At 39.5% G+C, this 127,979-nt stretch overlaps 1 protein-coding gene across 1 annotated transcript; it reads right to left on the minus strand.

Moving 5' to 3' along the window:
* Positions 1-29,824: 29,824 nt before the first annotated feature.
* BMAL2 (basic helix-loop-helix ARNT like 2) lies at positions 29,825-103,620 on the minus strand. The gene is made up of 18 exons (XM_065888196.1): positions 103,294-103,620; positions 97,304-97,394; positions 78,842-78,992; positions 76,755-76,856; positions 71,255-71,296; positions 66,540-66,697; positions 61,489-61,568; positions 60,323-60,415; positions 57,004-57,121; positions 56,028-56,171; positions 40,855-41,095; positions 40,042-40,148; positions 39,735-39,885; positions 38,255-38,313; positions 36,605-36,713; positions 33,497-33,575; positions 31,935-32,043; positions 29,825-29,961 (listed from the first exon to the last, which is right to left on the minus strand). The coding sequence occupies exons 1-18, from the start codon at positions 103,618-103,620 to the stop codon at positions 29,825-29,827; spliced, it is 2,298 nt and encodes a 765-aa protein (XP_065744268.1).
* Between the last annotated feature and the right edge of the window lie 24,359 nt (positions 103,621-127,979).

Consider the following 127,979-nt stretch of genomic DNA (forward strand, 5'->3'; position numbering starts at 1 on the left):
ACTAACTTTGGGCTTAGTTTGTTGTTCTTGAGGTATTAAGTTAGGTCGTTTTGAGATTTTTTTTTTAATGTGGACATTTATCACTATAAAGTTCCCTCTGAGAAATTCTTTTGCTGCACCCCATACATTTTAGTACATTGTTTCTATTTTCATTTGTCTCACGGTGTTATTTGATTTGTCTTTCAATTACTTCTTTGACCCATTGGTTGTTCAGGAGCATGTTATTTAATCTCTATGTTTGTGAATTTTCCAATTTTCTTCTTGTGATTGATTTCTAGTTTTATACATTTATAGTGAGAGAAAATGCTTAATATAGTCAGAAAAGATGCTTAATATGATTTCACTATTTTTAAAGTTAAGACTTCTTTTGTGGACTAATATATGATCTATCCTGGAGAACATTTCATGTGCACTTGAGAGGAATGTGTATTCTGCTGCTGTTGGGTAGAATATTCTGTAAATATCTCTTAGGTTCATCTGATCTAGTGTGTAGTATATATTCAATATTTCCTTATTTTCTGTCTAGATGATCTGTCTGGATTCTTGAAAGTGGTGTATTAAAGTCCTCTACTATTGTTGTATAGCTGCCTATTTCTCCCTTCAGATCTGTTAATATTTACTTTATATATTTAGGTTCTCCTATATTGGGTATAGAAATATTTACTAATATATCCTCTTGATGAATTGATTTATTCAATTATCAATTTTATCATTATATGACCATCTTTGTCTCTTAGACTTTGGCTTAAAGTCTACTTAGTCTGGTATAAGTTTAGCCACCCCTACTTTCTTTTAGTTTCTATTTGCATGGAATATATTTTTCTGTCCCTTCACTTTTAGTGTATGTGTATTCTTAAAGGCAAAGTGAGCCTCTTGTAGCAACATATAGTTGAGTCTTTTTTAATCCATTCAGCCACTCTGTCTTTTAGAATTTAGACCATTTACATTTAAACAAATTATTGCTGTTTTGTTCATTGATTTCTGATTGTTTTTAGTCCGTTGTTCCTTTCTTCCTCTCTTGCTCTCTTCCTTTGTGATTTGATGATTTTCTGGAGTGGTGTGCTTTGATTCCTTTCTCTTCATCTCTTGTGCATCTATTATACACTTATGCTCTGTGGTTACCATGAGACTTACAAAAAACATTTATAAGTTTGTTTTAAGCTGAAAGCAATTTAGCTTTGAACACATACAAAAGCTCTACATTTTTACACTGCCCCCCACATATTTTGTTTTTGATATCATAATTTATATCATTTTACCTTGTGTATCCATTAACAAACTGTAGTTATTTTTAATACTTTTATCTTTTAGTCTTAGAGTACGAGTGACCCACATTACAACACTAGTGTATTTTGAATTTAACTATATGTTTACTCTTATCAGTGAGTTTTATACTTTCATACGTTTTCCTGTTACTAATTAGTGTCTTTCTGTTTCATCATGAACTCCCATAAACAACTATCTTGTAAGGCCAGTGATGATGAACTTCCTCAGCTTTTCTTTGTCTGGAACACTCCATATTTCCTTCAATTCTGAAAGACAACTTTGCTTGGAAGAGTATTCTTGGTTGGCACTTTCTTCTATCAGCACTTTGAGTATTTCATCCCACTCCCTCCTGGCCTGCAACATTTCTGCTGAAATAACTGCTGATACTCTTATGGTTTGCTGGCACATGTGGAAGGACTACAGCTCCTGGGTCTGGGGTGGTGGTGGTGTCAGTGCCCAGGTCATAGGAACCCCTGCTGCAACACTGATAATGTTGTGTGAGGTGCAGGTGTTTGTGGAGCAGCTATGGAGTTGGGGTTTGGAGCATGGTCTGAGCAGAGTAGCCACAGCTCTGGGGTATAGGGTATGCACAGTATTAGGAGAGGGTGGCCCTGCTCCCAGGACTGGGTAACAGCAGATCCTTCTTTAAGGGTGACAGTAGCAATGTCCCCATTTATGGGGATCTGTGGTGGCAATGGCTGTTGGTTACCCTGAAGCTGCCAGTGTCTTCTCCATAGCAGGCTGCTGGGGTCCAATGCTGATGAACACTGTGGTGTCCTCTGCTGTGGAAGCTATGGAGAGTCCACAGCTGCTAGATGCTGCAGGAGTTGAGGTCCTTGGTGGCAAAGGCTGTCAGGGTCCTCTGCAGAGCAGGCTGCTTTGGACTGGTGGCAACTACCATGTGGCTGATACTGTTAAACCCCACCCTTTGTCCTTGTTCTTAGCCATCTCCAGGTGTCTCAGCTATGCCGATCTTCTGAGTGTCCTTTCTGTGTGGTTAGTTCTAGTTTTTGCTCCCCTGTGCTGCTGCAGTTCTTAATTGGATTCTTAAGCTCTCACTGGACTATTATCATTCATGGATAGGTGTCCCACTGTTTTATTTTCCCCCCATGGGAGGATGAAACCTAGTGTCTCCTACTCTGCCATCCTGCTGATATCACTCTGCATAATTCTCTATTTTAATCAACCTTTTCAGTTAATCAAATAATGAGAGGTCCTGACCACATCAAATACATAGGTTTCTGCATTGTTTTTATGGTGAACATGGTGAAGTGATATGCAAAGTTATCTTTCATAAATACAGACAAAGCAGTAACATAAAAGGTTTGAAGAAAGTGGGGATGGTCTGAAATAGCTGTTAATGGAAATGGGCAAGACAACTGGCTTTAGAAATATATGTGTAGCCTTATTGTCATGCCCTTCAGTGCCTGGAAGGGCATGTGGATACAGTCCATTACCAGGAGAGCACAATATTACAAACTTACCCTTAGCTAGCTCACTAGGACCATATGTGGGGGTCAATAGATGGAGTAAAATTTTACTATTGCCCATCTGGTCACAAATTTATACAGAATCAGACTGAGGTAGGCATCCAGTAGCACATTCTCTCCCTGGCTTTCTTTTTCTACTCCCACCTCATTTTTTTCCTACCCCTCTCCTCTCCTATTAGATCCCTCCTGAATGTGCCCTTCAGGGTCAGGGCTGGGAAAGGACTGTTCCTGGCTCATTGTGGTGGGTAAGTGTGGGTCCATTCAGTGGGTTACTCCTACAGTCCCAGTCTCCCACCTCCAACATTTTCCATTCTTCAATCTGCAGTATTATTAAGACAAAACCAAACCAAACCCAAATAACTTTTTGTTGTTGTTAATATTGAACACCGTTCCAATGTGTGTATGAGCTCCCCACTCCAGGTGAGGATGGAAGAGATGGAGGTGGGTGAAGAGAAATAAGAACTTCAGGCTGCCTCACTGAGGCTCATGAGTGGGAGACCACGAATTTATGCAGACCTACGATTTTCTCAAGTGATATTACTTGGTAGTCCTAGTGTAGGTGTGGGGTCGTCAGAGAGCTGAATTGATCCAGAACTGGGATTTTCTGGGGTTCACTGAGGCTAAAGGACAATGGGGCGAGGGCGTTGAACATTGATTAAGAGTAAGCCAAATGATAGCCTTTGAGGACCAGTCCAGTTGTGGAAGGAAGTAAAGACTGTATGCGTTTTGGGGAAGAAAGGAGGAAGCGTGAGGGGAGGGGACAAATAAGGAAAAATGAGAGTGATCAAAGGAGTGGTAGTTTTAATGAAGATAAAGAAAAGGAAGAGTGATTTTTTTTCCTACCCACTTTAACCAAAAGGGGAAATGATCTCTCTAGAGCAGTGGTTCTCAACTTGGGACAGAGGGGAGAAATTTTGCACCCCTTCCTCCAGAAGACAATGGCAATGTCTGGAGATGTTTTCGGTTGTCACCATGGCGGTTGCTACTGGCATCTAGTGGGTATTGGCCAGAGGTGCTGCTGAGCATCCTACAAGTGTACAAAATAGCCATCCACAACAAAGAATCACCCAGGCTAAAATGTCAATAGTGACAAGGTACAGAAACTCTGCCCTAGAGAGAGTGTCATTATAATCTGAAAATTATGAAGTGTCTCCCCAAATGGAAATATTACCCAGGATTTTTTTCAAATGCCTGGTTAGGGAACCCAGTTTTTCAGCAAAATTCACACTGCTATGAAGGTGAATGTGAAGGTCTACAGAGGGCGGGTAGATTTCAGGAACCCCTCAGAAGGTGGCGGCTGTGACTAGAGCCTTCAAGCCACCCACCATGGCCCAGTACCAGATGCCACCTCTATATAGCAGACAGCCTCCTACAGAGGCGCAGCCACTGGATCTGCCCTGTGGGGTGGGATGTCCCTTCAATCCTTACAGCAAAGGTGCCCTCTTATTTGGCTTGCGGACAGCCTCCACTATTTAAAATGTCCCCTTTCTATTTATATGAGTTTGGACTGTTTTCATAGGTGGGGAAGAGCTACACTATTTTCTTCTTAAGCTGCCACAGGTATTAGTCAATTTCATAGCTATACTATACTCTTATCCTGTACTTTTTTCCCTTTTATTTGTTATTTGTAGAGCAATCATCTAAACTTAGTGACAACAGAATGGATCTTTTATAGCTGGCTTGTTTTCCTGAAAATGCTAGCAAATCTTTTTATGTTCTAAAAATACAGAGACAATTTTTGTACTCTATTTTGCTACAGAGGGAGGGTCATTTCTGATTGCTCATTAGATGTTATATTTGGAAAACAGCCTCTGTATTCTGCTCCTCAAATGTGGGGACTTTCCATTATTATCAAGATCACACAGAATGAGAAACTTCAAAGAGTCTAGGTAAGATAGATCATACTAATAGCATATGTGAACTAGAGTAATTCTCAAACCTTAGCATATATCAGAATCACCTGGAAAACTTGGTGGAACAGATTACTGGGCCTTAATCCCAGAGTCTCTCAATCAGTAGGCCTGGGGTGGGGCACAAGAATTTGCATTCTGACAAGCTCCCAGGTGATACTGATGTTACTTATCCCAGGACCAGATATTTAGAACCATTGTGGAGTTTTACTTTTTTTTTTTTGTGAATTCTATTTCCATGTTAATTTATGTTTAAGAAATCAGGTCTTTATAAGGTTTTGCACCATACAGTATGTTTTTCTGTTTTAGAAAGGCTAGATTTAGTTTTTTAACAGGTATTCCTGTGAACACACATATCTGAGAGTGAAAAACATTAAGCCTTAAGAAGTTTTGCAAACTTGCATATTCACAGCAACTGTTGCTATGATTTTTAAGGACTTGATTTATTTTCTATAATCTCTTGAAAAGGACCAATTTAATAAATGCTCACCAAAATTGTACCTATGTAAACACAAAAATCTAGAGTTAAGTGAGAGCCAGACTCTAGGTAGTGGGCCTGAGTGGCCATGTTTCTCATTTGTATAAAATACCAGGTAGATAGCATATTAATAATTACATCATCCCTTTTGTTTAGTTATTCAATCGTTTTAATCATTTTGGCTTATAACAGTCACTAAAAGTAGAACAGTGTTTCAGAACTTTCTTTCTCTTCCCAGTTTTGAAATTTTCATTCCTAGTTTGAAGATATGATATTCTTTAAAAAAAATCTTCCTTTTTAGTCAGTAAAAATTAAATAGAAGTAGATCAAGATTGCAGAGTAGAAGGACCCAGAGCTCACCTCCCCCAACATACACTTCAAAAATACATCTACATGTGGAGCAGTTGTCACTGAAAACAAATGAGAAATTGGCAGAAAGACTTTTCGACAATCAAGGCTATAAGAAAGATCCATGCAGAGCTGGATAGGAAGAGAAGAGAAGTGATCATGTTGGGGACCTGTGCCCCTAGGAGGGGACACAGAAGAGAAGGATTACAAAGATTCAGAGGTCCTCCCTGGAGAGTGAGCAGTTCAAACCACTTACTGGGCACTCAGCCCTGGGATCCAACACTGAGAGGATGAATCCACTTAGCTGGTTTGAAAACCAGTAGAACTGACAATGGGGCTGTAGAAACCTAGACTCCATTCGTGAAGACCACACACATACTTGCTTACTTCCTAAACAAGGCAGAGGAAGCAGACTGGAAGTGACCACCCCAGCCCAAGCTGAGCACCCATTCTGGCCCCCTCTCGCTCTACAGCATAGCTAAACACTAGGGTGAAGGCAGTCAGGGCTTAGGAGAATGCACAGATGTGTAGGATGAAGCTGCCTCAGACCCAGCATCTGAAATGGGGTGAGGGCAACTATTCCTGGCACGTGTGGAGGCAACAGATTAGAAGCAATCTGGAACTCTGATTGGTGTGCCAGAACCACCCCAGTGTGGGCCCACACTGGGTGCCCTCTCCAGCCCCTCTTGCTCCAGCACTGCTCCCCTCTGGGGCAAAGGTGCCAAGGCTGGGAGGGGGAAGAACACATATGCTTAGAGGGAACAAAACCAGCCTGGACTCTACCTTCAGGACTTCTTCTCCAGCAACTTAGGACATACCCTACCCTTAATAAGGTGGCATTGGTCACTAACCAGAGGAGAAGCCGTGGCTCACACCTGGCTCTGGCTCTGGCTCTGGCTCTAGCCCCTTTGTGTCCAGCCCCACCTCCTACCAAGGTAACAGCTACCAGCAAACCCTGGGGGAAGATGTGACTCATGCTCACTTCAGATACAGCTCTTCACCATAGTCACTGGGCACACACAGGCTGCATAGAGACACTCCCACACAAAGACAACCCTTCCAGACCAGGATAGGTAACTGTTTCACCTAACTTCATAGAGTAAGAGAAAGTTAAGCAAAGTAAGGAGACAGAGGAATTGGTTTAAAATGAAAGAACAAGGGAAAAAACAATTAACTGAACAGAGATAAATGATTTATCAAAGAGTTCAAAGCATTAGTACTAAGAATGTTAACTGAAATAGGGAAAAGAGACGACCAAAGTGAGAATTTTAACAAGGAACTAGAAAATATAAAAAAGAACCATTCAGACATGAAGAATAAAATAACTGAAATGTAAAACCCATTAGAAGGAATTAAAAGCAGACTAGGTGATACAGAAGAACACATAAGTGATCTGGAAGATAGAATCATGGAAATTGCCCAATCAGAACAGCTAAAAGAAAAACAAATTAAAAAAAATAAGAACAGTTTAAGGGACCTCTGTGACAACATCATGCATACCAACATTCACATTATAGGGGTCCCAGGGGGAGAAGAGTGAGAGAAAGGGGTCAAAATGTATTTGATAAAATTATGGCTGAAAACTTCCTGAATCTGAGGAGGGAAACAGATATACAGGGACAGGAAACACAGAGAGTCCCAAACAATATGAAACCAAGCAGACCCACACTAAGACATATAACTAAAGTGGCAAAAGTTAAAGGGATAACTCTAAAGTCAGCAAGAGAAAAACAAAGTCACATGCAAGGGAACCCCCATAAGATATCAGCTGACTTTTATAGAAACTTTGCAGGACAGAAGGGAGTGGCATGATATATTAAAGTTCTGAAAGGGAGAAGCCTACAACGTAGGATATGCTACCAATCAAGATTGTCATTCAGAAGCGAAGAAGAGGTAAAGAACTCAGACAAGAAAAACTGAAAGAGTTTTATCAATCTACCCTAAAAGAAATATTAAAGGGGCTTCTTTAAGTGGAAAAGAAGTAAGACTCTATAGGAAAGGGAAAATTGTAGTAGTAAAGGCATATATATAGTAAATTCTGTGGATCTACCACTTAAATAAGCTAGTAAAAATATTAAAAGACAAAAAAATTAAGACAAAATTGTAAAATCAACAATAACTACAATAAACAGTGAAGGAATAACTATGAAGATGTAAAATATGACATCAAAAACACAAAATGGGGGGGAGGGGAGTAAAAAAATTTAGATCTTTTAGAAAGTATCTGAAATTAAGTGACTACCAGTTTAAAACAAGGAGATATAGTTATAGGTCAACATCTATGAACCCCATGGTAACCACAAAAACTAGAAAGAAAGGAACACAAGCATACCACTAAAGAAAATCATTAAACCACAAAGGGTTTAAATTTGTTTAAACCACAAATCATTAAACCAAAAAGAAAAGGAACAGAAAACTACAAAACAACCAGGAAACAAGTAACAAATGGCAATAAGAAAATACCTATCAATAATTACTTTAATTGTCAGTGGACTAGATGCTCCAATCAAAAGATATAAAGTGGCTGATTGGATTAAAAAAAAGCAAAACCCATCTATATGCTACTTACAAGAGAAGCACTTCAGGACTGAAGACACACATGGACTGAAAGTGAGGGGATGGAAAAAATATTTCCTGCAAATGGAAACAAGAAAGCAGGGTTAGCAATACTCATACCAGACAAAATAGACAGTAAAACAAAGTCTATATAACAAAAGACAAAGAAGGGCATTATATAATGATAAAAGCATCAATATAAGAAAAGTATACTATGCTTGTTAACATATATGCACCTTATACAGGAGCACCTAAATACATAAAGCAAATATTAACAGACATAAAGAGTGAAATTGATAATAATACAATAATAGTAGAAGACTTTAACACCCCACTTACATCAACGAACAGATGATCCAGACAGAAAATCAATAAGGAAAGAGTGGTCTTAAATGGCACAATAGACCAGTTGGACTTAAGAGATATCTATCAGACATTTCATCCAAAAAGAGCAGATTACACATTATTGTCAAGTGCTCATGGAATGTTCTCCAGTATAGATCACATTCTAGGCCACAAAACAGGACTCAACAAATTTAAGAGGATAGAAATTATATCAAGCATTTTTTCTAACCACAATAGTATAAAACCAAAAATAAATTACAGGTAGAAAAATAGGAAAAACACAAACACGTGGAGACTAAACAACACACTAATAAAAACCCAATGGGTCAGTGAAGAAATCCAAGAAGTCAGAAAATACCTCAAGACAAATGACATAAACACGCAAGTTTCCAAAATCTATGGGACACAGCAAAAGCAGTTCTGAAAGGGAAGTTTATAGTAATAAAGGCCTACCTCAAGAAACAAGAAAAATCTCAAATAAACAACCTAACCTAACACCTTAAAGGAATTAGAAAGAGAAGAACAAACAAAGCTCCCCCAAAAGAAATAAAGATCAGAGGGGAAATAAAGACCAAAAAAAAAAAAAAAAATCAATGAAACCAAAAACTGGTTTTTTGAAAAGATAACAAAATTGATAAGTCTTTAGCCAGACTCATCAAGAAAAAACAAGAGGACCCAAATAAAGAAAAAAAACAAAAGAGGAGAAATTACAACTGACATCACAGAGATACCAAAAAAATATAAGAGAGTACTACAAACAGTTCTGGCCAACAAATAGGATAATCAAGAAGAAAAGGATAAATTTCTAGAAGCATACATTCCAAGACTGAATTAGGAGGAACAGACTAATCACTAGTAGTGAAACTGAATTAGTAATCAAAAAAACTCTCAGCAAACAAAAGACCAGGACCAGATAGCTTCACAGGGGAATTCTACCAAACAGATAAAGAAAAGCTAATACCTATACTTCTCAAACTCTTTCAAAATATTGAAGAGGAGGGAACACTTCCAAATTCATTCTAAAAGACCACCATGACCCTGATAACAAAACCAGACAAAGACATTATAAAAAAAGAAAAGTACAGGCCTATATCTCTGGTGAATATAGGTTTAAAATTCCTCAACAAAATATTAGCAAACTGAATTCAACAATATATAAAAAGGATCATACACCATGATCAAGTGGGTTTATTTGAGGGATGCAAGGATGGTTCAATATCCGCAAATCAATCAATATGATATACCACGTGAACAAAAGGAGGGATAAAAATCACATGATCATCTCTATAGACCCAGAAAAAGCATTTTACAAAATTCAACATTCATTCATGATAAAAACTCTCATCAAAGTTGGTATAGAAGAAACATATCTCAACATAGTAAAGGCCATTTAAGACAAACCCACAGGTAACATCATACTCAATGGTGAAAAGCTCAAAGCTTTTCCTCTAAAATCACTAACAAAACAAGGATTCCCACTCTCACCACTTCTATTCAACTTAGTATTGGAAGTCCTAGCCACAGCAATCAGACAAGAAAAAAAAAAGGCATCCAAATTGGAAGGGAAGAAGTAAAACTTTCAATATTTGCAGATGACATGATATTCCATAAAGAAAACCCTAAATTCTCCACCATTAATAAATGAATTCAGTAAACTTGTAGGATAAAGGATTAATTTACAGAAATCTGTTGCATTTCTATACACTAATAATGAACTATCAGAAAGAGAAAGTAAGAAAACAATCTCATTTAAAATTGCATCAAAAAGAATAAAATACTTAGGAATAAACTTAACCAAAGAGGTGAAAGACCTATACTCTAAAAACTATAAAACATTGATGAAGGAAATTGAAGAAGATTCAATGAAATGGAAAGACATCCTATTTTCATGGATTGGAAGAATTAATAATTGTTAAATGTCTGTATACCCAAAGCAACGTACAGATTTAATACAATCCCTATCAAAATACCCATGACATTTTTCACAGTACTAGAACAAATAATCCTAATAAAATCACAGAAGACCCTGAATAGCCAAAGCAATCTTGAGAAAAAAGAACAAAGTTAGAGGTATCATCCTCCCAGATTTCATATTATACTACAAAGCTACAGTAATCAAAACAGCATGGTACTGGCACAAAACAGACACATAGAGCAATGGAACAGAATAGAGAGCTCAGAAATAAACCCACGCACTGATGGTCAATTAATCTATGACAAAGAAGGCAAGAATATACAGTGGAGAGAAGACAGAATCTTCAATAAATGATATTAGGAAAACAGGACAGCTACATGCAAAAGAATGAAATTAGAATATTTTCTCACACCATATAAAACATAAATTCAAAATGGATTAAAAACCTAAATCTAAAATCTGATACCATGAAACTTTTAGAAGAAAATATAGGCAGAACACTCTTTGACATAAATTGTAGCACTATGTTTTTGGATCTGTCTCCTAAGACAAATGAAACAAAAGCAAAAATAAACAAATGGGCCCTAATTAAACTTAAAAGCTTTAACCCAGCAATGGAAACCATCAAGAAAATGAAAAGACAACCTACTGAATGGGAGATAATATTTGCTAACAGTATGACCAATAAGGGGTTAATATCCAAAATATATAAGCAGCCCATACAACTCAATACCAAAAAAATACAAACAACCCAATTGAAAAATGGGCAAAAGACCTGAACAGACACTTTTCCAAAGAAAACATACAGATTGCTGATAGGAACGTGAAAAAAAAAGATGTTCAACTTCACTAGTCATCAGGGAAATGTAAATCAAAACCACAATGAGATGTCGTTTCACATCTGTTAGAATGCCTATTAGCAAAAAGACCACAAATAACAAATGTTGGTGAGGAGGTGGCGAAAAGGGAACCCTAGTACACTGTTGGTAGGAGTGTAAATTGGTGCAAACACTATAGAAAACAGTATGGTGGTTCCTCAAAAAACTAAAAATAGAACTACCATATGCCCCAGCAATTCCACTCCTGGGTATGTATCCAAAGGAATTGAAAACAGTATTTCAAAAAGATACATGCACTCCAATGTTCATTGCAGCATTATTTACAATAGCCAAGGTATGGAAGCAACCTAAGTGTCCATCAACAGATGAATGCATAAAGATGATGTGATATATATATATATATATATATATATATATATACACATACATACATACATACATACAATGGAATACTACTCAGCCATAAAAAAGAATGAAACTTTGCCATTTGCAACAACATGGATGGACCTGGAGGCTATTATACTTAGTGAAATAAGACAGAGAAAGACAAATATTGTATGTTATCTGTTAAATGTGGAATCTAAAAAATAAAGCAAATGAATAACAAAATAGAAACAGACTCATGGAGACAGAGAGCAAACTTGTGGTTACCAGTGGAGAGAAGGAAGTGGGGAGGGGCAATACAGGCGTAGGGGGTTAAGAGGTACAAAGTACCATGTATAAAATAAGTTATGAGGGTATATTGTACAACACAGGGAATATAGCCAATTTTTAATAACTTTAAGTGGAGTATAATCTACAAAATATTGTATCACTATGTTGTACACCTGAAACATATAATATTCTAAATCAACTATATTTCAATTAAAACAAATTAAACAATTTGTGCAGACCAGATTCCACAAGATGTAAAATAAAGTTGACTAACATTTTTCAGAGTATTGACAGCAATATAAAATGATCTTTCAATGGGAAATATCAGAGAACTATTTCAATATCTCAAATATTACCTATTTCTTTTTTTTTCAAATAGTACCTATTTCATAAAAATCTAATTTCATAGTATTTTAATAAGGAACAATGTGACAAAAAGGGTTCTATGGTAATACCAAATTAGGAAACAATGGATTAATCAGTTCAGTAATTTCTTTCTGGGGGAACTTCTTAGTGAGTTTAATATGCTTGTAATCATTATGAATCTGCAATCATGACTCTTTTTCAGTGTGGCATGTTTGAGGAATTCTCCTTCACCTAATGTTGTTTTGGAGGTGCTTGGACAGGATGATAAATAGATTTTATCTATATGTTGCCTCAGTTCATTATGAGTGGTTGCCTGGAGCAGTGTGTTGAGAAGGATTCTGAAGCCCAGTTGGATTCAACAAGAAAAATTATGTTATTTATTTAGTCATGTCTGCCATGCATGTGAAGAGGATGGTGGCATAAATACCATGTCCTGCCATACCTTCTCTAGATATCTTAGAAGAATAGTTCTTCTTTGTCCTATTTCTTCTTATATAACTGTGTAAATGAGCTTCCCATATTTACTATGCTGAACTAAGTAATGATTTGTAAATACAATTTCCTTCTACCTATTTGAAATTTCCTAAGGTTTTCAAAATTCATTTCACTATGGTCTTTAAAAGTTTGTAATGTATTTCTTTCCCAGATAGATAGGTTATATACTTCAGCAACTGAGATGGAAATATACACCAAAAGTATAGGCAACAAAAGCCAAAATAGACAAATGGAAATGCATCAAACTTAAAACCTTCTGTGCATCTAAGGAAACAAAAGTGAAATGGCAACATACAGAATGAGAGAAATATTTACAAATCATGTATCTGATAAGGGGTTAATATCCAAAGTATAAAGAATTACTACAACTCTCAACAGCAAAAATATCCTGATTGAAAAATGGGCAATGGACTTGACATTTCTTCAAACAGATATGCAAATAGCCAACAAGCATATGAAAAGATGCACAACATCACGAATAATTAAAGAAATGCAAATGAAAACCACAATGATAAATCAACTAGACTCTAATAAGATTTAAAAAACACACAATGAGATATCACCTCACACCCATTAGGATGACCACTTTTAATAATAACGAGCGTTATTTGGATGTGGAGAAATCAGAACTCTTGTGTATTGTTGGTAGGGATGTAAAGTGGTGCAGCCACTATGGAAAACAGCATAGCAGTTCTTCAAAAAGTTAAACAGAACTACCGTATATGATCCAGCAATCCCACTTCTGGGTATGTATTCAAAAGAATTAAAAGCAGGATCTTGCAGAGATATTTGTACACCCGTGTTCATAAAAGTATTATTCACAATAGCCAAGAGGTAGAAGCAAATGTCTATTGATGGATGAACGAATAAAGATGTGGTATATACATACAATGGAATATTATTCAGCCTTAAAAGGAAGAAATCCTGGCATATGCTACAACGTAGATGAACCTTGGAGACATTATGCTGAGTGAAATAAGCCAGTCACAAAAAGACAGATACTGTATGACTCCACTTATACGAGATCTGGAACAGTTGAACTTATAGAAACCGAGAGTAGAATTGTGGTTATCAGGGGCTGGGAGGAGGGGGAAGTAGGGAGTTGTTCAATGGGTATAGTCTCAGTTTTGAAGGTGAAAAAGTTCTAGAGATCTATTGGACAACAATGTGAATATAGTTAATCCTACAGAACTGTACACTTAAAAATGGTTAAGACAATAAATTGTACTGTGTGTTTTACAATTTTAAAAATATTAAAAAAAAAGAAAAGAAAAATAGTGGTGCATTGCGTTTAGGACAGGGTTAGGGGAAGGTAGAAAGACGCTGAGAGTCCCACAGCAAATCAAGACGTTTACCAAAACGCAGGTTAAGAGCAACAGTCTGGGCCGCTCAGGTCTGGATCCAACTCCACAGCTTACGAGCTGGGAAACATTGTTGAGTTATTTAACTCTGAGCCTCAGTTTCCTCATGTGTAAAATGGGGCAATACCAGCATTTATCTTCAGGGTTCTTAGGTGGCTTAAATTAATACATGTAAAAGGTTTAGGAACTGTGCCTGCCATTTTAAGAATTTAATAAAAGTTAGATTTTATTCTTATTCCCTCAGAATGTCAGCAACTTAAGGGAATGCAGCCTGTAGCATTGGACAGATGGTTGTTCCAAGAATAAACGTCTTCTATATATAACAAAAGCATAGAAGAATGCTAAACACATCAACACCATTCCTCAAAGACGCAGTTGTAACGTAAGTGTGATTAACTGACTTAAGTGATCTATTTGTAGTCTGATAAATATAAAAGTTTATTAAAGAAGAAATGTTGAGATCAGAAAAGGGTACTATTCTCGCTACTTTATGAATTTATAAATTCATAGAAATACATATTTTTATTTTTAAAACTTTTCAGTGAAAAGGAATGAAAAAGTGTGGCGCAGGAAAAACTTCCTTCCACTCTCTTAGGTTTTGCTACTGGGCCTAAGAATTAAACTGACAAAGACAGGTTAACAGAAGAAAAGCATTCAAATTGCTTTAATTTTTTGTGTGTGCATGAGATCTCTTTAGAAGGAAAATGAAGACCTGAAGAAGCTATTAGGCCCAAAAGCTTACATCCATTTTTACACGAGGAAGGATAAATTGTGGGGATGTGATAAGACAAAGGAGCTTGGGCTAGGGGCAGTAAATTGTGGGACAGTGACTAGGAACTAAATGGGGGAAACTAATGGAAGATTGGTGTTATTTTACGAGGTGTGTTTGTACAGGTCCATTTCAACATCGATTTCCAGTTTCTGGTGATAAGAATGTTCTTCTCTTCCTGGTACAGGGAAGGCACCTTTCTTTGGGGAAATTTCATGTCCTGCTTTTAGGTAGAAAGGGGGAGTCACAGAGCCCTTCCTGTACCTGCTGTTCTCAAGTGCCTTCAGTTTAAAATAATCTGCCAAAGCAGCATGTTTCGGAAAGTCATGTTCTGAACCCTTCAGAAGAAAAGGTGATATACTATCTATTACATTTAATTAATTTAAGCGGTTTGATACTGGTGAAAGAATAGACAGATTAACTCAATAGCACGGAAGTCTCTCCCCTCCCTACCTTCCACTACCTGCATCTCCACCACCACCTCTTTTCCAAATAGGTTCCAGAATAGTATATAACAACTTAATTGATGGTAAAGGTAACATTTCAAAATGGTGGGAAAAGGAAGGACTAGTCACTGAATGGTTGTGGGACAAGTGGCTAATATTTTGGAAAGAATAAGTAAACTTCTGTATGGTTAACAATTAAAATAAACTTCAGCTAGATCGAAGCCTTTAGGGTGACACTATAAAAGCACATGACACCTAGGAGGAAATACAGGTGTGTGTTTATTCGATCTTGGGGTGGAAACGTTTTTCTTTTTGAGCATAAAAGCAAACAAGATTAAAAAAAAGGAAATATCGACATATTTAACCAGGTAAAAATTAACTCTGGAAAGAACACTGTATACAAACTTTATGGGAATTGGGCAATGTTGATCTGTAATTACACTTCAATAAAGTCATTCTAAACAAAATAGTAAACATTTGTGTAGAAGGATGTTAACTGACATATTATCCATAATAGTAAAACTTTCCAAACATCCTAAATGTTCCATAGGAGGGGAATATTTTAAATAAATTGTTGGCTCCCTGTTCTATACCCATTCTGGATAAATCAGGAAGTGGCAATAGAACCATATTTAGAAATATAACTACAAATACCATAATCAGTGAAAAAAAAGTTTCAGTGGTTGATCTGGAGAATGAGAATTAACAATAAGTTGCCCCCTCTATTTTTTTTTTTTTGGTACTTTTATGCCTTTCAATACTGACTTTTAACTGATATACATCTGTTACTTTCCTACAAAAAATATAAGAATAATACAATTGTATAAATAGCAGGATTCTAACTTCAAAAAAAATCATCAGAATATAAAGGCCTAGAAAAAAGAAATATTCAAGTATCAATTGTGGTTTTTCACTAGGTAGTAAAATTATAGTTGATTTTTATTTTCTTAGCACTGTTCTATATTTCATTTTTTTCACTTTCACCATTGCACATTTTTTTTATTGAAGTAGAATTGATTTACAGTGTTGTGTTAGTTTCTGCTGTACAGCAAAATGATTCAGTTATACATATATATATATATATATATATATATATATATATATATATATATATATATACATTCTTTTTTATATTCTTTTCCATTATGGTTTATCACAGGATATTGAATATAGTTCCCTGAGCTATATAGTAGGACCTTGTTGTTTATCCATTCTATATATAATAGTTTGAATCTGCTAACCCCAAACTCCCAGTCCATCCCTCCTCCACCCACCCTCCCCCTTGGCAACCACAAGTCTGTTCTCTATGTTTGTGAGCCTGTTTCTGTTTTGTACACAGGTTCATTTGTGTCATATTTTAGATTCCACATATAAGTGATATCATATGGTATTTGTCTTTCTCTTTCTGACTTACTTCACTTAGTATGGTAATCTCTAGGTCCATCCATGTTGCTACAAATGGCATTATTTCATTCTTTTCATGGCTGAGTAATATTCCACTGTATATATGTACCACATCTTCTTTATCCATTCATCTGTTGATGGACATTTTGGTTGTTTCCATGTCTTGGCCATTGTGAATAGTGCTGCTATGAACATAGGGGTGCATGTAACTTTTTGAATTATAGTTTTGTCTAGATATATGCCCAGGAGTGGGATTGCTGAATCATATTGCAACTCTATTTTTAGTTTTTTGAGATACCTCCATACTGTTTTCCACAATGCCTGCATCAACTTCCCAATTCCCACCAACAGTGTAGGAGGGTTCCCCTAAAAACCAGCAATTGTTATTTGTAGACTTTTTAATGATGGCCGTTCTGACCGTGTGAGGTGGTACCTCATTGTAGTTTTGATTTGCATTTCTCTAATAATTAGTGATGTTGAGCATGTTTTCATGTGCCTGTGGTCCATCTGTATGTATTCTTTGGAGAAATGTCTATTTAGGTCTTCTGCCCATTTTTCCATTGGGTTGTTTGTTTGTTTGTTTTTTCAGTATGCGGGCCTCTCACTGTTGTGGCCTCTCCCGTTGCGGAGCACAGGCTCCGGACGCACAGGCTCAGCGGCCATGGCTCACAGGCCCAGCCACTCCGCGGCATGTGGGATCTTTCCAGACCAGGGCACGAACCCATGTCCCCTGCATCAGCAGGTGGACTCTCAACCACTGAGCCACCAGGGAAGCCCAGGTTGCTTTTTTGTTGCTGAGTTGTATGAGCTGTTTGTATATTTTGGAAGTTAAACCCTTGTCGGTCATATCATTTGCAAATATTTTCTCCCAGTCCATAGGTTGTCTTTTCATTTTGTTTTTTGTTTCCTTTGCTGTGCAAAAGCTTGTAAGTTTGATTTAGGTCCCACTTGTTTATTTTTGCTTTTATTTCTATTGCCTTGAGAGACTGACCTAAGAAAACATTGCTATGATTTATGTCAGAGAATGTTTTGCCTATGTTCTCTTCTAGGAGTTTTATGTTGTCATGTCTTATATTTAAGTCTTTAAGTCATTTTGAGCTTATTTTTGTGTATGGTGTGATGGTGTATTCTAACTTCATTGATATACATGCAGCTGTCCAACTTTCCCCACACTACTTGCTGAAGAGACCTTTTCTCCATTGTATATTCTTGCCTCCTTAGTCAAAGATTGACCATAGGTGTGTGGGTTTATTTCTTTGCTCTCTATTCTGTTCCATTGATCCATATGTCTGTTTTTGTGCCAATACCACACTGTTTTGATTGTATTGTACTGTAGCTTTGTATTATTTGATTAATGATTTGTACTGTAGCTTTGTATTATTATCTGAAGTCTGGGAGGGTTATGCCTCCTGCTTTGTTCTTTTTCCTTAGGATTGCTTTGGTAATTCTGGGTCTTTTATGGTTCCATATGAATTTTAGGATTATTTCTTCTAGTTCTGTGAAAATTGTCCAGGTAATTTGATAGGGATTACATTAAATTTGTAGATTGCTTTGGGTAGTATGGCCATTTTAACAATGTTAATTCTTCCAATCCAAGAGCATGGGATATCTTTCCATTTCTTTGAATTATCTTTAATTTCCTTTATTAATGTTTTATAGGTCTCAACATATAAGTCTTTTACCTCCTTGGTCAGGTTTATTCCTAAGTATTTTATTTTTTTGGATGTGATTTTAAAAGGAATTATTTTTTTTACATTCCCTTTCTGATATTTCATTGTTAGTGTAAAGAAATGGAACCAATTTCTGTATGTTAATCTTGTACTCACTACTTTGCTGAATTTGTTTATCAGTTCTAGAATATTTTGTGGGGAGATTTTAGATTTTTCTATATATAGTAATGTTATCTGCGTATAATGACAATTTTACCTCTTCTCTTCCAATTTGGATAACTTTTATTTCTTTTTCTTGTCTGATTGCTGTGGCTAGGACTTCCAATACTATGTTGAAGAGAAGTGGTGAGAGTGGGCATCTTTGTCTTGTTCCAGATTTTAGCAGGAAGGCTTTCAGCTTTTCATCATTGAGTACTATATTGGCTGTTAGTTTGTCATAAATAGGTTTTATTCTGTTGATATATGTTCCTTCTATACCCACTTTGGGTAGGAGGTTTTTATCATGAATGGATGTTGAATTTTATCAAATGCTTTTTCTGCATCTCTTGAGATGATCATGTGGTTTTTGTCTTTACTTTTGTTGATTGGTGTATCACATTGATTGATTTGCATATGTTGAACCATCCTTGTGATCCTGGGATGAATCCAACTTGGTCGTGATGTATGAACTTTTTCATGTGTCGTTGGATTTGGTTTGCTAATATTTTGTTGAGAATTTTTGCATGAGTATTCATCAGACGTTGGCCTGTAATTTTCTTTTTTGAGAGTGTGTTTTTGTCTTGTTTTGGTATCAGGGTGATGGTGGCTTCATAGAATGTCTTTGGGAGTGTTCCCTCTTCTTCTGTCTTTTGGAAGAGTTTGAGACAGATAGGTATAAATTCTTCTTTGTTTGTTTGGTAGAATTCACCTGTGAAGCTATCTGGTCCTGGACTTTTGTTTGTAGGGAGTTTTTTTAAAATTATAGATTCTATTTCACTTCTAGTGATCAGTCTGTTCAAATTATCAGTTTCTTCTTGCTTCAGTTTTGGTGGGCTGTATGTTTCCAGGAACTTGTCCATTTCTTCTGGGTTGTCAAATTTGTTAGTATATAATTCTTTTTTTTGTATTTCTGTGGTATCAGTTGTTATTTCTCCTTTTTCATTTCTTATTTTGTTTATTTGGGTTTTCTCTCTTTTCTTCTTGGTGAGCCTGCCCAGAGGTTTGTCAATTTTGTTTACCCTTTCAAAGAACCAACTCTTGGTTTTATTGATTCTTTCTATTTTTAAAAATCTCTATTCTATTTATTTCCTCTCTGATCTTTATTATTTCCTTCCTTCTGCTGATTTTAGGTTTCATTTGTTGTTCTTTTTCTAATTCTTTTAGGTATTAGGTCAGGTTATTTATTTGTGATTTTGTTTTTTGAGGAAGGCCCGTATTGCTATGAACTTCCCTTTCAGAACTGCTTTTGCTCTGTCCCATAGATTTTGTATGGTTGTGTTTTCATTGTCATTTGTTTTAAGGTGTTTTTAATTTCCTCTTTGATTTCATTGTTGACCCACTGTATTTTTAGTAGCATGTTGTTTAGTCTCCATGTAATCGTTTTTTTCTCATTTCTTTTTCTGTGGTTGATTTCTAGTTTTATGCAATTGTGGTCCGAAAAGATACTTGAAATAATGTCTATACTTTTAAATTTGTTGAGGCTTGTTTTGTGCCCTGGTATGTGGTCAGTCCTAGAGAATGTTCCATGTGCACTTGAACAGAATGTGTATTCTGTGGTTTTTTGTATGTAATGTCCTGAAAATATCAATTAAGTCTAACTGTTCTATTGTATCATTTAGGATCTCTGCTGCCTCATTGATTTTCTGTCTAAAACATCATTGGTGTGAGTGAGGTGTTAATGTTTCCTACTATCATCATCACATTCCTGTCAAGTTCTCCCTTTATGTCTGTTAGTATTTATGTATTTGGGTACTCCTCTATTGGGTGTTTATATGTTGATGAGTGTAATATCCTCTTCTTATATTTATCCTTTTATCGCTATATAGTGTCCTTATTTATCTTTCTTTATGGCCTTTGTTTTAATATCTATTTTGTCTGATATGAGTATCACAACCCCTGCTTTCTCGCAATTTCTGTTTATGTGAAATAGCTTTTTCCATCCCCTCACTTTCAATCTATGTGCGTCCTTTGCCCTAAAGTGGGTCTATCGTAGGCAGCATATTGTAGGCTCTTGTTTTTTTTATCCAATCTGCCACTTTGTCTTTTGATTGGAGCATTTATTCCATTGACATTTAAGGTAATTATTGATAGATATGTATTCATTGCCATTTTAAACCTTGTTTTCCAGTTGATTCTGTATTTCTTCTTTATTCCTTTCTTTTCCTTTTTGTTTTTCCTTTTGTGGTTTGATGAGTTCCTTTTATATTATGCTCGTGTTCTCTTCTTTTTGGCTATTGTGAATCTATTGTATGTTTTTGATTTGTGGTTATCCTGTTTTTCAAGTATGTTAACCCCTTCCGGTATCTACTTGCTTTAGACTGATATTCATACAGGCTCAAACACATTCTAGAAGAAAAAACCCCTACATTTTCTTACTCTCCTCCTCCATATTTTATTATTTTCATGTCCTCTTTTACATCTTCATGTTTATCCTTTTGCTGTTCATTGTGGTTATTATTACCTCACAAAAATTTTTTTTTTGATTTTTTAAAATCTGTATACTGGCTTATTTAAGTGATTTACTTTCCAATTGTGATTTTCTCTTTCTTATAGCTTCCTGCTTCTTTTCTATTTAGAGAAGACCTTTCAATATTTCTTTTAGAATAGGTTTAGTATTGCTGTATCCTTTTAGTTTTTGTTTATCTGAGAAATTCTTTATCTCTACTTCTATTCTAAATAATAATCTTGCTGTGTAGAGTATACTAGGCTGCAAATTTTTCCCTTTCAGGACTTTGAATATATCTTGCCACTCCCTTCTGGCCTGCAACGTTTCTGTAGAGAAATCAGCTGATAGCCTTATGGGGGTTCCCTTGTAATTCTTTGTTTTTCTCTTGCTGCCTCTAGAATCCTATCTTTAACTTTTGCTGTTTTTATTATGCCTTGGTATAGGTCTGTTTGGGTTCATCTTGTTTGGGATCTTCTGTGCTTCCTGTACCTGGATATCTGTTTTCTTTTTTAGGTTTGGGAAGTTTTCAGTCATAATTTCTTCAAATACATTTTTGGTCCCCTTTTCTCTTTCTTCTCCTGGAATTCCTATCATGCATAGATTGGCACACTTTATATTATCCCATAAGTCTCTTACATTGCTTTCATTTTTCTGTTCATTTGGCTTTCTGTCTGCCGTTCTGGTTGGGTGATTTCTATTATTCTATCTTCCAGATCACTTATTTGCTCTGCATTGTTCAATCTGCTATTCATTGCCTTTAGCTCAGCTTTTATCTTAGCAAATTAGTTTTCTAATTTTTCTTGGCTCCTCTTATAGTTTCTAGTTCCTTTTTATAGTAATCTGCATTTCTATCAGTAGCCTTTCTTAGTTCCTTCAGTATTTTCATTCTCTCATTTTTGAACTTGGTATCTGTCAGACGGAAGAGGTCTGTTTCATTGTTTGTTCTTCCAGGGGAGTTCTTTTGATCTTTTAACTGGGAGTAGTTCCTTTGCTTCCTCATTTCACTTATATTTCTCCTACTCTGTGAGTTTAGGAGAAACGATTATCTACTGTGGTCTTGGAGGGCTATTTCTATGTGGGTGTCCCTGTGTAGCCTGCGTGGGTTGAATATTTTTAGTGCAAGGGCTGTTTTTAGTATGAATGCCTGCCACCTCTTTCCTCAGTGTGTCCTAGCCATTATCCCCTTGATAGGGGGTGTGACTGGTGTTGTGGTGACCAGAGCCTGCCCTGGCTGTTGAGCGGGTCCTCCTCTTTGCTCTGTGGTTGTCACAGTACTGTCAGGAGCAGGGTCTGCTCCCTAGTTGCTGGAGTAGAAGCTGCCAGATCCGTTTTTGAGCTGCATTTCTGAGCTGCGGTGTGAGGTAGGTGGGGTCATATTCCTCCGTCACAGCTGTCCACCAGTGAGTGCGCTCTGTTGTGTCACTTTTCACCTGTTGTGCGGGCTCACAAAGTACACTGTTGTTGGCATTGCCCTTGGCCCTGCCTCAACCGTGGGAATGCTGGCAATTGACCCTAGTGTCGCTCAGGCATTGTTTTCACAAGGCCACCAGCACAGATCCATTACGTCAGGTCCCAGACTGCAGTAATCAGGTGTCTGAACCCGCTGTGGGAGCTAATGAGGCAGCTCAGACCCTCACCTCACCCAGCCCCCACCTGTATGTGCCCACAAAGCTCATGGTTGATAAAGCCAGACCCATCCCAGCCAGAGGAGATCCTGTTGTCTGCTCAGATGTCCTGCAGGCACTGAGTTTACAAAGCTGGTGGCAGAGGTTTAAATTCATGGTTCATACAGCCACGGGGAGATATTTCAGCCCTGCTTTTTTTTTTTTTTTTTTTTTTTTTTGGTACGCGGGCCTCTCACTGTTGTGGCCTCTCCCGTTGCGGAGCACAGGCTCTGGATGCGCAGGCTCAGCGGCCATGGCTCACGGGCCCAGCTGCTCCGCGGCATGTGGGATCTTCCCGGACCTGGGCACGAACCTGTGGCCCCTGCATCGGAAGGAGGACTCTCAACCACTGTGCCACCAGGGAAGCCCTCAGCCTTGCTTCTTAACTCACACAGCCCCTGGGGCTCAGCTATGATTTCATCCCCACCTCTGCATGTGGGCAACCTGCTGGTACCTGCTCCTGGAGCCCACTGAGGCAGTGGCTGGGGGGCAGAGAAAGAGGCTGCTAAGGCGGGCCCACCCCTCCCTTTATGCGCCACTTATCAATGGCACTTTGCTTTAATGGCAGGCCTGGGCTTCTTCCGTGTACACCCCTGTTTGCAGCTGCACCACGCTCCAGCCCCACTCAGGCTGTCTCCATGCAGCCAACCCCAGTCTTCTCCCTGGATCTGTCCTCTGAAACCCGAGTTTCAGCACCCAGCCCCAGCCTGTACCAGCAGACATGCGTCTTGGGCTGGGGCACGCAGAGCTGTGGCACGAACCACCTGTGCAGGTCTCTGCTCTGCCTGCCACAAACCAGTTGTTGTGCTCTCCATGGAGCCTCTAAAGCTCCCTTTCTGTTCTGGCTGATGTCCCTGGGACTTCCCAGGGTGTGGGAGCCTTTCCTCCCTCCCAGGGGCACAGGTCCTCTTCTGCTTCATTTTTTTTTTTCCTTTTGTCCTACCCAGTTATGTGCAGATCTTTCTTGTCCTTTCAGGTGTCTGAGATCTTCTGCTAGCGTTCAGTAAGTATTCTGGAGAATTGTTCCATATATAGATGTATTTCTGATATATTTGTGGGAGGAGGTGAGTTCCACGTCGTTCTACTCCCCATCTTGATTGGATCCCACTTTTCTCTATTTCTGAATTTTCGATAATGAATATGAAGTTCCTTTATAATCAGAAAACCAATTAAAAACAAAATATGAAAACAAAAACCAAAAAACAAAATATGCTGCTACCGTTATTACAAAGAAATAGAATAGTATCCTTTCTATTGTAAATATTACGAATTTGATTATCTTACATATAATCTGATATGTATCCATCCCCCCTCAAAAAAACCATTTCAGGCCCTATGTCTTTCTTGATCTTTGCTAAATGAAATAGAATACTATGGATTCCCACAAATAACTGAACAATCAGGTAATTGTTTGCTATTGGTCTAGATGTTGGTTCTGATAGACAGGAAGCCTTTTGGGTTACTGCATATTCAACCAAGTATTAAATGAGATTTCCAAGAGCTCACTTAAGTTACAAGTTTACATAATCTAGGCTTCTAATTTTAGTATTTTTTAACAAATATTTTATCGCAAAACTTATTTTGATGTCTTTACCCCCAAGGTAACATGCAACAGATTTCTTCCTGGATAGGAGTAAATGTGGGAAATGCTGCCTAACAGTCAGCCTAGTGCTAGGACTGCCTAAGAAAGTGTAAATTCAATGCTAGAAACACATAGGGAGACAAGGATTTAACAACCCTTTATTGTCTCTCTCAAAACAAACCTTAGGCAATGGACAGAGCCCTCCAAAGTGACTAGTGGCTGGGTATCAAACAGAAGAGGTAGCCAAGGCTTAAAAACATGTGATGTAACTTGCTATTCCTTGCCATGACCCACGCTCCAAAAAAAAAAAAAAAAACCACACACACACACCAAAAACAACAACCAAAACCGAACTATGAAAGACTTGAGGCTCACATAACCCAAACACACAATTCTAGGAAGTCATCAGCTCTCAAGAGTTACAAGCTTTCCATTGTCTCTTCTGCCTACATCCTCATTCCTTCCTCTGGCCCTAGGCTGTCAGGCAGTTGGCTATTTTTGACCTGATTTCCCTTTCAAGGATACCTTTAAACCCAGATTTAGTCATGGAACCAAAGCCTTGCCATCTGTATATTTCAGCCTGTTGACCACAGAGAAGTCCATGTGAACCAAGTTGAACCAGAGGCTTAATCAATGGACATTTTTGTGTGAATTACTAGGAAATAGAGAAGCTCTCTTTCCATTGTAATTGTCAGGTATAAGGATAATGTGCTTGGAGCTTCTGAGCATCAGTATGGAGAAGAAGGTCCACTAGAGGATAACACCCGCTTACAGGAAAGCAAAGCTGAGAGTTGGAAAGAGAGAGAGGCAGGGAAGGGGGAGGAGTCGAGTCAGGGAGACAGACAGTGCTAATGACATCGGATGTGATATGAGCAGAAGGAAACCTTTAATGGATTAAGCCACTGACACTTTAGAGTTGTGACAGCAGTTAGTACACCCTGATGAACACACCCCAAAATGTATAAAGTAACATATACCTCCCTTCCCAGTGGTCTTAGAACACTGGATCTTCTACACATTCTATGTTTCCACTTTATAAAATAGTTAAGGACACACTTTTTGGAGGAAGTTTAAAATGTTAAATGAAAACTTCAAACTAGTAATTATTATAAAATATAGTTTAATTTCACTCTTCATTATTTACCACAAAATTTAAAAAATACCAACATACAGACAAGAGCAAGTGAAATGGAAAAGAGCTTAAAAATTGTATAAAAGACAAACCTAAACTCAACACTAAGAGCAGTGACACACACACTCAACACTCCCAAATGAGCTCAGAAAGCATATTCTAGGTTGGATGGGTTTTCCTTCTAAAGTCAGCTTTTACTGGAGCCACATCTGGAGAGGTCTCTAAACCAAAATTCTTATTTTATGTGGAAGGGATCTTCCCAGACGTCTCTTGAAAAACATTTCTTATAAAACAGGGGCAGACTTATTCTAGACATAGAAGTCATAAATGCCTGTCCTAGGCCCCATGGAACTTGGAAAAATTAATCTAATGAAAACAAAGCCCTACAGGAATGGGAAAGTGACACCTAGTGGCCATGCAGCAGGTTTTCTTTATGGCTTCTGATCATTGTAGACGTCAGGGATGCTGTGCCCACAATACTATGCTTGGCAAATCTGAATCTCTAATTCCAGAGCCCAACAATGACCTACCTGAGTGGTGGATTCCTCTTTACAGCAGGATCTGAAACGGGACCCACTAAACATGGTCTGATACCTAGAGAGTTGCTTTCTTATATACCTGTGTCCTAGACTCTATGGAGATTTGTCAAAGATTATGATGGCCAATGAATATAGCCTTTTCCCATTATGACACTGTAATTAGTTTCCTTTAATTCCATTTATTTACCAAAAGTCTATTCTGTATCTTCTTGTTTGTCTTTGTGCTTATCAATGGATTTCCAAATTTAGTGACTACCATAGGGTGTCAACATATACCTCAAGTTTTGTTTGATTTCAGGCTAATAAAATGTCTAACATTTTCAAGTTTACTCATTTCAAAAAAGTTTTAAATTTGATACATCGATAGAGGTTCACAGTTATTTGCACTGAACCGAGGATCAATAGATGTCCTTTAAACCATAGCATTTAGAGGTAAATATCATACTTATAACCTTTGGTCTGCTTAAATAACATCCACTTAATAAAATGTTCTAGAGCAGGGCCATAGAACGGAAATATAATGTGTGCCACATGTGTAATTTAAAACCTTCTAGTAGCCACATTAGGACGGTAAGAAAATAAAATTAACTTTAATGTTTAATTTGGTATATCCAAAATATTTGAACTGTAATCAATATAAAACTGTTAATGTGATATTTTATATTCCCTTTTTTCATACTAAGCCTTTGAAATCTGGTATGCACTTTACATTCATAGCACATCTCAATATGTATTAGCCATGTTTCAAGTACTCAGTAGCCACATGTGGCCAGCGGCTATCATACCGGACAGCGTATGTCTAGCAACAGGCTAATGCTCGAGTCCTGCGGGTCAGAATCACAGAATTAGAACTGGAAGTAAATGGAGAGATCAAACCTCTTTTTACAAATAAGGAAACAGAGGTACAGAGAGTTTAAATGACTTGCTTGAGGTCACACAGATAAATTTAGGTTGAGTGGGCTCTCCTGATTCCAGGCATGCCTCTCACTTCACTACATCATTGTAGGTAATTCTCAGAATTAAAAAAAAAAAATAGGGCTCCCCTGGTGGCACAGTGGTTGAGAGTCCGCCTGCCGATGCAGGGGACACGGGTTCGTGCCCCGGTCTGGGAAGATCCCACGTGCCGCGGAGCGGCTGGGCCCGTGAGCCATGGTCGCTGAGCCTGCGCGTCCGGAGCCTGTGCTCCGCAACAGGAGAGGCCACAACAATGAGAGGCCCACGTACCGAAAAAAAAAAAAAGAGTATTCTTTATAGGATGTTTTCATTAAACTTATATTTTTCAACAAAACATAAGAACTTAATTGGTAGGAGAAAAAAGTAATATAGTATAAAGCATAAAAATACGTCACTCCCAGTAGCAATCAAATATAAATAGAATGCATTTTGAAGAAAGCACTGAATTTAGAGCTACAGTATCATACAGTGCATGGATTGGATCCTGGGTCCAGGGCAAAAGATAAATATCAGAGTAGGCTACTAAAGGATCAAAGCCTTCAATTGGCTTTCCATCCATAAGTCTATGGGATAACCTCTCCTCCTGCAAAGACAGAATTGTTACTGTGTAAGCAGCAGTGGCCAGCCTCTGGAAAGTCTGCCTCTCAGATCCCTGCATCATGAAGTTTTGCCCCACCTGCTTTGGAGGTCATGCAGCCACAATGACCTATCCTGCTACCACTAGCTTAGGCTGACTCTGGAGGTCTAGCCCGACCTGCAATGGTCCAGATCCCTAAAATGTTACATTTGTAGGCAGGCCTCTCTGGCTTAGAGAACAGATGTGATCCTTCACGCTTCTTCAGACTTAACTGTCATGCTTAGGCCACTGCAAACCAATATATCCCCCATCTTGTGAGGGTTTTTTTTCGGCTTATTCTAAACCTAGATGTCTCCCAAGCCCTCAAATGCCAGAACCAGGAATGGTGCTGACCCTCTGACATTACTGGAACATTGCATCGGCTCAAGACAATAGGCCAATACATCTTTGCCCACACAGCCACTGCAAATGTCAAACGTGAAGGAACATTTGATTTTGGTTGTTGCCTGTTGCTATGTTTGCCATTAACGTGTCTGAAAGTTCTAATCTATTACTTACAGCCTACGGAAGTATGTGAGGTCAAAAGAATGCTTTGTTTTCGTGGGGCTCTGAGGGAAATCTGCTGGAGATGTACAGCACCACATAGAAAAGGAAAACTGGATTTGATCCCCATATCTGAGCCTCAGAGTTTCCCCATTAGTTTCCTAGACTATCATTACTTTCCCTGTGGGACACAAAAGAGAATATATGGGAACACACGTAGTAAACTAGAAAGAGCTATTAAAACCATAGGTATTATGGAAGTATGATCTTCAAAAAGGTAGCTATACATATAGTATTTTATTTTTGGTTTTTTGGGGGGTTTTTTTTTGGCCGCGCTACACTGCTTGCGGGATCTTAGTTCCCCGACCAGGGATCAAACCCATGTCCCCTGCAGTGGAAGCGTGGAGTCCTAACCACTGGACTGCCAGGGAAGTCCCTACATACAGTATTTTAAATATCCTTAATTCTTGCCCTCAATTTGAGCTACCTCTGAATTAATTACTGGTTTAAAAAATGCTCTCGATTTTTAATTATAGCTAGAAAGTTGGTTTTTAAATTCTTTCTCATTGCCTCATGGTTTCAAAAACACACTTATATAATAACTACCTTTGGTTACAGGCAATAGTAACTGTAAATGCCTAATAATTTAAAAAGCCAACAACTGTTCCTAGGTCAGTTAACTAATCATTTAACCAGTGAGACTACTGCTTTCTCAAATGTGTATAAAGAAACTGGTTTATATACATTAAACATTAAAAGACATATGAACTTAATTGTGACATTACACAAGGCGTTGACTCTGCCTGGGCCTGTTTCTTCCTCTAAGACTAATCCTAAAGGTTGCTAAAAGCCTTTTCAGCATCAAAACCCTGTTCTATCTGTAAAAAGAATCTTGAGTGGTTATACTAAGACTAAATCTTATAGGCACAGGTTAACCACCACCAAGCTGTAGGGCCCAAGATCTTTCCTTTTCTGTAAGCAAAGCTGAAACTCTCTCAGCTTTTTTTTTCTTTTCTGAGTTTCAAATAAGAAATCATCTCACTTAAAATCCATCTCAAAGTGCTCAAGTGAGCATAACTATCGTGGCTCTGTGCTTGCCCAAGTCTACAAAGACTGAATACAGTATTCACTGTGATTACCACTACAAATTGCACTGTCCCTTTATATTTTTTTTGCGATACGCGGGCCTCTCACTGTTGTGGCCTCTCCCATTGCGGAGCACAGGCTCCGGACGCGCAGGCTCAGTGGCCATGGCTCACGGGCCCAGCCGGTCCGCGGCATGTGGGATCCTCCCGGACCAGGGCACGAACCTGTGTCCCCTGCATCGGCAGGCGGACTCTCAACCACTGCGCCATTGGGGAAGCCCTGCACTGTCCCTTTAAATGTTCAAGTACTCATCGTTTTCTTAAAATGGATAAGCCCTATCCTCAATTAAGGAAATACACAAGGAATGGAAATGTTCCAAATTACACAAATCTTCTATTATAAATCAATTATAAATGAATCTCAGACACAAGGAAGATGTCAACACATTAAATTCTCCAAACTCAAAACAACTGCATCAAAAAATAAAAACAAAACCCAAACAAGATACATGTGGTATTCTTGGTTAGAAAGACTTTAGCAAAAATATAGCAACTAGTGGGTTTTAAGCTATGTCAGTGAGTAAAGTGGTCTATAGAAAATTTTGAGAATTTGAAGGGAAACATCACATTTCCCTGTACCCCTGTGAAAGTCAGGAGCAAATCTATAAAAACTGGTCAACCATTAATAGGAATAAAAGATAAAAACAGTATCAGTACAGTACAGAAGAATATATAGTTTTTTGTAAGCGAAATGCTTCAAAACGTTTCTCATGTTGAGTTAAAAATCAAATGCTAGAGTGCCCAGTGTATGTCACTGAAGTCCCCAGGGTCTCCCAGCCCCCCCTCTGCTTCTAAGTAATTCATGAAGGCAGCCATGGCCGTGTCGTCATTGTCACAGAGGGCATCAAAATCCAGCTGGGCACCTTCTCCTATTGAATTAAAATACAGGCTTATGTAAGTACATTTGGAGGTTAAAAAATGAGTTATCATCAAAAATGGCAAACCAAGGCTAGGATACCATACAATGTATTATTGAAGGCAAAGTATACGTCTTCAATTGCAGAAGCCTGATACATTTTTAAATGGGTCGCCTATTTTTATAACAATCTGCTGTCAGATAAATTGAGCTTCACTCATCTGATGCACGTAAGTGAGCTAGTCTACGAGCTTTCTAATAGAAAGTAAAGGCTAAGAGGTACAGACTCCCAGACAGTTGGAAGCTAGGGGTTGGGGTTTATTCATGTGGGTATATAGAGCCTTGAAGGAGAAATTTAACTTTAATCTGCCTGTGAAAATACTCTGCTTGTTTAACCCCAAAATGAGAAGGCTGAGACAAAAGCATCTTCCCCCAAATTTGAAAGACTCTTATAAAAGTGGGGGCGGTCCCCAGATTTTCGAGTGAAAAAGGAAATAAGGAGGAACCATGGAAATGAGATTTAAATCAGAGATAAGGAAGAGGTTCTAGAAATTCAGGGTTAAAACACAGCTACAGATTAATCGAAGTTTTCTAGGTATCGTTCAAAGCACAATAAAATTTGCGATGATTAATATGTGGCTCTCTGTGAAGCTGACGTCCAGGTTCCTTCAAGTCCTCTGATTCTCTTTAACATATATTTTCAGGAGATCAGAGTCAGTTATGGGGGGGTATAAAATTGTGTCATTTCAATTTTCTTCATTTGGACTTTGCATAAACATAGTTAAAATTAATAATTACACCTTAAACATTTTATGATTGGTATCTTTAAAAATTCTTTTTCTTAAGAATGGATATTTTCCCCTAAATACAAGAGCTTCAGTTTTATTGAAATTGTGTGTTTTAATAATACCCATAACTGATTCAGTGGATAATCAAATTTTCAATGACAGGTCCATTAAGCAGCATACACTTAAAAAGTAACAGCATGATTACTGTATTTATGATTTTGAATGAAAAACTCTTAGTTATTTTTACTGAAGTATAAAAAATATATGATAATGTGTTAGTTTCTGGTATACAGCAAAGTGATTCAGTTTTATACATATATGTTTTATATGTATAAAACTGAATCATTTTATATAAAATATATATGTATTCTTTTTCAGATTATTTTCCATTATAGTTTATTACAATATATTGAATATAGTTCCCTGTGTTATACAGTAAAACCTTGTTGTTTATCTATTATATATATAGTAGTTTGTATCTGCTAATCCCAAACTCCTAATTTATCCCTCCTCGCCTTTTCCCCTTCGGTAACCATACGTTTGTTTTCCACGTCTGTGAGTCCATCTCTGTTTTGTAAATAAGTTCATTTTTTTAGATTCCACATATAAGTGCTATCATATGATATTTGTCTTTCTCTGTCTGACTTTACTCAGTATGATAATCTCTAGGTCCATCCATGTTGCTGCAGACAACATTATTTTTTACGGGTGAGTAATATTCCACTGCGTATATAAACCACATCTTCTTTATCCATTCATCTGTCAGTGGACATTTAGGTAGCTTCCACGTCTTGGCTATTGTAAACAGTGCTGCTACGCACACTGGGGTGCAAGTATCTTTCTGAATTAGTTTTCTCCAAATATATGTCCAGGAGTGGGAATGCTGGATCATATGGTAGCTCTATTTTTAGTTTTTTAAGGAACCTCCGTACTGTTTGCCATAGTGGCTGCACCAACTTACATTCCCACCAACAGTTTAGGAGGGTTCCCTTTTCTCCCCACCCTCTCCTGCATTTATTATTTGTAGACTTTTTGACGATGACCATTCTGATCGGTGTGAGGTGATACCTCACTGTAGTTTTGGGAAAAATCTTAAAGTTGTTTGCATCTCTAGAAATTTCCTAAGCCTGAAAATATAGTGATTAAGAAAGAGTTTTTGGCAAACCAAAATGGCAGGCAGTTGCCAAAGAAAACTTACCAAGGAGTGGTTCGTGCCTATGGGGAGCAACAGCACTTTGGTTTTGCTTTGTAGCCTGTAGCTCCCCTATTTCAGAAGGACTTAGTGTAGTCAGCTCCTTATTTGACATCTGTAAAGAAAGAATAATAAATAGAAAGTTTCCTATTTGAGTGAAATAAAGACCTCTTAGCAGTTTTCAGATGCGGGTACTCTGACAATGCCACCACTGCCATCAACAACATGGCAGCTCACACTTCGTATTCTGTGCTAAGTACTCCACAAGCATCATCTCGTTTCATGTTACACATGTCGTGAGGTCAGGCATCTGAGGCCTAAGGAGTCTAATATCTTGCCCAAAGTGTTGGAGCCATGATTCTAACCCAAGTCTACCTGACTTCAAAGCCCCCGCATTATTCATAACCATAACTGAATTACATACATAAGGAAAAGTTTTCGATTAAAAATGAAAAGCTATTTCAGTTTTTTAAAAATGATGATAAAACAGTATCTCATATGAAACTACAATGGGAAATACTTTTTTGGAGTAGGGAATGGAGTAAACCAGAGACTTTTACCAAAATGTTATCATACTGTTAAAATAGTCACAGGACAAACAATCTAATGTTCGTGTAGCTCATCATAAGAAGAAATCATTTACCTATGTTGTCTTATTCAGTTGATGAACTTTGCCATAGAATGCCTATATAACGTACACTACTTGGAGATGCTTGTGTGTTACAAGGACTTAAATCCCTGTTTCTGGCATATTGTCCGGCACAAAATAGGTACCCAATAAACATTTGCTAAATGTATGAGTAAAACTGGCAAATACTAGATCAAAAGCCTATATTAATATAAAAAGATATTTTCAAGTTCCCTTTTGTCCCTGGTCAGATTTAATTTCTCTTTTCTCCTACATTCTTATACCACTTAGTTTATATACCTACTTTAGAGCTTTCTGTGGTCTGGGGTACATCAGAATTGTATATGGGTCTTCCACATTTTCAGCAGTATGTTCAGTCATTTTTGTATGTGCAACAATGCATTTCAAATAGCATTGTTTCTGCCCAATTCAATTGAATTAAATAGTAGGTAGTACTTAATTTGTAGCTTATATTATTTAAACATCTTTCCAGACCCTAAGGAGTATATTTAATCCACGGAATCGAATCTATTAAAATTACAATAATAGCTACCATTTATTGAGCACACATTGTGTCCCAGGCACTGTGAAGTTTTTGTTTCTTTGTGTATTAAATCATTTAATTCACACACCACTCCAAGAGACTGGTGCTATTATTAATCCCTTTTTTACAAATGAGGAAGTTGAGGTGCAGAGTTTAAATAACATGCAGGAGGTTACCCAGAAGTAAGTGTCTGAATCACAACTTGGACCCAGATAGTATGGTCCCAAGCGACTTCACTCTTAACCACTATTCTACATTGCCTCTTAAAAACTCTGAGCTAAGTAGAAAGGGTTCATTCTTTACAGGATGGCCTCTTTTCTCAAAAGAAATAATCAACAAGGAGCAATGTTATTGTCCATTTATTTCACGAATATTATCACTTACAATGGTACTTACATTCCTGCAGTTTATAGTGTGAGTATCTTTCAATAAATCTGTTGGACTTGAATCATCAAGGGATGAAGAAGACTGTAACCTTCAAAAAGTGACACATAAAACATTTTTTGTGTCTATTTATATATATTTTAGAAAATTTTCTCCTTTGAATACATAATCTACTGATAAAAATACAGGGAGGAACATAAGACTGAATATCACAACAGTTTTCATAATCAGACTGACTCGCTCAGTGCCAGACTTATTTTTGACTATGGAGTGCTGAAAACACTAAATAGAAACAAACTCTGAGGTGAAAGCTCTTAAGTAAATCACGTTACCTGTCTTAATACAGCACGTGGCAAAGTAATGGAATAACAACATGGTTCAAGACAGGCATTCAGCTCCTTATGAAAAGCAGAACTAAGAATAAAGAAAGATTTCCTAACATCCTGCAACCTTTTTTTTAAAGTAGAAAATGCGTCATATTTTTACTGTAATAGGTCATCCCCAGGTCCAAAATCAATGGAACACATAAAGACAAAAACATAATCATACGCTTTGATCATAAATCTCTTCAAGACTCTTCAAGACTTAATATGTAAAACTGACAGTGTCATATAATATTATGAGCATATTACTAAATGCTCAATTATGTGAAACATAATGGCATAAACATAACTTTATGTCCTTTTGTATTCCCAAGAAGGCAACTGACAAGAAAGTACAGAGGGAGAAATTAAAACAGAAGAATGAAATGAATTAGGTAGGAAACACAGACAAAAAGATCAATGACACTTCCATGTCTTAGAGATTTTTCACAATGTAATGTATATAGCTTGGCTGGCTTCCCATCTGTGGTTCATGGTTTAAAATCACCATCTGCTCAACTAGCCTTTGTTTAAAGATGAAAACTATCTGCCCCCACATGCACATCACTACCAGATTAATCTTCTGAAATATGGCTTTCTTCATATTAGTCACTGGGCAGAAACTTGCTATTTAAGTCCCTCCACTATTTGACTTCACCTTAGTTAAAAGTCCCTTTAATCAAGTTAAAACTCAGTTGCTCAGCAACCTGACTCCTCTCTCAGTGAATCTCCTTGATGTTTGCTGAAACCACCATGCTTTCTCCCGCTCACCTCCATACATTGGCTGAGGTGCCTCCATATATAAATGCTCTCCCCACTGCATCCTGCAGCTGCATCCAGCTAGCAACTTTGGCTCAATTTCCACTTTCCCTACGAATCCCTTCCAGCATATACAGTCAAATGATTTTCAACAAGGGTGCCAATACCATTTAGTTGGGGAAGGGACAGTCTTTTCAGTAAATGCTGTGAGGAAACTGAGTATCCACATGCAAAGGAAGTCGGACTCTAACCCTATTCAGGGTAATGTTTTGGTCGAACTTTGTCCTACTTAGTACAAGTATTTACAATTCACTCCAGAAATACATTTTAAGCTTTTATTATGGAAAACTTAGATATAAAAATAGACAATATAATGAAATCTCATATACCCACCAAACAGCTTCAATAATTATTCTTTCCTAATCTTGTTAAATGTATTTAACCTGAACTCATACTTCCCCTCTCCTCCCAGACATTTCACCATTTAATCTGTGAATACTTCTCACTGCAGAAATACTGATTTAATTGATTTTGGGGTGCTGTCCATGATATAACTGTTCTCTGCAGGTATTACACATATCTCTTAAAAATAACTGAATTCCAGGGGCTTCCCTGGTGGCGCAGTGGTTGAGAGTCTGCCTGCTGATGCAGGGGACACGGGTTCGTGCCCCGGTCCGGTAGGATCCCACATGCCGCGGAGCGGCTGGGCCCGTGAGCCATGGCCGCTGAGCCTGCACGTCTGGAGCCTGTGCTCCGCCAACAGGAGAGGTCACAACAGTGAGAGGCCCGCGTACCGCAAAAAAAAAAAAAAAAAAAATTGAATTCCAAAACATTGCCTTTCTCAAATCCAGAAAAATTCTGAGTTCAAAACCTATCTGGTCTAAAGGGTTTTAGATGAGCAATTATGGGCCTGTATATACACATATTCACATATATCCACACATATCTTTCTTTTTTCTTATACAAGTGAGTTATTACACATGCTATTCTTTTGTTCTATTCCTGTGCTTTTTTCTATTAACCAGATAAAGCTCTTGCCATATTAGCATAAACAGAGCTACCTAATATTTAACTGTTGCAGAGTATGCCATTGTATGGATATACCATAATAAGTTATGGTTATGGTAAAGATTTAAATATTTAAATCACTACTTAAATAGTGCAGCAAGAAACAGTCTTGTTCATGGGTCTCTGCGCAGTTGTGTAAGAATATTTGATCCTGGGGTAGAGTTGCTGAGTCTGAGATCATATACACTTATATTTTTGATGGGTGTAGTCAAATTGCGCTTCAAAGAGCTTGCACTAGTTTATATTCCCATGGACAGTTTAAGAGGGACTGTTTCCTCAGACTCTTACTAGTATCACCAAACTTTCAAATCTTTGACAATCTCCTAAATGAAAAAAGGTATGTCATTATTGTTTAATTTTGTATATATATAATTTTAACTGTGAGTGGGGTTGAGCAATTTTTAAAGTTTCTTGGCCATCTGTACTTCTATTTTCTATTTATGTCCACTCTCTAAATTTTTTGTTATTGAGTTATTTAAATGACTCCTTTAATAACTTTACTCTTTATTCTACACATAAAGTTTAATATATATAAAATTATACAAAGTTTTATATAAAGTTCAATAACTTTATTCTTTATACTATAAATCTCTTCATGTATTAAGATAATGAGTACATTTTATCATATGAAGTACATTTTCTGTGTATAATTTGTCTTTTAACCTTGCTAATTATAATGGTTATAGTTATGTTTAAGTTTTGAGTTTTTATACAATTAAATTTATCCATTTTTTTCTTAATAAATTCTGGATTTTGTGTGATATTTAGAAAGGACTTTCCAAACTATGCTGCTACTGTAAAGGTGATCTTCTCTTCCATTATATTATTGAACTGGTTATTGTTTGCTATAGGAAACCTATTGATTTTTTAATATTGGTTTTGTAAATATGATGATAATTTTGTGAAAGTATTTGCAGCAATAAAACATTACCTTTGTAAGTCCAGAAGTTCACTTGCAATATCTGTTCTGATACTACCAGCACCAAGTACCGTTCCCGTAGACATTCCAGGCACACTAATGCAAGACTGTCTTGAGGATCCTAAATAATAACAGAAGGAAAGACTCAATAGAGGGCTTTAAAAAAATATATAACTTTGGTCACTACCTTTCTTTCAATTCAAATATATTTCCTATTTCCCTCTTTAAAAGTAATAAACCAGCTGCATCCTAAAAGGTTAGAAATATTCATGCTTACATTACACACATAACTCATGATGGGTTAAGATGCTTATGAAGAGTGATGTGAATCAAATATGTGGAAAGTCACTGAGGGTTCAATCATGACCTGTAACCTTTGAGTACATACAGTTCCTTTCCACTTTAACCTCCACACTAAAGCCAGAGCAATACCACTGTTTTTCTTTTATTGAAGTACAGTTGATTTATAATATTGTTAGTTTCATGTGTATAACAAAATGATTCAGTTATATATATGTATGTATATACATTCTTTTTCAGATTCTCTTCCTTTATAGGTTATTACAAGATATTGAATATAGTTCTCTGTGCTATATGGGAAATCCCTGTTGTTTATTTTATATATAGTAGTGTATATCTGTTAATCCCATATTCCTAATTTATCCCTCTCTCCTCCGTTTCCCCTTTGGTAACCATAAGTTTGTTTTCTATGTCTGTGAGTCTGTTTCTGTTTTGTAAATAAGTTCATTTGTATTACTTTTTCAGATTCCACATGTAAGTGATATCACACAATATTTGCCTTTCTCTGAAGTGACTTACTTCACTTAGTATAATAATCTCTTTGTCTATCCATGTTTCTGCAAATTGCAATATTTCATTCTTTTTTTATGGCTGAATACTTTATTTTAAATATTTCCCAATATTTTAATTTTTCTTTACACAAATAATATGTTAAAATATTCCTGTGGTAAAGAACTAAGATAATCCCCCTTAGTGCTTTTCATTAATTTGACCAACAGATATGTGAGTGCCTTAATATATAAGGAACTATGCCAGCTGCTGGGGATGATAATGAGTAAAACACCACTCCCACCCTTGAAGAACTCACAGTCTAGCAGTGAGCCAGTTGAGTGAACGAATAATTGCAATACAATGTAAGATTATAACAGAAGTGTGATCAAAGTACTGTGGGAATTCTGAGGAGGATAACTCAACCCACTGAAATCTTTTTTTTAAATGAAACTCTCTAGGAGTTAAGCCAGCATTTTATTTATTTATTTATTTTTGGCTGCGTTGGGTCTTCATTTCTGTGCAAGGGCTTTCTCTAGTTGTGGCAAGCGGGGGCCACTCTTCATCGCAGTGCACGGACCTCTCACTGTTGCGGCCTCTCTTGCTGTGGAGCACAGGCTCCAGACGCACAGGCTCAGTAGCTGTGGCTCATGGGCCCAGTTGCTCCGCGGCATGTGGGATCTTCCCAGACCAGGGCGCGAACCCGCGTCCCCTTGCATTGGCAGGCAGACTCTTAACCACTGCGCCACCAGGGAAGCCCCTGAAATCTTTCTGATTTTACCTTGAAATTTTTCCCTCTCCAAGACAGAAAAAGATGGTAACTTAATAATAACAGTCTTAGTAATAAGTCTCCATCACCTAAAACTAACTTACCTTCTGATGATTGAGAGCTACAAGGAAGTAATGATGTTTCTCCAGTATCACTATGTCCCCTAGAATTAAGAAACACCATAGGTGATTTTTTTTTAAGGTGAAGGAAAATGTTAAAGCAACTACATTAAGCTCTGTGTATTTGAATTATCAGTTTTTGACCTATTTGTGTTTTATATACATATTGTTAATGTCACCACCAGAGACGGAGGTATTGATGTGCTAAGTACCAGGGCTTTTGCCAGATGTCACATTACCCTGTAATGTACATGCTTCCAAATATACAAACTCTCAGCTCATATTCTAATGATAAGGAGACAAGAATTATTGGGATGAATAATAGAATTATTGGGATGGGTAATTAGTACCTGCTGGAGGCACTAAGAATTGGGGGGCTCTTTTTTAAAATATTGTACATAAGGAAATAGAATTGGTTTGATAAAACCTTATAGCAATTTTAAAGAGAAACATAGAAAAATAATACTTAGAACAAGGCCATGCTAGCATATTGAGCAAATCAGGAAAAGCTGGCTCTCCCTTCAGGCTGACACAGCCATAGACCAGGGCTTGGAAGGCAGTGAACGGGCAGGATTTGTGCTTATCCCTCAGCCAAGTACTCCTGTACAAGCATATGTGCTCCCAAGGCTCAGAAGATGGACATGCAAAAATGATGTGGAGGACAAAACTGTTTCTTACCATTTTAAACAGTTTAAAGCCACATCCACATAGTTTTTTGGAAGGACAAAGCAAGGCCGTGAAGGGTTCAAAACAATTGCCTGAATAAATGCATTTACTGTCACATTTTATACTAAGCCAAAAGGAATTTTTTATGAAAGGGCAAACTTTTAGCTTAACTCTGAGAACTAATGCCAATGAACAGTGAATGAATTACTCAAAATATATACTCAAATTCCAAAGCCAGAGGATCACACAGGGTTTTTTTTTAAATTGAAGTATAGTTGATTTACAATGATTCAGGGGTACAGCAAAGTGATTAATATACATATACATACATGTATACACACATATTCTTTTTCAGTTTCTTTTCCACTATAGGTTATTATAAGATATTGAATATAGTTCTCTGTGCTATATAGTAGGTCCTTGTTGCTTATCTATTTTATATATAATACTGTGTATCTGTTAATCCCCAATTCTCGATTTATACCCCCCTTCCTCTTTGGCAGCCATAAGTTTGTTTTCTATGTGAGACTATTTCTGTTGTGTAAATAAGTTCACTTGTATCATTCTCCAGATTCTACATATAAGTGATATCATATGATATTTGTCTTTCTCTGTCTGACTTACTCCACTTAGTAGGATAATCTCTAGGTCCATCTATGTTGCTGCAAATGGCATTATACTCAAGTTATAAAGCCAGAGGATTAAACAGGTTTAATGATTTAGCAAGATGAAAAGAGGGAAGCAAAGATACTCATTTGAAATCAATATAAAGGTCTTAACAACATAAAAAATTACTTACAAAACTAAAGTGTTGACAGACACAATATATTCCAGTTCTTTGGTCCAAGGATTTGTGAAACTAAACCACTGGCTTTTTAAAGTTACGAAAGAGCCATCTTTTGCTCTGAATTTGTATGAATCTGTAAATATTTTCTCTTTACTCTGTAGAACTTAACAAGAAAAGAAAATAATCAGCATAACAGTCTACCACTATATAAATCAATCCCTTAAGGATTAATTCAAGGTTCAGATTTCACAGGAATGAAAAATTAAGAGTTGAAGTTGTAATTAAAAAGTACCAAAAGACGATCCCACTCAATGCATACCTGCTTTGTGCTTGTCAGTCAAATTACTATGGTCATCTTGATGAAAATATTCATAACAAGAAGTTCCCAAAAGTTCCTGAGGCAGATATCCTAAAATTGCCGTTGCCCTGGTTTTAAAATTAAAAATAAAGTTCAGAATTGGTGAATGTATCCCCTTCCAGAATACTGTTGGTCCATACATGGTCAGGATAGTAGAGAAGTAGACCGGGGGGATGAGTAACCCATTTGCTTTACTGGGCTCCTTTGGCTGCCCTAGACCCAGATTAGAGCTGCAAAGCAGAATGGACACCTAGGCACCAGGCTACTCCAGAGGCCACCTACCCAATCCAGGGTATACTATTCCTACCATTCACCAATAAAATTGTGGCCATAGACCATGCCCAGTTTCTGCACCATTGGCTAAGAAATATTTCAAGTTTACAATCTGGCTTGAACAAGTTTACTGGTATATCCATATCCTTATTTCACTTAAACTTTATTTCCTGTTCTAAAGCCTTAAAAAAAAAATCTAGCCGTGCTACTAAGCCACATTTTTTTTTTTTTTTTTTTTTTGCGGTACGCAGGCCTCTCACTGTTGTGGCCTCTTCCGTTGCGGAGCACAGGCTCCGGACGCGCAGGCTCAGCGGCCATGGCTCACGGGCCCAGCCGCTCCGTGGCGTGTGGGATCTTCCTGGACCGGGGCACGAACCCGTGTCCCCTGCATCAGCAGGCGGACTCTCAACCACTGCGACACCAGGGAAGCCCCTAAGCCACATCTTTAATAGCCTTAAACATCCCATTGAACTCTAATCATTATGGCACATAAATGTTTACCTTTGATCAACATAGACAAATTGTCCATTCACTGCAAAACGGGTAATAAATTCAGTTGGTTTCACTTTAATCTCTCCACTGTTCTGTGGGACAATATATGGATGTAATCTTCCAATGGCAACAAGGCAGGTAAAATTACTACTGTCTTTCTTATTGTCCGCTTCTTCTTCCATTCCAACAATATTTGGAGGCCAGTTTCTCAAGTAACCAGTGCAGTGGATAGTACAGAATTTTCTATGATCTAATTCAAAGGTTTAAAAAAAAAAAAAAGCATTTGTCAACTATATCACAATAAAACTAAAAAAAAAGATAAAAATTTAAAAAGCATTTGAACCATTATGAATTCTTAAATTTGTTACACTGACATTTATAATAGTTATAACTGTGCTATGAAATAGTCTTTAAATATGCTAAACATGAAAAGGGAATAGGATTGCATTAAAAAGAAATCATCAATCATGTTTACTTAACAACTTCATCCCTAATGGGTTATTTTTCTCAAGAATTAACCTATACATACTACATCAAAATGATTGTTTTAATTTCGGTTTAAATAGGTCTATAGTTATTTTGTTATTTCCAAGTTAATTTTTTAAATTACAGTACTTTATGTATTAGAAAAAGTTAAACTTCATGCTCCCTTGCTCTCAGCTACAGAAGTATTGTTTTCAGCTTATTTAAATTTTGGTATAATTTATATTTATAAATTTAAAGGATACATGGATATATTTGTAAATTTCTTATGTAAGCACTTATAATGGCTAATAGATACATATGATTATAATAGATTATAGAGACATTTCAGAGAACATTTAGAGGAATTTATAATAAAATGTAAAAAACTTGACTCAAATTTCACTTTTCAAAAAAATCTTAAGCAATTAACTCAAGAAAAAGCTCATCAAACAGATCCAACCAGAAAAATAAAAAATTGGAAATAATCCATATATTCAAATAACAGGAAATGCTTAAGAAAACAATGACAGTATAAAAGATAGGCAGTATATGGCAATCTACAAAAAAGTAACTTAAAGGTTAAAAACGGGGGGGAAAGCTGATAAAAATTACTCAAAACAGTTGCTCGTGATAAGATTTAGAAAAGACCAGAACAGTCATTGTTTTAAGTTGGCACCTGTTGCTAAGACTGTTACTACAAATCTTTAAAAAAGAAAAAAATTTTTTAAATGGAAGATATGGGCTGTCTTAATTCTTTTTTTTTTTTTTTTTTGCGGTACGCGGGCCTCTCACTGTTGTGGCCTCTCCCGTTGCGGAGCACAGGCTCCGGACGCGCAGGCTCAGCGGCCATGGCTCACGGGCCTAGCCGCTCCGTGGCATGTGGGATCTTCCCGGACCGGGGCACGAACCCGTGTCCGCTGCATCGGCAGGCGGACTCTCAACCACTGTGCCACCAGGGAAGCCCTGGGCTGTCTTATAAGATAGCAACTAATAGTATTAGCAAAGGTATAAAGAACACTTTATGTGCCATGCTCTGTTTTAAGTTCTCTAAATGAATAATTCATTTATTCTTCTTAGTAGTCCTATGATAGGTTCTAGTATCATCCCCATTATCTCAGGAAACTGGGAGTTACTGCCAGGGTCACAGCAGGGAAGGGTGGAGCTGAGGGTTTACATCCAGACAGGCTGGCTCCAGAACTCCCTCTGTGAACCACTACTGTGGTGCTACTTGATGGTAGTGAGTGGCTGTCACAGAAGGTGTTCAAACAGGAGTTGCCTGAATGATGGAGGGGGAGTACTACAAAAAGGTGTTCCAGTCAGAGGGAACAGCCAGTGCAAAGAGAGTCAAAAGCGAGCAGTCAGAAGCAGCTGAAGCATAGTCTGTGATGGGGAAGTGGCAGAATAAAGCAGGGAACAGATAGTTTAGCTCTTGTAAGCCCTGCGTAGAACCTTGTATTCAACACCTAACAGACATCATCCCCTCCACAGCCCACAGATACCTTAAATTACATGTCGTTATCTCTTCCAACCCCAACCCAAGCCTTTATCACTTATTCCCTATCCTGCTTAATGACACCACAGTCAACCCAGGTAGTTAAATGAGAAACCTGGGCTCCTCCCTTCACCTCACCCAACATCCAAGATATCTTAAAGGAATTAAAAATTGGGGTAAGTGTAATACAAGGTTTTCATTCATATTAACAAAATTAGATGGCAGTCAAAAATAAAAAGGTTTACATCTGTGACAACATGGGTGGACCCTGAGTATATTGTGCTGAGTGACATAAGTCAGACAAAGAAAGACAAATACCATGTGATTTCACTTATATTTAGAATATAAAAAACAAACAAACAAAAACCAAAATAAATGAACAAACCAAACCAAACAAAAGCAAACACACAGATACAGAGAACAGAGTGGTGGTCACCAGAGGGGTAGGGGAGAAGGAGAGTGGGGGCAGAGGGGAGGGCAAGATGAGTAAAGGGGAATCAACCATATGGTGATGGACGGAAACTAAACTTTTGGTGGTGAGCATACTACAGTGTATACAGAAGTAGAAATATAATGTTGTACACATGAAACTTATATAATGTTATAAACAAAAGTTACTTCAATAAAAAAATAAGTTAACTTTAAAAAAGGCTTATAAACTGAGTTTGGCATTTCTGATGATGCTTGCAAATTTACAAATGATACTGACAAAAAATATTCTACTCAATGGAAAATATAGACTGAAAAATGTTTTAAATTTACATATGGAAGCTCATCACACAGAACCTAGCCTCTTTAATTCTTCTCTAAAAACAGGATTACTAACAATTTCCAACTCAATCTGTCCCTCAATTCTCACCTTGAACATTTATTCAGTTGGCAAAATTCTAGCTGGGATTGTGTAATTCCATTCACTATTGGAATCTGACCCATTTGATCAATTATTTAAAGTTTTAAAAAATCCTATTAAAAAATCCTCTTGGGGAGTGCTTCAAGATGGCGAAGTAGAAGGACATGCTCTCACTACCTCTTGTGAGAACACCAGAATCACAACTAACTGCTGAACAATCATTGACAGGAAGACACTGGAACTCACCAAAAAAGATACCCCACATCCAAAGACAAAGGAGAAGCTGCAATGAGATGGGAGGAGGGGCGCAATCACAGTAAAATCAAATCCCATAACTGCTGGGTGGGTGACTCACAGACTGTAGAACACTTATACCACAGAAGTCCACCCACTGCAGTGAAGGCTCTGAGCCCCACATCAGGCTCCCCAACCTGGGGGTCTGGCAACAGGAGGAGGAATTCCTAGAGAATCAGACTTTGAAGGCTAGCAGGATTTGATGGCAGGACTTCGACAGGACTGGGGGAAACAGAGACTCCACTCTTGGAGGGCGCACACAAAGTAGTGTGCACATCAGGACCCAGGGGAAGGAGCAGTGAACCCAGGGGAGACTGAACCAGACCTACCTGCTAGTGTTGGAGGGTCTCCTGCAGAGGCGGGGGGTGGCTCTGTCTCACTGTGAGGACGAGGAGACTGGCAGCAGAAGTTCTGGGAAGTACTCCTTGGCCTGAGCCCTCCCAAAGCCCGCCATTAGCCCCACCAAAGAGCCTGGGTAGGCTCCAGTGTTGGGTTGCCTCAGGCCAAACAACCAGCAGGAAGGGAACCCAGCCCCACCCATCAGCAGTCAAGCAGATTAAAGTTTTACTGAGCTCTACCCACCAGAGCAACAGTCAGCTCTACCCACCACCAGTTCCTCCCATCAGGAAACTAAGCACAAGCCTCTTAGACAGCCTCCTCCACCAGAGGGCAGACAGCAGAAGCAAGAAGTACTACAATCCTGCCGCCTGTGGAACAAAAACCACATTCACAGAAAGAGAGACAAGATGAAAAGGCAGAGGGCTATGTACCAGATGAAGGAACAAGATAAAACCCCAGAAAAACAACTAAATGAAGTGAAGATAGGCAACCTTCCAGAAAAAGAATTCAGAATAATGATAGTGAACATGATCCAGGACCTCAGAAAAAGAATGAAGATAAAGATCAAGAAGATGTAAGAAATGTTTAACAAAGACCAAGAAGAATTAAAGAACAAACAGAGATGAATAATAACTGAAATGAAGAATACACTAGAAGGAATCAATAGCAGAATAACTGAGGCAGAAGAACGGATAAGTGACCTGGAAGACAGAATGGTGGAATTCACTGCTATGGAACAGAATAAAGAAAAAAGAATGAAAAGAAATGAAGACAGTCTAAGAGACCTCTGGGACAACATTAAACACAACAACATTAGCATTGTAGGGGTCCAAGAAGGAGAAGAGAGAGAGAAAGGACCTGAGGAAATATTTGAAGAGATTATAGTTGAAAACTTCCCTAACATGGGAAAGGAAATAGCCACCCAAGTCCATGACGCGCAGCGAGTCCCATACAGGATAAACCCAATGAGAAACACGCCGAGACACACAGTAATCAAATTGGCAAAAATTAAAGACAAAGAAAAATTGCTGAAAGCAGCAAAGGTTTTCCAACAAATAACATACAAGGGAACTCCCATAAGGTTAACAGCTGATTTCTCCGCAGAAACTCTACAAGCCATAAGGGAGTGGCAGTATATACTTAAAGTGATGAAAGGGAAGAAACTACAACCAAGATTACTCTACCAGGCAATGACCTCATTCAGATTTAATGGAGAAATCAAAAGCTTTACAGACAAGCAAAAACTAAGAGAATTCACCTCCACCAAACCAGCTCTAAAACAAATGCTAAAGGAACTTCTCTAAGTGGGAAACACAAGAGAAGAAAAGGACCTACAAAATAAAGCCAAAACAATTAAGAAAATGGTCATAGGAACATACATATTGATAATCACCTTAAACGTGAATGGATTAAATGCTCTAACCAAAAGACACACACTTGCTGAATGGATACAGATACAAGACCCATATATATGCTGTCTACAAAAGACCCACTTCAGACATAGGGACACATTCAGACTGAAAGTGAGGGCATGGAAAAAGATATTCCATGCAAATGGAAATCAAAAGAAAGCTGGAGTAGCAGTACTCATATCAGATAAAATAGACTTTAAAATAATGTTACAAGAGACAAGGAAGGACACTACATAATGATCAAGGGATCAATCCAAGAAGAAGATATAACAATTATAAATATATATGCACCCAACATAGGAGAACCTCAATACATAAGGCAACTGCTAACAGCTATAAAAGAGGAAACTGACAGTAACACAATAATAGTGGGGGACTTTTAACACCTCACTTAAACCAATGGACAGATCATACAAACAGAAAATTAATAAGGAAACAAGCTTTAAATGACACAATAGACCAGATAGATTTAATTGATATTTACAGGACATTCCATCCAAAAACAGCAGATTACACTTTCTTCTCAAGTGCTCATGGAACATTCTCCAGGATAGATCATATCTTGGGTCACAAATCAAGCCTCAGGAAATTTAAGATAACTGAAATCATATCAAGCATCTTTTCTGACCACAATGCTATGAGATTAGAAATCAATTACAGGGAAAAAAACCTAAAAAACACAAACACATGGAGGCTAAACAATACAATACTAAATAACCAAGAGATCACTGAAGAAATCAAAGAGGAAATCAAAAAATACCTAGAGACAAATGACAATGAAAACACGACAATCCAAAACCTATGGGATGCAGCAAAAGCAGTTCTAAGAGGGAAGTTTATAGCTATACAAGCCTACGTCTACAAACAAGAAAAATCTCAAATAAACAATCTAACCTTACATCTAAAGGAGCAAGAGAAAGAAGAACAAACAAAACCCAAAGTTAGCAGAAGAAATCATAAAGACCAGAGCGGAAATAAATGAAATAGAAACAAAGAAAACAATAGCAAAGATCAATAAAACTAAAAGCTGGTTTTTTGAAAAGATAAAAAAAATTGATAAACCATTAGCCAGACTCATCAAGAAAAAGAGGGAGAGGACTCAAATCAATAAAATTAGAAATGAAAAAGGAGAAGTTACAACAGACACCACCGCAGAAATACAAAGCATCCTAAGAGACTACTACAAGCAACTCTATGCCAATAAAATGGACAAACTGGAAGAAATGGACAAATTCTTAGAAAGGTATAACCTTCCAAGACTGAACCAGGAAGAAATAGAAAATATGAACAGACCAATCACAAATAATGAAATTGAAACTGTGATAAAAAATCTTCCAAGAAACAAAAGTCCAGGACCAGATGGCTTCACAGGTGAATTCTATCAAACATTTAGAGAAGAGCTAACACACAACCTTCTCAAACTCTTCCAAATAATTGCAGAGGAAGGAACACTCCCAAACTCATTCTATGAGGCCACCATCACCCTGATACCAAAACCAGACAAAGATACTACAAAAAAAGAAAATTACAGACCAATACCACTGATGAATATAGATGAAAAAATCCTCAACAAAATACTAGCAAACAGAATCCAACAACACATTAAAAGGATCATACACCATGATCAAGTGGGATTTATCCCAGAGATGCAAAGATTCTTCAATATATGCAAATCAATCAATGTGATACACCATATTAACAAATTGAAGAATAAAAACCATATGATCATCTCAATAGATGCAGAAAAAGCTTTTGACAAAATTCAACAGCCACTTATGATAAAAACCCTCCAGAAAGTGGGCACAGAGGGAACGTACCTCAACATAATAAAGGCCATACACGACAAACCCAGAGCAAACATCATTCTCAGTGGTGAAAAACTGAAAGCATTTCCTCTAAGATCAGGAACAAGTAAAGAATGTCCACTCTCACCGCTATTATTCAACATAGTTTTGGAAGTCCTAGCCACGGCAATCAGAGAAGAAAAAGAAATAAAAGGAATACAAATTGGAAAAGAAGAAGTAAAACTGTCACTGTTTGCAGATGCCATGATACTATACATAGAGAATCCTAAAAATGCCACCAGAAAACTACTAGAGCTAATCAATGAATTTGGTAAAGCTGCAGGATACAAAATTAATGCACAGAAATCTCTTGCATTCCTAAACACTAATGATGAAAAATCTGAAAGAGAAATTATGGAAACACTCCCATTTACCACTGCAACAAAAAGAATAAAATACCTAGGAATAAACCTACCTAGGGAGACAAAAGACCTGTATGCAGAAAACCGTAAGACACTGATGAAAGAAATTAAAGATGATACCAACAGATGGAGAGATATACCATGTTCTTGGATTGGAAGAATCAATATTGTGAAAATGACTATACTAGCCAAAGCAATCTACAGATTCAATGCAATCCCTATCAAATTACCAATGGCATTTTTTATGGAACTAGAACAAAAAATCTTAAAATTTGTATGGAGACACAAAAGACCCAGAATAGCCAAAGCAGTCTTGGGAAAAAAACGGAGCTGGAGTAATCAGACTCTCTGACTTCAGACTATACTACAAGGCTCCAGTAATCGAGACAATATGGTACTGGCACAAAAACAGAAACACAGATCAATGGAACAAGATAGAAAGCCCAGAGATAAACCCACGCACCTATCGTCAACTAATCTATGACAAAGGAGGCAAAGATATACAATGGAGAAAAGACATCTCTTCAATAAGTGGTGCTGGGGAAACTGGACAGCTACATGTAAAAGAATGAAATTAGAACACTCCCTAACACCATACAGAAAAGTTAACTTAAAATGGATTAAAGACCTAAATGTAAGACTGGACAGTATATAACTCTTAGAGGAAAACGTAGGAAGAACACTCTTTGACATAAACCACAGCAAGATCTTTTTTGATCCACCTCCTAGAGTAATGGAAATAAAACCAAAAATAAACAAATGGGACCTAATGAAACTTCAAAGCTTTTGCACAGCAAAGGAAACCATAAACAAGATGAAAAGACAACCCTCAGAATGGGAGAAAATATTTGCAAATGAATCAACGGACAAAGGATTCATCTCCAAAATATATAAGTAGCTCGTGCAGCTCAATATTAAAGAAACAAACAACCGAATCCAAAAATGGGCAGAAGACCTAAAGAGACATTTCTCCAAAGAAGACATTCAGATGGCCAAGAAGCACATGAAAAGCTGCTCAACATCACTAATTATTAGAGAAATGCAAATCAAAGCTGCAATGAGGTATCACCTCACACCAGTTAGAATGGGCATCATCAGAAAATCTACAAACAACAAATGCTAGAGAGGGTGTGGAGAAAAGGGAACCCTCTTGCACTGTTGGTGGGAATGTAAACTGATACAGCCACTATGGAGAACAGTATGGAGGTTCTTTAGAAAACTAAAAATAGAATTACCATATGACCTAGCAATCCCACTAATGGGCATATACCCAGAGAAAACCATAATTCAAAAAGAGTCATGTACCACAATGTTCACTGCAGCTCTATTTACAATAGCCAGGACATGGAAGCAACCTAGATGCCCATCGACAGATGAATGGTTAAAGAAGTTGTGGTACATATATACAATGGAATATTACTCAGCCATAAAAAGGCATGAGATTGGGTCATTTGTTGAGGCATGGATGGATCTAGAGACTGTCATACAGAGTGAAGTAAGTCAGAAAGAGAAAAACAAATATCATATATTAATGCATATATGTGGAACCTAGAAAAATGGTACAGATGAACTGGTTTGCAGGGCAGAAATAGAGACACAGATGTAGAGAACAAACGTATGGACACCAAGCGGGGAAAGCGGCAGGGTGGTGGTGGTGGTGGTGTGAAGAATTGGGAGATTGGGATTGACATATATACAGTGATGTGGATAAAACTGATGACTAATAAGAACCTGCTGTATAAAAATAAAATAAAATAAAATTGAAAAATTCAAAAAAAGAAAATCCTCTCATCCCAAGAATTCTTTAGACTTTTACCTGAATACTGGGGTCATGGGCCTCAACCTTCTCAAACTAATTATTTACAATCAGCTCCACAGGGTAGACTCATGTGCAATCGACTGCATGATTTTAAAAAGAGAAAAACAAACAAAAACAACCCAAACACTGCCTTAATCCACAGGGTATCTTTTCAAAATCCTTTAAGAAACTGTTCTTCCACAAGTTGCCGGCTGGGTCTCTCAACTTGGTATCTTGATGGCTTACTTTGAATTCTCACAGCCGCTGATCCTGAGACAAGGATTTGAGTATAAGAAGTGTATTTGAGAGGTGCTCCCAGGGAACTCTGGCAGGGAAGTGAGACAGGGAAGACAAAGAAGCTAATAATAGATACATTTTTCAACAAGTCCCCACTTTGGGAGACTAAAGCTTAACCTATTGGGGCATTCTGGGAAAAAAATGTAGAACAAGAACCGCAGTTATACAGCTTGAACGGCCTCAAGGAAAAGAGAGCAAGAATATTTATCCAACAGCTCCCCTCAGTCAGTGGATGAGGGACCCTCCGGGGAGCACTGACTCCCCAGCACTGGAGGTCCACCCCTTGCTGGTATAGGCAGAACTGTCTCTAAGGACCAGAGAAAGAGGTCAAGCAGAGAGTCACGAGTATTGGACACTGGAAGCCAAGGGGCATGAGAGGATGCCACATCTTGTTGCACAAGAGGCCCATGGATTACTGATTATCTTACCAAGATAAATTTAAGAAATACCTAAGATATTTGGTAACAATCACCCATCCTTATCAGCGTTTGATTTCACAAGTGGAGATATATGAGCAATCTTAACCCCGTTTTAAAAGCTGTTTCAAAATTTGAATCCATGGCATTTATGTTAGAATCATGGTAGAAATAATGGTTTTAATGCCAATCATGTTTTTAAAAAACTTTTTATTATGGAAAATCTCAAATATTCACAAAATCAGAGAGAATAATATAATGAAGCCCTACTTGAGCGACTCATAGCCAATCTTGAGAAATGGCCTTTCCATAAACCTTAATTTTTATTTTTTTTGGTTGTGCTGGTTCTTAGCTGTGGATGGCAGGCTCCTTAGTTGTGGCCTGTGGCCTCCTTAGTTGTGGAAGGAGGGCTCCTTAGTTGCGGCTTGCCAGCTCTTTAGTTGTAGCATGCGAACTCTTAGTTGTGGCATGTGTGTGGGATCTAGTTCCCTGACCACAGATTGAACCTAGGCCCCCTGCATTGGGAGTGCAGAGCCTTAGCCAGTGCATCACCAGGGAAGCCCCTTAAATTTATTTTCAATTAGCATTAAAAGGGCTGCTTTCGGGCTTCCCTGGTGGCGCAGTGGTTGAGAGTCCGCCTGCCGATGCAGGGGACACGGGTTCTTGCCCCGGTCCGGGAGGATCCCACATGCCGCGGAGCGGAGAGGCTCGCGTACCGCAAACAAACAAACAAACAAAAAAAAAAAGGGCTGCTTTCTAGTCTCTCTTCTTTTAAATTTAAATATAACGAAGGCAAAAGTAGGAAAGAAAAAATAAGTGATTGCCAGGGCTAGTTTGGGGGAGAGATGAATAGACAGAGCACAGAGGATTTTTAGGGCAGTGAAAATACTCTGTATGATATTACAACGATGGACGTATGTAATTATACATTTGTCCAAACCCACAGAATGTACAACACCAAGAGTGAACCCTAAGGTAAACTAATAGACTTTGTGTAATTGTGATGTGTCAATGTAGGTTTCACCCTTGTTTTAAAAAGTATATATGGCATTCTGGGTGGGAGATGTTGATAATGGGGGAAGCTATACATGTGTGAGGGCAAGGGGTACATGGGAAATCTCCGTACCTCTCTCTCGATTTTGTTGTAAACCTAAAACTGCTCTAAAAAATAGTCTTAAGCAATAATTTAAAATTTTAAATGGAACTGGCACGTCCTGGTAAAAGGCTTTCTTCATTAATAGGGAGTGGTCTTAAAACATAGTGAATTCCATTAGCTAATTATTATTGGAAAAAACAATGTAGTAGCAACTCTATGCAAAAGATAATCATTTCACTTGACGGACACTGCCTTTGGTTAAAGTAAAATACAAAACAGTCTCATGAGTGGGAAGCCATCCACGTGGCCAATCAGGGTTACATTCTGCGGTTACCTCATCGGGGCCCAGGCATCTGTCTACATGTCTGTCTACATACACTGCTCCCCAACTTCCAACTCTTCCACTGCGGGGACTGGCCCCGCTGATGGTTAACACAAGCCCTCATCACCTCTTAGGCCAAATCGACCTCATGCCTTTGGCACAGAGCTTTGGAGTATTAAGTGAATACCTGGTCAAGTACTTGAGCAGATTTAAAAGTCCTCTTTGAAAACATACTTGGCTTTAACTGCAGGCATCTGTGTGGCCTAGCTTCGCGTGGGGATGAGCATCTGTGTGTGGGCGGGGGTACATTCCCACAACAGGAGCCGACCCCCTTGCTGTGTGTCTGCTGCAGAAATCATCTAGAATGGACCTCTCCCATTAATAACCTTTGGCATCTAGGAAGCTACTCTAATAGGCGGCATGGCATAGTGGAAAGAAGACAGATTTTAAAGCCAGATTCCTGATTCTGCCACTTTCTATGTCACTTCAGACAAGTTACAGAACCTTTTTCAGCTTCTGGTTTTTCTCATTTGCAAGACTGGGATGGTTTGCACAGGACTGTTATGCAAATTAAATTAGGTACTTATGCAAAGTGCTTGGCATACAGACTTTAAATACATACTGATTCTCTTTCTTGCTCTTTTATTTTCCCTCTCTTCTTTCTGAGCCACAAATAACAGCTTACACATAGTGAGTGCTTACTAGGAGCCAAACACTGCCTCAGCTACATGTAATCCTAACCACAGTCCCGTGAGGTGCCGTTAGTCTACCCATTGTATCAGCCTGCTCAGGCTGCTATACAAAATACCACAGACTGGTGGCTTAAACAATAGAAATTTATTTTCTCAAAGTTCTGGGGGCTAGAGGTCCATGATCAAGGTGTTGGAAGGCTTGGTTTCTCCTGAGGCCTCTCTCACTGCATCCTCAGGTGGCCTCCTCTGCGTGTATGCACCCCTGGTGTCTTCTCCTCCTCTTGTGAGGATACCAGTCACACCGGATTAGGGCCCCACTCTTATGACCTCCCTTAACCTTTATTACCTCTTTAAAGGCCCTGTCTCCAAATACAGTCACATTGGGAATAAGGCCTTCTACATGTGGATTTAGGGGAAACACAATTCAGTCCACCCACCCATTTTCCACGTATTGAGAGGAACTTGCCTAACGCTGCACAGTTGTTAAGTAGCAGACCTGACATGAAAACTCTACTGAATTCAGAGCCCAGGCCCTGTCCACTCTGTCCTAAAGCCTGTCCACCAGCATGGCTATTGTGAAGCAGGGCCTAGTAGAAGAACCTGGGACAATGGAGGGACTTAACGATATTTCAGTTTCTTTAATGCATCACAGAATTCAACTAAAAATTAGCTCCAATTGACCGTTTACCAGATATTCTTGAAATATCTGTCTTTTCCCAGTAGGATTATCAATATTTATTTCAAACGAAAGAAAGAAACTTTCCCTGCCTCTCTTATACATCTCTAAAACTTATAATTAAAAAAACAATCCTTTTAGAAACCACATGGAAGGACTAAAGTTTGATTATTACATTCTTCAAGAATGCTGCTTGGATTTTTTTTTTTTAACCTATGACTATACACATGTGTTTTTGCTTAAGATTCAGTATTTACAAGACTGCTTTGGAATGCTACCACAGTACCACGGAGTTTCACAAAAGATACCTCACTTTCCTTTCGGTATCTTTACAAAGGGTTAAAAGGTCAGACACAGAAAGCATTATACCTCTGAGATTATTATTAGTGACTGACTGTATATATTCAGTCATGTGCTGTCCTAGAATTTGACAAAAAATGAAATGAAAACTCTAAGGTAAGAGAAAGGATGAGCCTGGACAAGGTACAGTCCTACCACCTATTTGTGACTTGCAGTCCCGTATTTCAAGACAAACTGTAAAATGCCAACTTAATAAACATATATTTATTTTCAGCAAGGCCAAGATTCCTTTGGTTTCCACTGCAGAGCCTTTTCAGATTTACTTATTGGAATTCTGGTAGAGAAAAATGATCCAAGCTGTTTCCCATCCTAGTCAGCTGGGGCCCGCATAACAAAGCGCTACAGGCTGAGTGGCTTAACTAACAGAAGTTTATTTCCTCACAGTTCTGGAGGCTGGAGCTCCGAGGTCAGGATGGCAACATAGTTGAGTTCTGGTGGGGACTCTCATCCTAGCTCACAGACAGCTACCATCTCGCTGTGTGCTCACAGACTGCAAACTCTCTGGGGTCTCCACTTAGAAGGAGGGCCTCACCCTCATGACCTCACCTAAACGTAATTATCTCCCAAAGGTCCCATCTCCAAATATGACCACACTGGACTTCAACATATGGATTTTAGGGGACATAATTCAGTCCATAGTATTTGCTCAAAATGTCTTGGGGGAAAAAAATCTCAAAATGTGTTTAAATTGCTTCTTTGGTGAAAGAAAGACCCTATAATGTAGACTAATTCACTGGATTCGTAATTGTTCTTGTAGACTGAAGAGCAATGATGCGGTCAGTGAATCAGGAACAAAGGGCAAGAGGACGGTCACTTATGCCTTCAGTAAATGTTTCAGTGCCTACTGTGTGCCAGGCATCATGGAAAGGGAAATGAAGCTCTCAGTTTAGTGTGGGAGGTAAACAAAAAAATAATAATAATTTTGATACAGTGTGGAAAGGGCTGTGATGTCAGAGATGCTCAGGATTATTAATGGATTAGCAAAAGCGGGTACTGGGGACTCAAGCCAACCAACAAGGGGAGGGTGTCAGGGAAGATTTCCTGGAAAGAGGTGTTGCCTGTGCTTTAATGGTCCAGGATCTGCCAATGGGCTTGCACTCTCCATTCCTTCCAGCAGGATGCCCTGGTGCTGCTGTTGGCATCCTGTTTTGGAGATCTGAGTCTGGGAAGCCTCCAGGGCCATAGGCTTGACAGGCACCAATCTTTTCTTCCACACTGGGCACTTGTCAATTCAGGATTAAACCTTCATTATGGTGGAGAAGCACATCACCAAGCTGTCCTCTTAAATCTTTCATATCTCCACTGATCATCCTGTAGTCTTCCTTATTCGGGGACAGATCTTTTGAAATGTTTGTGAGGTTCTCCTAGCTGGTCTACACGTCTTGACCTTCCTGTGGTCTTAATATGAAGTCCTAAGGGGGGCAGACCCAGGGTGTCTGATTTAGTACTTCATATGTTACTGCGGTGATGGCAATGGTCACTTAGCTCCCACTGGACCTCATATAACATGAAAAAAGTCTTTCTCACTATCAGGTGAGGGGTCTACTAAAAGCACAGAGGTGTTCCTAGGGGTATCCTGTGACTCATCTATTACTTCTCTAATCTCTAAAGCAATGGCCTTCCAACATTATTTTGCACGCTATAAAAAAACTGTAAGCGGACTTTCCTGGTGGCGCAGTGGTTGAGAGTCCACCTGCCGATGCAGGGGACACGGGTTCGTGCCCCGGTCTGGGAAGATCCCACATGCCGCGGAGCGGCTGGGCCCATGAGCCATGGCCACTGAGCCTGCACCAGTCTCGGCACTGCTGCCCAGGGCATCCCCTCTTCCTCTACCCTTTCCTCTTCTTGTGTTCCCAAAGAATCTCATACTTGACACAAGAGTTTAAAGCAGTGGTTCTCAAAAAGAATAGAGAGGTTGCAACCTACGCAGTTGCAAGGTTTAGAAATAAAGAGTAAGATGCTAGGCCAGGGGGCAGAGGGTGAGATCAGGTTTTACAGAAGTAAAATGGTTACCCTGGACACTAGCCATGCACCACAACAAAGAGATGACTGAAATATTAGTACTAAATAAGTCCATGTGGAAACTCTTTTCTTCACAGAAGGAGAGAGAAATTAATCTGGTAGTCTTTAAAACACAAACAAAACTTGATAATGTTAGCCTCTACTCAATTTATAACTTGCATCGAACATCACAGAGATTTCAGCCGTGTTAAGGTAGTTGGGTTGGCCGCCAAGGTTTTCTCTCATATGGACTGCTGTGTAGGTTAGCTGATTCACTTATGGTTGGATCTACTTAACACGGTCTTGGTTCACCAGAACCAGAATTATTTAGATAAATAAATGCTTTTGGCCTCAATTATTTGCCTTGACCATTCAGCTTATTTTTTTTTTCTTGTACAGAAAATATTTAGGACATTTAATTTTATATCCATGGCTCAAATCACTTGACATTTCAAAAGGACAATACCTTTCTTCTTTGAGTTGAGTAAGCATTCGTGCTCTTCTTTAACAGAGATTTTACAACTCTTGATTCGACAGAAAAAGGATCGTCTTGAGCCAGAATACACACAACTCCTTCCGGTGTGGAAATTACTGTGAGCTTGCAAACCAGCTTTCATAGTGCAAAAAGGTAAGAGAATAGGTAGAAAATAATATTTTCAAATAATTTTGAAATCTATCTCCTAACATTTTCTGGTCATCTATTACTTGAGAAATGGTTATTGACATTATTATACAGTAAACCCCAAAGTGAAACATACCAAAAAAATGTATTTGTCAAGCAATCACATTTTGATAACTTATAATCACTTGAAATTTACCTTTATATTTTTCCCCAGGGGGGCAGATAGTAAAGATAATTTAAATGAAATAAAAATTAAATGAAAAAAGCCTTAACTAAAACAGTAATCAGTAGCATAAAGCATTATTATTTTTATATTATAAATAATTATTAGGCAATAAGCATTTTCAGAGAAGAGAATTATTTCTGGAGAAGATAAAGAATATGTATACTTCTCAAGCACAATTATACAAGGCCTTTCACACTGAGTAGACCTAACTAACACATTTAAGAAAGAGAATAATTGTCCCTCAGCATACAACTAAATAATAAAAAAACTCCAGCAATTTTTTTTACTCCAAATGATACTTTCCTATAAATATTTTATTAGTATATGAAAAATAGAGAATATGAAGTGATAACATTTTCCCCAAAGCATCTTCAGATGAATGTATTTGTTTTTATATACGTGCACAAATACATGAATTCTCTATATAGTTATATTGCTTTATTAAACTGAGGTTGATGATTATAAAGTTTACTAAATAATTCTCCTCTTGATAAAACCATAATTAGCTAATGTTTTCAAAACACTGTACAGCTGTACTCTGAAGTAATAATTACATTTACAAAAAATGGTAAGAATGCTGAAATGAGTACTTACTTTCGGCATCTATTAGCTTCTCTCTTGGTGAAATATCAGAGGAAGAAAGTTGTTCCTTTACTTCGGCAACATCTTTTGGATGTAAGAAGTCAAATAAGCTTTGTCCAGTCAAACTAGCCTATTTATAAGGTAGATGTTTATTGAAAATCAGTATCATGTCATTTCTGCCTTTCCTCATACAGACATAGGATACTCTTTCTTTGGTTTAAAGTGGCTTTTTCTTAAGCTCAGGTGTTTTTAACACCTGGTCAGTGTTAAAAACAGTGATACGTGCAGATAGAAAAAAACACATGCACACAGACCCATAACTGGATACACACAAACCACATACACACACCTAATAACTAACATTCTATTTATTCTTGTTAATTTTGGTAACATCCCCAATTCACATGTTACTTCAAGGCATATTATTATTTACTTTAAACTTTACCATTATTAAAAGAGATTATATTACAGTATAATATAGAAGTCAGAGAATACCTGTGATTTTTATGGTGTAACTCAAATTTACCATACTGCTTACAAATAATTACCATACTGTTGATAACTCAAATCCAACCTGGAATACGTCTCATTTGGCATTCCACTTCTCCCCACATGCACAGCATTCCTCAGCCCATGACTTTGCTTGCATGGTCTCATCACCTGGAATTCATTACCTTTTCTCTAGAAACTCAGTTCCCTGGCTGATCCAGCCAATTGCCTTTTACTCCCTGAATTCCAAGATTCCTTCTTCCAACCTGAAATGTCTTCCTCCCCTTCTCTGCTCATCTTAAAGCCTAGGAGACATTCTACTTCACATGTGAAGCCCACAGTGATCACCCCTCTTCTGAACTCCTTTATTACCCAAGCAGACATTCCTACAGAAGGTAAAAAAAATGGACCAGCTGGCCCAAGTGGCCTGGAGTGCTTGGCGGTTAGATATCGCTATCAAAAACAAAACAAACAAAAAAAACCCACTAGCAATCTGATTTATACATCAGTCTATTGTGTGATTGGCTAAGATAAGTCTATACCCAGAACTGCTTCAGAGCAAATCAGTTTTTTTTTTTTAAATTGAAGTACAGGTGATTTACAATGTTGTGCCAATCTCTGCTGTTCTAGACAAATCAGATTTCTGAGGCTGAAAAGCTGAAGACCAGACCCTGTACCATGGGGATCCCAAAGTCCTCCTGAGCAGTCAGTGAGTCTCTTGAATGGTCTCTGAAATGCAAAGTCAGTGTCCAGTGGGGCTGGCCTCCATGTTACTAATTTGGAACTTAAGAGCTACCTTGAATTGTCAACTATCTTGGTGTGTATGTATGTGTGTGATGTTCTCTATTTCCAATTAGAAGACAGAAAAATCAAGTCTTACCCTGCTTTTGTGTCCCCACCTATAACCAGCTGCATGATTCATTTGGTTTTCACTCCCTCTGTATGTAAGTTCATAAAATCTTTTTCTGCTATTTAACTCATTATCTATGAATGCCTTCTATCTCTCCAAATTTTCAAGTTTGGGGGGACTACAGGCAGAGATTAATGGGAGTTATTTAAGATTAAAGCTGGGGGCTATCTTATTTCTATCTTATTTATTATATCTTTATATATATTATTATTTTTTTTTACAATGGTGTGTTAGTTTCTGCTTTATAACAAAGTGAATCAGCTATACATATACATATATCCCCATATCTCCTCCCTCTTGCGTCTCCCTCCCTATCCCACCCCTCTAGGCGGTCACAAAGCACCGAGCTGATCTCCCTGTGCTATGCAGCTGCTTCCCACTAGCTATCTATTTTACATTTGGTAGTGTATATATATCCATGCCACTCTCCCACTTTGTCCCAGCTTATCCTTCCCCCTCCCAGTGTCCTCAAGTCCATTCTGTAGTAGGTCTGCATCTTTATTCCCATCCTGCCCCTAGGTTCTTCACGACCATTTTTTTTTTTTTTTTTTTTTTTTGCGGTACGCAGGCCTCTCACTGTTGTGGCCTCTCCCGCCGCGGAGCACAGGCTCCGGACGCGCAGGCTCAGCGGCCATGGCTCACGGGCCCAGCCGCTCCGCGGCATGTGGGATCTTCCCCGACCGGGGCACGAACCCGTGTCCGCTGCATCGGCAGGCGGATTCTCAACCACTGCGCCACCAGGGAAGCCCCATTTTTTTTTTTTAAGATTCCATATATATGTGTTAGCATCCGGTATTTGTTTTTCTCTTTCTGACTTACTTCACTCTGTATGACAGACTCTAGGTCCATCCACCTCACTACAAATAACTCAATTTCGTTTCTTTTTATGGCTGAGTAATATTCCATTGTATATATGTGCCACATCTTCTTTATCCATTCATCTGTCGATGGACACTTAGGTTACTTCCATGTCCTGGCTACTGTAAATAGAGCTATATATATTATTTTTATTATGTACTGTATTATTCTATTTCTATTTTGAAGGAGACCACAGGTGCTAGTTTATTCACTCTGTTGGTTTCAGTGCTATAGTTTTTGAGTAACTTGTTTAAATTAAATGGTGTTCAGTAAAAAGGAGGCAAATCAATCACACCACTAGTTAAATGAAAGATGTATTTCAGAGTTTGTTGCCAGAGCCTAGATAAAAAGCTGTTTTGCAGTGTGTGTAACTTAATAAATAATAATGCTGTCTCTTGGAGGAAACAGAGAAGGGTGACCGATATTTTTCAGACACTCAAATATGATACCGTATTTAGTGCTTACATCCTGAGAGACAGGTATAATCATAATTTCCACTTTTTACATAGGAGGAAGCTGAGGTTCAGGAAAATGAAATAACTTGCTGAAGGAAGTGAACACTCCTGTCAATAACAAAAATTCATACTTTTTCCACACATCTTCCCATCTCTCTTAGTTCTAACTTAGCAGAAGCCAATCCCACAGCCCAATGGGAAGAAAGAGTTCAGAAAAAGAGCTTCAAGATGTGTTTTGTTTTTACAAAATAAACATAGTGGGACTTCCCTGATGGTCCAGTGGTAAAGAATCGCCTTCCAATGCAGGGGACACGGGTTCGATCCCTGGCTGGGGAACTACGATTCCACATGCCATGGGGCAACTAAGCCCACATGCCACAACTACTGAGCTCGTGCGCCTCAACTAGAGAGCCCGCGTGCCTCAAACTAGAGCCCATGCACCGCAACTAGAGAGAAGCCCGCATGCCGCAACGAAGAGCCCATGCGCCAAACGAAGAGCCCACACCACAACGAAAGATCATGCATGCCTCAACTAAGACCCGACGCAGCCACACACACCCCCCAAAAATTTTTTTTAAATTAATAAACATAGTAAGAAAATATCCTCAGTTTTGGATACCTGATCATAATTAAGTATTTTGGAGACTGATTTAGAAATGAAGAGAATTTTTCCTCTTTCACATCCAACCACAAACAGGAAGCCTTCTGCAGTCTAGGATTTAAAAATACAAAGTGAATATTTTAAAAATACAAAGTGAATTCTGTCTCTCTCATACACATACATTCAGATTTTGAGGAAATTATTGTAGCAATAAAACTAGTAGAGTGGTCATAAGAGCTAGTGAAATTAATTTTAAGAAATTTTCTCACTACATAAAAAGACTGATAAAATCAAATTGAACCCCAGTCTAAAGTAATGTTTTTGACTTGGAAAGTCCAGGCATGGAATATCTAGTTGAGATATTTCAAAATATAAAAATTACCTATGTTGAATTCTATACTCATACAGAAACTCTGTAAAGATATCAAAACACATCAATAACAGTTGTCTGTGGATGCACTGAGACGGAAGGACTGTGCAGACTGGGATGAAGGAAGCATCAGGAATACTATATTTGAATTCAGCTGTTCAAATAAAAAAGGGGCTCTTTAAAAAAATTAAAAGAAAAACGGACAAATGTATATCAAAAATCTTTCTATTTAATCATACTAAGGCATAAAGCCTAGTAGTAATAGCACAAGATCAAGACATGTATTACCTCCTGGGAGCAGGATAAGCCAATGACATGGTCATATTTTCCACGTCAAATAAACCTGTAGACCAGTGGATCTGAAACCCAGGCATGCAAGTGAAATGATGAGGACAGAAATGGCAAAGCATCGACTAATAACTCATTCAGTAAGCAGTGGCTGGCTCATCTGCAGAGAACAGGATCCTGAAGGAATTGAGTACCAGGTAGATGGCCTTGAAGGAGGTGCCAACAGTGGGGAGTAGAGCCTACGGTGTGGGAAGTGAGTGCAGCAGGCAGTGTAAGGAGCTTAGCATTAAAGACAAGCTATGCTCTCTCCTTTGGAAAGTGCCTATCCTCTGCCTCTACATTCATCAGCCCAAACTAATAAGACATATTTACTTGCATAACTTAAATTTTTATCTTAAAGGAAATTCGGTATAATACAGAGTCCTGTATGTTTAGAACAGGAATTTTTAGAACTAAAAATCTTCCTCCCTTTCAAACAAAAATGAAAGGACAAATACAATTTAGACAAACATAGCTCTTAACTTACCTTAAGAATTAGGTGTCTGAGCTCATTATCCTGAATGAATGAAGGTCTGTAATTATTTCCTGCATAAGAACTTGTCATACCTGAAAATAAAGAAGTCAACTAGTTATTAAAAATAGAGATGGAGGGACTTCCCTGGTGGCGCAGTGGTTAAGAATCCACCTGCCAATGCAGGGGACATGGGTTCGAGCCCTGGTCTAGGAAGATCCCATATGCCACGGAGCAACTAAGCCCGTGCACCACAACTACTGAGCCTGCGCTCTAGAGCCCACGAGCCACAACTACTGAGCCCCTGAGCCACAACTACTGAGCCCACGTGCCACAACTACAGAAGCCCGTGCGCCTAGAGCCCGTGCTCCGCGACAAGAGAAGCCACCACAATGAGAAGCCTGCGCACCACAACTAAGAGTAGCTCCCGCTCACTGCAGCTAGAGAAAGCCCACGTGCAGCAACGAAGACCCAATGAGCCAAAAATATAAATAAATAAATAAATAAAATAGAGTATTTCTTTAAAAAAAATTAGAGATGGAAATGTAGTAAATGCTCAGTGAACGTTAGCAATGCTGCTGTTGCTATTGGTGACAACGACGATGATGGTATTTTCTCTTTTAGCACACTCTAAGACCTCTTCTGTAATCATTCTCTTTCTTCGTTATTACTAGACTGAAATGTCTAGTAATACAGCCTCTCAGACTGTAAACTCTTAGAACTACTTATTCCATTACACTCAAATGTGCAGACAGTGAGAGCTGTATATTGAAAAGTAATAAAGTGCAATGTATTATCTATAACATTATAATAACATGCAACAATATTCATGACTCTGGTTATTTTTATAATTTCTTAGTTTATTAAAACTGATCTTATGAATTACCCTGAATAGAGAGATTCTGGAATTCTAAGCAAATTTTATGGATTCATAAGATTTCCCATAGGACCCTTTAAAGATCATATGGAGACTTATACAAAAAAATGTATAAAATATAAATGAAATAATTCACTTTAAGTCCTTAGCATAGAGGTTACAGTATTAAAAGGAAAGTCTCTAAAGAAACCAGAAGAGCTGGGAAAATGATAAGTAATGATCATGTCAAAGCTAGGTAAAATTTGACCTGAGAGAAGTAAGGGAAGAACTAAAAGTACGTTTGTCTTGAGGGCATCCACCAACCTTGACAGGGAAAGCCCTTCATGGCCACAAGGGGGCGCAGGGGACAGTTCATCGAGCCAAGGTGTGCTGTCCCCAGATAACCTCCAAGCAAGGGTGATTTAAAAGTAAATCACATTTCCCTCCCTTGCACTTCCCAACCTCCCTAACCCTAAACCCCTCCTTCTAGGCACCGCAAGGAAAGATGCTTTTGCAAAAGAAAGGTAGGGTAACACCCTGAGACATGTTAACCATTAATTGGTCCTTGGATGAATGTATAGCCGAAACTCACCAACTACCTAAGTGGTGGGGAAAAAACAAAACCAGAAAAATCACACACACTCATGGAGTGATTGGGTAAAGTCTTCTCAGACCGGCAGCACCCCTTAAAGGCCTGGCATAAGCAAACGAAATCTCTTTTGGAATCTACCTTCTAGGTAGCCCTCAAAGAATTTCCCCAAATGACTACTTGTTATTATTATTATTACTACCCAGTAGCCTGGTAGGAGGGAGTTGAGAAAGGGATGAAAGACGCAGACTCTGCGTGCCAGGCCAGGCACAGGAATACATCAATGTGAGTGAGGCGCTGACACTTCCAGGCTGGCCTAAAGCCAGGTTGGCGGAATCGCGCTGAGGAAAGCCGGTCAGTGTCTGTCAGCCAGAATGGGCGAGCCCTGACGCAACAGGAGAGTGAGGACGTGAGGACGTGAGGACGTGCCAGGGAGAAAAAGAGGGCAGACAGCAAAGAGCTGAAGCCAGGGTGAGGTGAGCTAACAAAATGCAAGCCGTGCGATTCTGTACGCCTGCCAAAGGGCAGTGACAAAGTTGATTCTCAGATTCTGGTGGCAAAAATAAATGAGGAAACATGATCACTGACTTTTGTTATAAATTTCATCACCGTCATTAGAAAATGACAGTATGACAATGATCATTATAATAAGGATAATAATGATCAATATGACAATAACAATTCTTCCTCCTGTCCTCTGACCACCACCTCCAGCATCAAGAAACCCTGCCCTCTTTCTCTGACATCTGTCTTAGGACAAACTTCATACGATATCACTTACATGTGGAATCTAAAAAAATGATACAAATAACAGAAACAGTATTTACAAAACAGAAGCAGACTCACAGACACAGACTCACACTTGTGGCTACCAAAGCGGAAAGGTGTTGGGGGAGGGATAAGTTAGGAGTTTGGGATTAATGGATACAAAATAAACAACAAGGACCTACTGTATATGTATAGCTCAATATATACTTTGCTGTACACCTGAAACTAACACGACATTGTAAATCAACTATACTGCAGTAAAAAAAAAGAACAATAATGAAAAAAAGAGAAACACTGTGCTCACCCTTTACACTTGTCCTTTACTCTTAACAACAACCCTATGAGGCAATGCATTATCCCTGTTTCACAGCTGTGGGAGTTGAGGGTTAGAATGTGAAGTAACTTAAGTCCCATGGCAATTAAGGCAGGGAGCCAGGATTCGAACCCAGGTTTGCCTCCAGGACCCACACGCATGCATTATTGGCTCCCAGGTATTCAGACCCACGCAGGTTCTCGGAAAGCGCCTCCTGCTGCAGAAGGCGGCTTACTCCAAATGTGGTCTGCAAACCACTTTCGTCACCACACCGTGGTGAGATGAGCACAGAAATTAAGAATACACATTTAGACACTTTTACGGAAACGTAACACTGTTGTGGCATCCCAGCCCATGAGTGTTTTTCCACTGATTAATTGTACCGTATTTTACAATGGATGGGGGTAGGGAGCACTTGCTCTCCCCCCCAGATAGTCTGCAAAGCACTGCTGCAGAGTGTAGAGAAAAAAATCATTTCACCATCCTCTGTCTTCAAAGTAATTACGTGTGGACCATCCACGTGCAGCCTTCTCATGATCTGGCATCTGGGCATTTGTGGATCGAGTTGGGGTACACTCTGGCTAGGGCACTGGAACGCAGCCCCAGCTGCTTTAAGTCATCTCATCCGTGGGTAGCACTGACTAAGGATCTGGTCAGGATGTGTGATGCGTACATGACCACCTCACTTCAGCTTAGAAGGGCCAATGGTTAAATCTACGCTCTGCTCCAAAGAATCCCTTCTGGATTTAGACAGCGTCTCCTCCCTGAGCTGCCCCTCGTCCCACGCGTACTTCCACATAACATTTATCACACCGGGTGTTAATGATCTCCTCCGGGGTCCGTCTCCCTTTCCACCACGAACCCCTCCAAGCACAGAGATCTTGCCTCCTTCATTTTCCTAACCCCAGCACAGGACAGGAACCGAGCTGATGCTCATTTCATGTTTGTTGAATTAGTTGACTGATTCATGGCTTTTCCCTCAGGTCCTCTTCTGCCAGGACGTTGTGAATGTGAAAACTGTTGGGTAATTTTAGGGCTGCAAGCAAATGACCTCGGTTGAGCCTGCTAATGTTCACTGCTAAAAGATTTAAGGGAAGTGTTGCATACAACTTATGCAAGACCCAGTTGTGGGTAAAAGAGAATCTTCTTTCACAACAGACTCTTATGAACCAAAGACCTCCTATCACACTCCCAAAAGGAAGCCAGCCAGGCAGTCTCCCAACACCTGGGCTGCTCTCTGCATGGCACTGAAGGGATCAAGGGCTGAACTTGCTTTTCCCCACTGCCTGCACTCCAGATCTGCATGCAGTGCATAAGTCATTTTTCTACCATCTGTGGAGATCTGAGGAAGGTGATTTAAAGTACAACTTGCACAAATTACTACTGAATAGCCCTTTAATAGCTGTCTCTAGTTTTACTTCCTAATTTGCCAATGGCCGCTCCTCCTCCAATCCGAACAGATTTGCCAGGATTTTTTGTCTCATTATGAAGTAAGATCCTCTTTGTCTAGGCTCCAGTTTGCACCTGGAGTCCAGAGAACACTGCTCTCCTCTAAGCCACTTTAACTTGACTTGGCAAAGTCTCGATGTGCAGACCACAGAACTTCCTTTTCCCTGAAACAGATTCCTTTTCCTGGTATGCAGTATAGGACAGACATCTAAAGAAGACCCTTGGTCTTCCTTTGCTTATTCCTTTCTTATACTTTCTGAGCCAGATTTCACTATAATCTTTTAGATCTTTACAAATCTGAACTTTCAGAGTCTTCTCAGTGGTCTGCAGCGAACTCCTCTGCCGGTCCTCTGATAATCTCAATATGAATTTCTGTCATTAACATTCCTGTACCTAAAACTCAATTCTATTTCCATCATTCTGCCCCCCAAGTCAGACCAGGGTTATTCCCAAACCAGATGTGATTTCGACTACACATATACACAGAACACTTATTACACTTTGATTTAAAATTCAAGCTCAAATAGGGGAACTTCTAAAGTCAGAAACGATCCCGCACGCCCCAAGAAGCATCAGCTGAGGACCTCCTTCACCCAATGTCTCGTAAATGTGAGAATATCTTAGAATAGTAAGGTGTGATGCATTTTCAGGTACTACTTACAAGTCTGAATAAAGTTTTAAGAGAAATTGCTGAATTTAAGGAGGTTTTCTTTTCTAATAGTGGAAATCTGTCAATAACTTAAAATTATAATAATTAACATTTAAAAACTTCTAAAATATTGAGAGGTATGTACAGCAGGTTTTATCATCTTCATATTATGTGTGAGGAAACTAGTAGTAATATAAAGGCTTTTCAAGTTCACACAGTAAACTCAAGATGAAGCTTTTAGTGCAACCAAGTTTTCTGACATCCAAATTAGTATTTTCTCCACGTACAGAATACGGACAAGCATCAAAATGAATACCTATGAAGTTGAAAGACACATCTGTATAAAATCTCAGTAGCCAATAACAACAAAACAAACCCATCAGGGACTTCAATTACAGGGAAGACTTCACAAATCCAAGTATGGAGGCCATTTCAAACTCACCTTTTAAAGATCTCAAGTGTTCAACAGCCATTCTTAAAACTGTCAGTTTGTCCAGTTTCCGTGCCATGGGATTGCACTGAGGGATCATCGCGGACAGTTTTTCAATCAGGTTGTTCATTTTATCTCTCCTGCGCTTTTCGGTTTGGCTATGAGCTTCTCTAAGAAGGAGAAAGAGCTTCCATTATATTTAACATTTAACAGACCCCCAGTGACCCCAGAGGCAGCAGTGGGAGCACGGGTGAGGCCAGCAAGCCCCCACTGTTCTTCCTCCCGACTTTGGCCCTGCAGGTGGCATTCAGGGAAGAGGCAGGAGTGGCACTCATTCACACTGCTTTTACCTCCACCCCCCATACCCTTGCTCCTTCCTTCCTGACCTTATTCCCTGAAACCTTCAAGAACTAAGACCTCTGTGTGAGAGCTGCAGCAGGTGCTTTTTGAGCTTCCCTCCAGTCGTAGAGGAAGAATGGGCCGCCTTCTATTCAAAGCTAACTCCCTTCTGGTCTTTGCTTGCACAGTTATCAGCATTTTAAGCTCATTCTCTTTCACAGCTCCTTCTATGCGTCGATAAATGGGCTCAAGTCTCTTCCCTTTGAGGAAGAAACCCCTTTCCAGAATTCTAGGGATTTTTTTTCCTTGCTAATGTCTTCCCTCCTTGGCCAGCTTCCTGAGAGTACGGTCTCCACTTAATGTTTCATCTCCCAGGTGCCTCTCCTATTTAAATCAACCTCCCAGGACTTCCCTGGTGGTGCAGTGGTTAAGAATCTGCCTGCCAATGCAGGGGACACGGGTTTGATCCTTGGTCCAGGAAGATCCCACATGCCATGGAGCAACTAAGCCCGTGAGCCACAACTACTGAGCCTGTGTGCTGCAACTACTGAAGCCCATGCACCTACAGCCTGTGCTCCGCAACAAGAGAGAAGCCACTGCAACGGGAAGCCCACTCACTGCAACAAAGAGTAGCCCCCGCTCACCGCAACTAGAGAAAGCCCACGGGCAGCAACGAAGACCCAGTGCAGCCAAAAAAAAAATTGAAATCAAATCATCCTCCCAGCCCCCATTCCACTAAAACTACTCTAGCAGAGGTCATCGTCATCTTATGCAACCCCAGGTGATCCCTGCCTTGAATTTGACACTATTGCCATTTCTCATTCTTCGCTGGCTTCTGTGACCTCTCCGCTCCTCCAGCCTCTCCGCTCTGCTCCGCTAAGGGAGGCTCCGCTCCGCTAAGGGAGGCTCCGCTCCCCTTAGCCTCCCTACTCAGCTCTTCCTCTGTCCTTCAATACTGGCCCCCCAGAGACCCCTCACTTGACACCACTCTCTCCTCACCTATAGCTTCACCCTAAGAGATTGCACACCTTCATAAGGCTTTACAACTACTCATAAGCTACTTACCATTCAATCCCTATCTCATTCATTCTTTATCCAATTCCCAACCTTCAGGACTAAAATTATGCACGTCAGGGATTCATAAGCCCCCGAAAACTCAAGAAATCCCAAACTGAATGCATTCTCTGCAGCTGACCCCATTTTAATCCTTCCTCTGCCAGCCCTGATTACTCTTCCTTCTGTAGGGTTTATCTTGATTGGTGACACCACTAGACTAGCTCTAGACCCTCCCTCCCTTCTTCCCCCTGAAGAGCCAAGTAACCACAAACTCCTATAAATTCTAGTTCTTAAAATAGTTCTTAAATATTTGAGATGGCTTGAGCCACGTGGTCAAACCGAAGTTGCAGAGTCCCTTTCCCTGGAGTACACATCCTGAGAAGCCTGAACATGGGAGGGCACTTGGGGCACCAGGACGCACAGTTAACTTTGCATTTCAGATAAACGGTGAATACTTTTTTAGTATAAGTATATCCTTGTGCAATATTTGGGACATACTTGTACTAAAACGTCTTCATTACATATCTGAAATTCACAGTTGGCCAGGTGTCCTGTATTTTATCTGGCAGCCTAGTCTGGGGGGGGCCTCATTCACACTCCCCAGCAGCCAGTTCAGCAGATGGGGGGCAGTCTTGGCCTCCGGATGACACCACAACGATGTGATGTCACTTAATCCCCTCTCATCTCTGTGCCCCTTTTCTAACTCAGAGGTTACGTGACTTGTCAATGAGCGTGAGCCTGAAACTTGAACCACACACGGCCCCGGGCTCTCGAGCCTCCTGCCATTATCACAGTGCTGAGCAAAGCGGTCGCCACAGCCCAAGAGAGAACTGGTTCTTCCCAGGGTAAAATGGTCATTCAGCTGCACTGACGTAGAGAAATATTGGCAACATGTGAAATGTTGAACAGGCAATGCAACCTAAGCACTCTCTCTTAAGATTTGTTAAGAATCTTGTGGTTATAGATGATCTTATTTGCAAAGCAGAAATAAAGACACAGACATAGAGAACAAATGTATGGATACCAGGGGGAAGGAGGGGATGAACTGTGAGATTGGGATTGACATATATACACTACCATGTATAAAACAGATAACTGATGAGAACCTACTGTATAGCACAGGGAACTCTACTTGGTGCTCTGTGGTGACCTAAATGGGAAGGAAATCCAAAAATGAGGGCATATATGTATACATATGGCTGATTCACTTTGCTGTACAGCAGAAACTGACACAGAAGTGTAAAGCAACTACACTCCAATAAAAAAATAAAAAACTAAATTAAATAAAATAAACATATCTAGGTTCTGAGTGGGGAAAAGAAAGAATCTTGTGGTTACAAGTGACAGAAACCTTCACTTAAACTGACTTAAAAAGTATAAAAAGGGCTTCCCTGGTGGCGCAGTGGTTGAGAGTCCGCCTGCCGATGCGGGGGACACGGGTTCGTGCCCCGGACCGGAGGGATCCCACGTGCCGCGTAGCGGTTGGGCCCGTGAGCCATGGCCGCTGAGCCTGCGCGTCCAGAGCCTGTGCTCCACAGCGGGGGAGGCTGCAGCGGTGAGGGGCTCGTGTACCTCAAAAAAAAAAAAAAAAAGAAAGAAAGAAAAAGGTAATATTAAAACAAAAGAAAAAGAGAAGAAGAAGAGTTTGGGGAAGGCAATCTAATGGGAAAGAGGAAAAATAGGAGACTCGTCCCCATCTGTTCTTAGAGACTTTAAACTAGATGGAAGAGCGGGACCAAGGCGGGAAGCGCTGATGGAGCACCATCCGCCCAACCATTCATGCTTGGCCAATGACACTCCTGGAACAAAGTAAGTACTTTGGGGTGAACTGGATGGAATTCAAGTTACCTGTGTATTTACATAAAATGCAGTTATCTGCTCGTACTTTGGTCTATTCATGAGCAATTTTTATTTATGTTGATTTTTGGCCACACCACACGGCTTGCAGGATCTTAGTTCCCCGACCAGACTGAACCCAGGCCACAGTAGTGAAAGCGCCGGGTCCTAACCACTGGACCAGGGAATTCCCCCATGAGAAGCTTTTAAAGATTTATGATTTTTAAAATGTTATGATTATCTACTTGCTATAATGTTCACCTCTTCTTTCTAACAATATTACCCATTAGCATGGACAGCAGCAGTGGACAGAGGTGCCTGATTCCAGGAATGTACAGCAGAAGGGAAAGTGACTCCTCTTAGAGCCAGGGCTTTGAGGGAGATGAGAACAGGTAGGAACAAGGTCACTTGGGAATAATGAATGATGATGCTGGGAGCTAGGAAAGACAGAGGAAGGTGAAATAGCCAGTTTTTGAATAAGGTACTTTACTTGAAGGAGGTGCACCTGAAAAGACTTCTTAAAGAATTTTATTAAAGAAGGGCATATTTACTCAGAGGCAAGTTCTCTGCTTAATAATTTATCAGAGCTCTGGCTCTTAATTCTGTGAACTGTTACTGTCACTTTGAACCATGTCAGTGTTCTGCAGAGTCATATTTAAAAAAAAAAAAAACAGAATAAATGGAGAAAAAGCAAAACTGAGATCTGGCCATGTTGCCAGATGTAGGGGAAAAAACTTGTTGACGTTGAAAGAATATGATGAAACAAGTGACAGACTTTATGGTGATGGTTCCTAATAATCAGACACTCCTTGTAAGTAATTCTGATTTACTTATTGGATGAATTAGGTTTTCTCTAGTGCTTCAAGAAAATAATAGTTGTTTTCAATAAATAGCTATTCTGAGAAAAATTTAAAGACACGTAAGCCGAAGTGTTATTCAAGTAGATAGAAGAAAAAGGTATAATGTATCTGATGATGGTATCATATGGTTTTGTTTTGTTTTGTTTTTAGAACTGTATTTACTTCCAGTCACTCCTACTCCTTCACCCTGAGTGGCTGCATTACTTCAAGGCAGGGGTCTCTGGCTCCGTGGAGAAGGAAATGAGTTCCCATTTCAGACTTCCTATGCTGAAAGGTGGTCCAGCAGGGCTGAGGGAGCTCGGGAACGCTCTGGACTCAGGGCAGGCAGGCACGCGGCAGGGACCCTGCCCTGTGGGATCTGCCTGGCTTCTCTGACAGAGAAGCAGAACTGCTGGCATCACCCACCTGACTCCCTGCATGCATTCCAGAGCTGGAAATGAGCTCATCAGAGCAAAAGGAATTTATGAGCACCCCAGTTTGGGCCTGAGGTATCTGCATCTTCTCAGAGCAGAACATATGAGAAAAAGCTAATATTCTTGAATCCATTCTATCTTGACATCACCATTTGCTTTGGCTAACGGACTACATGTGCGACCTTTCCCACCCACCGTGTATCCTCTCAACAGTTCAGTATACCTGAAGGACTTCATTTTTACTTGTTGTTCACCATCTTCCATTCTACAAAAAAGCAGGATAAAATATCAAACTACATGAAACAGATTTTCGGTAATTCTTGAGAAATAAATGTGGGATTAAGTCCAATCATCCTAATTCCTATTAAGTCTTTAGTTATACATGCTACCCTGAGCTCCTAATTGAAACAATTATTACTGTCTGCATGGGCTGCTCTCCTACTAAAGCTGACAGGTGCCTCATCCCCATCAGGTAACAAAACTATGCGAACTGACAATGAATGATAATTACCGTTCTATTTAGAAATTGTCCCATGCCAATCTTGAAAAGGAATATAATGTTCATAGAAATAACATTAAATAAAATAGCTATTTTTAAAACAACTGATGGATTAGCCAAAAATTTTATAATAGCTCTATTAAAATAGCCTGAAAATACATTAAGAATCTCAGATCTTTAATCAAAAGGAATTCATTTTACCTGAAAATTCATCTAGATGGTAAGAAATATTTTTAAAAACTGGAAACCGATCACTTGCCAATAATATTAATTTTCACATTAGTATATGCCTTAGCAGAATATACTAAATGTATATATGTGTGTGTATAAATACTTATATATACATATACATACACACATGTGCTATATGGGTGTGTGTTTATTCATTCAGAAATGTAGTCGCCAGACCACTACCAAAGTGAAATATACTGATGGTGATAGAATACTTTCCACATTAAAAAACTATGCAGAAGGAATAGGTCTTTTTAAATATGTGTTTTTAAAAATACAGTCCCAAATGTATCGTTTTTTGAAAGGGCATTTTAAAAATTCAGGGCAAAGCACCCATAATCTCATCTGGAAATAACCACAGTCAATATTTCAATGGGTCTCCCTCCAATCTCTTTCCTAGACATGTATCTAGATACATACAAAAAACAGCTTTGACTATTTTACTTAGCTATGGGGGTGGTGGTGGGGCATGGGAGGATATTTATGTAGATGTGTGTTATATATATATGTGTATATATATATAAAATAAACAAAATTCAGATCATAGTGTAAAATTTTTCATGTCTTGCCTTATTCACTTAACGCTGTAACATAAATATTTTCCCATAGCTTCAAATATTCTTGGAGAATATGATTTGTAATGATTACATAGTGGCCCATTGGTTAGCTACACTATAATTTATTTAATAATTTTCTATTATTAGATATCTCAATATTCTAATTTTTCAATATTATAAATAGTATGACTAATACTATCGTGGTACATGCATCTTTGATGACTCTCCTGGGATAAACCCTTAGACAAACAATTTACGGATAACTATTTTAAGGCTTCTGACTCATCTTGCCAAATTTCCCTTAGAAGACTCAACAATGATCATTTTCCAGGCTTTGAAAAAAGTCTGACCTACCTTTGAACTATTTTATTCATGTGATGTATTTTATTTGAGGTTTCAAGAATATTTTTTGCTTACAAAAGATAAATATATGCTGCTTATAGAAAAGTTAATAAAATTTATGAACAGATGCATATAAATATTCCAAATAAAAAAGGACCACTAAGACAAAACCTTAATCAAAGGATGCTTTTCCTTATCACTGTCTAAATAAATAGCTTTGATGATAGTTTATCAAAAATATTTTCACATGTGTTATTTCATTCTCACAGCATTTAAGAATCATGTAGTTATTACTATCCCCGATTTTACAGATGAAGGAATTGAGGCCCAGTAAGGTTAATGACCACTCAAGGTCACAGACCTAACAGGAGGCCAGTGAAACTTATTCTGTGCTGGTTGGTGTACCTTCCTCTATGCCTTTATCATTGTCAGCCTGCTCTATGGTATAAAATTAAACAGCTTCTTTGAAGCAAAAGAAAGGGTTAGATTAAGTCAGCTTCTTTTTTCTTTTCTCTTTTCTGCCTGACTTCATATTTATGGACTAAAACAGAAAATAATTATATAGATGAATGATTTTCTTCCTAATGGTCTGGAATTATATATACCTATACATTACTTCAATCTCAAAAGGTAAAGTTTGGCTGTTTTAAATCATGCTTTTGCTTTGATTATACGTGTTTTAGCAAATTAACTCACTGACTGAACTTGACTCCTTGGTGAAATCCAAACCTATTGTACTTAGGAAATCCAAATACACTTTTATTTAATGGTCCCTTGCAGAATAGAATAAAGGCACGACGTTGTTAGGCATATAATTCATTTCTTTGTTTGCAGCGTGCACCTAGATAGTTAGTAAATTTGCTCTTTGTATTTTTCTCCATGCTGGCATTTGGTCTACAGTCATAATATTTTATTTATGAATTTTAATAAGCTCTCTGATATTAATAACATTCACATTACTTAGATGCATTTTCTTAGTGTCGCATCTTATATTACAGTAACAATTTTTTCAAAACACAGTGCAAGCTTTCCTTGAAAACTACTTTCACTGCATTTTGAATCCCTAAATCAACGAAACACAAACAAAATTGGAAGCAAATACGGTCAAAACAGCCTCCAGATTTTGTTTTCTTTTTTTTTCTTTCTTTCTTTCTTTTTTTGTGGTATGCAGGCCTCTCACTGTTGTGCCCTCTCTCGTTGCGGAGCACAGGCTCCGGACGTGCAGGCTCAGCGGCCATGGCTCACGGGCCCAGCCGCTCCACGGCATGTGGGATCTTCCCGGACCAGGGCACGAACCCGTGTCCCCTGCATCAGCAGGCGGACTCTCAACCACTGCGCCACCAGGGAAGCCCCAGATTTGCTGCTTTCTATGCCTTTCTCTCTTTAAAATTTTCTTCCTTCGGTTTCTGAGACGTTGCTCCCACTTCAGAGCCTTGTCTCCTCACCTTCTGGGTAGGCGTCCCCTCCTCCCTGAGCCCCCCAGTCTTCCCACTCCATACATGCATCCATGCCAGTCCACTTGCTCTCTGTACATTAATGGTGTCTGAATCTCCATCTCCGGGCCAGGCCTCAACCCTGAGTTCCAGACCTTCATATCCATCCACCTACTTGAAGATCCCATAAACATCTCACTCTCATTGTGGCCAAAACTGAACTCATCATCTTTCCCTCAGCCTCTGTGAACGAAAATACCATCCTCCATCCAGGTGTCCAAGTCAGAAAACCTGGATGCTTCTTACATTTCCGCTCTCCCCCATGAACAAGCAAGAAATCTTAGAGATTCTATCTTCTAAATGTGCCATGTGTCCCTCCCTTTCCATGCCCTTCCTGCCTAGGGCCACTCTCTTGGACCAATGCGCAGAAAATCCTATTCCCTAGCGAACATCTCTCAGCTGTTTTCTCTGCCTGCTGGATTTTCCTCCTTCAGCCCATCCTCCATGCTGTTTCCAGAGTGGTCCTTTCAAAATATAAATCTGTACCACTTCACACTTACTATGATAACTTTTTTTTTAATGGAAAATAACAAGTGCCAGCAAGAAAATGGAGAAATTGAATCCCTCACACATTTCTCGTGGGAACGTAAAATGGTGCAGGCACTGTGGAAACCAGTTTGGTGGTTCCTCAAAAACTAAACATAGAATTAGCATCTGAGGGACTTCCCTGGCGGCGCAGTGGTTAAGAACTCGCCTGCCAATGCAGGGGACATGGGTTCGAGCCCTGGTCTGGGAAGATTCCACATGCTGCGGAGCACCTAAGCCCATGCTCTACAACTACTGAGCCTGTGCTCTACAGTCTGCGAGCCACAACTACTGAGCCCCTGAGCCACAACTACTGAGCCCGCATGCCACAACTACTGAAACCCGTGTGCCTAGAGCCCATGCTCCGCAACAAGAGAAGCCACCGCAATGAGAAGCCCGCGCACCGCAACAAAGAGTAGCCCCCGCTTGCCCGCACACAAGCAACAAAGACCCAATGCAACCAAAAGTAAATAATTAATTTTAAAAACTGATGAATCTCCAAAAAAAAGAAAAAACAATTACCATCTGACCCAGCAATCTTACTCATAGGTGTATACCCAAAAGAGTCGAAAGCAGGGACTCAGATACTTGTACACCAATGTTCATAGCAGCATTATTCACAATAGCCAAAGAGTGGGCACAACCCAAATATCCACCAAAAAGTGAATGGTTAAGCAAAATGTGGTATATACATACAATGGGATATTATTTAGCTGTAAAAAAGAATGAAATCCTAATACATGCTACAATGTAGGTGGAATTTGAAAACATTACACTAAGTGAAATAAGCCAGAGACAAAAGGACAAATATTGTATGATTCCAATTATGTGAAATGTCTAGAACAGGCAAATTCTTAGAGCTAGAAAGTAGGCTAGAGGTTTCCAGGGGCTGGGGGGAAAGGGGGTATGGAGAACTACTATTTAGTGGGTACCGTGTTTCTGACTGGGGTGATGAAAAAGTTTCAGAAACAGTGGCGATGGTTGTACACACCATGACTGTAATTAATGCCACTTAATTGTGCACTTAGAAGTGGTTAAAACAGCAAATTTTATGTTACATATATTTTACTACAATAAAACGTTTTTTTAAAAAGTGCAAAGGCAAGCAAAGTTTTTAAAATGTAATCTGATCAAGCTCTTCTCATGCTTAAAATCCTTCCATTTTCCTTACTGCATTCAAGACACTTTTCAGATTCTTTAGCAAAGACACTTTTCAGACGCTTTAGTTCCGCAGAGGTTCATGACCTAGTCCATGTTTACCCCTCAAGTCTCATAGCCCACCCACCTCACCTCCTGGTGTGCCCTCTGCTCTACTGTGACAACCACTTGTTTCCTGATCAAGCGGTGCGCTGCTTCATACTCTGTGCTTCTGCACAGCTGTTCCTTCTGCCTAAAGTACCTTCTCTACTCCTGCTCTGAATGCCTCATTTCCATCCTTCATTCAAAACTTAGCTTAAGTCAACATCTCCAGGAAGCTGTCCTTCACTCTGATCCCAATATTATATAAATATCCAACTTTCCTTGTTGCCATAATACCTAGGGTCCCCCTTATGGAAGCTATCATGATGTGCAATAACTATGTGTATCTTTCCCATTTGTACAAGTTTCTTGTATCTTATCTGTGTGTCTCCCACCTGGTCTACTGGGTATCATATAGCAGGTACTCAGTAAATGTTAATGACTACATTCCAGGGTATCTTCATCAATGACTGTTTTAAAGAACCAGCTCTCCACTCAAACCCAACAGTGCTGCAGAAAGGGTGAACCTTCTCATATATTCTTCTTTGTTTAAATATATCCAACACTTGGAGGCTCCACCAATGAAATCAACTTCATGCCCCGAGTCTCTGGGAAGGATGCTATACAGTCAGTACTTCGTAAAATCCATAAAGTACTTTGACATCCCTCGTTTCATTAGAGAGAATGGAAAATGGTGGGATGAAAGAAGGATTGGGGCAGAATGGAGAAGCTCTGGGATAGATAATGGGCAAATCAGTAGGGTGTACGCTCTCTTTCTGCTGCTACTATATGCCGTCTTCAAGTAGGAATTATGTCAAATGATAGTCCAGGACTTACCTGCTGTCACTGGATGCTGGTATTTCTACCCTTGTTGAAAGGAGATAGGAAAAGGGATTCTGAGAAAGTTTTTCCACCACTTTTTCTTTCATGATTCCTGACCTGGAAGGAGGGAGGCCTTGGGTCACCCCTACCAGACATGCTGGAAAATGGACAGCATGGCTGTTCTCATGTGCTAGAAGCACCCTCCCTTCCAGTTGCAGAGAAACAGGAACCAGGGTGTAATGAGGAAACTACCGCACTGACAATCAGGCATTCCAGCTAGCTGGATAATGTTGGGCAAGGCACTTGATATTTCTGAGTTCCAGCTGCTTCATTTTCTAAAATGCGGGTAATTGACTAAATAATCTCTAGTGTTGCCTTCTGCCAAAAAAATCATTATCTGTCATTACTTTGCATGTTTCTAGTATTTCCTGTGTCACTGCCCTCATTTTCCCATTCACTCTCAAAACCACTATAAGGTCTCAACCATGCCCCTACGTCACGTAAAATCATGTGACTCTAGTTCTCACTTGAAAGCCACATTCTTATTTAGATATTAAGAAAGAACAACGGTGCTTATGATCCTAAAGAAAATAAAGAAGGACTGACAATCACTTCTAGCTCGAGGTGAATGGGGACTAACTAACTGATAGCCTAGGATGTAGCACAGCAAACGGTTCTAGATAGACTGTCACTTGATCAACTGTAGTTATTTACAATCATCCACATTATTGGAAGAGACTAAGAGAATACAGACAACCAAAAGCAGCAGATAATCTTCAAGTCATTTATATGTGTCTTGGGAAGTACGTTGGTACTTATATTTGAATAACACTGAATCTGCTGTCTTGGAAACTGAAGCTAAAGTATATAAAGTGTCCTAGGAAGAACTGAGTTATAAAGAGCTGTTTCATTACGTCCTCATCCTGTTCCCCACTCAGGATTTTTCCCTTCGTTCATGATTTACATAAAGTACCAGCCTAAAATGAATTGCTCCAGATTGCTATATTTACTGTGTCCTATTACTTCCACCAGATCAACCCCAGCCTTGGGGAGGTCATTAAAGAATATTTGGGACTGCAAGCTGCCTTAGGCAATAAAAATGAACCAGGAGATAGTAAGTATTCTCAACATTGATTGTATAATCTACTTGGCTTACTAAACAGGGAAAACAAGAGTTTTATTTGATTAAAGTCGCCACAGATAACCAAGGGTTGGTTGTTACACGAATGGTAAGTAAGGAAAGAAGCAAGTGGTGATTATTATTGTAAGCCAAACATGCAAGAAGATGTTCTCCTCAAAGTCAAGTATTTCAATTAGGAAGGCAAATATCTTCCTGTGACCATAAACGTTAAGCAAATTAACCTCCAGTTGACCTTCCTGGATACCTAATAACCTTCAGAGTTGGATCAGTCAATGACAGAGGTGGCAGCTGGGTGGATAAATAATTGACCCTATCCAAATTTTTAATTACCATGTAATTAAAAATAATGATTTAAAAAGTAGTCTTTTTCTAAAGAAGATGTGGTATATACAACAGAATATTACTCAGCTGTAAAAAACAATGAAATGATGCCTTGTGCAGCTACATGGATGGACCTACAGATTATCATACTAAGCGAAGTAAGTCAGGAAGAGAAAGATACCAGATGATATCACTTACATGTGGAATCTAAAATATGACACAAATGAACTTATCTACGAAACAGAAATAGACTCACAGCCATTGAGAACAGACTTGTGGTTGCCAAGGAGGGGGAGGGGGAGGGTTGGATTGGGAGTTCGGGACTAGCAGATGCAAACTATTACATATAGAATGGATAAACAACAAGGTCCTACTGTATAGCACAGGGAACTATATTCAATATCCTGTGATAAACCATAATAGAAAAGAATATGAAAAAGAATATGTATGTATAACTGAATCACTTTGCTGTACACCAGAAACTAACAACATTGCAAATCAACTAAACTTCAATAAATAAATAAATAAATAAAAAGAAACTAAAGGTTTTAATTTGTTTTTAAAAGAAAAAAAAAGTAATATTTTTCTTTCTTCCCTGGAGTCGAAGACTTCTTGGGGTTAGAGGAACAAATTCACTTACTGGGATGGGTCTGAATCACTCCCTTTTCGTTTTCTTGGAAACTCTGTCACATGTGGGCTGAAGGATCCAATAGTTGCTGGTTTTGTCCATGGGCTCAGATGACTGGAAACCATGGCAGCAATGCACTGGTTCCCTTCGATGAACACTTTACCTATGAGACATAAAGCACAATAAGGCATCTATTTGAAACACTGACTTTTACTTTATACATATCCATATCCCACATTTTAAATGGCTTTTTACTTTGATATTTTAAAATGTCAACTAAACAGCAACATAACATAGAATGAAAGACTAATCATGTACACCCAAATATTAGTTAGAAATGTATTGTCAGTCTATATTTTTAAGTTTATTTTCCCTATCTAATTGGAAAAAAATATATGGATATTGTAGGAAATATGAAAAACACAAAAGAGTAGAAAGGAAGGGGGAAAACCAAATCTCACCAACTAATATTACTATTTAGAATTACTTCCTTGCAGAATTTTTTCTACAGTTGTTATCATAGTAATTGAAGTCATAGTGTATACTCTGCATTATTTGCATATCATTGTGATAATAACTTTACAGTGTTATCACAAATTCTTTATAAATGATTCTAATGGCTGCATAATATACCATCGTGTAGCTGTGTGCTACTTAACCACTCTTCTATTGTTGGAATGTATATTTGGTTTTTTTTCACTATCATAAATATGTATGGTGCTTTTATCTATGTGTATAAAACTTTTTATCTACTGGTTATTTCTTTTCATCTTCTAGTTATTATTATTATTTTGGGGGGACAGCATCCCAGAAATGAGTTAACAAGGTTAAGGGACATGAATACTTTTAACCCTGAATTGCTAAATATGACAGTAAAATCCTTTTGGTCTAAACTGTAGTTTACTAAATGTTTTATAAAATGTAAAAATCAGAATCGCTGAACTAAAAATAACTTATAGTCTAAATGTAGGCCTCTCTGAATATATTTCTCATATTAAAATTGACCTAACAAGTTTAAACTCATTTGCACCTTATAACATAGACTGAAATATATAAGCAATATTTACAAGGAGAATGCAATACATCTTACAGTAAGAGTGGGAGCTTTTTAACACATCTCTAGCAGTAACTGATAAGAGTGAGCATTCAAAAATAATGATATAAGAAATCTGATCCACACAACAGACAAGCTTGATATGACAGACATATATAGACCACTATACCTAGCAGCTTCAAAATCCAGTGGTTTGTTTTGAGGTACCCATGGGGCATTTATACTGGACAAAAAAGATTGATATTACACATGAAACATTTTCTGACTACAATGTAATTATGCTAGACACCATAAAAAGATTGAAATTTAATGAGCTAATAATTTATTTTATGAAATTAGGAAAAGAAGACTAAAATAAATCTAAAGAATTAGGAGAAAGTCATTAAAATAATACCAGAAATAATGAAATAGAATACAAATTAGTACAGATCAAAAAAGCTAAACATAGGTTCTTCCAAAACATTGGAAACTCTAATAACCTTATGGCAAGATTTTTCCAAAAAAAGGAAAGAGGGAATAAATGAATAAAGATAGGAATAAAGATGGGGTCATAATTTTAGATGCTCTAGAGATATAAAAGATAAATTCTCATGAATTTAGAAAAACATTATTCTAAAAATTTGAAAATTTAGATGAAATGGAAAAATTTGTAGGGAAGTTTTTTTTATTGAGGTATAGTCAATTCACAATATGTAATTGTGACACACTAATTGTGTTAGTTTCAGGTGTACAGCAAAGCGATTCGATTGTACATATATATAATATATGTACTTTTTCAGGTTCTTCTCCATTAGAGGTTATTACAAGATATTGAATATAGTTCCCTCTGCTATACAGTAAATCCTTGTTATTTATCTATTTTATATATAGAAGTGAGTATCTGTTAATCCCATACTTCTACTTTATCCCTCCTCCCACTTTGTCTTTGGTAACTATAAGTTTGTTTTCTATGTCTGTGAGTCTGTTTTGTAAATAAATTTATTTGTATTACTTTTAAGATTCTACATATAAATATATCATATATTTGTCCCTAGAGAACTTTAACTGACAGAAAATGAAGCAAAGAGAAATAAAAACCTGCATATTCCTATATTCTTTCTTACACATACTATCCCAATATATAGTAAACTCAACTCTTTTTATAAGGCTTATAGAAATTTGATATTAAAATTCAACAATGGCAATACAATAAAGGATAACTATAGGCCCATCTCATTCATGAACAAAGATATAAAAATCTTAACAAAATATTAGCAAACAAAATTCAGAAATGTATAAAGAGAATAACCCATCACGACCAAGACAGCTTTATCCCTGGAACACAAGACTGGTTTAATATTAGTAAATTAATGAATATAATTTACCACAATAGCAGCTTAGTGGAAAAATACGATTATCCTAATAGATTCAGAAATATTAACGAAGAAACACTGTAAGAATTCTTTTTACAATCAGAAACAAGATCTTTTATCAGTACCCCTTTCAACACTGTATTAGAAGAACTGCTAGTAGAATAAGGCAAGAAAACAATATATGAAGTATAAGAATTGGAAAGGAAGAAAAAAATTTGTCATTATTGGGAAATGACATGATTGAGAATACAAAAAACACAAAATAATCAACGTATAAATTATTAAAACTAGGGAGTGTATCAAGGTTGGCTGTTTGTAAAGTCAATATATAAAAATCAACTGCTTTTCTAATCACCAGCAACAAAGTATAAGAAAATGATATTTTAAAAAACATAATTTATAATAACTTCAAAAAATATATAGTACCTAAAGAATAAATGTATTTAGAATAAATGTATAACCTAATAAAAGTATACAAGGTCTTTCTGGAGAAAATTATAAAACTTTATTTAAAATACTGAAAAAGATTCAAATAAATGGAAACATACACCATGCTTATGGACTGGAGGTCTCAATATCAAAGATGTCAATTCTCCTAAAATAGATGTGTAATTCCTCTCAAAATATTCTTTTTTTTTTGGTGGGACTTCACAAGCTGAATATAAAATGCACATGGAAGTGCCATGAGTTATGAACAGCTAAGGGAAATGTGGGAGAACTGGACCTCTCTTATATCAAGACATTAAAAAGCTATGGCAATTAAGACAGCGTGGTATTGGTGCGGAGACAGACCAAAGGAAAAGAACAGAGAGCCCAGACAGGTAAATATGGATATCTGCTAAATGTCAGAGATGGAATTTTCAGATCAATGTGAGGAGACCAGCTTTTTAATAAACAGTCCTGGGCCAACTGATTTTCTCTATGGAAAAGAATAAAACCAGATCCCCTACTGCCATATGCCAAATATAAAAACCAAACCAAATACAAACATTCAACTCAACTGGATTGAAGACCTAAATGTAAAAGGCCAAAATAAACAGAGAATACTCTGAAGGAGAAAGAATATCTCTGTTATTGGCGTAGAAAGAATTTCCCAAAACAAAAACTAAAAACAATAAAGGAAAAGACTGATCAATTCAATCTTCTTAAAATTAAGTTAACGTTGATCAAAAGACACTATAAAGAGAATAAAACCGCAAGTCACAAAACCGCAAGGAGAAGATGTTTGTTACACACATAAACAATAAAGTGTTACCATGCAGACTGTATAAAGAATGCCTTTGCATCATTAAGAAAAAGACCAACACAAAAACCCAGCAGAAAACTGGATAAAAGACTTTAATGGGCACTTCATAAAAGAAATTCTAATTGTCAGTACAAAAACGAAAAGATACTCAACCTCATTAGTAATCAGGAAAATCCAAAGTAAACTATAGTGATAGACTATATACCCATCTAATGGCTACAAATGAAAAGTTTGATGATACCAAGTGTAAGTAAGAAAACAGAGCAATGGAAAGAGAAACGGAACACTCATGCTCTGTTGGTGGGAAAGTACATTGCTACAACACTTTGGAAACCTTTTTTGCATTACTTAATAAAGTAGAACACATGCAAATAATATGGTTTAGCATTTCACTTCTAAGTATATGGATATTTCTTAATATATCTTAAGAGATATGTACAAGAAATACATTCACAGCATTGCTTGCAGTTGAACAACAAAAAATAATGAGAACTGGAAACTATAATTTCCATAAACAGATGGATAAATTGCTTATTCGTTGAATGGAATACCAAGAATAGCAAAAATGAATAAAGTACTGATATACTCAGCATGGATGAATCTCAAAATAATGATGCTAGGTAAAAAAAAAAAAAGTCACAGACAAAACAGTAGCATGTTTTTTAAAAAACTGTATAAAGTTCAAAAGCAGGTAAAACTAACTAATATGTTTTTACTGATATCTACAGATGTTACCTCACTATATAGAAAAGAAAGGGAACAGCTAACACAGAAGTTAGAATTCTCTTTGGGAAAAGAAAGTGGGGTGCAATCAGTGAGGGATATACAGGTACTTTTTTTTTTTTGCCTTTATTCTGTTGAGGTAGGTTCCCTCTATGCCCACTTTCTGGAGAGTTTTTATCATAAATGGGTGTTGAATTTTGTCAAAAGCTTTTTCTGCATCTATTGAGTTGATCGTATGGTTTTTATTCTTCAATTTGTTAATATGGTGTATCACATTGATTGATTTGCATATATTGAAGAATCCTTGCATCTCTGGGATAAATCCCACCTGATCATGGTGCATGATCCTTTTAATGTGTTGTCAGATTCTGTTTGCTAGTATTTTGTTGAGGATTTTTGCATCTATATTCATCAGTGATATTGGTCTGTAATTTTCTTTTTTTGTAGTATCTTTGTCTGGTTTTGGTATCAGGGTGATGGTGGCCTCATACAATGAGTTTGGGAGTGTTCCTTCCTCTGCAATTTTTGGGAAGAGTTTGAGAAGGATGGGTGTTAGCTGTTCTCTAAATGTTTGATAGAATTCACCTGTGAAGCCATCGGGTCCTGGACTTTCGTTTCTTGGAAGATTTTTAATCACAGCTTCAATTTCATTACTTGTGATTGGTCTGTTCATATTTTCTATTTCTTCCTGGTTCAGTCTTGGAAGGTTATACCTTTCTAAGAATTTGTCCATTTCTTCCAGGTTGTCCATTTTATTGGCATAGAGTTGATTGTAGTAGTCTCTTAGGATGCTTTGCATTTCTGCGGTCTGTTGTAACTTCTCCTTTTACATTTCTATTTTTATTGATTTGAGTCCTCTCCCTCTTTTTCTTGACAAGTCTGGCTAATGGTTTATCAATTTTGTTTATCTTCTCAAAGAACCAGCTTTTAGTTTTATTGATCTTTGCTTCTATTTCATTTATTTCTGCTCTGATCTTTATGATTTCTTTCCTTCTGCTAACTTTGGGTTTCGTTTGTTCTTCTTTCCCTAGTTCCTTTAGGTGTAAGGTTAGATTGTTTATTTGAGATTTTTCTTGTTTGTAGACGTAGGCTTGTATAGCTATAAATTTCCCTCTTAGAACTGCTTTTGATGCATCCCATAGGTTTTGGATCATGGTGTTTTCATTGTCATTTGTCTCTAGGTATTTTTTTATTTCCTCTTTGATTTTTTCAGTGATTTCTTGGTTATTTAGTAACGTATTGTTTAGCCTCCATGTGTTTGTGTTTTTTACATTTTTTTCCCTGTAATTCATTTCTAATCTCATAAGCGTTGTGGTCAGAGAAGATGCTTGATATGATATGATTTCAATTTTCTTAAATTTACTGAGGCTTGATTTGTGACCCAAGATGTGATCTATGCTGGAGAATGTTCTGCACGCACTTGAGAAGGAAGTATAATCTGCTGTTTTTGGGTGGAATGTCCTATAAATATCAATTAAATCTATCTGGTCTATTATGTCATTTAAAGCTTCTGTTTCCTTATTTATTTTCATTTTGGATATCTGTCCATTGGTGTAAGTGAGGTGTTAAAAGTCCCCCACTATTATTGTGTTACTGTCAATTTCCTGTTTTATAGGTGTCAGCAGTTACCTTATGTATTGAGGTGCTCCTATGTCGGGTGCATATATATTTATAATTGTTATATCTTTTTCTTGGATTGATCTCTTGATCATTATGTAGTGTCCTTCTTGTCTCTTGTAACATTCTTTAAAGTCTATTTTATCTGATATGAGTATTGCTACTCCAGCTTTCTTTTGATTTCCATTTGCATGGAATACCTTTTTCCATCCCCTCACTTTCAGTCTGTATGTGTCCCTAGGTCTGAAGTGGGTCTCTTGTAGACAGCATATATATGGTTCTTGTTTTTGTACCCATTCAGCAAGCCTGTGTCATTTGATTGGAGCATTTAATACATTCACGTTTAAGGTAATTATTGATATGTATGTTCCTATTACCATTTTCTTAATTGTTTTGGGTTTTTGTAGGTCCTTTTCTTCTCTTGTGTTTCCCACTTAGAGAAGTTCCTCTAGCATTTGTTGTAGAGATGGTTTGGTGGTGCTGAATTCTCTTAGTTTTTGCTTGTCTGTAAAGCTTTTGATTTCTCCAGTGAATCTGAATGTGATTCTTGCAGGGTAGAGTAATCTTGGTTGTACGTTCTTCTCTTTCATCACTTTAAGTATATCATGCCACTCCCTTCTGGCTTGTAGAGTTTCTGCTGAGAAATCAGCTGTTATCCTTATGGGAGTTCCCTTGTATGTTATTTGTCATTTTTCCCTTGCTGCTTTCAATAATTTTTCTTTGTCTTTAATTTTTGCCAATTTGATTACTGTGTGTCTCAGCGTGTTTCTCCTTGGGTTTATCCTGTATGGCACTCGCTGCACTTTCTGGACTTGGGTGGCTATTTCCTTTCCCGTGTTAGGGAAGTTTTCGACTATAATGTCTTCAAATATTTCTTCGGGTCCTTTCTCTCTCTCATCTCCTTCTGGGACCCCTATAATGCGAATGTTGTTGCATTTAATGTTGTCCCAGGGGTCTCTTAGGCTGTCTTCATTTCTTTTCATTCTTTTTTCTTTATTCTGTTCTGTAGCAGTGAATTCCACCACTCTGTCTTCCAGGTCACTTATCCGTTCTTCTGCCTCAGTTATTCTGCTATTCATTCCTTCTAGTGTAGTTTTCATTTCATTTATTGTATTGATCATCTCTGTTTGTTTGTTCTTTAATTCTTCTAGGTCTTTGTTAAATATTTCTTGCATCTTCTCGATCTTTGCCTCCATTCTTTTTCCGAGGTCCTGGATCATGTTCACTATCATTATTCTGAATTCTTTTTCTGGAAGGTTGCCTATCTCCACTTCATTTAGTTGTTTTTCTGGGGTTTTATCTTGTTCCTTCATCTGGTACATAGCACTCTGCCTTTTCATCTTGTCTATCTTTCTGTGAATGTGGTTTTTGTTCCACAGGCGGCAGGACTGTAGTTCCTCTTGCATCTGCTGTCTGCCCTCCATACAGGTACTTCTACGGAATTCATGTTCTACTTCTTAACCTAGGTGTGGGTTCACAGAGAATTGTTTTGTTTTCATCCTTTAAACTACATATGTAATTTTTACAGTCCTCTGTAGGTATAATGGATCTCACCATAAAGAAGGGAGGAGAATAATTTTACCAATGATCATTGGGAATGAAGTTTCTAATTTACTATATCCCAAGACTTTTAGGCCTGGACTCTCTTCATGGGACCAATTCGGGACCATCAGATACCACATGAGATTAATTATGGTTTCAGCCCCTAGGCTTCGTTCTAATGTATTTTGAATGGCAGAACACCATCTGTCTCCAGAGAAAAATGTGGGGAAATTTATTAGATTAAATAGCAGATCAATAGGAAAAATTCACTATGTAATATTAGACCCCTCCCATTTCCCTCCCACCCCCCAACACAGACTCAAGCAGGCACACTCTTTCCCTCACATAAGTTCAAAACAGAAATAAAATGACCCCTTTTTGACTCTCATTCTAGAAGTCACGATCTCCACGTTTTAATCCTTCTTTTTTATTAACCTTGAAAATAAGAAATGGACTATCTTTAGGCAGGCAGAATAATACACTTCTTTTCATGAAATCAAATCTGAATCACCTAAGGGGCTTATTTTTATATTCCTTAATGGGTGGGGGAGGATTGCCCCATAATTAGCTATGTTCCATCATGAAGCTATGTCAGTAGAAGTGTATTCAAAACAGGGCTTTCTGTAAACAAAAGGAAAAGATGGGTTAATGGGACTACGTAGTTCTGGAAGAAAGGATCTGTTCTTTGGAAACAATTCATGTAGGGGATTTTTATTTGTTAGGTGACTCACAATTTAAAGAGTAAAGCTTTCTTTTTAACCTTCCAGTTTACTTTACTTTCAGCCTCCACATATACTTATGTAGATGAGATCATGTGTTGAGAACTGAAATTTAACTCTGCTTTTATATAACTCATTTCGGAGGTATGATTTAACATTTTGGTATTGTCTTTCCTCGCCAAATTGGGTCACTTCTCAATGGTGAAAGTAATTTGTGTTATTTAACACTCAGTAAAATAACGCAGAATTTAGATTGAAAAAATACATTGTGATTATCTTTTACAAAGGAAGTTTGTGGTTTTATTTAAAATGAGATCCACAGTAAATCTCGCTCCACTCTACGTGCATCTCCCTGGTGACGGTAATCAATCTATCTAACAATATTTTAAAGTATTTAGTATCAAACTCCTCAAGCATGGAAATAAATTGTGGGATATGAGCTGCTGCTTAGGAGCCATAAGCAGGGAGACCAAGTAGCCACGTGGCTTAGGCCCATAGTCATTAGGCCCTTAGGCCTAATGTCAAATTAGGCCCAATTTGACATTATGCTTGAGAGAATATATTTACACACATACATATACATGTGCATACACATTTGATTCACAGAGGTGCAGTGGCAGGATGGAAAAAATATACTTCTCTAAAAACAAAAAATTTTGTCCCATTACTTAGTTTCCTTGCCAGTGTGCTGCATGTTAAAATTTAAATTATTCCATGAATAATTTTTGTTGTTAAAAACCATTTTTTCAATGTAAACATTTAAATGACTTCCTTAAAAAATGGAAGTGGCCTTGGCTTCTTACCTTCTGAGAGTCTGTGCTCACAAAATCTTTTTAATCTGGTCTACACATGTAAGCTGAGGCACCTGGTGGTCTGCTGTCTAGGATTCGACGCTTTCACACTATAAACTGGTGTTTTTTTTTCCTTTGGACAAGTCATTTAACATATCTGAGCCTGTTTCTTTAATACAGAAGTAATTTCCTGCAAACCTCATGGTTTCTTTTGGGAATCAAATAATGTATTTGAAATCTGTTTGAAAGCCAAAAGTTTAATGATGCTAAGTAACTAGTCCAGCGAAATTTGAGTCCAGTGTTTTTGTTTTGTTTTACTTTTTGTTTTCCAAAGAAAAAATTTTTTTAAATTGAAGTATAGGTGATAGAGGGACTTCCCTGGTGGTGCAGTGGTTAAGAATCCACCTGCCAATGCAGAGGACACAGGTTCAATACCTGGTCTGGGAAGATCACACATGCCACGGAACAACTGAGCCCAGGTGCCACAACTACTGAGCCTGCACTCTAGAGCCCATGCGCCACAACTACTGAAGCCCACGGGACCTAGAGCCCGAGCACCGCAACTACTGAGCCTGCGGGCTGCAACTACTGAAGCCCACACACCTAAAGCCTGTGCTCTGCAACAAGAGAAGCCACCGCAGTGAGAAGCCTGTGCACCACAACGAAGAGTAGCCCCTGCTCGCTGCAACTACAGAAAAGCCCGCGTGCAGCAACGAAGGCCCAATGCAGCCAAAAATAAATTAAAAAAAAAGTACAGTTGATGTACAGTATTACATAAGTTACAGGTGTACAATATAGTGATTCACAATTTTGAAAGGTTATATTCCATCTCTAGTTATTATAAAATATTGGCAATATTCCGTGTTGTACAATATACCATTGTAGCTTATTTTATACATAATACTTTGTATCTCTAAATCCTCTACTCCTATAGTGCCCCTCCCCCCACTCCCCTCTCCCTACTGGTAACCACTAGTTTGTTCTCTGTATCTGTGAGTCTGCATTTTTTTAGGTTACATTCACTAGTTTGTTCTATTTTTTTGGTTCCACATAAGTGATATCATATGATATTTGTCTTTCTCTGTCTGACTTATTTCACTTAGCATAATACCCTCCAAGTCTATCCATGTTGCTGCAAATGGCAAAACTTCATTCTTTTTTATGGCTGAGTAGTAGTCCATTGTAGTAGTAGTCCATTGTGTGTGTGTGTGTGTGTGTGTGTGTGTGTGTGTGTGTGTATCATATCTTCTTTATCTATTCATCTCTTGATGTACATTTAGGTTGCTTCCGTATCTTGATAATTGTAAAGAATGCTTCTATGAACATTGGAGTGCATGTATCTTTTTGAATTAGTGTTTTCTGTTTTTTTCCAGATAAATACCCAGGAGTGGGGAATTCCCTGGCAGTCCAGTGGTTAAGACTCCATGCTCTTCACTGCCAAGGGCCCAGGTTCAATCCCTGGTTGGGGAACTAAAATCCCATAAACTGTGTGGCACGGCCAAAAAAAAAAAAAAACAAACCCAAGAGTGGAATTGCTGGTTCATATGATAGTTCGATTTTTAGCTTTTTGCAAAACCTCCTTACTATATTCCACAGTGGCTGTACCAATTTACATTCCCACCAATAGTGTACAAGGGTTCCCTTTTCTCCCCATCCTTGGCAACACTTGTTACTTGTGGTAGTTTTAATGATAGCCATTCTGACAGGTGTGAGGTGATATCTCATTGTGGTTTTGATTTGCATTTCCCAGATGATTAGCAATGTTGAGCATCTTTCCATGTGCCTGTTGGCCATCTGCATGTCCTCTTTGGAAAAAATGTCTATTCAGTTCTTCTGCCAATTTTTTAACCTGGTTGTTTGTTTTTTTTATGTTGAGTTGTATGAGCTATTTAGATATGTTGAATATTAACCCCTTATCAGTCATATCATTTGCAAATATCTTCTCCCATTCAGTAGGTTGTCTTTTTGCTTTGTTGATGGTTTCCTTTGCTGGGCTAAAGCTTTTAAGTTTAACTAGGTCCCACTTGTTTATTTTTGCTTTTATTTTCTTTGCTTTCGGAGCCAGATCCAAAAAAACTGCTACAATTTATGTCAAAGAGTATTCTGCCTATGTTCTCTTATAGGAATTTTATGATTTCCAGTCTTACACTTAGGTCTTTAATCCGTTTTGAGTTTATTTTTGTATATGATGTTAGAGAATGTTCTAATTTCTTTTTTTTTTTTTTTTTTTTTTTTGCGCAGTACACGGGCCTCTCGCTGTCATGGCCTCTGCCGTTGCGGAGCACAGACTCCGGACACGCAGGTTCAGTGGACATGGCTCATGGGCCCAGCTGCTCCGCAGCATGTGAGATCCTCCCGGACCGGGGCATGAACCCGTGTCCCCTGCATCAGCAGGCGGACTCTCAACCACTGCGCCACCAGGGGAGCCCTAATTTCATTCTTTTACAAGTAGCTGTCCAGTCTTCCCAGCACCACTTATTGAAGAGACTGTCTTTTCTCCATTGTATATTCTTGCCTCCTTTGTCATAGATTTACAATAAGTGTGTGGGTTTATTTCTGGGCTCTCTTTTCTGTTCCAATGATCTATGTGTCTGTTTTTGTACCAGTGCCATACTATTTTGAATACTGTAGCTTTGTAGTATAGTCTGAAGACAGGGAGTGTGATTTCTCCACCTCTGTTCTCTTTTCCAAAGACTGTTTTGGCTCTTCGAAGTCTTTTGTGTCTCCACACAAACTTTAAAATTATTTGTTCTAGTTCTGTGAAAAAAGCCACTGATATTTTGATAGGGATTACACTGAATCTGCAGCCTGCCTTGGGTAGTATGGTCATTTTAATAATATTAATTATTCCAATCCAAGAACATGGTATAGCTTTCTGTTTGTGTCATCTTCAATTTCTTTCATCAGTGTCTTATAGTTTTCTGAGTACAGATCTTTTACCTCTTAGGTAGGTTTATTCCTAGGTATTTTATTCTTTTTGATGCAATGATAAATGGGATTGTTTCCTTACTTTCTCCAGTACTTTATTGTTAGTGTATAGAAATGCAACATTTCTGTACATTAATTTTGTATCCTGAAACTTTACCAAATTCATTGATGAGCTCTAGTAGTTTTCTGATGGCATCTTTAGGATTTTCTATGTGTAGTAGGATGTCATCTGCAAAGAGTAACAGTTTTACTTCTTCTTTTCCAATCTGGATGACTTTTATTTCTTTTTCTTGTCTGATTTTGTAGCTAGGACTTCCAGTACTATATTGAATAAAAGTGGTGAGAGTGGGCATCCTTGTCTTGTTCCTGATCTTAGAGGAACTGCTTTCAGCTTTTCACCACTGAGGATGATGTTAGCTATGGGTTTGTCATATACGGCCTTTATTATGTTGAGGTATGTTTCCTCTATGCCCACTTTCCTGAGAGGTTTTTTTTTTTTATCATAAATGGATGCTGAATTTTGTCAAAAGCTTTTTCTATGTCTATTGAGATGTTCATACAGTTTTTAATTCTTCAATTTGTTAATGTGGTATATCACACTGATTGATTTGTGAATATTAAAAAATTCTTGCATCCCTGGGATAAATCCCACTTGATCATTGTGTATGATTCTTTTAGTCTATTGTTGGATTCGGTTTGCTAGTATTTTGTTGAGGATTTTTGTATCTATGTTCATCAGTTGATATGGACCTGCAATTTTCTTTTTTTGTGATAACTTTTTCTGCTTTTGGTATCAGGGTGATGCTGGCCTCACAGAATAAGTTCAAGAGTGTTCCTTCCTCTACAACTTTTTGGAATAGTTTGAGAAGGATAGATGTTAACTCTTCTCTGAATGTTTGGTAGAATCCACCTGTGAAGCCACCAGGTCCTGGACTTTTGTTTTTTGGGAGTTTTAAAATTACTGATTCAATTTCAGTACTGGTAATTGGTCTGTTCATATTTTCCATTTCCTTTTGGTTCAGTCTTGGGAGATTTGCACCTTTCTAAGAATTTGTCCATTTCTTCTAGGTTGTCCATTTTATTGACATAGAGCTATTCTTAGCAGTCTCTTATGATCCTTGGTATTTCTGTGGTGTCAGTTGTAACTGTTCCTTTTTCATTTCTGATTTTGTTGATTTGGGCCCTCTCCCTTTTTTTCTAGATGAATCTGGTTAAAGGTTTATCAATTTTGTTATCTTTTCAAAGAAACAGCTTTTAGTTCCATTGATCTTTTCTGTATTTGTCCCTATTTCATTTATTTCTGCTCTGATCTTTATGATTTCTTTCCTTCTATTAATTTTGGGTTTTGTTTCTTCTTCTTTCTCTAGTTGCTTTAGGTGTCAGGTTAGGTTGTTTTTCTTCTTTCCTGAGGTAGGCTTGTATCACTATAAACTTGTTTTTCTTCTTTCCTGAGGTAGGCTTGTATCACTATAAACTTCCCTCTTAGAACTACTTTTGCTGCATCCCCTAGGTTTTAGATTGTCATGTGTTTGTTTTCATTTGTCTCCTCTTTGATTGCTTCAGTGATCCCTTGGTTGTTTAGTAGCATATTGTTTAGCCTCCAAATGTTTGTGTTTTTGTAATTTTTTTCTTGTAGTTGACTTCTAGTCTCATAGCATTGTGGCCAGAAAAGATGCTTGATGTGATTTCAATTTTCTTAAATTTACTGAGGCTTGTTTTGTGGCCTAGCATGTGATCTATCCTGGAGAATGTTCCATGTGCACTTGAAAAGAATGTGTATTCTGCTGCTTTCAGATGCAACGCTCTCCCTATATATAACAATTAAGTCCATCTGGTCTGATGTGTCATTTAAGGCCAGAGTTTCCTTATTAATTTTCCATCTGGATGATCTGTCCATTGATGTAAGTGGGGTGTTAAAGCCCCCTACTATTATTGTGTTACTGCCAATTTCTCCTTTTAGGTCCATTAATATTTGCCTTATATATTTAGGTGCTCCTATGTTAGGCACATATATATTTACAATTGTTATATCTTCTTCTTGATTGATCACTTGATAATTATGTAGTGCCTTTCTTTGTCTCTTTTAACAATCTTTGTTTTAAAGTCTATTTTGCCTGATATAAATATTGCTACTCCACCTTTCTTTTGATTTCCATTTGCACAGAATACCTTTCTCCATTCCCTCACCTTCAGTCTGTGTGTGTCTTTAGAATCAAATTGAGTCTCTTGTAGGCAGCATATATACAGGTCTTTTTTGGTATTCATTTAGCCATTCTATGTCTTTTGACTGGAGCATATATAATCCATTTACATTTAAGGTAATTATTGATATGTATGTTCTTACTGCTATTTGGTTAATTGTTTTGGGGTTGTTTTGTAGGTCTTTCTTTCCCTTCTTTTGTTCTCTTCTCTTGTGATGATGACTATCTTTAGTGTTATGTTTGGATTCATTTTTCTTTTTTTGTGTGTATATCTATTATAGATTTTTGATTTGTGGTTACCATGAGGTTTTTTTTTTTTTTTTTTATGCGTTACGCGGGCCTCTCACTGTTGTGGCCTCTCCCGTTGCGGAGGACAGGCTCCGGACGCGCAGGCTCAGCGGCCATGGCTCACGGGCCCAGCCACTCCGCGGCATGTGGGATCTTCCCAGACCGGGGCACGAACCCGTGTCCCCTGCATCGGCAGGCGGACTCTCAACCACTGCGCCACCAGGGAAGCCCGTACCATGAGGTTTTTATATAGCTATTGATCTATCTATCTATCTATCTATCTAGGGTTGTTTTAAGTTGCTGGTCTCTTAATTAAAATGCATTTTAACAACCCTGCATTTGTACTCTCCTCCCCTCATAATTAGTGTTTTTGATATCACATTTTACATCTAATTGTTTTGTGTATCCCTTAACTGCTTATTGTGGATATAGATGATTTTACTACTTTTGTCTTTTAACCTTACTACAAGCTTTGTGTGTGGATGATTTCTTACCTTTACTGTGTGTTTGCTGTTACTGGTGAGCTTTTCATTTCATAATTTTCATGTTTCTAGTTGTGGCCTTTTCTCTTTCACTTAGAGAAATTCCTTCAACATTTTTTGTAAAGCTAGCTTGGTGGTGCTGAACTCTCTTAGCTTTTGTCTGTAAAGCTTTCAATCTCTCCATCCAATCTGAATGAGAGACTTGCTGGGTAGAATATTCTTGGTTTTAGGTTTTTCCCTTTCATCACTGTAGATATATCATGCCACTCCTTTATGGTCTGCAGAGTTTCTATTGAAAAGTCAGCTGAAAGCCTTATGGGCGTTCCCTTGTATGCTATTGCTCTTCCCTTGCTGTTTGTAATATTCTCTTTATCTTTAATTTTTCTCATTTTAATTACAATATGTCTTGGTTTGTTCCTCTTTGGGTTAATCCTGTATGGGACTCTCTGTACTTCCTGGACTTGGGTGACTGTCCCCTTTCCCAGGTTAGGGACGTTTTCAGCTATTATTTCTTCAAATATGTTCTCAGCCACTTTCTCTCTCTTCTCCTTCTGGGACCCCTATAATGTGAATATTAGTGCGCTTGATGTTGTCCCAGAAGCCTCTTATACTGTCATTTCTTTTCATTCAAAAAGAGTCCATTGTTGATGAACCACTGCAGATGCTTAAGGTGTCAGTCAAGAAAAGGAACTGAGTTAAATGTCTTTGAATCTTTTTTTAATTAAAAAACGTTAAGCTTTTAATTTTGAAATAATTTCAAACTTGTAAAAATTATACAAAGAATTCCCATATACCCTTCAATCAGATTCCCCAAATGGTAATGTCTTACTTAACTCCAGTCTAATTATCAAGACCAGGATATTAACACTGATGTAGTATTATTAGTTAATTTATACACCTTATTCAAATTTTGCCAATCTTCCCCCTAATGTCCAGAATCCAATCCAGGATCACATGATACATTTAAGTGTCTATTATTTGTCCTCAGTTTTCTTTAAACATCTGGTTTTCTTTCATCTTTCTTGAGATTTTTGGAGGGTACTGGGCAGGTATTGTATAGACTGTCTTTCAGTTTAACTCTTTCTGTTATTCCCTCATGACTAAATTCAGGTTATGCACTTTTTTCAAGAATACCACAGAACTGGTTTCTGTGTCCTTCTCAGTACTAAATGCTTTCACTTTAAATTTAATTGCTTCTGGTGCTTTTTGTTGCCTCATTAAGATCCTCTTCTTCAGGATGCCAAATGGTGTTCAGCTCATGGAATCCACAGAAGAAGAGGCAGGGGAAAGATTTATGAGATCCTCTAATTAGGCTGTAAGCTCCATCATTGGAAAGCTTTCAGAATCATGTCATTTTTTAGCTCCAAATCTTAGCACAGGGGCTGACATATGGTGTTTAGGGTTTGCTGAAGGAATGAATCACATTTCATTTCATTACCCCCAGACATTCAAAAGAGAATCTGAAAGAGGTGTAAAATCAGGATTTCCAGATTCATGTATTTGGGCTGCTGGGATGATGAAATTCCCAGAATAAGGAATATGCAAATCCCCACTATACCTACTTCACAAACAAGGAGGCCTACTCCCTACCATTACTTCATTTTTACTATTTTTCTTTCACAAAAGGAAAAAATATACCTGATTGTCCGCTGGAAAAAAAAAAAGGCACTGTGTGGCATGAGATTTGGCAATTGGAAGTAGCTCTCTGGAATAACAAGCAGTAGTTGTTTCACAGGTTTGTGCTAATGCATTACAATGGAAACCAAATACTGTTTCTTACCACTGACAAATTACTGTAAGATGCTTAGTCAATAATAAAAATGCAGTACTAGTTGGCACTATTCAAGAAAAATACCAACTCGCTATATATATAGAAATTATGAAAAAGCTTTTGCTCAGCAGAGAGTAAAAACACAGTATTATTCCACAGTCTTCTTTAAGAATTTAAACCAGGTGGACAATATGTCTAAAAGGGTTAAGATTTAGTACCTGCCCTTAAGAAGCTTATGATCCTGTATATGTTTGTGCATATGCAGGTGAACAGACATAGAAATCAAATGCTGACTGCAATTAGACCTAGATGGAGACACAGGTTTATGAGTTTATGCTGCCAGAACACAGAGGGAAGGGCACTTAATTCTGTTTTGGGAAAGGAGTAACATTTGAAAGCATTTTTTGGATGGGTATTTCAGACTAAGAGAACACCATGAACAGGTGGTGAAACAAATGCATTTAGTATAATCCTATGCTAAATGCATTTAGTATAATCCTATGCTATCATTAAAAATGACATTTGGGTAATGAATCCAGAAAACATATCAAAGTCAGGCGTTAGAAAATGCATCTGCTGATATGACTCTGGTCAGTAAAATTGGACTTTTTCAAAACAAATTTTACCTTCTCACACATGAAACTAAATGCACACTAAACTGACAGAACACCTATCAGACCAGAAACCAGATACCTAACCATCATGCACCATCCAGAAATGCAGCTTCCCAAGAAAATTCAAAATAGGGATGAGGTTTAGATTCACTGATATTTTGGACTTCCCTGGCGGTGCAGTGGTTAAGAATCCTCCTGCCAATGCAGGAGACACGGGTTTGATCCCTGGTCCAAGAAGATCCCACATTCCGCGGAGCAACGAAGCCCGTGCACCACAACTACTGAGCCTGTGCTCTAGAGCCCATGAGCCACAACTACTGATCCTGCGTGCCACAACTACTGAAGCCCACGCGCCTAGAACCCGAGCTCCGCAACAAGAGAAGCCACTGCAATGAGAAGCTGCGCACCACAATGAAGAGTAGCCCCTAAAAAAAAAAAAAAAAAAAAAAAAAAAAAAAAAAAAAAATGGAAAAAGGGCTTCCCTGGTGGCACAGTGGTTGAGAGTCTGCCTGCCGATGCTGGGGACACGGGTTCGTGCCCCGGTCTGGGAAGATCCCACATACCGCGGAGCGGCTGAGCCTGCGCGTCCGGAGCCTGTGCTCCGCAACAGTGAGAGGCCCGCGTACCGCGAAAAAAAAAATGGAAAAAAAAAAGAGTAGCCCCTGCTCGCCGCAACTAGAGAAAGCCCATGCACAGCAAAGAAGACCCACTGCAGCCAAAAATAAATGTTTATTTCAAAAATGTATATAAAAAAAGGATTCATTGATATTTCATGCAAGTCCATCAAGATTTATTTATCCATGAATCCTTACTACACTTGGAAAAGGCAGGCAAGTGTGTCCCCCATGACCACCTTTCCTGAATTCCAATCCAAACAGCCATACAAACCCTGAAGAAAAGCAGATATTTAGCCAGACTGGTCTTAACTGAAGCCAGCAGAGTATCTTGCTCAAAATGGGGGTTCATAGTGGGTGTTGAGATACAAGAGCCTAAGTAGGTAATTTTCCAAATTTCCATCCATTCTCTTCAACAGGACTTGTCAACAGAATCTTCACACTTCAAACACCCCTACTCTTTTTGAAGGGTACTCAATTTCAGACTCCAGTGCATGCCTTCCTATTCTGGAAGAATTGCACCTGTGATAACCTGGTTCTTCCACCATCTCAGCCTCAGTCACCGTGGAAGAGGAGAAGAATCTGAACTTTGATTCAAAGGCAGGATTTCTACGTGGGTCTACCTACAGGGAGAAAATGAAGGAAACCACGTGGACACCCAGACAAAGTCTTATGAGGGAGACACTTTGCATTCACTAATAAATTAGCATCCTGTTTTTACATGTCAAAAAAATGACATTTAACGTCTCTCCCTATGATACCAGCCTGTGTCACCGGTCTCCCTCTTCTGTTCGTTGAAAAGTGCAACACCTTTGGCGAGTGGGTGTGGCTTGGAGGAAGACGTTTCAGGGGCTGATAGAAGTTATATTCTAGGAAGCACTTATTTTCTTGTAGCATCATCCAGTTGTTGCATTTGAAGAACGCTCTACTTGGTATTTGCCCTGTTATTTAATCTAAAGTCAGAGGGCCTGGAATTTTATTTTATTTTAATTTTGGTCTTATTTATACATGTTTAATTCACATGCACTCTTTTCCTTTTTTTTTTTTGAAATATAAAAACTTTTAATGACGTATAGTTGATTTACAATGCTGTGGCAATCCCTGCTGTAGAGCAAAGCGACTCAGTTGTACACAGAAACATTCCTTTTTAATATTCTTGTCCATTATGGTTTATCACAGGTATTGTATACAGTTCCCTGTGCTGTACATTAGGACCTTGTTTTTTATTCATTCTAAATGTCATAGTTTGCATCCACCAACCCCAAACTCCCAGTCCACCCCTCTCCATCCCCTCCTCTTCCCTGGCAACCACAAGTCTGTTCTCTATGTCCATGAGTCTGTTTCTGTTTTGTAGATGTGTTCATTTGTGCCATATTTTAGGTTCCACATACAAGTGATATCATATATTTGCCTTTCTCTTTCTGACTTACTTAACTCTGTATGATAATCTCTAGTTGCATCCACGTTGCTGCAAATGGCATTATTTTGTTCTTTTTTATGGCCGAGTAGTATTCCATTGCATATATGTACCACATCTTCTTTATCCATTCACCTGTCAATGGACATTTAGGTTGTTTTCATGTTTTGGCTATTGTGAACAGTGCTGCTATGAACAGAGGGGTGCATGTATCTTTTTGAATTATAGTTTTGTCTGGGTATATTCCCAGGAGTGGGATTGCTGTATCATATGGTAATTCTGTTTTTAGTTTTCTGAGGAACCTCCATACTGTTCTCCATAATGGTTGTACCAACTTACATTCCCACCGACAGTGTAGGAGGGTTCCCTTGTCTCCACACAGAGGGTCTGGAATTTTAACCTGACCTGTAGACCAGAGAGGTTGAAAGTGCTTTACTCTTGGTTGATACCCACGTTGCCCTTCTGCCTGGGAGTCTGTCTGGCCCCTTTCCATAAACATTTTTTTTCCAACGCTTACAGCTCTTCAGTAGAAACTTGTTACATGCATCATCATTTGTGAAGTTGGAGAGTCACAGCTTCAGCTATTTGACAGGCTTCCCACGGTGAAGGCTTTGATCTCTAACACTCAGAAAATCTCAGCAGCAAGCTGCTCTCCCCTCTCTCCTTTCCTGTGGTACCACCTCGCACAGGGCTCTGAGGAGCACGTTCCTTCTCAGGGGATGAGCACTCCCTACTTGGTTTGTTAATAGGCAATGTGAGGCAGAAATAAGAGGACGTAATTTTAATTTTGTCTTAGCACCCATCTGGACGCTGTTTTGGAGTGAATGTGTCCCACAAAATTCATATAAAATCTAATCCCCAATGTGATTGGAGGTGGGGCCTTTGGGAGGTAATTAGATCCTGAGAGTGGAGTCCTCAAGAATGGGATTAGTGCCTTATCAGAAGAGGCCAGAGAGCTGGCAGTCTTTCTGTCACATGAGGCTACACCAAGAAGCTGGCCAGCTGCACCATCAGAGCACCCTCTCCAGAACCCAACCACACTGAAACTCTGACCTCAGACTTCCAGCCTGCAGAACCATGAGAAATAAATTTCTGTTGTTGACAAAAAATAAAATAATGTTTATGGGTTTTATAAATATGGAAAATGTTTATGTAACATTTAGTTTAAAAGGCAGGATGAAAGACACAGAGACTACATAATATCAAGAAACTAAGATAATGTATTTTCGGGGGGAAAAAAATCTAGAAAGAAACACAGTGAAATGTTTCCAAGTGTTTTGTCTGAGTGGCCAATTAAAGCTTTTTTTCCTTTTTACTTTTCTGTATTGTTCTAAAATTTTACAAGTGTCGTGTCTTACTTCTGTAAGACATACCTACAGTTCAGAAAGAAAAAAGAATATATATGAGCGATTAGGGAATAGCAAGTAGATCTGTATGGCTGCATACAGTGTGGAACATCAGGAAATCAAGCTGGAAACACAGACTGAGCTAGTTGGTGGAGGGCCCTGGATGTCCTACTGCGGAGTCTGAGCTTGATTTCCAGGTGGCAGGGAGCTAGTGAAGTTACCTAGCACTGCATTCCAGCCCCCTTTGTTTCTTGGCCAATCAGCACTAAGGCAGAGGGCACATTTGTTCTCTCTTCCAGGAACTAGTCTTCCCATCATAAGCTACAACTTTTATCCTAATGCATTCCACCTTTGTCCAACCTGAATGGCTCACTTCTTACCTGGGTCCCTATTTATTTCTGTAATGAAGATTGTACTCAGAGCTGTTCACTGAACCCTCTCCGGCTTGGCTGGGAAAATAAGGCTTTGCCGCCAAGCATGAGCAGGGAAAGCCAAAGACCCTTCCGCATGGGGATCCGGGTCCCACCTAAGGATCAACCACCACTTATCTCAGATACAGTATCAAAGCATCACAGAAGGATCCACGTCTCCTGCGCAGGCTGGAGGAGGAAATTTTATACTCTTGGCCTTGACTTCAAACGTAGCAAGATGTCTAAAAGCTGGAGAACCAAAGCAGAGAAAATAGGTGGCTTTACTTGCCCAAGGCCAGTCACTAGCCGGGGAAGTATGCAGAAAGTCAAAAGAACATTGAAGAAGTGACGCCTACAACATCCTACAATTGACCGCTGAACAACACAGGTTTGAACTGCACAGGTCCACTTATACAAGGATTTCTTTCACTAAATACGTACTAGGGTACTACACAGTTGGCAGTTGGTTGAATGTGTGGATGTGGAACCATGGATACAGAGAGCTGACTGTAAAGCTATACAAGGAGTTTTGACTGCATGGAGGGTAGGGCACCACAATCCCCGCCGTTGTTCAAGGGACAACTGTAGTAAAATAGTGCGTCACAGAGTACAGGCTGGTAGGAAAGCAAGAGACACCAAAAAGGAGCTGAAAGAACAGGCAGGTGGCTGGAATGTTGTGTAAGTGGCAGAGTCATAAAAGTACAAGACCATGGTCAGCAGGGAGAAGTTCAGACTTGGGGATTCAGAGGTAAAGCATCTGCAGCTGATTCAAGGGCCTAGTAAGAGGTGCCCAGGGGGCACTGCAGTGCAGTGACGATGGGGTATGCTGGGGAAGAGAAGAAAGACCAAAGTCATCCAGGATGACATCAGGGGATGGGCAGGAGAGGAAGATGTCTAAGAACACAAGGGGCGGCATCCTGGAGGTGGGTAGATGATTAAAATAAGGATAGAAGAGGGGTGAATAAACAGAAAACCCAAACGAAGGTACAGGCACACCTCGTTTTACTGCACTTTGCAGATATTGTGTTTTTTACAAATTGAAGGTTTGTGACAACCCTGCATAGTGCAAGTCTATTGACACCATTTTCCCAACAGCTCACTTCATGTCCCTGTATCACATTGTGGTAATTCTCGCCATATTTCAAACTTTTTCATTATTATTATATTTGCTACAGTGCTCTGTGATCAGTGATCTTTGATGTTGCTACTGCAAAAAGATTATGACTCACTGAAGGCTCAGACGATGGTTAGCATCTTTTTAGTAATAAAGTATTTCAAAATTAAGGTATGTACATTTTTTAGACATACCGCTATTGCACAGATTATAGTAGAGTATAGACATAACTTTTATACGCACTGGGAAACCAAAAAATTCCTGTGACGCACTTTAATGCAGTATTAGCTTTATGGCAGTGGTCTGGAACCAAACCAGCAGTACCTCCAAGGCATGCCTGTCATTAAGTGACAGAGGGGAATAACGTCTGGAAGAGGCAGTGAAGCTCAAATAAACGCCAACCTCACTTCCTAGTTCTGAAATACAGGAGAGAGTGATTAGCTTCCACAACCCCACTATGGTCATTCCTTCAAATTTAGGTTGACCACATTACAGATCACCTGAGAATTACTGAAGTGAGAAAAGAAACGTTTTTCCCCCTATCAAACTGACTTATCCTAATAACTTATTGTACCCACAAAGGAGTCTTGAAGAAGGGGAAGAGGTGAGAAGAGAGACACTCTCACAGTTTCATATACTTCTGGTGGGAATGAAAACTGGCATAACCTTTCTAAAATGCAATTTGGAAAACTGTATCAAGGGACACAAAGATACTTATATCCTTTGACCCAGAATTCTATTTCTTTGAGTTTATCCTAAAAATATTAAAGATGTACATAGAAATGAACTAAAATATTTCAACAGTGTAAACCTAAAAACAACCTAAAGGTACCAACAAACAAGGGAACAACTAAAAAACTAGGCTGCAACCATGGGATGGACCACTATGCAGCTTTTAAATACAATGTTTTCCAATTATTTATGAAAGAGTAAATGCTATATGAAACATTAAATTTTGTACGTTTCTTTATTGCTTAAAAATACAGTATATTAATAGAAGATTTAAGGTACAGTAAGGCCAACAGATCAGGAGACAAAAAGGCAGACTGCTACTCACGGTTCCCAGGAGGAGGGGGCATGCCAGGCCACATGGGGCCACAAGGGAAAGCACCAGGGCCAGTCAGGAGGCAGAGGGAGAGGGGCATCTGTGGGTAAGAGTCTCTACTGTAGTTTCTGTGGGAAGGAATGGGCAAGACAGGCTGAGCAGGTTTAGTTTGGGCTAGTTTGAATGATTTCAGCAGCCTGTGGGGCATCGGGGCTGCCCCTCATTGTCTGGTACCTGGCCCAGGGGCAATTAGGACAGGCAAACAGTAGCCCAGAGTGTGAGATCCCAATGAAGGAGGTGGCCGGGGCGTGGGCTCCGGATTGGCTGGTGTGGTATCTGACAAGCGCACTCACAGGGCAAGTTGTTTACTCTCAGTGGGTGGATCCTGGGAGGGGCAGTCCCTCCCGAATCAGCAGGGTCCCACATGTGAAAGCATCAGAATACAGAAAATGAAGAACATGGTGAATGCATTTATTTTCCTTAATTTAAAATTATTTGAAAATAAAAATTTTCAAATTTTCTACAACTAACACATACTATTTTTTTAATTTAGAAAAAATAAATATTCCCCCCAAAGTTTTGTGTTATGCACAAGCCTTGCGCATTTTTTTGAAAGGATAAATTTATACCACTATTTGAAGAGTCATGTATGCGGCCCTTCTTATATTGTTTTTCTGTTTTTGTTTATTACATCTTTATTGGAGTATAATTGCTTTACAATCGTGTGTTAGTTTCTGTTTTATAACAAAGTGAATCAGTTATACATATACATATGTTCCCATATCTCTTCCCTCTTGCGTCTCCCTCCCACCCTCCCTATCCCACCCCTCTAGGTGGTCACAAAGCACCGAGCTGATCTCTCTGTGCTATGTGGCTGCTTCCCACTAGCTATCTATTTTACGTTTGGTAGTGTATATATGTCCATGCCACTCTCTCTTATATTGTTTTTTAAACCCAAAGAGCAAATACAGACTGCTGACACCATGAACTTGTTGTTGCTGAAGATATGAGAACATACTGAGCCACTTTCATGGCACATCTTAATGTTTTCCTAAAGAGAAGCGACAGGGAGTTTCTAATCAAATGCACACGAGTCCAGACTGACCCTTGTCCTAAACTGTGTGTGAAAGAGAGGTCTGTTGGCGAAGTATTTAAGGAAGAGTCAAGAAGAAATTTTCCACAAGCGTTACCTGCCTATAGAGGATTCCTTTTGTTGAGGAGGCAGGGAGAGCAGGTAACTGTTCTGATTTCTGAAAGTGGCAGCCACGCTGGATAACCGATTGAAAGCACCCATCAGGTAGCATGTTTAATGCTTTGGAAAGAACTGTGACACCACAGAGTCCATAAAAGGCTGTTGTCTGTGGCAGGGAATAGCCACAGTCTGCCGAAAGCACTGCTTCTTCATGGGGAGTGACGAAGTAACCTGACAACCTGTACTGATTTCTGACGATTCTCCTGAGGGAAGAACCTCCTGACCGTATGGCCTTCATGGAGCCCAGCTCAAGTTCAGCCCCCATTGCAGTAACACTGCTTCCCACACGTGAGCAGCGAACCAGGCACAGCCAAGAGCACTTCTGTCCAAGCTTCCCCACCTCACTGTGTGGCTCCAGGTGAGTGGTTTACCCTCTCTGTGGAGTCCTCATCTGTAAAATAGACGTTATGATACCGAATAGAGTTCCCTTGCAGAGCTTTGATAAGAAAAAAAATGAGATAAATGTTGAAGCCTCTTGGAATCTATGAAGTTTTGCTGGACAGATAGTAGGTAGGACATTAATTACTTACCTGAATTGGATATAATGGGCTTATGGCCACGCAAAAGATCTAAAAGGATACCGATGTGCACCTCTCTCTACCCTGACACAAACGGTCAGATTGAATGATGATGTAACTGTTAAAGATGACTGAGGTCTGAGTCAAATTAAGGGGCGGCTACAGAGCTATATTAAACCAGAAGTATTGTATCAGATAATTCAGATCTCCACATGAAAATCCTCATATAATTAGTAAACAAGAAATTTCTCCCACCGCTTCTGAAGAAGGTAATGTGAGACATTCATCAATAACCAAACACATAATTCAAAACTGTGATCGTTGCTGTGAAAAAAGCAGTACGCTACTCAATATGCAGACCACCAGCAGTACGATCATCGCACAAGAGCTTTGACTACTGCGTTTCGCTGCTCAAAATTCAACTGTGGCTCCCCACTGAATTTTTTTTTAATTGAAGTATAGTTGACTTCCCATGTTATGTTAGTTTCGGGTGTACAGCTCCCCGCTGAAGTTTTTTTTTTTTTTTTGCAGTCCGCGGGCCTCTTACTGCTGTGGTCTCTCCCGTTGCGGACCACAGGCTCCGGACGCGCAGGCCCAGCGGCCATGGCTCACGGGCCCAGCCGCTCCGCAGCATGTGGAATCCTCCCGGACCGGGGCACGAACCCGCGTCCCCTGCATCGGCAGGCGGACTCCCAACCACCGCGCCACCAGGGAAGCCCCCCGCTGAATTTAAGATGACATGAAATACAAAGTTTTTCAGTCTCCCTACGAGCCTCACCGCAATGCCGCTCTCTTACTCGTGACCCAGGCAACAGGCACAAAGCACTAAGTGACAGTCCCCAGTCATGTCACGTTCCCCCCTGGCTCTGCTTCTCTAGGCATGCTTATGCCTGGAATGCCCTGTTCCCAAATCAGGTTAACATAAACTTACTTGTCAAGACATGTTATCTCCAAAAGAAGCCCTCTCTGACCACTGCCCCCCAAACCTGACACCTAACTGGGGCCCCTCCTATGTAATCCAGTAGCACCTTGTAATTGATACCATCATTGAGCTGATCCCACTTCCCTGTAGTTATCTGGTCACTAGTCATTCTCTCTCACCAGACACAGCTCCTTGAGGGCAGGGACCATGTTTGTATTCCCACCTTAAAACAATCCCTGACACACCACCCACACTCAGTAACTGAGGAAATGACGGATTATTCAATTAACTAGTATTAGGTCAATCCCTTACCTATTTGGAAAATATTAGATCTCTATTTCTCGCTATTTACCAAAATAAATTTGTGCTGGATGAATGAGTTAAATGTAGGAAAATAAAATCATAAAAGTGTAAAGAAAAAAATATGTGACTATTTACATAACCTTAAAGTGAGGACTTTCAAAGTATGAGGCCAAAGGTAAAAACCGCAAAAGAAATGATTACATTAAAAAGTTAAATTTTCTACATATCAAAAACCACCATAAAATTAAGACATGAAAAAACCAGGAAAAGGTTTCCCCAAGCCCTTCCCTCCACCCCAATCCCAGGCAAACAGTGACTTGCTTTTAGTTTTTTAACCATTTGTTTGCATTTTCTAGATTTTATATAAATAGAATCATATGGCATACCCTTTTGAGTCTGGCCTCTTTCCCTCAAAATGATTTTGAGATTCATCCACGTTGTTGTGCGGTTTTATTGCCAATTTGTTTCCCCTTGGGTGGGTATCATATTTTGTGTATCCACGGAATTCATTTGTTGATGACCATTTGGCTTATTTCCAATTTGTGGCTATTGTAAATAAGGCTGCTTCAAATATTCATGTACCAGTCTCTGCTTAGACAAATGTTTTCCTTTATCTTGGGTAAATACTTAGACACAGAACATGGGTTGCAAGGTAGGTACATGGTTACATTTTGGGGAAACTGCCACACTGTGTCCCTAAGCGGTTATGCCGTTCCACATTTCCACTAGCAGTATCTCAGAGTTCCACCTGCTCCATCCTCACCAACAACTGGCACTGTCAGCCCTTTTAACTTTATCCATTCTAATGAATGGGTTGTGCGATGGATTACATAGTAATCCATGTAATTTTAAGACGTTTTTATTATTTGAAAAGGTTATTTCTTGGAAAGCCAAAAAGTCTCTCTGTAATTTCTATCCAACATCCCTATGTCTGATAAGTCTAATAAGTTTTAATTCAGTTGCAAGTACTTGCATACTTACTATTGTGCAAGGCACTGAATTAGAAGCTAGAGAGGATGCAAGGATAAGTATGACATGGCATTCACCCTCAAAGAGTTCAGTCAGATAAGTATAGAAATAACCCAACTACAAGGTGGAATGGAAGGTATCTTTGGAGAACTCTGGGTCACAGCACTCCATGAAGGCTTCAGGAAGGAGGTGGCATCTCAGATAGTTTGTATATAGTATAGAACCCCTCAGACTTTGGTGGACAACCATAATATCCCACACTTTTGTCCTGAATTCTTCTCTCCCCTAAGCCAAACCATGTGATTCTTTCAAACATTACCCATAGGTTGCCTTGTTACTAGCCTGGTTGCTCTCTTCTGAACATACTTTGGCTAAAAATACTTTGATGTGTGGTGTGATCGGAACTCAACGTCCAAGAATTGTCACCTCCACAGAGAGGAGAGTAGAACTTTGAATGATAATGTTCTGATTATACTTTCATTATGTATAAGACTGCACTAGCTTTTATTTTATACATTGGGCCTTCACTTTAAACTGTTGATTCGGGCTTCCCTGGTGGCGCAGTGGTTGAGAACCTGCCTGCCAATGCAGGGGACACGGGTTCGAGCCCTGGTCTGGGAAGATCCCACATGCCGCAGAGCAACTGGGCCCGTGAGCCACAGCTACTGAGCCTGCGCGTCTGGAGCCTGTGCTCCGCAACAAGAGAGGTTGCGATAGTGAGAGGTCCGCGCACCGCGATGAAGAGTGGCCCCCGCTCGCCACAACTAGAGAAAGCCCTCGGACAGAAACGAAGACCCAACGCAGCCAAAAATAAATAAATAAAATTTAAACTGTTGATTCATTCATGTAATTTTAGAACTGTAACTGACATTAGAGATGGTCTAGTGTAGCTCCTTCTTCTTCCAAGAAAGAAACAGAGTTCCATAGTTGATTAAGTTCCTTGCCCTTTATCATACGGCCAGACATTGATGGAGGAGGGACTGCTATGTAAGTCTCCTGATTCCCAGGTAGGGATTTTCTGGGGTAAACCCAAATCTGTCTTTTCTACGGGCTGCTGTTAAGTCACATCTTTACCATTTCATACGTCTGCATTTTGTTTTACACTGAGGTGCTGGCCCTTTTTTTTGTTGTTAAGTTTAATCTTCTTTGGTTTCACCCTATCAACATCTTTTTGGATTCAGAATCTGTCTACCAGATTGACTAAGCCTCCTTAAAATATGCCATCTGCAGAAGTGACCAGCATGACATTTACATTTTCAAACCAAATGTCCGGCTGGCATGTTGAACAGCAACAACAAAAAACCAAAGAGGGAAAAGCAGGGAATTATTCACTGTGACCAAATACAGCATAGACAAAGCGAGAGCTCAAGTCAGAGTCACAGAGGTAAGCAGAAGGCTGACACTAGGGAAGAGATATGAATGGTCAGAGTGGACTCAGACAATCAGCAGATAGGAGAAAGGATCCACTTTGGGGTGGGGAAAGCAGTCCGGGAGTATGACAGTGAACAATGCGAGGGTGTCAGAGAGCCTCAGGGATTAAGTGGTGTTCGCTGCATGGACTACGTTGGGCCTCCTGGCTTAAAATGGGCCAGAGGGCAATCTGGTTTCCTATATGACACATCCCTGCTACTAGTAAGGAGGGGCCAGGGATCTCCCAGGCTTGCTCTCTGCAAAGGCATTTATATTCCAGAGCACGTGTGACGTAACATGTGGATTTGCTTACATCGTTCCCATCTGACTAGGTACTAAAAATGGCTTTAAAATAAGCAGGTGCCCTGGATCTCCTGCATGGCATATGCTAAGGCCCTCCATATCTGGTCATGAGGGCGCAGTGCTCAGGGTGGAACACAAACCAATTGCATGGGTGTGAATGGGAGGAGTAGGATACAGGAGGATAGGAAATTTATGGCTTCTAAGCCTTAGAATGAGCTAAAAAGACAGTTCCCCAGTTTGCAGCACAACAGTACAACACAGCAGGTAGAAAGGGCGTGGGAGCAAAAGAGCTAGCCAAGTCCCCTATTGGCCTAGTCACCTGGTGAGTGGAACCTGTCAGCTGTGGCCCTTGGACATCCTGCATATCGTGCCATCAGTACATACTCATCAAGCTCCTATGAAGCAGACACCGTGCTGTAGGGGCTGAGAATATGATGGTGACCAGAGACCGCTCCTTCATGGAACTGGAAATCGGATCGATCCTCCTATAATAGCTGGGATTCTACCAGGTATTAACCAAAGGCTCGAGTACTGCTGGTGGTGCGGTGAAATGGAAAAAAAGGACAAATTATTGGGAAAAGGCATCATTTACGCATTTCAATGAATAAAATCTGGAACGTGATCTTAAATGTTAAGGTTCACAGCCCGCTCGCTTGCTGTATGACATTCAATGCCAAAGATGTCATTCCTATAGACTTTTAACAGTTCCTAAGCTCGTTCATTTGTTAACGAGTTGTTTCTCATCTGATAGAGTGGGGAAGTGGAAGATTCTCTTGGCTAATTCTTTATTTACTATTTGATTCAACTACTGTTTGATTGACCTATATTCAAAAGTACTGCCTTTTAAGTATCTGTTTTGATCTGGAAAAAAACAAACAACTTTTGCTCAAAAAGATAAAAATTACTATAAAATATAAAACCCTAAAAATATACACCTGATTTTCTTAATTTGCAATAAAAGGTTAAGAGGAGGGAAAGGAAACAAAAGACATTATCCTGTCCAATTCACTCACCTTACAGTTGAGGAAACTGAGGCTCAGAGTGTGAAACAAGATGCCCAGCCGTGTGTTACACTACAGTTTCAATAAAAGAAACAGAGCTTAAATACAGTAGCCTCCTTTGGAGAAACAGTTCTCATGCATGTCCCACTCTCAATCACTACAGAAATTCAGAAACAAAAACAAAAACAAAAGCACTCAATGCCACTGGGGAAGGCAGTCCTCCCTCCCTCGAGCTTTTAGCAAGCAAGCGGTGGGTAGCGCTTTCGGGGGAGGGAGTTACACTACTGCAGTAATATACTGAGGAAAGCTATAAACACAGTGGGTCTGGATTGCAGTAAGACATTTTTTTCAAAGATGGAGAGTAGTGAGCTACTTTAATTCTCCAATATAGTCTTGAGAAGAAAAACGGATGAGAAGAGATTTTCAGCAGGAACATCAGTTAGGCAGCACTCCCTGCAGTAAACCAGACTGGTCAGGAGAGTGATAGGAAAGGGGATTAAGTCACTATGCTGGGCGAGATCACAGCTGCTGCTGCTGTCAGCATCCCCACTTCCACCACCACCACCAATTAAATAATCCTGTGCTGAATCTTTACATGCCAGGCACCTTGACCTTTACATACCTTACTTCGTACAATCCTCACAACAGCCCTATGGCGATGGTTTAGTGTATGAGGAAACAGCCTCAGAGGAATGAAGTAACTTGCTGCCACGGTCTTTTTGCCGTGTCAGCTTGGCTGGCTACAGTCCTCAATTCACTCAGTCAGATACGAATCTAAGTGCCGCTGTTGAAGGTATTTCGTAGATGTGATTAAACTCTATAATCAGTCGACATGAATAGGGGTGACTGTCCTAGATTAGGGTCAGGGTTAGAGTTGGGCTAGGGTTATCTAGGGTTATCCTAGATGATATGGGTGGGCCTGATTTAATCAGTTGAAAGGCCTTAAAAACAGAGCTGAGGCTTCCCTGAAGAAGAAACTCTGCCTATGGACAGCGGCTTCGGGTCTGTGCCTGAGAGCTCCAGCCTGCCTTTTCTGATGGCCCAGCCTACGAATTCCAGGCTTGTCTGGCTTGCTCCCACATTTGCATAAGCCAATTCCTTGTAATAAATCTCTTAATATACATATCTCCGACTGGTTCAGCTCCTCTGGTTGAACCCTGACTGGTACACATGCCAAAGATCACACAATTATTAGGTGAAAGAGCTCACATTCTTCCAAAGCCAAAAGTAGGCCAGTATTCCACACCCCCTCCCAACAGAAGTTCAGTTTTAGACATCAGAACATCACAGAAATGGCACCTCATCCAGAGGTCTAGCAGGCTTCGAAGAAAAGGATAAAAGCTCTGGAGGCCAGTCTGCCTGGGTTCAAATCCTGGTTCTGCTACTCACTATGCAAACTTTACCTTGGGCAATGTACTTAAAATCTCTGTGTCTCAATTTCTTCCTCAGAAACATGGAACAATAATAGTACCAACTTTACAGATTTGCTGAAGATTCGTGAATCACACCATGTCAAGCATTTAGACAACTAGCACAGAGTAAATCCTCAATAAAGGTTAAGAATTATTCACTCTTTAGAAGAGCCAAAAAGTGAGAATGATCCATGCTAAGCTTTTGAAATGGGGCAAAGGGGGAAGAGAAACACCCAGAATGACTCTAAGGAAATCAGAGTCACGGGAAACCACGCAGATATGATGCAGAATATAATCAGAGTGATATAAGCACCTAAGAATGCTTCCCTGACGACGACTGTTGCAGAAAAGGCCAATCTTTCAGAGGCATTATAACCTAACCCAGGATGGCGAAAGCAAGAAAAAGCAGCTCATTCAGAATTTGTTCCACACTGAGACAGAAAATTCCCGTAACCTGGTCCAGGCCTGACTGATCCTCATGCATAAGAATGCAGGGTTCAGCATTTTCAGTTATCAGCAGCTTTCTCCTAAAGTCACAGAAACCTCTTTAGATTCTGATGGGCTTCCCCACAGCACTGCGACACAGGAAAACACGACGCTTGCAGGTTATGAGGACATAGGAAACACGGTGTAGGCGATTATCATGATTAATATTAGTCAGGTATGATTTGATATGCAAAGAACCTACAAAAGATATCATGGCTCCTCACATCTAAAGTGTCAACAAAGTAAGACACCTTCAGTTAACTTCGGGAAAAAAAAATTTGTCAGTGTGCACAAAAATATTTGCGTATCTCTTCACCCAATGGTGATTAGTCTAGAAAGAAGGAGGCCCTTTAAAAGGGGGTGGGGCGGGAAGCACTGCCACTGCAACAGGAAAACGCTGAAGTCCTAAAACTGAAACACAGTATGAGTTTTAAAAGTAATAAAACCCGACATGACATTTATGACTTTAGTATTATCTACGGATAACATCCCATAGTTATAATGATGATCAGAATCTAAAGCTGCCTTCGGGCTCTTCCTAAATGAATAGCTAACAAAAAATTATTTTAAAACCTCTTGATAAAGAATTCGGCCTAGACGTCTTCTAAAATTTGAGGTGTGAATTCGAACGTCCTTCTCAGATCTGGCTGCTTGGTTTGTGACCACATGTCCCGGAGGTGGCAATCGTTACTGCTGCTGAAAGGAACTGACAAGCCAAAAGCTCTACGTGAACTCAAGTTGAAAAGTAAAGAAAAGAGAATTGTCCTAAAGAACACCAGCCCCAGGATGCCTGGAAAATTGAGTCTGGTCTCTCTTTTCTAGGTCAGTGCTGTTGCCTGGATGACTCATTCCAGAAGAGATGGCCTCCCTACAATGCAATACGGTTTGTCTCCCTGGTAGTGTAAGCACTGCCTCACTTTGGGTACCACGTAACTCAGAGAGGAAATCCAATACTCCAACCAGGGAGCTGGGAAGAAAGACAAATGTAGAGCCGGAGATTGCGTTCAACTTTTTCAGTAAAAACTATTCTCTAGATTTTGACAAAACAATTACTAATCTTCACTATCTTCTATGCCTTTAAACATATATTGATCTCTGCTGTGAAAAGTGTTCAATTTCAGCTCTGCTCATGGTATGCTGATCTCTCTTTTACAATCTGTATTTCTATAAAATACATATGGTTTTGGTACCATCTAGGCTCAACAACAACCTCTTCTCCCTATATTCTCCTCTCCTAAGAAAAAAAGATGCAGAGGTATTTTGATATATATATAAGAGCTTCTGCTTTCAAGTAACTTCTAAGCCAGAGATCCTCTGCTCGGTGTCTGAATCAAAATAAGAACATCTTCTGATGTTATCACACACAACAGGTGTTTCCAGGAGTGCTCTTTTCACATTAGGAACATGTTCTGACTTGCCTGGCAATGGATTCCTTTTGGTTTATAAACCTTCACTGTTTGTTTTGGAAGTCAAGGTTGAGAGCCTGGTGCAGCCCTGTCCCGTGCAGCTGCATGGGAAGGGTCTGAGAGCAGGCCAGGAGCACATGTCCACAGGAGGGGCACATCAGTGACGGGGACAGTGGAACAACATAGGTCATTACATTGGACAGATGATGCAAGTCCAGAAACCTGCTTCTCAACTGGCTGCAATGGGAATAAATGAAATAGCACTAGTGAGGCTTTTCAGAAGAAAGAATGTGAAATGGATTTAAAGATATAAGCAGCTACTTTTTTTCAGGGAAAAGAGGATGAGAGAAAGTAGTGTCCCAGGTGCACTTGGAGTGAAGGCTAAGACCATACAACTAATCATCTGCCAAGAACCAGGACCTCTGATTTTTTTCTTTCTGATCAGAAATATGCCACAAGTAGCCTTTCAGGGTGATACAAAAGCTCTCTTGCTGGCCAGGGACCAAAAAGAAGATACATGGATCTTTCCTTTTGGAGAGAAGGCAAATCACCAGCCTGTAACTCAGGCTTTCTGTGTTAACTGTCCTGCCACATCATAGGCGTGGGAGTGGAAGCCCTCGATGACACTAACAAGACAACGACAGGTCAGCTCTTCCTTTTCCACTTTTCCTGGCCAGACCCAAAGGATCTTAGCAACAGTTTTTCCAAGCACATCACTGACAATTTTCCATATCCATGCCTAGTCTCTGTCCTGGAGGACCCTCTTCTGGGCTGCCTCCACAAGAGTTGTCTAGTCACCAGTACTAAACTTGACCTCTTCTCTAAAAGCCTTCCCTGAGTCCCTCCCCCACAAACTAGATATAATTTTTCCCAACTTTGGGTGAGGAGGCTCACTCCTAGCAGTTGAACTATAGATTTTGCTAAGGTCTATCTTATACGACACATCAGCCTTTTCACCTCGCCTAATACATCTTATAAGCTCTTTAACCCTTTTGCTTGCTTTATCCATTTCTTTATCTCTGTTTGCCTAGAACAGTAGTAAGTACGTACTGAATGGATACTTTATGAATGAACCAGCCCTGCCTGTACCTCAAACCAATATTCACTTAAAATCGATAAAACTTGATTAGGTACTTAATAGGTACGAGGAGTTGAAGATTGTAAAGATGATCAAGAACCAACCCTGTTCTCCTAGGAATGTGCCACCCAAGGATGGAGCTAAGATGCGTACATACGCCGTGGCAAGCAGGCACAAATGTTCTCATAGGCACAGCAAAATCTACAGTGTGGAAATAGAAGTGGAGAATCATTACCATCTAGGGATGGGGTAAGTTCTGGGAAGGGTTCATGAGGAGAAGAAGAAAAATCATTTGTTGAACATCAGATTTCACTACACAGTTTGGAATCATCTCATTTAATTCACCATAACTCTCCAAGGTAGGTAAAATTTTAACCCCCATTCTATAGATGAGGAAATTGGGGCTCAGAGAAGTTAAATAATTTGGCTGAGGTCACATAGCTAGTATATAAACTCGCACTCACATTCCCAATGGCCTGGCTCCAAAGCTTGTGCTGATTTTCCTACACCAGATCTTCTGCTCCACAGGCAGATGAAACACAGTGATTCCTGAGCTCGGCCCTCAAGACTCCTACAGGCCCATCTGGAGAGAGGGCAGGACAGTCCAGGAGGAGCGAACAGCCTAAGCAGAGGCCTGGACGTGGGACCGTTTAAACCGTATGGGGAAAGGCACATAACTGAGTCTAGTACGTGTAAGGGAGACACAGTGGAGATGTTTCGGAAGAGAAAGTTGATGGATGCTTCTCTACTTTCCCTGTAATAGGCTCAGCATATACAGTAAAGCATGCTTCTTACCTAAGTAAAAATATTAATAAAATATTGTAAGTAAAACATTTGGAATGTATTGGAAATTGCTGTTTTATAGCAATCATCTTGATCCTCAATTGTAAGCATCCTATCATGCAAACCATGCTGAGAGGAAGAATGAGTCTCTATGTCCTTTTCCTTCAGCCTCCTTTGTTTTTCTCTCTGTAAAGATACTATCTAGAGATTTAAATCATAAGATTAAAGACTAGAGAAACGAAATACTAATTTACTTAGATAAATGACAAATTTCTTATCATGCCAACCAACATTTAAGTATTTTCAAATGAGAATTTTAACATTATATAACTGGACTGATTTAAATATTTTAATTAGTTTTAAAATATTTTAAGGTTAAAAATTGCAGGCTGGGTAAACGAGATATTATAGCCTAAAGTGATATAACACTACGTGTCAGAGACCAGTGAATGTGACTTCACCCGAGTAAGAGAAGAAAACAGGGCGGGGAGCGTGTACAGCCAAGTGCTTCATAAATTAGCAGTAACTATCCAGAAACACTACACACTACTGCAGAGAACATCTTTCACCTGGGGTCGCAGCTCCACTAAGAGCTTAAATTGTAGGTTCTTCTAAGTTCTCAGAGCCTCCCGCCGCCCGGAAGGAGAGAGGCATTGGGTGAAGCAGGGGGTACAGAAGGGCTGAGATTTGGGGGGAGCCACTCCATACAGCAGACTTGCAAAAACCAGAGCAAGAAATCACTGTCTCAAAGCAAAGGCAGATGGCTCAGGTACACTTGTCTCCTGCGGGGCACCTGGCTCACTGAGCCCCTGGTGATGCTGATGCTGACCCAGATCCCAGGCACCTGTACTCAGCTGTCGTGGTGGAAATCTGGAGGTCTTCAGCTCAATGGGGCAACTGAAATCAGGGCTATAGAATGAAATGTTATCACCTTGTTTATGATGTCCTGAACATTATGTAAAGGGAGAGGTTTCGAAAGGATGCTGTAATCAATGTTCACCGCACAGAAAAGGATCATGCTTTTTAGAACCAGGAAGTCTTTCCACAAGGAAAAAAGTACACTGAAATCACTGTATTTACGAATATTTTGGTTTTCCCATATATTTTATTTTAATTTTTTATTTTCTGCGGTACGCGGGCTTCTCACTGTTGTGGCCTCTCCCGCTGCGGAGCACAGGCTCTGGATGCACAGGCTCAGCGGCCATGGCTCACGGGCCCAGCCGCTCCGCGGCATGTGGGAATCTTCCCGGACCGGGGCACGAACCCGCGTCCCCTGCATCGGCAGGCGGACTCTCAACCACTGCGCCACCAGGGAAGCCCTCCCATATATTTTAAACATTAAATTTCTTTTTATTTTTCCTGGAGTCAAACTTTGATGGGTGGCAGTCCCTACCCTCCCTTCCTTCTCTCCCCCATCTCTCCTCACCTCCATCCCTCCTCAGCCCGCCCCCTTTCCCCCAGTGCTCCTTTTCTTACTTCCCCACCCCCTCCTCCACCTCGTTCTCCCTCATCTCCTCCCCCTCTGTCCTCCCCTTTACTCCCTTTCTACCGGGCTACTTCCCTCTCTCTCCCCTCCTCTCTCTTTACTCCACCCCTCCTCTCCTCACTCCTCCTCCCCCTTCTCTCTTTTCCTCTCTCTTTCCTTAACCTAAAACATGTGAAAAGTAATTTTAGTCCATCCTGGTTTATCCTGAGTAATGCACGTCAGGCTGAAACTTTGCCTAAGGATCTAGGCCAGGAAAAAGAGTTTATACAAAGTTGATTAAGACATGACTTTTGATGTCACGAATGACAAAAATGAACTTAAGCCACTATAACTACACCTCAAAAGAGCTGGGTCTGATAACATCACAGGTGAGAACATGGGATGGTAAAAGATAGGGGTGGAGGGAAGGGAAGGTGAGAAAGCTGCCCCTCAGATGCCTAGACCGAAGAGCAAGTCTGGCAGTCAGTCGTGGGAAATGTGCTGCTCCCCCAAGATTGGCTGCTTCCTAACTCCAAGGATTCTGGAATCAGTTACCAGGAGGACGCCCAGGCACTTGACAGCTTGCTTAATCTTGGTGTTTACCATAAGCCTATCAAAAACAAGTGAGCAGGCAATTATGTACCAGCTGATTTTCGATGGCCATCTTCAAAACCAGGCGCTCAGTTTTTTCAGCAGTGGAACCAAACCATGGGGAGGTTTCTCCATACACCAGTCTTAGATTTTTTTTTTTTTTTTGGCCCCGCTGCACAGCATGCAGCATCTTAGTTCCCTGACCAGGGATTGAACCCGTGGCCCCTGCAGGGGAAAGGCAGAGCCCTAACCACCAGACCTCCAGGGAATTCCCAGATTTTTATTTTACCGTGAGGGCCTGAATGTCAAATTGCCTAGGAAAAAGGAATCTGCAAGGATTTTGTGCCAGGGAAAAAAACCACGGCCCTGGATTCTGACATTGAGAATTCTGTTTTGTTTCAGTTTTCTTCTCCAGGAATGGGAGAACTTGTAATAATATATTTTTTCTCCCTCTTTAGATAAAGAGGGTGTCTGGAAGTGAGCACACTGCTCATCAACCCTCCAGCCAGCCAGGAAAGAAAGGAGAGCAGCCCAGGCAGTAGTCACAGATTTTAACTTCAGGTTTGTCAATTTCTGGCTACAGCCTCAGTGTTCTCACCTCATCTATGAAAGGGAGATAATATCTCCTACATCACAGGGCTGCTGTGAGGCCACAGAAGGTCTCCCTCATGAAATGCCTGGTACATAATAGGACCTCAATAAATGCTGGCCCTTCCGGCCCCCATGGAAACTTTGCTCCTCTTACCTAAGAAAGATTAGTGTTGATCACTCCCAAGTTAACATCTGGTATTCAGCTAAATATCAGTAAACTTTGTCCAAATACTTGTCATAAGACTTACCTGGTGAAAGCCCTGTTTTGAATTGGTAGGTATATTTTCACAGCTCTTTTTTTCAGAAAAGCCCAAATAGTCTTTCAATTTGGCCAATTTCAGCTTGTGTGCAACAACACTTTCTTAATAGGCTAAATGAGATTCATTACTTTCACAAAGCAAATTGAAGCTGTAAATTAATAACTATATTAAGCTAATATTTACGGCATACTTACTATTTCCCAAGGACTGAGCTAAGCACTTTATAGGTATTTAAATATATTCATATCTCATTTAATCGTCACAATCCTATAAGACAGATACTATAATTATCCCCATTTTACAGATGAAGAAACTAAGGCTAAATAGCAATAACTTAACCCAGGTGACAGAGTAAAGGGCAGAGTTCAGTCACAGCCAGAGCAGAGAGGATGCCTGAGCTTAAAACGATGCATACTGCCTTCTCTTTTCAAACCAGTGCTTACTCACATCTTCATATCGTCCAGAAAGACTTCAAATATTCACATGACAGAATTTTAGAAATCTCCGCATGATCCAAATCCCCACAACTGTATTAGATTTTTCAAAAGCACCTCTTCTCGTGATGCTGTATTTCGGAGAAGAATCTAAACTCATCACAATATTCCAAAAGGAAAGTGGGAATTTAATAAACTGCTTCCCTGAACTTCTCTCTGCCAGTCTTTCCTTTAGCTATTTCTATGGGTTTTTTTTCCTGCCTCCTGTTCGTCTTAAGTAACAAATATTTTATGATCAGCCCATAATTATATGAGTAGTCACACGGAAGAGACCGCCAGTGAATACCAGAGAGAGGAAAAAGACGTAGCAACGCTTCCAGCTCAAGTCACAAAAACTCCAAAGAAATATAAAACGAAACAAACCAATTCCACTGATGGCTTTCCTAAAGCTGTAGTGGCACAAGAGCCGCCTCTCGCTGACAGAGAGCTGTTGCGGTGCAATCTGTGGTTTTTGAGAGTAAGAAGTGCGGAGAGCCCTGCCTCCCCGCGCTCGTCTGCCGCTGGGCAGTTTTTGAAGAAGGGAACAGAAGTGAGTATTTCCAGTTCAGAGGGGATGGGCTCGCAGAGCCCGAGCTCCTTTAATGGCTGCTGGCAACTGGTTTATACACGGGAAAAACGAAATCTAAGAAGTCCGCACAGCAGTCCCTGCAGACGGCGAAGTGAACGCCCAGTGGTGGGCGGGGGCAGGCTGCTCGCCATCACAGGGTGGATGGTCCCTCGCCAGCTCACCTTCGTCGACACGTCCGGCCCGGGGCCAAGAAACTGGGCTGCTGGCAGTCCGAAAGCCGGCGGCGATCGCGGGCGTCACTCCCCGCCTCCCGCTCTCGGGGAGGATGCGCGGGGCGACGCTCCGCACCTGTACCGCAAGGAACGACCTTGGCCCCAGAGCCCACAGCAGGTGATGCCGGGCCGGAGGACAGCCCCCGCGCAAAGTGCGCCCACCTGGCGTCGCCGTGCCGGCCGCTTGCCCCTCAGCCTGGCCCGAGCGCCCCTAGCGCATCGGGCTCGCTCCCGCAGCTGGAGCCACGCGCCCGCAGCCTCACCTCTCGCCGCCTCCTCCTCTTCCGTCGCCATCGCAGGAGCCACCCGGCCGACTCCGCAGCCCCCGGGCCGGCAGCATGGAGAGCCTCGGGCTCGCCCTGCGCCGGCCCAGGCGGCGGTCCCGGGGTGAGGGCGCGGGCACACGCGGGGCTCTGCCCGGTGCCGCGGCGGCCGCCACTGCAGCCCCCGGGCGCGCGGCCAGCGGAGTCCGCGGAACGTACGGCGGGGATTCGCCCGCTCGCGGGGGTCTGGGCGCCGCCGGACCGGGGGCGGGAGAAAGGGATGGCGCGCAGGGCGGAGTCACGGCGGCCCCGCCCCGCCCCGCCGACCCCTGCGGCAGGAGGTAAAGTGCGTAGAGGCCCGCGACAAAGCCCCTTGAGGCTTTCTGGAAACCGGCCTCTTTAAAACAGGTTTCCCCGATCACTTACAGGTCTGTCGTCTGCCTATTCCGGAGGTTGGAGTTGTTTCCCTTGGGGGGAAAATGTAAAGGACGGATGCAAATCATTGCATGGCGGGGGTTACGGGGCCGGGGGCGTAGGGGTGCGTGGGAGGGGCTTCCGGGGGGAGCTGGAAGGGGGACTTCTCCGGCCCCTTCTCTTTTCTGCCGTGGCAGGGCTTAGCTGCAAAGGCGAGGGTACGATGACAGAGAGGGGTCACCGAGGAAGCCCTTTGGGATACTGCAACAGTTGTTGTGAATCCAGAAGCAAGATCCTTTGCGGATCACTTGACAGCCCCTCATCATATGCCGAATACGCTGGTTCGCTCTACGCCCACGGGACCCTCGGGTTTTACTTGGTCACAGTTTGTCTAATAGAGGTAGTGGAGAAAAGGAACGGCCGAGAAAACACCAAAGCTTTGCATCAACCAGGCTAAATTTATTAGTCTTCCTACCAGGACTCTTCATTACAGCGTAGAAACTAGCTGCTTTTTGTGTCCTGAGGGCTACTTAGGACCGAACCTGGCGGGGGCATTTGGACGCGTGTTCCCGACGGAAATAGGCAAGACCCGGAGAAACTGTTGCGCTTAAGGTGGGCACGGGGACTTCATCCTGCTGGGTGAAAGGAGAAGCTGCTCTCAGTAACACACAGCGAGACACATCCCTAATCAAAACCATTCTTGAAACATCCCAGCCCTAGCCTTGACTTGGAACTCTACCCCAAATGCACCAGCACCAACGTATGTTGTCAGCTCAGAAAGAAAAATTCCACACAGAGCCTAGCAGATACTCTTGCAATCTGGCCTAGGTTTCCCTGAACGCGTTCAAACCCTGGCTTTCCAGACAAGTGTACACTGTTCGGAGGTGGTTTTCCAAGATTGGGAGGCTAAGGGGACATTCTTAGACCCACACATGTTCAGTGCCACCTTAATGGTGAAGTGGAATTGCTAGGATCCTGGTTACAATGTACAATGCAGACTGTGTATACACTTTTGCTTACAAAGCATTTTTCCCTTTATCATCTCATGTGAGCCTCACAACAACCTTTGTGAGGTGGTTGAACACCTATAATTCTTGTCTTCTCGGTAGGCAAACAGAGGTTCAGAAATGAGTATTTTGGCCAGGATCACTCAGTAGATGGTAGAAGCCAGATGGTAAAAGTCAGATCTCCTTAGGAGTTCATAGTGGCATGATAAGCTTGCCGGTGAATCACTGCAGTCCTCATTTCTTAGAAATGTTGATTCACTTCCACCAAAAGCCTGAGAGCAAGAGAAAAGAATCTAGAACCTAAACATGATAGCAGGAAGTATAACACACAAGGGGAACAGACCCACCGGATTCCTTGGGGCAAATCATTCTTAGTTTAACGTGTGTTCCCCCAACTGTTCAAGTTTAAATTCTACTTTCTAGTTTTTCCTTATGCTCTGGAGCTTTACATTCTAAGGAATGATTTTTTTTTTTTCAAGAGTGGTCATACCTCCTAGGATAAGGCAGAAATAGACAGTCACACAATATCTTGACAGATGGATGGGAAATTCATCTTTCATTTCCAACTATTGGTCTTCTTAAATTTTCTCCTCGGGCAAAATGTAAGAAAAGTGATTTGGAACATAACTTGTACAGTGCATGGTATAGTTTCTTCTGGTCAATGTGGTTTCCTTGACAAAAGCCCAGGAATAGGTTTGCTCTTTAGGAATTATTGCTAATCCTAGGAGGAACTTAAGTTTGTTCAGTAATTTGCTTCACTGCCAAGTACTCAGGCAAGAACAGGACTGGCATTAGGAACCACTGTCTCACACACTATAAATTCCTATTCTTGTCAGCCTCCTGCTGGGATTGTAACAATGTAACTTAGTTTGGGGTACCCTTTAAGTTCACTTAGATATTTCTGTTGGTCCAGGACAGAAAACAAATCCACCTGCTTCAGAGCGTAGTTAAATTGAAGACACCATCTCCAGTGATGCATAAAAGAACTACCCATTAATGAGCTCCCAAGTGACTGAGGAAATAAATTATTAATATTTAAAACTACCCTTTCTTCCCCATCACTCTGCCACCCCTGGCATTTTATGGAGGGTGAATACTGGGGAAGATTCTTGGATTTGCCGAGCAGGTTGATGAGAGGGAGTGCAGTTAGGAGAAACAGGGGTGCCAAATGTGCTTAGAGGGATAGATGGGCCTCTGGTGGGCTTCTGGAATGGGAAAGATTGGCTTGGGCTTGGCCTGTGGAGGCGAGAAGCAGAGAAGGTAATGGCAGGAGGGTATGCTCATGAGAGAGAGGAAAAGAGGTGGTGGCAGCTGCCACAGGGAGGGAAATCTGAGAAAGATTTTTTAAAAGGGTATTTAGGGAGCTTCACTGTGTAATGCAAACTTTCTTACATTATTTCCCCGTAAAATAACAACTTTAGCAAGAGATACATTCCTTTTCAATGCTTTTGGAGTTGATTTATGTTTTTATTAAAAGTGAAAACATTTTGAGGTTGGCCTTAGAGGGAAAGAAGGGCCGCCCACAAAATGCAGTTATTTATTAATTCATTTGTCCACAGATGCTTATAGAGCACCTACACCGTGCCAGGCATGAATCTAAGGGCTGACTGCTGTACGTCACCTACTGGGCATCCGTTACTTCATATAGATGTTCTCACAACAATCGGTGAGGCAGGTATTATTTCATTTTAGAAAAGTCCAACCAGTGCCCTTTTTCCTTTAGCTCAGTAGTTCCCCAAGTTGGACTGAGACAGTGCAGAAGTTCAAAACTACCCCAGAAACTCAGATTCAATAGGTCTGGGGTGAGACACACTCAATCCTTATTTCGAATTCGCACCCTAGTTGATTTTGAAATAGTTGCTCTGAGCACTTTACTTCAGGAAATATTGCTTCAACTTGTCAAAAATGAATTTTCTTAAGGCTAGGCTGTCGCAAGGGATAAGTTGTGTGTGTATTTCTACAAAAGCCAGAGGACAGAAGTAGTAATAAACTAAACTTTCTAGAAAAATACAGGGAGAACAAAACTTAGGACAAGAGGGAATAGTAGTGCGGACATCTCTTTATATATGGATTTCCCCCTTAGAGATTATGTATTTGTGTATGTACGTGTCAAAAGCTAAACTAATTTTTACTTCTGCGGGTTTTGGACACTCTTACAGTAAGTATGGTGCCCCAGGTCCCCCTCAATCCTCCCCATATTGTACAGAACTGTACAGGAGGGTTCTTCAAGTTCTGCTCATGACTGTCTTACCCAAGAGGACAGGAAAGGCAAAGGACAATTTCCTTTTCCTGTTATGGATTTCTCCCTTTGACAGACTTAAAAGTCAGCCTATGTTTAAGGGTTTGATAAGGAATGTAAGTTCAGAGATAACTTTGTAATGGTTAGCAGTCTCCTGAGAAATGTCTTTTTTTTTTTTGCGGTCCGCGGGCCTCTCACTGTTGCGGCCCCTCCCGTTGCGGACCACAGGTTCCGGACGCGCAGGCTCAGCGGCCATGGCTCACGGGCCCAGCCACTCCGTGGCACGTGGGATCTTCCTGGACCGGGGCATGAACCCGTGTCCCCTGCATCAGCAGGCAGACTCTCAAGCACTGCGCCACCAGGGAAGGCCCTGAGAAATGCCTTGATTTCTATTCATCAAAGCCCAGATTCTCAAGTTAGACAAAGCAGTTGAACCAACAGTGATTAGGCCCACCTTTGGCTGGATCTTGAAGGGAAGTAAGTTGGTGAGGATCCCTAATACGATACAACAGCTTTGGGGGAGATGGACCAATGAGATGAATAGCAGCTGGCAGGGATGGCAATAGCACCAAAAAGACCAAGCCCTGATCACTGGGCCAAACATCCATTGTTTGAATGATGTCCAGAGACCCACCTGTACTCCAGGTTCTCTGAAGGACAAGAAACCTGGGGTCCCAGTACCTGAGCCATGGTCTAGCACAGTGGTATTCAGTATTCCTATTTTAGATGCGTCAAGAAAGACGTTAATGGACCAGCCTTCGGTTTATACATAGGCAGTGGCAGAACCAGCAACAAAATCCAGACGCAGTGACTTCAGGTAAGAACCATTGCTATAAACCTGTGTGGCACCCTTTTGAGTATCTTGGAGGTTAACTCCAATTTGGGTCTGGTATCCCGTAGCCCTGTGCTTTAGGGTAGCCTCACTCTGGCACCAGGGATGTGAATCCTGATTAGTTTTAAATCAGTCACCAGGCCAGGTACTGTTGTAGGAGGGGATGGATGACATGATCATGGCCAACAAAATGTGTGTGTGTGGGGGGGGGGTACTTTGCTTAGAATGCTTCTGGAAAAGATTTTCTTTGCTCTTAAAGAGAGGATGAACAAGCAGTAGTTTCTCTTTTTGAAGACTTGTTGTGTGAGGATTTGATGCTTAGGCTCCCTGTGGCCATCTAGCCCCTCTAAGAAAACAAGACCAAGGACATCCAACACAATGACGATGACAAAGTAGAAAAATACAAAGAACTTACATTCTTTTTTTTTTTTGCGGTCCGCCGGCCTTTCACTGTTGTGGCCTCTCCCATTGCGGAGCACAGGCTCCGGACGCGCAGGCTCAGCGGCCATGGCTCACGGGCCCAGCCGCTCCGCGGCATGTGGGATCTTCCCAGACCGGGGCACGAACCCGCGTCCCCTGCATCGGCAGGCGGACTCTCGACCACTGCGCCACCAGGGAAGCCCAGAACTTAAATTCTTGATGATATTTTTGAGATCCTAAATTTACTCTGGAAGGTCCCTGTATTGTGTCTTAGTTTTACACGATACTCATTTTCCTTATTGTTGAAACCACTTTTACTTTCATCTTCTGACACTTGCAGTCAAAAGCACCCAAAGTGACAACTCTGTCACTTGCTTCCCATGTGTTTTTCTGAGGTCTAGAAGCATACGAGGTAATTTGCAATGAAGCACGCTCTGTGATTTGGGAGCAGACTGGACTTGATCCAAGAGCAATTTAGTACCTGTTTGGGTAAGTCACGCTCAGCCTCATGTTCATCACCTGTAAAATGATAGTAATTATTTTATTTCACAGATTAATAGAATAAGGTGAGAGCATTTTGTACACCAATGTAAGTTCTTTTAATCAGAAGATGCTTTTGAAAGAAGGTAAATGTAGAGAGGAGTCCAAGTTTGCTCCAGCGTCCAAATTTTGACACTCAATGTTTTCACCGTTTTGTCTTAACAACAGCATTACTGAAATCATGTCAGTCAGGGAACAGCTGGGAACACAACTAGGATGAACAGGATTCTGATTGGCTCCCTCTGAGCTCAGCAGAAAGAGTATCATGATCAATGATCAGTGTCTCCCATGGGACAGATGTGGTGGTACCTGGGTACCTGGGGCCCTTACATCACTCGTTTCCATACTATTTTGAAGCATTTTCAATTTAACTTTGAGGCATTTTAGATTTCACTTCTGCCTGCCAATTGGTTTTGGCCTAGTGGGTGGGGTAGCTGTATATAAACCTGTACAACTATCTTAATTGTTTAAACACAATTGAAACTTAAAATATTTATTTTGTTCTTGATGTAATCTTTAAGTATAAAAGTTGGATACATTTACAAAATAGTCTTTCTTGAGTTTTGGATAACACCTATCTCAAAACTTGAAAATATAACCAAAAAACCTCACCAGCAGAAATATTATAAACATGGTTTTTATTCTTTTCTTACCTTCAAGGAAAAAGGCCTCGTGCCACCAAAACATTTCTTTGAAACTCAGTAACTGAAGACAGAACTCGATAGCCTGGTGATTATTTTTCCAGACAACTGAATAATTTATATTGCTTTAAAAAAAATAACTAAGATCTATTTTTATTATTTCAGACCTTTTTAAAACAGCAATATCTCCCTCATTTTTTTTCATAAAAATCTAAAATATCTCTAGTAGTCCTAAGTGTCTTGTACTTATATTTGTTCCAAGTGTTTGTTTCATTAAAAGTTTCCAGAAATAAGTGCACTTCTATAGAGAAAATAAAATTTAAATAAAGACAAGAGGAAATAATCATGGTTGTACCAAAACGGTTATTTTGAATGTTCTCAGTCTTAGCAATTCAAAGAGAGAGTGTGTTTGGTGGGCAGGGACCTCTCTACTGATTAAAAGCTCAATTCGTTTATTTGTAGATCATTGATAGATGGATAGCTGTTTCTCCTACCAGTAGATACTGATGGGTTGATTGTCTAAAGGTTCTCTACAATAAAGCACCAAAAATAAATGTACTTAAAAATGTTTTGAGGTCTACAGATTTACACAAAGATAACAGGCGTTTAAAAAAACAGAAACAGTATGTTATTATAGAAATAAATGAAGGGCTTCCCTGGTGGCGCAGTGGTTGAGAGTCCGCCTGCCGATGCAGGGGACACGGGTTCGTGCCCCGGTCTGGGAAGATCCCACATGCCGCGGAGCGGCTGGGCCCGTGAGCCATGGCCGCTGAGCCTGCGCATCCGGAGCCTGTGCTCTGCAATGGGAGAGGCCACAGCAGTGAGAGGCCCGCGTACCGCAAAAAAAAAAAAAAAAAAAAAAAGAAATAAATGAAATCCTATCTTGAGCCTTAGCAACCAAAGAAAGTTTTGAATATTCCACACTTGTTATTTTCCATTCAACTAATAGCTTATTAAATCATATATATATTCCATTCAGAAGAGGTTGACTTATAAGAAATTCCCTATTCTCAGATTGCACTATGCTTCAATAAATTTAAAGATTTAAAGCTATGTTAATAAGAAAAGCATAAAAGAAAAATAACATAACTTGCTTTAATACAAAGGTTTTTTAATAAAAAGAGTCAAAGTCTACATTAAATCAGGAAATCAGGAAATCTGAATTATACAAGCTTTCTATATACTTAGAAAAACCAAGAACACACAGTTTGTAACAAAACTCTTTAATTCAAAATAGAGTCTAATTTAAAGAAAATGTCATTATGCTCAGTTGATTAGATAGGGTTTTGTCATTTAAATTAAATGGTTCACCTGAAACATGGGAAGTATATGATAGAGAAAATGCAATCTCAAGGGTACTTCGCACATCATCTAGCTAATTTGCATCACAAGTCAAATTCTTAGCTTCCAAAGGGCAGATACAGTCTTCAGTTGCTTCTAGATAGGCACTTAAGAAATGCTTTTGATGAGGAGGAAACCCCAAAGATTATGAATCACTCTATTAACTCCAGGGGAAAATGAGACTCTAAACAAAGTAAATTTTCCCTAACTGCCCTTCCACTGCCAAGAAACCATAACTATTCCCAAGTTCTTCCTATTATTAAGAATGAAGGAGATGGAAACTAAAATGCTCTATTCTTATTCAATTTAAAGGTAAACTCAGCTCCTTTGTATCAATCTCTCTCTCCGACTTGAATTAATGAATTTTTTTATACTAGAAGAGTTACCATATTAGAGCCAGAGAACGTTGCAATTTTCCCATATCTTACCCATTCACTATCACACTAGCAAAACATCCTTTTTTAAAATGGGGGGGGTGCTTGAGAAAAATCTCATAAAACTAAACATAAGTTAAAGATTTTTTACAATTAGAGGCAGTTATAATTAGAAAAACCAGAGCTAGTCAAATTGAGATAACTCCGGGATTTTAATAGTTCTCTCTCCTAGATGAGAGATGATCCAAATAAGAAAAATGGAGATGAACTATTAGATGAACACATAACAAGTATCAAACAAATACTAGGAAAGAGTGGGGTGAGGGAAAGGGAAAGGAAGGAAAGGGAGGGAAGGGAAGGAGTGGGGAGGAAGGGAAGGGGAGAACAGGGCAGGAAAAAACCTAGAATGACCTTATTAAAACACTGTGGAGTTCCCCAGCAAGCAGCAACATTTATAAAATCTTTTGTAGATTTGCATAATGATCCTATGCAATTCTTCCCCACTAAGAAGAACATCCGTACAAATAAATTATCATTTTAGATTCTGATCACAGATCATTTGTAATAGTGATAACTGTTGTATCTAAAAAAATGCCATCAGTTAACAGTTAAGACAAACATTAGGCCATTCTTTGATACAGTATTACTTCTCCACTACTACTGATGAAACCAAAACCTCAGAGAGTCATTTTAAAATTAAAATGTTGAGCTAGAAAAGACTATTCCATTCTTAGGGAAATACCCAAAGAATTTGCTGCTGACATCATCACGCCTATTCTCTAATCACAACCCACCGGCCTTCATTTACTTCCTTAATTCCATTTACATTAGCCACAGTGATGTAGCTAAACATGAACAATATTGCCCTTGAATGAGCTGGCCTCTATCAAAGATCTGAAGACAGCATTCCCACAGGACAGTAAAATTCTCCTCAGTTGTGAACATCCACTCTGTTCAGGATCTTTGGTACATTTGGAGTATAAGAAAATAATGGCACGATAATACAAGTACTATCAAAGGAAAAATTTTCATTAAAAGAAAGAAAAGTTAACCAGCCATGATATGTAACAGCTTTCTAGAAAACCAAAGTAAATAGCTCTTTGTTCTCTACAAGTCCATTTACATGATCAGAAGTCTGACGTTTAAAAAAATAGTTTAATAAAAATACACTAGTTCTCTACAAGCAGCCCTCATGGTCATTTCTTAAATTCAACTCACCATAATCAAATTAAAATAATGCCATGTCCTCTTGTTAAAAAAGAAGTCCTCTTGTCACAAGAAAAGCAACTTTACATTTTATATAAGACAGTACATCTCCCTATGAGTATACAGACTACGTATATAAAGGTCATCAGTATTTCTGAATGCAAAGTAAATATATTAGTGGAGTGCTTGAGTGAAGGTGTTAAAACTTCCTCCTTATTATAAACTTGTCACTCCCTACTGTGGAGTTTGTGCAATAACATGATGATAAATTCTATTTTTTAAATAACCAGTGTATTTCCTTTTTAAAATGTCTTAAAACCATTAGGGAATTTGTCTTCATATATATTCTATACATGTCCAAACCAATAGGGCAAGTGTTCTAATGGCTTTTATTGATTATCTAGACCCATAAGGTTTGCAGTAAAACAGCAATACTGCAGTGTTACCTACAGGTGAGCCTATGTTGCTTTAAATGACATATGTTGCTCCTGAATTGATTAGAGATGTTACAGTACAAAGCCACAGCACATACAGGCAGAATGGACCTTAATACGCATGTAGGCAGTGCAGTTAGA

The sequence above is a fragment of the Phocoena phocoena genome, chromosome 11, assembly GCF_963924675.1.
Source record: "Phocoena phocoena chromosome 11, mPhoPho1.1, whole genome shotgun sequence".
In the NCBI taxonomy this organism is placed as follows: Eukaryota; Metazoa; Chordata; class Mammalia; order Artiodactyla; family Phocoenidae; genus Phocoena; species Phocoena phocoena.

Bases quoted from the DNA above. Each gene is read 5' to 3' on its own strand.
- BMAL2 (XM_065888196.1), bottom strand. From the start codon at position 103,620: ATGGGGGCTGAACTTGAGCTGGGCTCCATGAAGGCCATACGGTCAGGA. The intron at 78,993-97,303 runs GTTATCACAGGT...TATGTCTCATAG, and splicing joins TGAGATGGTGGAAGAACCAG to GTAAAGTGTTCATCGAAGGG. The intron at 36,714-38,254 runs GTAAGTTAGTTT...GTTATTATTTAG, and splicing joins TAGCTCTCAATCATCAGAAG to GATCCTCAAGACAGTCTTGC.